Source organism: Eptesicus fuscus, chromosome 2 (genome assembly GCF_027574615.1).
Source record: "Eptesicus fuscus isolate TK198812 chromosome 2, DD_ASM_mEF_20220401, whole genome shotgun sequence".
NCBI lineage: Eukaryota > Metazoa > Chordata > Mammalia > Chiroptera > Vespertilionidae > Eptesicus > Eptesicus fuscus.
The window spans coordinates 42,781,368-42,925,546 of record NC_072474.1 but is presented as its reverse complement, the minus strand read 5'-3'; the positions used below and the strand labels follow the sequence as shown (position 1 = coordinate 42,925,546).

At 41.6% G+C, this 144,179-nt stretch overlaps 1 protein-coding gene across 3 annotated transcripts; it reads right to left on the bottom strand.

The window, feature by feature from the left end:
* Positions 1-27,661: 27,661 nt before the first annotated feature.
* Positions 27,662-127,647, bottom strand: PAPSS1 (3'-phosphoadenosine 5'-phosphosulfate synthase 1). Of its 3 annotated transcripts, XM_054726733.1 has the most exons (13): positions 127,517-127,582; positions 121,546-121,674; positions 118,444-118,558; positions 109,282-109,517; positions 106,178-106,316; positions 101,638-101,756; positions 86,016-86,129; positions 82,974-83,085; positions 80,972-81,177; positions 76,053-76,188; positions 64,182-64,450; positions 43,278-43,507; positions 27,662-28,392 (listed from the first exon to the last, which is right to left on the bottom strand). In XM_054726733.1, exons 2-13 carry the CDS (start codon positions 121,642-121,644, stop codon positions 28,254-28,256), a joined length of 1,914 nt encoding a protein of 637 aa, XP_054582708.1. In that variant the 5' UTR covers positions 121,645-121,674; positions 127,517-127,582; the 3' UTR covers positions 27,662-28,253. The 3 variants fall into 3 exon arrangements, with proteins under 3 accessions (XP_054582708.1, XP_028014414.1, XP_054582718.1); XM_028158613.2 differs by lacking the exon at positions 121,546-121,674 and having other exon boundaries at positions 127,517-127,647; XM_054726743.1 differs by lacking the exon at positions 27,662-28,392 and having other exon boundaries at positions 43,493-43,555.
* Positions 127,648-144,179: the final 16,532 nt, after the last annotated feature.

Below are 144,179 nucleotides of genomic sequence, written 5' to 3'. Positions count from 1 at the left end.
GAAGACCCTGCTGGGTACCAAAAGCCATGGCTTTTCATAATGATGAAGGCCAGAGCCTCAGATACAGCTGCCAGAGCAAATGGAACTGAAGCAGACCAATGCAAACCTGATGAAAAAGGGTTATGGAACCTCCTGTGGGATCAGAATGGGGATGACAGCAGGGGGGAAAGAAAGGAGTGGATGGAACAAAGAGTCACAATCACCCCTTAACCTGGCCCCAAACAGTGCTGAGAAGCACACTCCCTTGATCAGTGCTGTGTGCACCAAGGAAGTCCTACCCAGCCAGACTTCCTTCTGCAATATAGATCTTAACGTCTTGCTGAGTTCAGTTACCCAAGACACACTCTCTGCCATGAAGATCTAAGCAACAAAGAGCAGGAAACCAAGCAAAAGCAGTACCAGAAGAGCTGCTGGGAGGTGTCTGACTGTGTGGCAGCTAGGTATGAGAGCGGCCCCAAGACTAAACCGGAGGCTTTACATGTGATGGAATTGCTGACCCTCTGCATGACTCAGAGACCTAGACCCAGGTCATCGCCCAGTGTCCTGTGAACATTATTGACTAATGCTCAACAGCAAGTTCAAATTATTAACAGCAGTCCTGGAATGCAGTCAACCTTTAAGGAAAAAAGTAGTGTTCACCTTAATTTTCTTGGACAAAACAGGTGGAAGCTGGCTGACAGCAGGATATCCATGCAGATGTTTTAAAGTTAAAGAAAGTTTATGTTAAACTGGAGAAATGTTTTGAATGTATCATGAAACACAAATCAAATGAGCCAACTTGTCTGTAGAGCAACATGAGAAATCCAAAGACACACCAAGCTTATGCACTTACAGAAGCAAATGAATTTTTGTTAAAATAGAATTACTAATTTTTTTAAGAAAAGATCAAGTTGATGCTGAATGTGGCAGGGGAAAAAAAGGGTTGAATAAAAAGAAAACTCCAACCACTAAAGCTGCATTAACAAAACAAAAATATTAAAACAATCCTATATAATAAAAGGCTAATATGCAAATCGACCCAACTGTGGAATGACTGGTCACTATGATGCACAATGGGGGAGCACAGCTAAGCCAGAAGCAGGGCTCACGGCTGGCGAGCACAGCGGCGATGGCAGGAGCCTCTCCCGCCTTTGTGGCAGTGCTAAGGATGTCATACTGATGGCTTAGGCCCGCTCCCCAGTCAGACATCCCCGGAGGGATCCTTGTCAGGTCCAGCCTGACGATTGAACCGGGCTGAGGTAGGGAGGTGGGATTTGAGAAGAGAAAGAAAGACAGGACAGTGGGATTCGGGAGGTCCACAGCTCTCGAGAAGCTCTGGCAACTTTTATTAGTAATACAGTGCTTTTTATACATAAGACACTAAGCAGGGAATCACTCACAAGGAAAACATTCTTTGTTTCTCTAAAATCACTACTGGAGGGATAAGTTGAAGGACAGGTTTCTTGTTACAATAAATCTCACTAACTGGAATACATATTTCTTGGTAAGCCATGAAAGTAGCTCTTATCCTACTGATAGCAGTCATATAAACAAACCCTGGGAAAGCTCTGTAGACAGGGGCTGCTCTCGTTATACTGATTAGTTGCCATCCAAACAGGCCTGGGAAATCTGTGCGGGTAGGGTGCCAGCCTTGCTAGCCCCTACAGGTGCAAGGACCGTGTCAGCTTACAGCCCGTTCCCCACAGATCCTGACTGCAAGAAGGCACAGACCAGGCTGAAGGGCCTCCGGAGTGCACGAATCCCATGCACCAGGTCTCTAGTCATTATATATTCACAGATAAAGACAGCACTTACATGGATACAGTGTGAAGAGGACTTTTAGCCAGAATTTGATGTTCTCAATCATCTCAAACCATGGAAACGACTGTAGTCAATGGTGTTTGCTTCTCACATGAAGCTGAGTCCTGACTTAAAGTAAAATCACTAAGTTTCTCCTCACATCTTAGGTCCCCAGTTCAGTTTAAACATCATCAAAATCCTCATCATAAGCACAACATTCTTTGCTCTGGTCATTTTTTGGCCTCCAGTTACATGATTGAAATTACTTTATTGGTCAGGTAGAGAAGAAAAGAAGAGGCATTAGCCTTCATATTTCTATTGGATGAATGTAGGAGAAAATATGCCACTCTACAGAATAGCTGTGGGTAACGAAAAATGCTCACATTATTTTTTACCTTCTTCCCACCCAGAGGAAGGTCTAGGCCACCTCCTCTTAAATCTGGCCAGGCTCTGTGATTGCTCTGACCAATAGGTCATAGAAGAAGTAAAGGGGGGCCAGTTTCCAAGCTGGAAGAACATGGCAGCACCTACTTCCTGTTTCTTCATCTACCCACTCTGGGGGGAGCCAGACACCGTGTAAGAAGTTCAATTTCCTGAGACTGTCAGGCTGTGGAAAACACAAGCTTATTACGTGAAGAGGCTCCATGGAAAGAGAGATGCCTGACCAGTCCCCCGCTCTTCCAAACAAACTAGTCCCGGCCACCAGGTATGGACTGAGAAGCGATCTTTAACATTAGTCCAGTTGAGCCCTCAGATGACTCTAGCCTAAGGTGACCAGACGTCCCGCTTTTGGCAGGACAGTCCCGATTTTTAACAATTTGTCCCGCATCCCACGGTGTTTTAAAAAAGTCCCAATTTTTGGAAAGAATGCACGACAAGCTAGGGAACGGCGGGAGAACGGGAAGGGAATATACGGTTTTCGGCGGCCATGTGGCTATTTAGCCAGGATATGAGTTTTATATTATTTTTGTTAATTTTATAATGTTAAACTTTAATAATAACAAATAATTGTTGAGAACTGATTATCGAGAACTGCTTATCAAAGTTCGCATTGTTGATCAGTTGTTAGAATTCGACCACCATTGTTTGGACTTAATGAACAATGGCATTTTTTGGGATTGGCAACGACGAAAACATTTTGTAACTGTCTCTCAGACGATACACATCGTACTGCGTGCTAGTAAGCTAGTTAAACAAGTGATGTCATTACAAATCAGCTATTCAGATAATTTAGGTAAGTAATTTATTTCATAAATACATAAATTTTCTTGAATTTAGCAGACAGTACTCGTATTATTTATATTTTATAGTGACGGCAAAAAGTCTAGCGCCGGCCTTGAAAGTGACATGACTTACGTTACGGCAAATTCAGAGGAAAAATAATACAAGTTAGTATTGTTATTATTTAGAAAGAAATATAGGATTAAAATAATTTTTAAAATATAGTTACTTATAACAATCAAATTAATTTAATTTATAAACTAACAATAAAATATGTTCATGTAATTATGTACACTATTTACTGTGTTTTTAAGCAATATGTATATAATAATTTATAATATAATTTTAAATTACTCTTTTTAGATTTTTAACATAATGAGTAAGAAAAGAGGATGCAAATTCAACGATGATCTAAGAAGTGAATTTCTTTTTATTAAAAAAACCAAAAGCGATTACAATATAGACCAAATTTTTAATCAAAAACCCCCTCCCCCCCGGGGCTGACACTGGTTTGGCTCAGTGGATAGAGCATCAGCCTGCGGACTCAAGGGTCCCAGGTTCGATTCCTGTCAAGGGCATGTACCTTAGTTGCGGGCACATCCCCAGTAGGGGAGTGTGCAAGAGGCAGCTGATCGATGTTTCTCTCTCATCGATGTTTCTGACTCTCTATCCCTCTCTCTTCCTCTCTGTAAAAAATCAATAAAATATATTTTAAAAAAAGACCCCTCCCCCCAGTCAATGGTGTCCCGCTTTACCAGTGTTAAAATCTGGTCACCTTACTCTAGCCCCCACTGATATCTGACTGAAACCACATGAGACACCTCCATTGAGAATTGTCTAGCTGAGCAGTCAACCCATTGAATCGTGAGAGATAACACATTATTGTTTCAAGGCACTATATTTGGGGTAGTTTGTTATAAGAATAGGATTTTGCCAAACCTCAGTGCAGTTTTCTAGAATTAAATTCTATTGACCTGTGTTGTATGAGTAGCTCATAGCCATAGGTAGCTACTTAAATTTGAGTTAATTAAATTTAAATAATACTTAAAATTCAGTTTCTCAGTAACACTAGCCACATTTTCAATGCTCAACAGTCACAAGTGGCTGGTGGTTATCATATTTCACAGAGAAGATTATAAAACATTTCCATTATCACAGAAAGTTCTATCAGAGAGCACTATTACAGAGCAACCCTGAGCCCTTTCCATGCTTCTCTATAGATGGGGGAGGCTGAGAGGGAACATTTGAACAATGAATTCTGTTGTCTTACACATAAAACTAACACAAAGCATAGTTCTAAGACATATCTAACTGAACTGTAGAAAGAAATGAAAAACTAAATAAAAAAACAATGTTGGTAAAAGGTGTCCAGATTTAATTTTTTTAAGCACGAATCTGAAAGAAAGAAAGAAAGAAAGAAAGAAAGAAAGAAAGAAAGAAAGAAAGAAAGAAAGAAAGGAAGAAAGAAAGGAAGAAAGAAAGAAAGAAAGAAAGAAAGAAAGAAAGAAAGAAAGAAAGAAAGAAAGGAAACTTCTTCTTAATTGCTTTCTTCCAGCAAAAACTGGTCTTATTTTATCACTAACTATGGGAGAGATTCTTAGAGGGGAAAATCATCTCAAGCTTAGCCTTGCAAAGCTGAGGCAAGCATGCCGCTGTAATTGAATAGGACATTATGCAGAATTCATAAAGGCTTTTGCCTGACAGAGCATCATTAAGATAAATCAACTGGAAAAGAACAAGGATCCGGTGCCTTGGCATGAATCCAGAAAAAATGTTGCTTTTCATTATGAGATTCCTTTTGTTCCTTGTGGAAAATTTTGAATCTACACAAATGTATATGTATATGTCTACATGAGAGAGAGAATAGACAGGCACGTAAACCAGTTATTGTATATACATCCACGGGCACGGCTTTAGAAAGAGGATACTTAAGATGTCATCTTTTTAAATGCCTTTGGGGCAATTTGATGTGTGTGTGTTATTTTTTTAAGGTAAAAATCAAGCTACACAATTTCAAAAGTGATGACTTTCTAATGACATTTAAGATGAGAATAAAGTTTAAATCAAGTGTGAGGTGAAGATTCAAGACACATGAAACTGTAAGAAACAGGGCATTTCATTTTACTTTGTGTTGGCCCGAGATGAATTCCTGCCTGTGCTCCCCTCATTTTTTTGTCCTAAAGAATGCTGTTTAGCCTCATACACCAATAAGCCTCAACCACCAACCCCCTCTGTGAGGGCTGCGTGCTTATTTTTTTCTTTCTGAATGGGGAGAAGGTGTACTTACAGCTTCATTTATAGATATCCTAGGACAAAAATAATGTCGGCAGAACAGTTCCACATTTGGCAACGTGACAAACCAGAGACAACTTTTCAGTGTAGCTTCCCAAAGATTTAATCATCCATATTTTGTGGTGAGAAGCCACTTTAGGTTCCTAAATAACGTATTTGCTACATGGAGCATGGAACAGGGGGAAAGGACACAATGAAGGCCTGAACTCCTATCCCAAGAGCTTCAGAGAAAAGGCATTGTGTGTAATCATCACTAGAATCAGCTACACATAGCTATTCAACTGTCATGGGAACCTAATTTCTAAGGCTCAGGTAAAGACAAAAGCTTACCGGATAACAGTGAGCCTGCTTTGGTCACCTAAGGAAACAAGCTTAAGAAAACGATCTTACAGCTAGGCTATCAGGCCTATTATGGTTCTAGCTGAACACACAAGTACCATACTGATATACTCAAAGCTTTCCTTTTTTTTCTTTCTCTTGCCTGCATTGAAATTAGAAGAGGCATATATGATAGCCAAAGGAATTGCCCTGCAACTTTAAAAAAAATAATTTTTAAATGCCTTTGAGCTTAAACCAGGCATGGAAAATTTCAACCCAAAAGATTAAATTTGGAGAAAGTTACTAGCAGATGAGGACTAGAGTTTTAATGGAAACCACATTGCAGACACTATTATATATGAGTCATTACTAAAAATGTTGCTTTCTGTATAGTAAGATATATATATCAGCAATTTATTGATCAAATCTAGGCATTATCTTGAAAATGTCCACTAATGTTTAATGTTTGCAATGCCTTTTAACCTTCATAAGAGAAAGATACTATCTTTTCCCATAGAAGGTATTCAATACAAATTTTTGACATTGAATTAAACTTGGATTTTGTTATTTTAGATTTTATGATAAACCTACTAGTGCAAGAATTAAGATTACCTTTCTAGCTACAAAGAAAAGTTCTGATTTCCTTAAGTAGTGCCCGCAAGATGTTAGAAGTAAATATAGCCGTATTTAATCTGAAACCAATTTTTTAAATTTAATAAATAAGTTGTGTACAGGTACATAATGCTGATAACAAATACCTCCAAACGCCTTAAAAGAGACCAACATTCAGAGAATTTAGCCCTAGACTTTGTGTGTTTTAAAACTTAAACCCTCCTCCCCATCTTCAGAAAGGGGATGGGCACAGCGGGGTGGAGTGGAGTAAGACTGGTCATCAAAAAGCTCTTCATTCAGTTGGTGTTGCCCATCCAAAATGACTAAGAAAGAGCCATTTGCATCTAACATACAGACTCCATTAATATAAACCAAGCACAGCAAGGAGTCATAATGCTCCATGGCGTGTAAGTGCCATGAACCCAGGATTTTTGCCCATTTATTCACTGCTTATGTTCTCAGCAGCTATAATAGTGACTAGCACATAACTGGTTCTTAATAAATATTTATTGAATTCTTCCATGAACAATTAAACCACCAGCTTTATCATTTCACAAGAAACAGGGCTGAAGTTTTCTAACAAATCTGCAGTTTATTGCAGGAAAACAATACAATATAGCAAAAATATTTAAGTAAGAACATCCATTTCAGGCAAAGGCTGTCTCACAGCAAAGGCTAGAGAAGCCAGATGTGGCTCTGGTTGTCCTTCCTCTGTAAGTACCCCCACATGCCCACATTCTCTCTCACATCAGAAACCGCCACCAGGAAGATGGAACACCTCACAACCAGGGAACCCAAGATGAAGTTTACAACCTTCTGGTCACATAGGCTCATGCCTCCCTATAATCAGCCTCAGGACTGAAGTTATTTTAACGGAAGGCATTTCCTTTCCTCTGGTGCTATCTGGGGAGAATCGGTCATGACCTTGGAGATGGGTTTGGTCCTTGGTAACCAGTGAGGAAGCAGCAACGCCAGCTAGAGAGGAAGCTGAACTAGAATCAGAATCCACATTCCAGGCAGGAAGGATCTCCCTTCATATTTGCTGGCCCTGGAGCCAAAGTGCTGGCAAAGCCCTCCAGCCAAAAGCCAGCACTAAGGTGTCTGTAGTGTGTTGGCATTATTGACTCATTTTAATAAGGGAGCACATTCACCATGGGGGGCATGGGCTTTCTTATTAAGAGGGTATGAGATGGAACTTACAGGACTTGAGCTTGTGTTAAATGATTTCGAGAAGAGTTTAAGAAAGTGGGACTAGCCTGGCTGGCATGGCTCAGCGTCAACCTATGAACCAGAAGGTCACAGTTCGATTCCTGGTCAGGGCACATGACTGGGTTGTGGGCTCAATCACCAGTAGGAGGCATACAGGAAGCAGCCAATCAATTATTCTCTCTCATCGTTGATGTTTCTATCTCTCTCCCTCTCCCTTCCTCTCTGAAATCAATTTAAAATTTTTTTAAATATATTTTATTGATTTTTTTTAACAGAGAGGAAGGGAGAGGGATAGAGAGTTAGAAATATTGATGAGAGAGAAACATCAATCAGCTGCCTCCTGCACACCCCCCACTGGAGATGCGCCCACAACTGAGGTACATGCATGCCCTTGACCGAAATCGAACCTGGGACCCTTTCAGTCCGCAGGCTGACGCTCGATCCACTGAGCCAAACCAGTTAGGGCTAAAATTTAAAAAAAAAGAAAGTGGGACTTTGCTCAGGATTGGATGCTCTCAGGAAACGGGTGTGTTATCTTTGGGATTCTTAATAATGCTTACAGTATAGAAAATGCGAAGAGAGTGAAAAGTAAGGTGTATTGATAAGTAATTAGCAGTCTCTCAAAATAACTAAGAGAGGGAGATGTTGGGTTATTTTTCAGTTTGGAAAATGTTCTTGTTGGCAGAACGATTCCCTAGTGATCTGTTTCTGTCTCGTTCCATCATGGTCTCTGAGGGACCTTGTCCGATGGTGTTGGGTGGCATTGTCTATGTTCCACTGAGAGCACCACTGCCTGGCTGTAAGGACGAGGTCAGCTCCTAGCCATCTGCAGCCAGCTCTCACAGGCCTGGGCTGCTCTTCTCGTTCTCAGAACAGAAGAGGCCCTTATATCACTTACTGGGGATTTAAAAGTTAAAAATCAACCTAACTGTTGAATGAAGTATGTTTCATCCTCTTACCTTGACAAATACAGTCATAATAACAAAACTGAAATGATTGTGTAAAACTATGGTTTTTATAAAACTGAAATTTGGCAATATATGTTAAAAGACTGAATTTAACCACTATTCTGCATATCTGAATGTCCTATTGATGAGACAGTGACGTTTGTATGACTAATAAAAGACCTATATGGCTCATAAATTATTACGTATTTATTTCATAAAATTTTCTTGCCTACATTTTAGCAAATTGCTAATTATGCTGTTAGAGTGAAGGTTTTTACATAATTTATGTTCACCGACAATAATTTAATAAATTTAAAATAAAATGTAATGACATTCAAAATATATAAAAATTGTATATATCTTTATTGAAAATAGGGAATAAAAGTTTTTAATTAAAATTATTTGTACATTTTCTTTCAAAAACAGTGATATTCTTCTAATATACTTAAAATTACTACAGAAACCAAAGGGCAAAATAAAAATCATTACTGGATATCAAAATATCAAATAGAAATTACATAAAGATACATTTTAATTTAATATTTTAAAAATATAATATTTTATATTATAATATAAAATAAAATATAATTAATCTTATTAAACACTAGAGGCCCAGTGCATGAAATTCGTGCACACGGGGGGGGGGGGGGGGGGGTATCCCCCAGCCTGGCCTGTGCCCTCTCACAGTGCAGAAGCCCTATGATCGATCACCCCAAAGAGATAGGCCCCGCCCACCCATCCTGGGCTCCTCGATGGATTGCCCCAAAGAGGTAGGCGGGAGCCCGGGGTCCCACCTCCTGGGTGTGCAGAGCCACGGGACTCGCCTCCTCCGGGCGAGGCAGCAGGGACACCAGGACCCGCCTCCGTGGCGCAAGGTGATGGGGATGCTGGGACCGCCACTTCTGCATGAGGCGGCTGGGCTTCTCTGCTGTGACCCGCCTCCTCCACGCGAGGCAGCAGAGACACCATAACCTGACTCCTCTGCACCCGCAGGACACCCAGGCCTCGCTGCACAGAGAGGTCGCTGGGCCCCGCCTCTGCTGTGCACGCAGCCATCTTGTGACAGCGTGAGGGCATCACGGCGTCAGGATGTGACGACCACCTAGGCTATTATTAGTATAGACATTTATTTTGCAATTCTAGCATTCAGTGTCCATTTAGTTGCCAATGTACAAAATTACATCTATATTGCACCAATATTACATCTAGAACTATGTATATAAAATGTAAGTGATAGAAATTATAATGCTGAAAAGCAATATTAAGCAACGATGTACAAACTGTCAGAAATGCCTTGTTAATTTCATAAGTATCTCTGGATTCAGAAATTGAAACATGAAGAGGAGAAAATGGACTCTCAAAAGAATCCTCCTCAAAAACATGAGTTAATGTCTTTTCTCTTACCTTTGCGTTTTTACCATTCAAATCCTTTCTGCAGGCTGCAATAGTTAACATCTCTGATAATGTTAGCAGCACAAGCCACATAGCACGCAGACATGGTTAAGGATGTTTTGTTTCGAGGACAGAAGGCAAGAGATGTAAAGAAGCATTGCACTGCTGAAAAGCAGCCCAGGCATGTGAGAGCTGGCTGCAGGTGGCTAGGAGCTGACCTCGTCCTTACAGCCAGGCAGTGGTGCTCTCAGTGGAACATAGACAATGCCACTCACACCACCATCGGACAAGGTCTCTCAGAGACCATGATGGAACGAGACAGAAACAGATCACTAGGGAATCGTTCTGCCAACAAGAACATTTTCCAAACTGAAAAATAACCAAACATCTCCCTCTCTTAGTTATTCTGAGAGACTGCTAGTGAGGGGCAGAGATGCCCGTTCTCTCTAATATATCTACTTGGTGTGTCTAAATTTGTGATAAACAGGGTCTTCCAAACCATGGGGCTTATCCCAGAGTCCCCTTTTGCTCACACTTTGTGGATCTTCCTCTTCTTTTTCAAAATCAACCAAGTTTGGCCAGAGAGTATCCATGAGCACCTAGCTAAAACCAAAGGCACTGAAAATGGGAACGTCTCCCAGAGGAAAGAAAACATATCAAGATTTGAGGGCTAAAGCCAGAAAGCTGCAGAAAAGGGAGCAGAGCTGAGAGAGAACACAAACAGACTAAATCTCCTGAGTTCCACTCGCAACACCTATGAGCAAGGAGCTCCGCATGAGACAAAAGCAAGGGCTGGGGATGCTTCCTAACCTATGTTATTCTTGAATGTAAGAAAAACTCATTCCTCTGATCATTCTTGTCAGCCAATGGTTGTTGGTGCCAATTCAACACAAACAGGAACCCCCAACTTGGAGTGCGGTGGAGAAAGAAACTTTATTCAGTGCAAAACAGTTCAATTGTGAGACAGCATGGCTGTGAAAACAGCACAGCTGTGAGGCAGCCCTTGGGCCAGGTGACCAGGTGCTAGACAGCCACGCTCCTATCCTCACTGGTCTGCTCTGCGTTGTGCTGCACTGATCTACTCTGCTCTGGTCTGCTCCATTCTGTGCCAGTCTGCTCTGGCCTGCACTGGTCTGCTTCACTCTGCTCTGGCAAGATATCTTCAGCTCAGCCAGGGAAACAGCAGCCTTGAGTGGAAAGGGAAAGTAGGGTCCCCAAGCCAAAGGGGAGCTGGCTTACACAGACAGAAGCCCCTGCTCCTGTTCCCTGATTGGTCCATCATCATGCAAATGAAGACTCCAAATTCTTACAGTTTGATTGGTCCAAAAGGCACTGTCCTGATGGGTCAGAAATGAGCTGTTCTGATTGGTCAGTGAAGATGTTGATGGGGGGGCGGGGAGAGGGGAGGGATGTAATAGCTGTGCAGCTCTGATTAGATGGGAAAACCTCAGTCCTATTGGTTGAAATAGGATTCTCATGCTTCCCAACAGTCCTTGTTTGTCAGTCCAGCCTGGGGAACTATGAATTGGCCAGAGGCGTGGAGCCACTGCAAGCACATGAAATCCTGAAGGGTTGATAAACTAAGCTCCCAGTTATGCTCCCAGTTTTACCCCCAGACAAAGGTTTTTGTGTCTCTCTCTTGTTCCTCGTGTTTGGCTCCTGCTTCCGTGCACTTGTATGTGCCATGACCCAAGCTAGCCTGCCATGACCCTAGAAGCCATGGCCCTGGGCCATGTGGACCCCAAACGCCATGAGCTGCAACTGGGAATACAGCTAAGCGAGCCAGATGCTGGACTGGACTGTGATTGAATAGGGAATGAAGACTCTATGTCGTGGCTTTGATCTTGGCCCTGTGAAGACAAAAATGGGACTTTCCCCATGGTGGGATGGAGATGATGGGACCTTGGAGGGAAACGCCCCTAATGTTACATCATCAATAAAGCTCTTCACGATACCTCATCTTCCCGTAGGGGCCTCGAGAAGTTCTAGTTCCTGCAGCACCCAAGAGCTCCATTTCCACCAGCAACAGGTGAGGACACAGGGAACAGCTCACTGATAACATAGTGGTTATTTTGAACTAAAGTTACTTAAGAAACAGCTGTTGCAAGGACACGGTGAGCCTCCTTTGTCCCCCTGAAAACGGAGATAAACATCCCATGTAAAAGGTACTCCTCCTGTACCAGGAGGGCAGAAGTCACCCTCATCACCAAAGACAGGGAATTCAAGGCCGAGAAGGGAGTATAAGCAAACCTTGTTAATCCTTCATTATTTACCACACCCCAACCCCAAACCCCTTTGTCTTGTCAATTCTTCACATATTTATTGTTCAGTTGTTTAAAAAAATATAAAAGCTGCATGCTTTGGTCACTTCTTTGAGTCTTATATTTTTATGAGTTCCTATACATTCAAAATTAAATTTATTTTTTGCCTGTTAATATTTTATGTCAATTTAATCATTAGACAAGTTAAATTAAAAAAAAAAACTACAAGAGAAGGAAAAAGTTTTCTTCCCCTACAATATATTTCTTATTTAATCTAATGGGGAATGAGCTCCAAATAGGCATGTGTTGCATAGAAATCTGAGCTTCAGCAATGAATTTGGGGTGTTTAGAAGGTTATGTGCAATTTTATTTCAATAATTCAGGTGGCAGTGCGGATTTACTGGTCACCCTGTCTTATGGAATACAAGCAAAGTATCCATTTCCTTTCTTACACCCTGGAAATCAGCACATTTTAATTGCTTCCTCATTTGAGGGACTTGATTTCATTGGAAGCATGAGCGTCAATGGATAAACAAAGGTAGAAGACTGCTCATTTTTCCTTTCGGTGTCAGTGAGCACCATGGTGGCAAGCAGGCCTTTATAATGTTGCCAAAACTCCTATGGAAGATTATAAATGCCGTAAAAGAAATGTTTGCTCAGATGCTGGCTTCCAGGACTCAGTAGCCTAGAGTAACAACTTCCAAATATTTACTGCACGTCAGGCAAGTACTGAGATTGTGTTAATTGTGTAAATACCGTTAATAAACAGGAAGTCCTGATTCCTCTTCCCTTGGGGTCAGAAATGGACACACAAACATGGACACCTCCTAGGGCAGCTTTCAGAAGGGAGGAAGCGCCTGACAGTCTGCGAGACCTTCTGCTTCACCACAAAAGGCTTAATCACCACTTTGTGAATGAGTAAGTTCACTTTTGTGAACTTTGAGCCCAAAAATTTGCTCAAAATTGCTGGGATGTTGTTTGGTGACACTTCTAATCTAGACCTAATGCTGTCAAAGATACAAAAAAAATCATTCTTCATAGATAAAGAGGATGACAGTAGAGGAGCTGCTATTTCTTAAAATCCATTATTTGGAAACATATGAGCTGAAGGAAAGTCTATTTTTAAATGGATCAGAACATAAAGTTGTATTTGCTTGAGACGTGTAGAGGATAAGGAAGACATCTGCTTCAAAATCTCTGTACTTTATAAATGAAAAAGTTTGTGATTCTCTGTTTTTAAATCAAATATATATAAAATGTCTTGGATTTTATCAATAATCTTACCTTCCATTATCTCTGTTTGTGGGAAGGAAAGATTATAACTGTTGATCTCAGTTTGCAACAAAACAAAGTGAATTTCTACACGTGTCCAATCAGCACATCAAGGCATCTACTAGTAAATATAGAAACATTCATCACACTTTAAAACGTTTCCTAGATACACAAGCAAACACACACACACACACACACCTATATGATTCTGTATTTTCAAACTAAGGTGCAAGTTTTTAGAATATAGATTATCTTCCATATGTTATATATTAGTTATTTCCCTCATTGAACATGCCACTGAAACATATGCACATAACACACTCATTTTATTCCACAACATTCAGGTTTGTGGTGTCTAAACTAAAGTAGATATTCAAAGTTTTGTTTCCTTCTTTTCTTTATAAAGAATTATAAAGCTCTAACCAGTTTGGCTCAGTGGATAGAGCGTTGGCCTGCGGACTGAAGGGTCCCATGTTCGATTCCAGTCAAGGGCATGTACCTTGGTTGCGGGCACATGCCCAGTAGGAGGTGTGCAGGAGGCAGTTGATCGATGTTTCTAACTCTCTATCCCTCTCCCTTCCTCTCTGTAAAAAATCAATAAAATATATATTTTTAAAAAATATACAATCCCTTCAGGTATTGTAATGTGATGATAGACCACAGCTCATAATTGTTACAGAAGGGGAGACTTCATGGCAATGAAAATTAACTTACCGGTGGCATGCTTCAACAGGAGTGTGTCTCACAAACCTAAAACTGAGCATCAGACAAAAGACTACATACTGTGTGACAGCGTATATATGAAGTTTGAAAAACAGGCAAAACCAAACTCTAGGATTTAGGGACATTTGCTTCAGTGATAAAACTATAAATAAAAGCAAGGAAGTGACTTCCCAAAAAAAGATTGTGGTTTCCTTTTTGGAAAAAGGAATAAATGACTAAGAGGGACATGAAGGGCATTTCTAGAACATTAGCAACGTAAGTAAACTGGTGTTTGCTTTGTAATAAATAGATGAGAAATGAACTGTGCTTATGGGTGTGTGCACTTGCATAATGAAAAGTTGGGAAAATAATTTGTGGATCCAATTACATATCAAGAGCATTGGAAAAAAACTGATAATCTCTGGCTCTCAGATTCTACCTTTGGAAGTCTACGTTATAGCCATAATCACTTTAAATTATCTTATTCCTGATGACATTCACTATAAATTTATTAATACTTTGGAAATTAATATGACTTAAAATCCAACAATAAGAGAAATGGCTGAAAGAAATTGTGTTTTCTAATTACAAAAATAGCATACTTACAACTATGTTTTTTAAAAGTTCAATCCATAAAAACAAGACTTGACAGACATATAGTAAAATATTAAAAGTGACTTTGGAGAGTGTGGTTAGAGTTGATTTCTTTTCTTCTTCATGTTTTACCTAATTTTTCTATTTTTCTCTAAAATATATAGCAACAATGTACCATAGTGAGATCCAGACTTACTGAGTGGATATCATGGAAACCAGTGATTCTCAACATTTTATGGGGAGGATACAGATGTCTATAAGAATCTTCCAAAAACCAGGAAAAGGCACACGTGCATGCACACATGTGCAATTTTTCCCCATATAATTTCATGGGGTTCATGAAATCTATGACACCTACCTGTATCCCCCTGGTTTTAAACCCTGCCTACAGGAGCATGACTTCCAGAGACCAATAGGCTAGGGTTCAATGATCTGAATGGCTGGGGAAAGGCGATTTAATTAAGTAGAAAGGCGATAGAACAAACTTCCTTTTCTCCTCAAGCGTCAATAAAATTCCACAACAAAGACAGTAGAAGCAGTCCCAATGGTTGACAACTGTTCCCTCCTACCCCTCTTTATTGTGTAAAGGAGAAACTGGAGGCTTTCTTTGCAATTACTTCTTCCCTGTGCATAGTTCTGGACCCAGATGGATGAAAATAGAAATATGGTAAAACAAAGCTGATGAGACAGCTCCAGGCATGAGACCAACCTCTCTTGCTCAGATCTTCCTTGGCAAGTGGATCTGAGATACTTGAAGGAGAGAACAAAGGAGACCCTCAGAGCCCTCACATGCTCCACACCACACTTGCCAGGAAGCTCGCAGCCCACTACACAGGGCCAGATCAGCATTCATACATGTTGGGCCATATTCTCTCATCCTAGGTCCTTATCCCAAAACATACTCATTAGATAATGACTCTAAGCCTATTTATATTATCCACTCCCCACCACCCCACTCTCCTAAGACAGAAAAGCTCACCTAAAACTTGGCGATATTTAAGGTTGTAAATATAAATATCTGGAATCCCACATCACAGAATGAGCTCACTACCATGTGCTCACGGAGTTGGGAGACCAGGTTGTAGTGCTGAAACTGGCCTTTGTTCCCTCTGTGGCCATGATCTGTATGTATCCCATTGCCCACTCCAGGGCTACATCAGAGAGGACAGAAGCTCTGATGAGGCTATACAGGAGGATCATGATAAAATTCAGGATTATCATTTATGTATCCCTTCCTATGTACCAAATGCTTTCACATATCCTACCAAACCCCAAATCCTGTGAGATCCTCATTTTATAGGTGACAAAACTGAAGCTCAGAGAAATGAGGTGACTTTCCCAAGGACACACTGGCCTTGACTCTTAGCTCACTCTTATTGAAATAAGCTGTCTAACCATAACCAGCCATGGCATGCAATCAAGGACACTGTCAGTTTATGAGCTTAAAAATCAAGATCATACTTTGATAAAATCAAGGTAATACTCAACAGTACTTTGCTAATGGGTCCCTCCCAGACTCACCTTCCATCTGTCTTAGGAACTTAAGCAAGAGGACAATTGACAACAGTCTTACATAAGGTCTCTATGCTTCTGTTTTATATAAAATGGGAAAGATAATATCAGACTTTCTTATTTCCTAGGCTTATATCAAGAGCAAACAAAAATTATGTGGGTGAGACTAATTAAAAAGAATTTCCATTTCAATGCCTTGTTTGTCTCAGGCACACGGAAATTGATTTGGATTATGAATTCTGAGCTGGCACAATGAGGGAATGAATAGCGAATTTGCTTCTATAATAAATAAGAAAAGGATTTCAAGTTTATAAAACACAAATGCTTAGTACAAGGTATCTCTGACTTTCATTTTCTCATTGTCCTCACTTTCTTATTCAGTTATTATTTTATGTTTTCTCATAAGAATCCTCATAATATATCTAAAATTTTGGGAAAATAATCAAGAATTATTTTAGACACCAGCTAAATGCTCATTAATCTCTTTAACATGTCCTAAGAATTCAGGGAAACTATGTTTCCCAGACTTCCTTGCAATTAGTTTGGAGTCATGTGACCATCCTGGCCAATGGCATGTGGCTAGGAATTAATAAAGACCACTTTCAGGCACCTTTGCATGATCAGCCCTGCTCTCTCTTCCAAAGTGATTGAAGATGCCACAGATTGAAAGTAGCTGTGTCAAAAAAATGGAATATCATCTACTACTACCTGCAGACTGATAAATGCAAGAAATAGATTATTTTTGTATTATCATTAAGAGTTTGAGGTTATTTTATAGCAGTTAGCATTGCTTGTCCTCATTATGTGGTAAGAAAATTGGTATTATTCTACTCTTCGAGGCTGGCAAATAAGAGGTAGGAAAAAATAATGTTTGAAACTCTAGTAAAGACTTATACAAACTTACGGATCATTAAGCCCCAGGCATGTTTCAGTTTCTGGCAGAACCCCTAATATGATCTTCTGTTACTCATTTCTGGTTCCATATATTTGGCTTTTTCTTTTGAGAAGCTCTGTGTCATGGAAAAGGCAATACTTCAGGATAGGATTACAGTAAATGAATGAGGAGGAACCATCAAGCCCATCACCTGTAATAAAGTACAAAAATGACCACAAGGTATCTCCCTCCTTCTACTTTTTGCAATGTGACTTCGCAGCTCCTTCCATCAAGAGATAGAAAATACGCCCCCTGCTCTTGAATTTGGGCCATCTTGTGACTTCTTTTGGCCAATGGAGAGTGGCAGAATCATCATGGTTCGAGTTTCAAGTCTGGGCCTCTAGACACTGCTTGCATCTGCTCTTGCTCTTGGAACTCGGCCACTGGGTGGTCAAACGGGGAATTCTTAGACATACAGATCCCTGGGCTTCTCCTCCCAGAGATTCTGATTCATTGGGTCCAGGGATCTACACTTTTATCCAGTGTCAGAAGCAATTCTGATTCAGGAGATCACAGATAACATTTCAGAAAACCCTGTGAGTCCAGATTATGGAGCAGCCTCAACTCCAAGCATATTGTAAGAATCATAAAACATATATGAACTAGTGTTCAGTTATAGCCTAAAATGTGGGCGACCTTTGCAGAATTCCTGAGTTTGAATCTAGTCCTGACTTTGCATTTTCCTGGCTTTGTGATCTTGGATAATTCCCCTAACCTCTCTGAGCTCCAGTTTTCCTATTTATTATAAGGAAATCTTACCTAGCTCTTAAGTCTATGGCAAGAATGAAATGAGGTAAGTTATAAAAAGCACTTAACACAGAACCTGGTATACAGTAGATCTTCCTATTTATTATACTTCTCTTATTATTATACTAGAGGCCCGTTGCACGAAGAGATTCGTGCAATAGGCCTTCCTTCCCTTGGCTTCCAGCACTGGTTTTCCTCCTGCACCCAGGACCCAGGCCTTCGCTCTGGCCAGAGTCTGCCTTCTTCATCTTCGCTGCAGACTCCGGAGTCTGCAGTCTTGTCTTCGCTGCGGCACTTCGCTCCTGTAGATTCCTTCGCCTCCCGCCATCCCTCTCATAGCAGGCATCCTGCCCCACCTGGCCACTCCATGCCTGGAGCAGCTGGGCGGCCGCCATCTTTGGCCTTCTAATTTGCTTACTCACTCTGATTGGCTGTGGGCGTAGCAGAGGTATGGTCAATTTACGTGTTTGTCTATTATTAGGTAAGAATGGTTATATTTAAGTACTTACTCTTCTCAAAGGGCTAATTTACATTTCTGAACACCTCTAAGTTCCTTAATGGAAACACACATAGCCAGGCTCTGGAATCAGTCACACCTTGGACCCTGTCCATCACTTACTTGAGACTTTATCTCAGTTTTTGCATCTATGAAACAGGTATAAGCAGGAAGGAGAGGAACAAATTTGGTTTTGCTGGACTTACACTGTCAAAAACTCACCTGGGAGTAAACAATGAAGCTAAAGCTTACGTGGCCACCAAAGAACAGGTCAGGGGGACGAGGCACAGGATGTTCATTCGGGAAGATGGTAAAGGCAATCTCCCTTCTCCCCTAGCTCTTTCAATGCCTAAGCCAGGCCCTCCTAGCCCCTGCCTGAAAAAGGGTAGCCCTTTTAACTGGTCCCTCTGAGTCTCACTCTTCAGTTTCTCTCTCCACTTAGCACACCATGGCCAAAGTTACTTACCTAAAATCCTGCTTGCCTCACTCCTAGATAAATACCTCCAGTGGCTACTCCTATTGAATTGAATGTAAATGATTCATTCTTACTGCACACAGTAGGCTTCACCCCTCCATACAAATGACATTCCTCTCATTAAGAAGATGAATAATCCCCCAGTCATCAGACGTGGTGATGTTCTCCTGAACATTCTGATAGCCCAAGTTAGACAGCTTGCAGTCGCCAAAATTTGCCCACACCATCATGCCTTATGTCTAATTTCATTGCATTCTAGCCAAAATAAAACAAGACCCTTCAAGTTGTTTAATTTGTAATAATAATAAATTGGTAGAGCTAGACATTTTCCAATTTTTGCTGTTTTCACTGTTTATATCTTATTCTTATTTTTTGTGACATGGTTTCCCCTAACACTTTGAAATTTCTTTCATTTTTAAATCAGCTCCCAGAACCAGAAACCCTGGTTATCATAAACTACAGGCCTGGTGCACAAATTCCTGCACTGGTGGGGTTCCTCAGGGTGGCCTGCCAAGATTGGGCCCCAAATCATGCCCCTAGCTTGTAGCCCCAGCTTGTGCCCCCAGCCTTGCAACTCCACAGCCCTGCCTGGCACCCCACCTTGGTCTGGTGCCACCCCCATATCTGCTCCACCATCCTGCCTGCAGGGCAATCGATCAGGGCCCATCAGAGCTGGGTCCCCCACCCAGCTCCCACAGTGCCTGGTTGCCATCTGCGGGGCGATCAGCGGGGTGATTGGGCCTCCGCTTGCACCCACCTTGACCTGGTGCTGCTTGCTCACCTGCTCCATCATCCCACCATGGTCAGGGCCCATCAGGGCTGGCAGCCCTCCACTACTGCCCGCTGCCAGCACCACATCACCGATGCCTGCCATGTTCCACGCCACCCCCTGGTGGTCAACACCAGTCATAGCGAGCAGTCAAACTCCCTGTCAAATGACCGCCTGAGGGGATAATTTGCATATTAGGCTTTTATTATATAGAACTAGAGGCCTAGTGCATGAAATTTGTGCATAGGAGGGGGGTGTCCCTCAGCCTGGCCTGCACCCTCTCTAATCCGGGACCCCTAGGGGGATGTCTGACTGCCAGTTTAATCAGCAGTTGGACATCCCTCTCACAATCTGGGACTGCTGGCTCCTAACTGCTCACCTGCCTGCTGGCCTGATCACTCTAACTGCTCTCCCCTGCTGGCCTGATCACTCCTAACCACCTCTGCCTTGACCCTGCCACCATGGCTTTGTCCAGAAGGACATCTGATCTAATTAGCATATTACCCTTTTATTAGTATAGACTAGAGGCCTGGTGCATGAAATTTGTGCACGGGGGTGGGGTGTCCCTCAGCCCAGCCTGCACCCTCTCCAATCTGGGACCCCTCAAGGGATGTCCGACTGCCCTGGTAGGATCGGGCCTAAACGGGCAGTCAGACATCCCTCTCACAATCCAGGATTGCTGGCTCCGAACTGCTTGCCTGCCTGCCTTCCTGATTGCCCCTAACCACTTCTGCCTGCCAGCCTGATCACCCCCTAACCACTCTCCTGCCAGCCTGATCAATGCCTAACTGTTCCCCTGCCGGCCCAGTCATCCCCAACTGCCTTCCCCTGACAGCCCGGTCACCCCCAAATGCTCTTCCCTCCATATTACCTCTTTAGTAGATAGGGTTTTTTTCTTTAACATATTGGACAGTGTACCTGCCATGGTCTTCACAAACCAGTAAAAATGTAAACCCAAACTAAAAGTGTCATAAAATAAACTTAAACAGGAATTTCATGAGACCTTAGAAAGGTGTTATGATGTGGTTGTTTCTTCCTTTTTTCTTTCTTTCTTTTTCTTGATGTTTCAACTTTTGTCCTTTCTTTCTTTTCTCCTTTTATTCCTTTTCTGTCCTCTCTTTCTCTTAACTTTTCCTTTGGTAGAATCGTCAGTATTTGAATCTGTCTGGCTTCCAGAAGACAAAGAAGAGGGAAACACACAGTCATCTGAAGAAAAAGATGATCTATGATGGGATCGGTGGTGTTTCTGGATTTGCTCTTTTCCCGGTTTGATTGTCTTTTCTGCCGGCCCTGGCATCTTCAGGACTTGTGCATGGGCACGTCTTATTCATGTCTACAAAACCTCCCTGCCTTGGTGAAAACTGTAGGGGAAAAGGCCTTCCTGGGTGGGCTCAAGCCCTGCCCAAGGTGCTGAGGAACCAGGGTGGGGAGCACTCTGCACCGCCGCTGCAGAGCCAACCTCCGGACCTCGGGGTACTCTCCAGTAATGTAACTGCAATGTCCAGGTTTGCCTTCAGAAATTAGTTGTAAGTTACTTCCGATGTGAAACCCTACCTCAGACATTTCCATGTGGTTCCTAAAGATTTTAAACAAAACCCATTTACCTCCCTAACCTGGTCAGAAGTTTCTACCCAATGGGAGAGGTTTGCTGGGCAGCATCGCCCAGATATCACCGCCCATCTCGAATCACTCGGCTGGCGGCAAGGGAAGTTCCAAGGCTATAGTGTGTCGGGGGGATCACTCCATGGGGGTGCAGCCTGACACCCCAGGCTGCCTCTTGGAGGGAATAGCTCTGGGGGGCATGGCTGCCTCCCAGGCCTACACCCCCCAGCTGCAGATGGGAGCTGATCTCAGAGGGGGCGGGGTGGGGGTGTGGGGAGGAAGGTGTATAGGCAGCTCCTGGGTCTCCAAGGCCCACAGCCCAGGCTGGGACAGGCAGCAGATGGCTCCGGCCCTGCACGGGCACCTCGCAGGCCCAATGCCCGGGCCGCTGTGGACAGCTGATCATGCCGGCCGTGCGCGGGCGCCTCCCAGACTCACGGCCGGGGTCGTGGAGGGCAGCTGATCGCGCCGGCCATGCGCGGGCACCTCCCAGACTCACGGCCGGGGTCGTGGAGGGCAGCTGATCGCGCCGGCCCAGTACTGGCACCTCCCAGACCCACCACCCAGGTCGCGGAGGGCAGCTGATCATGGCGGCCATGTGCAAGCGCCTCCCAGACCCACGTCCGGGTCAGGGCGGGCAACTGATCATGGCAGCTGTGCAAAGGCACCTCCCAGACCTACGGCCAGGTTCAGGGCTAGGAGAGGATCTGGCCGGAGGGCAAAGCTGCCTCCTAGGCCAACAGGCTGGGCTGCTCGCTGCCTGCTCTCAGCGGCAGCCTTCCCTGGGACTGGGGGACTCCTGCGAGCCTGAGAGGACTGGGCGCCGCCATTTTTGTCGCAGAGTGATGGTTAATTTGCATATTACTCTTTTATTAGATAGGATAGAGGCCTGGTGCATGGGTGGGGGCCTGCTGGTCTGCCCTGAAGGGTGTCCTAGATCAGGGTGGGGGTCCCCTTGAGGGGTGGGGCCAGTCTGGGTGAGGGGCCTGGGGTGGTTTGCAGGCTGGCCACACCCCATCAGGGTGGAGGTCCCCACAGGGGGGCATGGCCAGCCTGGGCGAGGGGCTGAGGGCCATTTTCAGGCTGGCCATGCCCCCATGGGGAGAGGGTCCCTGCTGGGGGACGTGGCCAACCTGGGTGAGGGGCTGAGGGCCGTTTTCAGGCTGGCCACACCCCCATCGGAGTGGGGGTCTTTGCTGGGGGCAGACCGGCCTGGGCAAGAGCCTGGGGGCAGTTTGAAGGCTGGCCAAGCCCCCAGCTTTGTCTGGAAGGATTTCCAGAAGGTCTCCAGAATGTCTCCTGGTCTAATTAGCATATTACTCTTTTAATAGTATAGATGGTCACTTGCTTGGATAAATTCTGAATTCTGAGCTCCCATAATCATGTCCTGTGGCTTACTTCAAGATTGGAGGGTGGGATCTCCACAAGTAATCCTTGGCAGCCAAAGTGGCAATGAGCTATCTCTAGTGGTGAGCAATGCCTAGACTCCATAAAATGTGACAAAGTTGACTTGCATTACTCTGAGCATGAAGAAAACTGAAGAAAAACTAAAACAAAACACTGTAAACATCGAGAAATTTGCTTAGAGCTTCTGGTACTGAGCATTTTTCTGAACCTGAAGTGTTCCTTCTCATATTTTATAATCTTTTCATTGTGGCAGGGTTGCCATGGAGAAAGAGAGATGGAAATACTGAGGGGATGGGAGACAGGCTTGGCCCTGAAAAGAAACTGCCTGTGCTGTGTCCCCAACACCTTCACTGAGAGCAGCAGGAAGCATTGCACCATGTGGGTGTTGAAGGGTCTTCTAAGGTCTTCTAATGGCACTATTAGGGAATCTGGACATGTCTATAGACACCCCATAATGCCTGTTAACTTTTTCTTTTTAAAGTTAAAATCCCATTTAACTGATTATAAGCCTTTCAGCTAAGGAGCCTGGGGCCTGGGCTATCTAGAGAACGTTTGTCAATTCCTGGAGATGAATTGAAAACACCTGAAAAGGTAACCTAGCATAATAAATAAATAAATAAATAAATAAATATATAAATATTCTACTATTATTATTAGTGGTGGTCTTGTTTTGTTCCTTAAAATGATTATATGGGCCCTCAGTATTTCAGGAATCTCTGAGAATTATTTATGGGAAAGAAAATATGTTTTAACATTTTAGCAAAGGAGCAAAGTCTTATAAAAGCCAGTTCAGGAGAGGAGGAGCATCTGTGTTTCTCCTTTGGAGTTAGCTGAAAATATGGCAGTTACTCCCAACTAAAATATGTCTCAAAATGTCCAAAGGAGCAGATAGTCAGGTCAAAGTTTATTAAAGTCTTTAATTGGAATGCATAGCCAAATCAAAACATATTATAACTTTTTAAACAAACCTATTCAAAATAACTATCCATAAGCTTTTTTTGCCACCAGATATCAAACTTTAAGGTGCATAAGAATGGCATGAAGCACATATTTAAAATGCATATTCCTGTCTTCAACCCAGAGATAGCAACCAGGTGTCTTTAATAGACAGGTCAAGACCACAATTTGAAAACCATTTCTTTAGACTTTTAAAAAACAAACAAAAAAAGATTTCTGAATACCATTCATTATATCTTGTTACAGAGCTTACCAAGGAAGCATTCTTTTGCCTACCAGTCAAAAGCCAAAAGGAACTATCATGTGGCTAGCTGTGTCCCTTCTCTATTAGGAGGAAAGCAAAACCTCCCTCTTGGCCCAAATTGGTCCAATGGCCAGTGATAGCTACAAGGGAGGCTGGGAAAGCTGGGAACAGACTGTCATGATCAGTCTAAGAGCTTCAGGGCCCAGCCCCTAAAGGTTGGCACACTGATGCAGTGAGGATCCTGTCCATAAAGGTGGAATGGAGACTAGACAACACAGTGCTACTTTGAAAGGGAAGGAAGCGAATATATGCTGAATATCTACTATATGGAAAGTTCTGAAACAGATGCTTTCACATTTTTTAAAATTCCCATTTAACGTAATACCCTCCACTACCAAGTAAATAGAGCTCTTTGCTTTTAGCACATGACCTATGATCTCTTTCAGAGTTATTGCAGTAGAAGTCATCACTCCAGATCCTTTCCTAAAAAGATTGCCTTTTAAAGTTTCCCTTCAGCATAATTTTAATCACTCAAAACGGAGTTTGCAAGTTTGTCTCTTAGCTACACTATATTTTATTTTCTTTATTGAGGTTCTTTGTTTCTTTTGTTTATTTCTGGCAGTAAGAGAAAAATTTTCATGCAAACTTGGGGCATAATACTTTCAATCCATTAGAGATATGAATAAAAGGAATCAAATCCCTTCCCTATTATTCCAAAGATTAAAAATCATAAAAAACTTAAGGCCCCCAATGTACTTATTATGTGGTATATGGTGATTGCTCTGAGAGATTGGGGGATTAAAATTTTCCTTTTGTTCTCATTCTTTAAAAGAAAAGTAAATACAAAGAAAAATGGTTAATACAATGCACCTGCCCCTTCCAGGCCTTCACCGCACTATTGTCTATGCCCATGGGCTGTGCATATGTCCATATAAATTCCCCCGTTAATCTCTCCCTGCATACCCACCCACCCCCAGTCTGTTCCATGCTTCCATGTCTCTGTATGTTTGCTTTTAACAGACGCCTAAGCGTTCTTGGGAAATAGGAGTCATCAAGCTGTAGGAGAGTACAAACACTTCTCAGGGAGGTTAAGCCAGGGCTATTGGGGGAAAGCTGAGAGGGGTCAGCCTTCTAGTTCATTTCAGTGGAGGTTTTTTCCTTTTCTTAACAAAGGTAGATCGTTAGGGATGCTCAGTGCTGGCACAGGTCCAGAGATCCATGACAAAACTGTCCATGTTTCCTATTTCAGTTCCTCAAATCGAGGCCCTAAATTCTGGTGCCATTTACCTTGGGAATCTGGGGAAGCTTCAGGAAAAGGAGGCTTCAATCTTCACACACCCTGCTCAATTATAGTCAAGTGAGGCCAGCTTTTATCTCGGTCCAGAAAAGACCGGGACTTAGGTGGGCAGGATGTTTTTTGGCACAACTTATATATAATTACATTCAGGACAAGACTGTGTGGAGTAGGGAATGGAATCCAGCAGGAATATAACCAAAGAGGATTGTAGGCCCTCAAAGAAATATACCCCACATGTAAGAGTCCCAGTGGGCAAATACTTTATTTTGTAAGCCAACCCACCCATGGATACATACGTGCTAATAAAAATATACCATATGTAAGAAGCATGACTTCCGAATTTTTCTTGATAAAGTAATTGAATGCTGACTTCCAAGACATAGACCCAACTGTTCCCCTCTTGGATGGCAAATGAAATGCAAATATGTGGTCTTGATTATCATAGTGGAATAGAGATTTGACAGATTTAAAACATTATATTTCTGCCAAGATGATTACACTTTCTTTTCTTCCTTCCTTCAAAAACAATATTATTATTTTCCATCCACTTTTCCAGCTGATGGATAGATTACAATGGCACTGAGATTTCCAACCCCACTTGGCAGGGTTGGTGTAAGGGTTGAACGTTTTAAAGATTAGCTTGGGCTCATTTTTATGAACTGGGAAAAGGAAAAACTATTTCTGCATGTCAGATTTGCAGATTAAAGACACGCACGCTGACCTGTGGGCTGGTGGAAGTCACTGGCGCTTGCATTTGCTTCCCCATCTCTCTGGAACACACAAGTGGGTGGCCAACCCCAAGGGCACAGGGGCCTGAAGTCATGTTTCCATCACATCTCTCTCTGGTAGGTTGGAGGCCAGGGGACACAGGGGGCACCAGACTCAAGAAGGAAAATTACACAATGGAACACAGAGTTACTTTTTAGACCGCATCTCACCACCCGAATGCTGTTAATCTTGATATCATGAGTACATTTTTATAGTTTTGAAAGGATACTAAATTTTCTGAGTGCCAGGCTTTTAAAAAATGTTTATTTTCTACATCTTAAACATTTAATGCTGCTGACTGGAAAAATCAACTTGAAATTTAGCAGAGGCATGATATTTTTGTGAAATACATATTTTTTTTCTCACATCCCACCTGTTAGGATCAGGGTACTTGATAGCAAACAATAGAAACTCCAGATAATTTAGATTGCAAAGGAATTAATGGGAAGGTTGGTGGGTACCTTACAGATCTGATGGAAAATGCAATAGAATGAGGCTTAGAAAATACTCAGGAATGAAAGGAGGTTGATGGCAAAGGAATCAGCCAAGATCTTGACACTGGAATATTCTAGATAGGATACTACTTCTGCATAGGAGACCCAATTGCCATGGGTGCCACCTCCACTGGACACTCACTGCCCCCAGGATCTTGATTCGACCACTGCCACCATGAAACCATGATTTGTTCTGTCTCTACATCTCTGCATCACTTCCTATATGTTCAACATGTCAGGTGGGCGTTTCTGAAATTAGCTGAGTCAAGGTGCTGTCACACCTTAGCTGTCTATGGCTGCCAAGGGGGAGTCTATGGTGCCCTTCAACCTTTGTAGACTTACATAAAGGAGTTATCCCTAAATAAAGACATCTAGATAGTGTGGTGCCAAGAAAGTAATAAACGATCATGTCTAATTCTCCCCATCAAATATCCATCCATGTATCCTCTAAATCACCTGCTAATACTTTCCACAGTGAATATATCTCTCCACTAGAAAATATCTACTCATAATTTCTACTTCTTTTCTATTTATCAGCTTTCTCACTAATTGGTTCCATCATCCAATCATTTTTACCTTTTTTAAAAAATACTTTTCCTTCTATTTCTTTTCTGAATAATATCTTATACCCTTCCACCTTAATGACAATACACTATATCCATGTATAATCTCCATCTCTTTAAAATGCTGAATTTTTAAGGCCAAACCATGCAAGATTCTTTCACAATACAAAGCATGACTGCAAATCAAAAAAGCTGGAATCTTAACCGAAAGTGCATATCCAGCTCCTAAAAAAGCATCTTCACGTAAATATTCAACTTGAGGATATTTTACAAAAGCAAACTTGGTGTGTTGCCTCCCCTCTCCCCCCAAAAAAAGGGACTAACTGACATCCCGCTATTCCTTGTATCATTCTCTACTACTGGAACCACGCTCTGAGGTGTTTTAAGAATATTGGGGAAACATGTTCAGTTTTTGGAAAGGCTAAGAATACATTATTATTTTCCCACCTACAAATTCACTATGAAATACGTTAGAAATTATTAGATTCCAGTAATAAAAGATACCTTTATCTTCTCTCCTCCATCAGAAACTTCACAAAATGGAAAGCATATGTGTAAACAAAACTAAAAGTATCACACAAGTTCAGCCCGTGTGGCTTAGTGGTTGAGCATTGACCTATGAACCAGGAGGTGACAGAATTCGATTCCTGGTCTGGCACATGCCCAGGTTGTGGGCTTGATCCCCAGTGGAGGGAGTACAAGAGGCAGCCGATTGATGATTCTCTCTCATCACTGATGCTTCTACCTCCCTCTGTCTTCCTCTCTGAAATAAATAAAAATAAAAAGTATCACACAAATAAAGTCAAAAGGTTTAATTTTATTGAATAAAGAAAGTTCATTCAGGGCTTACACATATCATATGAATACTTTAGATTATAACAGATTATAAATCAATAGCTGATTGGAAGGAAGGAATAAAGAAAGCAGTTTATATTTTCAATGTAGAAAAAAATCTAATCGCTACAGATGTCTTGTAAAATTCCCAAAAGGAGGTCTAGCCACGTTTATTGTTTAGTGGATTTTCTTCCCTTTTTCAAGGGATGAAAATGAGATTCAATGTGTATATTATTGGTTACAATTAGTATAACAGCTTGAAAAAAATCATGAGACAGAAGCATAAATATAATATAAAAAGACAAGATTTTAAAATTGTATTATAGGAATATTAACTATAATAAGTGGAAAAGATACATTAAAATCAGCACTGTATTACACTAGTTCAAAACAGAGCTCATAAGGCAGACCAAAACTGATGCGAGTTAAGAACAATGGTCTGTTTTTAGGAAGGGTGTCCAGACAGACACCACCACAAAGAAATGCCAACACTAACTATGTGGTCCCCTCTGGTTACTCAGTGAAGTGTCAAAGGTGGAGGGACTGGTTAGCAGCTCAAGCTTTCTCCAGGGATTTGTAGTATTCCACCAGCACAGTCCAGGCCTTGGGAGCCATGAAACCCTCAGGAGGCTTCTGGCCATCTCGAGCAAGTTTGCGCATTCGTGTTCCCGAAATAAATTCAAAGTCTTCATGGCTGAAAGAAAATTATGTCACACCTTAAAAAACTTAAGTTATAGGAAAATATTAAGAAGCAATTGTTCCTTCTGTTCACAGTAGACAAACTTACTTAAAAAAAATGGATAACATGTACTTGTGAATATCAAGCTGATGTCAAAGTTATCACTGAGTAAAAATACCACATTATTGAAAATCATCCAATTTCAGAATTGGCAAACCTATTTTAATTGACATTTTTACTGAGATCATTGTAGATTCACATGCAATTATAAGAACTAATACAGCAAGATCCCAGGTAGCCAGTTTCCCCCAATGGTAACATCTCACAAAACTACAGCATAACATCACAACCAGGGCATCAGCACAGAAACCATCTACCATCCTCCTCAAATCCCCCTAGTGTTATTTAGCTCATTTCCCAGGGTGTTTATCTGGTTCTGTGCAATGTTATCACATGTGCAGGCTCATTTAGGCAACCACAGTTAAGGTCCAGGACAGTTCCAAAACCAGAACGATCCCTCAGGTTGCCCTTTTATAGCCATACCCATCTCACCCTCTGCTCCCCAGCCCGTGGCAACTACTAGTTTAGAACTAGGAACTTAAAAAAGAGAATTAAATATAATGTAGCTAGCACAGATTAAAAACTTTTAGGAAGGTTGAATCTGAAAGGCTAAATGCATATTGGAACATTAAGAAAAAAACTGGAATTTCATAACAGCAACAGAGAGTAGGTAGCAATAATTGCTATTATTCCATTGATAAGCTACTACAAAGGCAGTGCCAGCCCTTCTCATCTTCATACATACAAAACGCACCAAAGCCCTAACACCATTAAGCATGTGGCACCTACAGCTACTACACATATTAATATGTCTACTGGTAATTTCATCCTCTTCCCTCGAACAATGGGACCAACTAGAGAACAGACCAGGACCCAGCATGAGTTCTGGGTCACTCAAGTCACCAAATCACAGACCACATTTACTCCCTATTAGAAGCTCTATGTTCCCTCCCATTTCATTATCCCTGGAGTTAACCTGAGGATCCCGTGAAATCATAAACTGCCAAGTGGCCCTTCCTTCTAGAGGTATGCTAGGTATGTTTTAATCATCACATTCCCAGGAATCTATATGAAGGAAATAGTCAGAGATGCAGACAAATATTATGTAGAAAGATACCTATTATGAAAGTTGTTTTATGATAGTCAAATATTATAAATAACCTAAAAGGTGACGGTTCTAAATAAACGATGGTATAGCCCTGAGGAGAATTACGTAGTTATTAAAGTACAGCTAAGGGTGGGGAAAGATGTTCATGATGTAATTAATATGTGAAATAATCAGAACAGAAAACTTTATACATAATACCACTGTAGTTTTGTTAAAATACAAGGGATGGGGGGAGGAAGGCTATAAAGAAATACATGGAAGCGTTAATAGGTTATTTCTACAAAGTGGTGTCACGAGTGCTTTTACTTTCGTTCAACATGTGTTCTGCAATTTTCTACAATAATGATTTGTATCAATTATCAAAATCAAATAAAATATCAAAAACAATTATGAGTAAAAGCTTATTTTAAAAATCTCTATCCAAAGTGATGTGTAATAATTTAAATTCCTTTCATTAGGCTGAAACCTTCATCATTTGGAATGCCACCCCAATGAGAGCAGGTGAGCAGGATGCTGCTGTAGCATGTGCTCCCTGTTCTGGTCCCACCGCAGTGGCATTGCTACCAAGCAGAAGGCACTACTTCTTTCATTCAGACATGTGACATCTTCTAGTCGCCCTGTCTGCGCTTCCTATTCCCTGCACTACCAGAGAAACAAAAAGACACACAGATACTCAGTATTTCAACAGCCCTCACCTTCTCAGGTAAAATACCTTTTAAATGTCTATACAAATTTTCAAAGGTGGCGAAGAGAAGGAAAGGGTAATGGAGAATGCCTCAAAGCAGGCTGGATTCAGTTTAAATCTAGAAGGTATCTCCCACTTCTGTCATCTATGCAATAGGCAGAAAAGTCAGAGCTATAATACTAGACTGGCCCGTGCAGATGAAATGGTGACCACAGTTGAAACATGAAGTAAGCAACCATTTTCCTCTTTTTTTTTTAATTGATTTTTAGAGAGAGCGGAATGGAGAGGGAGAGAGAGAGAAACATAGAAGAGAGAAATATCAATCGGCTGCCTCCCGCGTTGACCAGGATCAAACTTGCAACCTGGGTATATGCCCTAGCTTGGAATTGAACCCAAGACCCTTTGGTGCACAGGACAGTGCTCAACCAACTGAACCACACCATCCAGGGAGTGATCACCTTTCTCTTCCATGAATGAGTACAACTTAAGGTGAGAAAAAAGAAATTTACTGCACGTGAGCGAGGCCTAGAAGCAATACTATGAGAGATTTTTTTAAAAAATCAGAAAAGGTTGGGGTTAGAAACATAACTTGTAAATTGTCAACACTGAAATGAAAAACTGAATTTGAGAAAGCATAAGCTCAGCAAAAGAGAAAGTATTTGTCAAAGGAATAGGAAGAAACCCAAGGTGATTATAAGAAAGTCATGGAAGAAGGGACATTTTAAAAGTTTAAGGCCGCAGAGGGGCTAAGGAAGATGGCCATGAAGGAAGGAAAAAAAACCCAAAACACTGGATTTACAAACCAGAATTTAAATTTTCTTTAATGTAAGAGTTTTAGTGGATGATGAAGAAAACAGATGGAATGGTAAAATGGCAGAGACGCAGAGGAGAAAAGATGCGAATTTTTTTTTTTTTTCAAGAAAAGAGTAAGTACACAGGCAGAACAAAATAAATGGCAAGAATGAAGCTCAGAGCTAATTTTAGAAGCAGGATGAAAACCAGGAGGGAGGAAACAGGAAGATGGAGAAGGTCTGAAATAAAGAACACAGGGAAAGGAGCTTTGACAAGGAGGAGGGTCGAGAATGAAGAAAAGAATAGTGATGATTTGAAGTTAGAAGAAGGTGAGGCAGTTAATGTTTCCACAAAGACGTAAGGTTGACTTCTGAGGGTAACCAGAAGCTGTATGGGAATAAACTGGTAATAGAATCCATCAACTCAGTCAACTGATCTCCACCTCATCTTCAGGTTACACCTGAGAGGATCAAAGCCAAGCCTAGGCACAAAGTCAATAGGGGCTGGTGGGTCCAGATTTCTTCCCAACTGTATCTCAAAATACTTGCTCCAGCCTGATGTAAACTTGGTTAGTTCAGCTGAGAACCATTTGACAAAATCTCGGACTGAATGTTTCAGTTCCTTAGAAGGTTCCCTGACCAGCTCCCTAACTAAGCTTCATTGAGGAAAATGATGACCCGAGCGCTTTCTGGCCAGATAAATTTAAAACTCTGATTTCGAAAAAGAAAATTTTGTCACATGCATGAAGCAATCTTTGGTTGTTGATGGCAATGAGAAAGATACAAGAGCGCAGCAGCTGCTGGATGATTCTGTCTTGCCTTTTTGATTAAAGGAAGAAAGGCCAGGCCAATTAAAGTCTTTTCTTTCCCCAGAATGCCACGCTGTCTAAAATCCAGAAGTTTGCTTGCATTCCTTTTGAAATTGCATTTTAAAACCAAGGTCCCTGGGTACCTCTTTTCCTGACTCTATTTCACACTCCATCTGCCCCGCATGCCACAGGCATTTCTTCATCACATGGAACTGGAGTTCCTGCTTCCACATGGTGGTGGTTGCACTCCACCCTGGCTACAAAAAAACACATTTATTTTCCTCTGCCTCATAACTGTACTTCTATCTGTCACATACGGATTCTGTTTCTCATCAGAAGGCCGACACAAGGCCTGGACACAAGAGTCACTATCTGTAATCGAATCACAGTGTTTACAATCATATATTTAAATGAACATTATTTTACAGAAATAATTAAATCAAGCAGAAATTGAGGCATTCCAGGAATGATCTAAAATTAGCTCTGACCTTCACCTGTGAGTAATCAGGAATCTGCTGAAGCAGAAAAGGCTACTGAATAAAAGACGTAAGGCTTTGACTACAAAGCAGCTCTAATTAGGCTATCTAATTGTACTAGTTACCAATCTTCCATGGAACCTAGAAAAGAAACACAAGTATGTTTTGGTTTTTTCTTCTCAAAACCACTTGGTCATAGATTCTTATAATCCACAGCTGACAGAACTCCTGCTCTTAAAAAAGGGGGAGTGCATTGAAACAGCAGGAAGGGGGAAACCAGACGATCAAGTAGACTACGTGGGGCCCTGTGGGACCAGCATCTTCTCCCCACATGGGACACACTAACCACATGTGGCCAGCATCTTGACTAACTCCGACGTACAAGAACTGTTGGAGATTTTACATCTTTACAACCATCTGCGGTCTTTCAGTCCACATATGTGGCCATCAGAGCCACTAGCACAAGCTATTTACATGGACAAGGGCTGGGGACAGTAATCGCTCTTCAAGTGCATCTTGAATTCCGGTCAAGGGCACATGCCCAGGTTGTGGGCTCCATCCCCAGCGGGGGGCATGCAAGAGGCAGCCTATCAATGATTCTCATCATTGATGTTTCTATTTCTCTCACCCTCTCCCTTCCTCTCTGAAATCAATAAAAATATTTTTTAAAAAGGAGAGCATAAGGTACCCAAATATGCCAATATTGTTACAAACCACTGGTTGCTACCTTATCTCCTCCTCCCCAGGGCCAACATTTTACAACAAATAGGACAGGCGCCCACAACAATGAATTGTGTGGCTCCCAAGTGTCAACAGGGCTGAGCTGAGAAAGCCTGCTAACTGGCACAACAGAAGGGGGAAAATCAATTCATGAAACATATGATTTGTGGCTATTTCCTCTTGGACCTCTTTACCAGATCAGTAACTGGATACGGCACAGCTCTACACTCAAGGGAGATCACAGCCTGATCTCAGTAAGTAGTGCAGCATTTGAAGGCACAGGTATAGAAAAACGATACCCCATGTTTGTAAGGGGAAAGGGTGGGAAGAAGCGGGACTAGGTGGGACAGGCAGATACCACCATCCCTCAGTGATACCTAAGGACATGAGCAGAAGTCCTTCCCGCCAGTCTCATTCTGAAGCACACAGGGGGCCTACACAGTGTGACCATTCATCCCTGTCATCATTCACTGCACACACCCCGTCAGGACTCATGGCACAGCACAGTACCAGAACTGACAATAAGGAGCCTTGAGATGTGCACAGAGAACTTCTAACAGCATGGAAAGATGCTCATGAAAAGTAAATAATAAAAAGCCAAGAACAAAGTTCTACTGTATTATACACTCAATTATGCTCAGCTATGTTAAATGAATGCACAGAAAACTATAAGTAAAGCACATAAAATAATGGGTGGTGACATGAGTGCTCTTTTTCTCCTTTTAAATACTTTCATAATTTTATTAAAAACGTATTTATTGGTTGACCACTGGGGGAACTCATTCCATTCATCCTTTATTCAACTGAGAATTTATCAAATCAGGGTATCCCACTCACCATGACGGAGGAACTGCCTAGGAACCTATAGAGACCTATTTCCCTTCCACCAGCTGGAGTATTAGGAACACCTTGTAATGCTCTGCTGGGAGCCCCAGATCACTCTACTCTTCGCACTAAGGGCAACATTTCCCTGGGAACTGCCTCATTGCTTCTTCCACTTTTCCTCTAGTGCTGACAGGTGTGTCCATTCATCCTCCCAGAGGAGTCAAACCTGGTCAGGGTTTTTGAAGTAAAGAGAGAAAGATGAGACCTTTGACCTGCACTTATTCAAGGCTGCCTAGGTCTTTATGGCACTAAAACAATAAATCTTCCATCTACACCAGCTCACTAGAGTTCTAATGGGGCTTGCGCTGTTGGCTACTTCTCAGTGCATGTCCCTCTGCCCAACCACCTTCTCTCTTATAAATGTTATGACTGATGAAAGGCAGCACATGAGTAGTGCTGGGTTTTATAATGAAAATACCATGGCCCTAGCTGGTTTGGCTCAGTGGATAGAGTGTCGGCCTGCGGACCGAAGGGTCCTGGGTTCGATTCCGGTCAAGGGCACATGACCGGGTTTACAGGCTTGATCCCTAGTAGGGGGCGTGCAGGAGGCAGCCAATCAATGATTCTCTCTCATCATTGATGTTTCTATCTTTCTCTCTCTCTCCCTTCCTCTCTGAAATCAATATAAATATATATTTTTTAAAAATACTATGAAATCTCCTTAAGTATCATTCATTCCTAATGTTACCCATCAGAGAGAAAAAGATTACTTTTATTTTTTTTCTAAGCTTCTCACTTCTCTAGAATGTTCTCTAGAGTGGTCTATGAAGGGATAAAGACAAATAATGTACATTTCCATATTATCTATTTCATTGCTGATCAAAGGAAGTATTCCATAAAAATTGGGGAGAAAATTATCAGTATATTGGTTAATAAATGTCTCTTAATTAAGGGAGCAAAATGCAAAAACATATTTTGTTTATGAACTGTTTTATAAAATGTAAAGTCAGAATCTTGCCATCAGAGCACTTTCAGAATCACAATATTATTGTAGTCCACTGTATTTTTATACCTACCAATTCTTTCCATTAAAATCCCTTGCCTGTCACCTCTGGAATTCCAGAGAACACTGAACTAAAATGTTTTGTTGTTGATGGTGGTTGTTTTGAAATCCAGGAGGAGAGGGGAGGATGAGAGAAGATATTAGATGTATTTAGTAAGAAAAAAATCAACCTTCATTTAATATAGCAATTATACTCTAAATCCTAATGACTGTTTTGAGTCAATCCATATCTCCCAATTCCTGTCACAATCTAGGTAAACCTAAGCTCCCATTAACTCCTGCTGGCACAAATACATACCTGGACACTGAGGATTTTAATAAATATCACAGTTTTGTGATCAAATATCTGGTTCTTTTTTGCAATTTGGTCTCTGGCTCTGCTTGAGTGACTAAGAAGCTTTGCAGTTTGAACTCTGACAAACTGCACTTCCTACTGTTTAAACATTGCTTGTTTTACAGCTTTGTTTTGCAAGCTCCAAGGAAAACCCAGGCATGGACAGTGTCTTGTGACAATTCTGCTGACATTATGATACTGACCCTTGGTCCTATCTCATGATTCCACCTGCTGATCCTAAATTAGCAAACATTGGAAAGCCCGGTTGCCCCAACCACCCAGAAAATGTAGAGTGCATACTCACAGCTCTGCTTCCCTTAGCAATCAATCCCCTTAAAGGTCAGCCTCCTGTGGTTTTTGTCCTTAAATGCCCTGCCCTGCCTCTCCCTCCTCAGAACGCGCTTTGTTTGTACTGGAAGCTGTGTCTCCCGGGCTTGCAACCCATGCTTTTGAGAATAAACCTCTTGATTTAAATTCCAGGGTCTTGGAAATGTGTTGATAACAATGACCTCCCCTCCCAATTTTCTCTTGCCTGTATTGCTAGGTTATTTCTTTATGATTATGTGCCATGTAGATAGTTTCAAACTTATCTTCGTGCTTATAAACATTGCAAGCATAGCTATTTCTGCAATCTATTATTTGGTAATTCTATTGCATGAGGTCTGTGCAGGTCTGTTCTGCTGACTGTAGTTTCCACTTTTCCTGGCTTTGGTGCTCCGTTTCCTTGTGGACTTTATCAATTTTGGCTGAAATTGTTCAGTCAGCTTGTGTAATTATTTATTGGAATAAGATGAGTTCTGAAACATAGGTGTTAACGCCCCAGGAGGATTTTGTTTGCTTTTACTGAATACTTTGAGGCACATCTGGTCAAGAACCATCTAAAACCACCATGTGAGATGAAGACTTTCTGGTTGTTTACTGTTTTTTTTGATGCCACCCAGATAATATGTGCTTGGCCCCCTGGAGCAGAGTTTGGGCTCCTGAATATAAAGCTCAGTGCTCGGCTCACCTTCTCCCAGGGGAGTGGACTGGGTTCACTTCAGGTTCCTCCTTACACTGAGGTGGGAAGGAGTCCCAACTTAACAGGATTGTCTCCTGCTGGACTGCCACCTAAGACAGGACCATGATAATCAATACTCAAGTGTGCTAGGTCCACCAGGATGAGAGCAGCTTCAGTGCTCAGCTAACCTGGACTCCAGCTTTCACTTAAGAGTTTGGCCTTACAGTTCTTATAATCATCTTTTCATTATCATCTTATCAATACTTTGATGAAAATGTTTTCTTTTATCCTGAATTTTTAGTTAATTTCTTAGGAGAATCAATCTGTGTAATGTAACCTAATTACCAAAAACCTGAACATCCTAATATCTAATGCATACTATTACCAACTCTATCTTTTAAAAATCAATATGGTAATAACAATGTATGATATCATTCCAGTACTGAAAATACAGAGGGAACACTCTGTAAAGTAGATGCTTATCTAACCACTGCTTAGTACACCTGAAACTAATACAAAATAATATTGAATGTAAACTATAATTGAAAAATAATGTTAATAAAAATAAATAAATAGCCCTAGCCGGTTTGGCTCAGTGGATAGAGCGTCAGCCTGCGGACTGAAGGGTCCCCGGTTCAATTCCGGTCAAGGGCACATGCCCAGGTTTCGGACTCAATCCCCAGTAGGGGGCGTGCAGGAGGCAGCCAATCAATGCTTCTCTCTCATCATTGATATTTCTATCTCCCCCTTTTCCTTCCTCTCTGAGATAAATTTAAAAAACAAAGCAAAACAAACAAATAAATAATCTATTCCAGTTCCTACCTTTCATAGAATTGCCTTATCTGGCCCCTATCTCATCCTCCTCCTTTCACTCTCTGTCCTACCCCACCTAGCCTTCTTTCCAAATATTCCATAAATCTCTTCACCTCAGGACCTTTGCATGTGTTTATCCCTTTGTCCAGAATGCTATTACCTCCTTCTTTATCAAGGAAATGCCTACTATCTTTGGAGCTCATCCCAAATGTCACTTGCTCCAGGAACCCATCCCTGATAACCCAGAGGTGGTGAGACAAGTGCTAGCAGAGCTTCCTGTAAGTCTTCTGCAAAGAACTTACGACTCTTAATTAACTGTTGTTACTGGTTTACCGCCTGTCATCTTCTCTAGAATATAAGTCCCATGAGGGCAACAACAATATCTGCCTATTTCCAATTACTGTGCCTATACCTAGCAATTGCATGTATATAGTAGATACAATAAATAGTTTATGAATGAATAAAGCATAGCAAAGCTAGAAAGTTTTGTCCTAATTTCAATATCCGCTGTTGACTTTAAAATAAGACTATTATATACAAATATAATATATAATTTTATTTTCAAAGATACACATACTAGTACATCTCTAATTATGATTCAAATGTACAGTCAAACAAAGAAGAGAATACAATAGACTGGAAATTAGATCCTATCTATTAACAGTCATGCTATAACACCTCTTGAATATGCAAAATCTACAAACACAGAATGATGCTCAGTAAATTCATGCAATTACAGTAAAAACTTCTAAAAGTTTTCAGAAGAAACATCAAAATTAATGAAAGCAAAATATTTTATGAGTTCGTGGAAAAGAAAGTTCCTCGGTACTCTGACAAAAATTCCTGTGTATTAAAAAGACTACCAGGCAAGAAAGGAAAAGAAAAGAATTCACACAAGCAGTATGTCAGTGGTCAATGTGACAAAACTTAGATGTGAAGAGTGAGGTGAAAGAATAAAGGACTTAAAGACTCTATATAATGGGAAGAACAAGTAACTAAGGAAATTTAGGATTTGAAAATAGGTGGAGGGAAAGGGAATGTTGTTTCTGGGTATTTTAAGTAATATCAAGAAATCTAAGCAGAAATGCCCATTAGTGGGGTAGACAGAATTTTAAGATGGCCCTCATGACCTTCACCCTATGGCATTACTACCATGATATGTCATCATATGGCAAAAGGATCTTGCAGACACAATTAGTTACTAAAGTACTGACCTAAAATAGTGAAATTATCAAAGTCGGTCTATCCTAATTATTCAAGCCCTTTAAAAGTGAAGATTTTCTTGGCTGATAGCAGAAGGGAAGTTAGAGAGAGCTGAAGCATGAGATGTATTTGCCATGACAGAGATGGAAGGGCCCACAGGGAAGGACCTCAAAGTGGCTTCTAGGAGCAGAGAGCAATCCTCAGCCAACAGTCAGTAAGAAGACTGGGACCTAAGTCCTAAAACCACAAGAAACTGAATTCTGCAAACAAGGGTCATCTTGAAAGTGGATTCTTTTTAGAACCTTCAGATAAGAGTCCAGCCTGGCCAGAATCTAGTCTAGCTCACCCAGACTTCTGACCTAAAGAATTGTGAGGTAATAAATGAATACTGTTTTAAAGCCACTACGTTTGTGATAATGTGTGGCCAGCAACAGAAAGCTAACACAGCAACTGGAAACAGTGACATATATATATAGCTTTAAGAGTTACCGTACCCCAGCCGGGTGTAGCTCAGCGGTTGTGCATCAACTCAGAAACCAAGAGGTCACCGATTCAATTCCCAGTCAGGGCATATGCCTGGGTTGTGGGCTCAATCCCCAGTGAGGGGCGTGCAGCAGGCGGCCAATCAATGATTCTCTCTCATTATTGATGTTTCTTTCTCTCCCTCTCCCTTCCTCTCTGAAATCAATAAAAATCTACACTAATAAAAGAGAAAGATGCAAATTGACCATACCTTCACGACACCCACCAGCCAATCAGGAGTATGCAAATTAACTCAACAAAGATGGTGGGTTAATTTGCATACATAGGCACCGAGCCGGGGCAGGATGCTTGCGTCATCACCATGGTGACGATGCAGGTGTACAGCAGTGCCTCAGCCACTCAGGGCCTCTGGGCAGCATGGGAAGGCAGAAAGGCGGCTCTGGGTGGAGCAAAGGCAATGCCAGCAGCCAGGGGAAGGAAGGCCCATTCTTGCACGAATCTTCATGCATTGGGCCTCTAGTATATTAATAAAAAAAAAAAAGAGTTACTGTAAAGAAACTGCTAGAATAGATGAGCTTTCCTGTGGAAAGTATACAAAAGAAGGGAAGAATATATGATAAGGCCTTGAAGGATACCTACAATTAGAATGTGTTTTTTTAATTAAATCTTTATTGTTGGAAGTATTACATATGTCCCCTTTTTTTCCTCATTGGCCTCCTTCTATCCCACCCTCACCCCTGACCCAGAATGTGTATTTTTTTAATGACATTAATACTGTATGATTGTGAGTATACGCCAGTATTTAAAAACTATGAAAAAATACTCTATTGATAACGTGGAAATAACTGAACAGCAAACATTTATATCCACCTGTCCCTTCATTTACCCATTTCCAAAAGGCACACTCACTCATGTGTGCTCCCTTTTTTTTAGTTACTATTTCAATCACGTGAATCATAATCTTACATTTACCCAAATACAAAGATTTATTGCATAAAGGAGAAAAAAATTTACCCCCCCAAAAAGTATCCCTAAAAGTTTGTAATATCTGAAAGGACTTTAATCTTGTAGTCCTAAAACTAAATTTCCTTGAGTCTCTATTATAGCTAATATGGACCTACTTAACTTCCTAAGTATAAACAGATGATTTTTATCATAATTCCTATCAATAATATCTTGCCTGAAATTTTTATGAAGCTGGTTTTTTCTCCCTAAATCTTGTCTTACACTGGTATTTAGTCAAATCAAAAGCTATAAAATCATTAATTACATAAAAGCTGGCATTGAACAATGTCCATTAATCAAAACTAAGCCAACATCATATGCACATAATTAATAACTGTTTTCTCACTACATCAAAGACTATTGCCTTTCCACAAAATTTTAATCACTTTCCAACATATTCCCATCAACTTAATTATATTTGAACACAATGTAAAAATTTAGAAAACTAAGGCAGTTTTAAAGCCTCCCAAGTTACAATTTATTAAGATTTGCTAACTCAAAAAAAATTCCAAGAAAATGAGCTGCTCATGCAACTAATATAGAATTCATCATTGGAAAATCTTATGAGAACTGATGTAATTATTTAGCTTTTGAATGATTAAAAGAGAGACTTAAAGCAATATTACCCAGGAAACATGAAAGTTATCAAGGGCCTCCCAGCCCATCAGTCAACTAACTACATACAGATGAGTTCTAGGGTCCTGCATGTGATTAAATCAGCTGATCATGCAAAGAAGCCACAGTAATGAAACAGCGGCACAAGGATCATGTAAAAGAAAAGCTCTGTCTCTCTTTGGTTTTGTCTCCTGAACTCGTAATGATGTAAATGCACCTGAGTTTTATGCATTTGGCCACTAGTTGAATGGTTCTATTTTTCTCTCATCTCTCTGTAAGTGACTGATCATTACTTTCAAAACATCTCGTACACAATTAAACCAATGCATTGCATGCTGGGTGAGAAGCAAAGTTTCCTGGCCCAGCACTCCATCTCTGACACTCTATGTTTTATAAACTTGTAGAGAGGCAATGCTGGGGAGCTTCCAAAAGAATTTCCAAAGTAGGTTTCTCCCTAGAATAAGTACAGTAGTTCTACCCTTATCTGAGGGGTGTACATTCCAAGACCCTCCCCAGTGGATGCCTGAAACCCCAGATAGTACTGAACCCTATATATACTATGTTTTTTCCTATACATATACACCTATGATAAAGTTTAACTTATAAATTAGGCTCAGCAAGAGATTAACAACAACTAATAATAAAATAGAACAATGCTAGTATACTGTAATAAAAGTTATGCAAATGTGGCCCCTCTCAAATTACATAACTGTACCCACGTTTTCACTCAAAGGATGCACATTACAGCTTGTTTTTGGCATATCCGAATTGTAGGCATCACTACTTTTGCACTTTTGGGCTATTATTAAGTAAAATAAGGATTCCTTGAACACAAGCGTTGTGATACTGCAACATTCAATCTGATAACTGAGATGGCTACTAAGTGACTAACAGGCGGGAACACACAGCACAGATATGCTGGACAAAAGGATAATTCCTGTTCCCAGGCAGGACAGATGAGATGGTCTGAGATTTCATCATACTACTCAGAATGGTGTGCAATTTAAAACTTGCAAATTGTGTGTTTCTGAAATTTACCTTTAATATTTTCGAACCAGAGTTGACAGCAGGGTAAATGAAACCATGGAAAGCAAAACTGCAGTTAAGGGGGACTACTGTAAGTTAGAAACCCTGTTGGTGACCCTACATAATTTTAACCACAAAAGGACAGAATTATATTCTAAACATTTTTACTTTCCTTAATATTTAATTTACATTTTTACTTTCAATAACCTTTTGTGGTAACATAGTTCAAGGTTTACTATAATTGCTATTTTTCTTAAAATTCTTTTTTCTTAAGCTTCTAAGGCATCGCTTTGGTAGAAACAGTCTATTTATAACTCTTAGCACATGAATTTTATAGCTGCTTTTTTTTTTACAGTGAAATCGTAGTGTGTGCATTTCCTACCTAATAATAGACAAATATGCAAATTGACCGTACCTTCGCTATGCCCGCGATTGGCCAGGAGGCGCGGGGGGGGGGGGGGGACTCGGGGTATCTGGGATGGCCGATTGGCCCAGCGGGACACTGAGCTCGCATCGCCAGCGGCAGCTCGAGCTCAGCGTCTGCGCCATGGCTGTGCTGCGGCACAGAAGGGGCCTCTGGGGCAGCGAGCCCACGTCCTGCTGCGGACCATCAAAAGTGGGGGAGCTTTTCGATCGCTCCCCTGCGATCAAAAGCAAAAATGTGGGAGCTGGGTGCCTGTCCGCTCAGGCACCAGGCCTTTCAGAAGTCTTCGCCATGCTGGAGGCTTCTGAAAGGCCTGGTGCACCAGCGGACAGGCACCCAGCTCCCCCGCGATCGAAAGCAAAAGTGTGGGAGCTGGGTGCCTGTCCGCTCCCGCACCAGCGATCAAAAGCAAAAGCGCGGGAGCTGGGTGCCTGTCCGCTGGTGCACCAGGCCTTTCAGAAGCCTCCGGTGCGGCTTTTCCTCTCTGTAAAAAATCAATAAAATACATATTTTTTTAAAAAGACATAAAGATAAGTAGGTGAGACAGAACATGGAAAGTACTACAGCTTTTGAGCAAGGCAGGAATCACCTTGTCCACGGCCATCATTCTTAAGATGAAGAACAAGGCTAGAGAGCACATAGGACTCTCAAGTCACACAGCAAGGATGGGCCAGAATCCATGATTTCTGATTCTAAAGCCTCACCTTGCCACTCTACATCATGGAGTGTAGTACCTACTGATAGCATCTACAGACAGAAATTAATACAATTTCATCAATCAATAAATCCATTCTTAAGACTACCAATAATTTGTCCTAAAAGCCTGCTAGTCTGTTGCTCCTCCTAAGGTCTCTGAAGAAAGAAGCTGCACTCTTACTGGTCAGGAGCACCAACTGTGGAGCCACCATGCTTAGGTTCAATTGTTGGGCTGACAAATTCACTGATTACGTGACCTTTTACAGTTATTTGACCTTTGTATACCTCAGCTCACTACTAATCTATATACTGGGAATAAATTCAGCACCTACCTCATAAGATTGCTGTAGGGAATAATTAACATCTGTACAATAATTAGGACAGTGCATCTCACATATGATTGCAAGAATATTAAACTTTCTCACTACATAAATGATGTAGGCTTAGCAGAGCAATGTTGATCACTAAGTCCTTGGACCACTTCTGTATGCTAAGGTACAGTAGATATGGCGATCATAGAAATGTCAATTCTGCCTTTAAATACTTCAAGACAAAATTCCTGTAATCATAAAACCAGATTCAATTTTTTATTTCTAACTTCTGGGATATCGAGAAATTAGTTTCCTTGGTCTGCCTTTCTCTGAATTAGGTACAACGAAGCTTGTCATCAGTGAAGCTATAAAGATGAGACAGCACGTGAAAGCCCTGGGGGCAACTGAGAATACAGGTATTTCACAGATATGTGCAGAGGATGTAAAACTTACTGTTCAGAGTCATAGTAATCCATATGCTTCTTTTTTTTGTTGTAAGCTGCAACACGAAAGGGAACTATTTCCAGAGTGATTAGGCCAGGGGCCATTGTCAGCACTTTGGCGCCGTGAGTTGGCTCGTAAAGGTCCTTCCCCGTTTCTGGATGAGGCATGCCAGCGGGATCTCGTCCAACAATGTAGAAATTGGCTCCTGCCACCATCCTCGCTCTGCAGTGCCACTGGACCTGGAATAACAGTTTTCCTATTAGATCATCATGCCTTTATGATGAGACCTAAGAAATAGTAAAGGAATAATAAATAAATATACTTCTCATATGATCCAAATTTAAATGTATAACCTTGGGAAGCCATAAACAGAACTGGCAACCCCTCTCCCTCAAAAAAAAAAAAATCTAAAAGTATAAATGTGTACAAGTGTTTATGCATACATGTTTATATTTTTTTACTTAAAGGAAATATGTGAGTACATGTGTCTACATGTATGATTTTACACAACTGCTAGATATCATTTATTTATAGTTCAAAATCTAATCCAGGAGGTTAGAAGTCGGGTAGAGATTGATCCTTTCATGGAAGCAACTGGAAGGGGCTTCTGGGATAACGGTAATGTTCTGTTTTCTTGCCATTTTCTTGACAGATAAACTGACAAATTAAATTGAATATATTTGAAGTATGCAACATGTTGACTTGATATATGTATATGCTATGAAATATTTACCACTATCAAATTAACACAGTCATTACCTCACATAGTTACCTGTGTGTGGTGAGAACACTTAAGATCTGAGCAAATTTCAGTATTATTAATGATAGTCACCCTGCTGTATATCAGATCCTAGGAATTTATTCATTTTATAACTGAAAGTTCATAACCTCTGACCAATTTTGGAAATAATAGAAATTAACATAATTTTATCAGTCAAAGGGAGATAAATTCATTCTTAATACTACAAAGAATTTTATCATCAAAAATCACTTTGCAACTTTAGTCCACGTTGGTGTCAGTCCTAGGCGTGCCTGGTAATGGTCTGTTTCTGGATCCGAGCCAAGGGCTGGCAACCAGGCTGTGCTCACTGTAGAAGTTCATTAAGCTGTGTGTACACTGTGACTTCTGAATTTTTCTGTTATACTTTCATTGGTTAAAAAAACTACTGGATGCAAATGATTAAACTAATTTGACTACTTATATAAACTGGTACTGAGAAAACATGTAGCTAAGTGACTATGACCCAGGATATCAGGCAAGAATTAAACAAGGCATTTGGCTGCATGCAAAACTAGCTTTCAAGCCCATACTTTCACATTAAGACATAGTTTAAAAACAAAAATCAGTCTAACACCTAGAATTTAGAAGTTAAAGTAACTGTAAGAGATCATCATTCTCATTAAAATTTGAAGTACACTCAAAGTTTGACTCGGCCAATAAAATATTGCGCAAACCCAGGTATAGAAATCTGTTTTTAGCTCCTTTCTTTCCATGTAAGGCTCCATTATTTAGTGATTTTTACAAAACCATCTCTGTTCTGCATGAAAATAAGGTATACATAATGAACACTACACATCGTTTTTATTTTCTCTCTCTTGACAATTTCTCTTATAACAGATACTTGTATATTGTGCCTAGAGAGCACAGTAGCAGGAGGGCAGTCACCCCACACCTGAACTGCTCACCCTGCAGAATTTGCTCTTTCAATTGTTACTACTGATATCCACCTCTTTATTTCCAAATGACATTCATAACCTGTCATGTCTTGACTGTTTAGTTTCAGAAACTATAAAATGTAGGCATTACTTCCACATTATTTTTCCTATTATAAAAGATGATGTTTGGTTTTACTCCACTCTCATTCCCTATCCCATTTGTCCAATAAATACAGTGATACATTTTGGTGAAATCAACATTCACCTGTAAAAATAGATGTTTTAAGTAAACTAACATATGAAACATGTGAGCAGTTAGAACAAACAGCACCTAGTACAGAGTAAGTACACAACAAATGTTCGCTGTTATTATGGTCTTTATTTTATTCCCCTCCTTGTACAACTGTTTGTTTTTCCTAGTGTTAATAACTGTCTTGATTTTTTCCACTCGTTTAATTTTCCATGTGCCTCTGTGTCTGTGTACCCGGTACTACCCTTCTTCCTGAGAACACAGTGAAATACAATTCCCAGCCTCCCTTGCAGTCTGACCATGTGGCCGAGTTCTGGCCAAAGGAATGAGAGCCAAAGTGATGTGTGCCACTTCCAGCTGAGGAACGCTAACAAGCCTCCTGAGTGCTATCTTAGTTCTTCTCTCCCCATTTGCCAGCTGAATCGAGAGGACCCCAAGATCCTATAACTACACCTTTTTCTGCTATAGTATTAATTCTATGTGCACTGAGCCACAATAAAATGAAAAATAAAGAAAGAAAACTCTGCCCACTCCCCTCTGCCCCTTCACCGTAGTCACACAAAAGACCTTTGCTAGTTCAGACTCAGAATTTTTATCGAGGTCAGAATTTTATCATCAATTAACTACTTTGCAACTCTACTTAAATGAAAAATCTTTTCTGCTGCATGCAAATGAATGGCTGCTTGCAAAGCATTAAACTAAAAGGGCAGTCTAAGTTCTCTGAATTTAGGTAAACTCACTTTGCTCATTAAGTATGTATGTCTAGGCATTTAAATCATTCAAACACCAAAAGGTCCACAAACACCGAATGTATGGCTTCATTTTAATATTTAAGGAAGCTCAGATCATTTAATCCAACCAGCTCCATACTCTTAAAACAAGAGGAAACTGAAGCCCAGAAAACTTAGCACCTTACTGGGTCACAGAGCATGTGGTTGGTGGCAGTGGCCAGTTCTAATTTTGTCTTGTAAAATTACCAGTCAATTAAATTGCTCTTGAACTTCTAGAGGTTACATGAGTAAATTAAAGGTAAACACACCAAACAAGGAGTCGTCAACATTCTCCTGCAGGTGACCTGAATTATTTTAATTTACAATTTAGTGAGTGGTTTCCCCATGAGAATACTTGTAAAACTATAACAGACGTGAATAAGCAAAACACGTAATTCTTCCAAAAATACCTGGTGTGAGTTAACTTATAACCTACTGAAAAGGTGATGTGCTTTAATCAAGAGACTGCGAGTCAGTCCAGAGCCCTTGCTGCATCTGGTTAAGCACACAGGCTGTGGAGTCAGGCTGTCCTAGATTTACATCGTGACTTTGCCCCTTACGAATTGAATGCCCTCAGGCAATTTCCTTATATAAGCCTCAGTTTCCAAATTTATAAAAACAAGGATAACTCTTAACACATAAGATTGATGGGAGATTTGAAAGCACTCAGGACAGCACCTGGCCCTCAATAAAGGAGAAACATTGCTGCTGTTACTATTATTCTGTAAAACATTCCCTGAAGATCCCAGTTGAATTAACTGCTTCCTAACCAGTGTTCTAAAGGAAATCCATTTGCTCTATGAAAAAGATGGCACACTGCCTAGAAGGTGGTCACTGACAACCAGTAAGAGCTGTCTGTTTATCTTTACAGCAGACTGAGGTCAAGATGTATTATTTATCTCGTATGCCCAGTGGCCAGCACGATGTCAGAATACTGAATGCATACGGAAGAAATACAAAGCCATGTCCAAAGGCTTTCTATAAAGCTTTCTAAGAATCGGCTGATGGTCAAGCTAACAACAAAGGACTTATTTTCTGCTTTTCTTGCACCTATGTACCAAATAACAAAGAGCTTTGTCACTTTTTCCTGATTATACAAGTAATTTATTTCGTACGTAACAAACACTGCTGGATGCCTACACAACTGAATTCGCTTTGCCCTGATGACAGGGACTTTATTCCAGAGGATGAGATGCCAGGTCCCAGTCTTCCTTGCCACGCAGCCCATAGCTGAGCAAACATGGGGCCTCTGAGGAAGTCTGCTGCAAGATCTATGAAAAGCTTTTCTTCCCTAACAAAATTCTCAACTCTCATTTATTGGAAATGTCTTTACCTTTATTTGTGTGAGAAAACAGGATTCTAGATTAACAAGCTTATATATTTTTTATTTTTTTGCTGGTTTTTCTTAATGATGCTAACCCATTGCTTCCAGTTCGCATTGCTTCTGAGAAGTTAGGCATCATTCCTACTTTTTAAAATATATTTTTATTGCTTTCAGAGAGGAAGGGAGAGGGAGGGAGAGAGAGATAGAAACATCAATGATGAGAGGGAATCATTGATTGGCTGCCTCCTGTACATCCCCCACTAGGGATGGAGCCCGCAACCTGGGCATGTGCCCTGACTGGGAATCAAACCATGACCTCCTGGTTCATAGGTCAATGCTCAACCATTGAGCCACACAGGCCAGGCAGCATCAGTCCTATTATTTCTCTAATGTTCCCTCTTCATCTCTCCCTCCCCATCACTCTACTTTCAAGGCTCCTCTTTACATCATTAATTTTCATCAGTGTGAGTACTATGTGCTTAAGTGTTGTTTTCTTTGAATTTATTTTCTTCCAAGATTAGAGGTTTCTTGAATTTTTAGGTTGATGTTTTTCACCAATTTCAGAAAGATTTCACCATCATTTTTTCAAAAATTTTTTTCTCACACATTTTTCTGTCTCCTTCTCTCAGAACTCCAATTACATATATGTTAGATAGCATGATATTGTCCAGTTACTGAGGCTCTGCTCATTCTCCCCATGCATTTTCTTTCTTTTTTCCAAATTATTTCAATTAATCCGATTCCTAGCTCATCGACCAGTTCTTCTGCCAAATGTTGTCTGATTTTAAGTCCATCGAATAAATGATTTCAATTCAGATACTATGCTTTTTTAGTCCTTGACTTTCCATTTGATTTTTCTTAGTTTCCATTTTTTTCTGAGATTCCCCATCCATGGACCATATTTTCCTTTAAAAAGCTTTAATACTTTTATTTGGTAATTCTAACATCAGCATCATCTCTAGGTCTGTGTCTAGTAACAACAAAGAGCTTTCATTCTGCATTGTAAATCACACTTTCCTGTTTCTTCCTGTTTCCAGTAATTTGTTATTGTATGTTGGACCTGTGCAAGGTTTGTTTTAAGGAGGTAATTGGCACCTCTTTTTATCTTTCTGCTGCTTGGTTGTAAGCCTTGTTGAGCAGGTCTAGCTTTTCTTTTTTTTTGCCTTTTTTAAAGTCCTCACCCAAGAATATGTTTTTTATTTATTTAGAGAGAGGCAGAGAGAGAGAGAGGAGAAAGAGAGAGGGAGAGAGAAATAGAGAGAGAGAGAGAGAGAGAGAGAGAGAGAGAGAGAGAGAGAGAGAGAGAAAGATGAGAGAGATGAGAGAAACATCAATCGGTTTCTTCCAGCATGAGCCCCAGCCAGGGATCAAACATATAATCTGGGTATGTGACCTGATCAGGAACAGAAACTGCCACTTTTCAGTGTATGGGACAACGCTCTAATCAACTGAGCCACAATGGCCAGGGCAGGTCTAGCTTTTTATCAATCTACTGCCTCTCAACTCCAAATTCACCCAAATTATTTAAGATAATGGACTGAACTCTAAGCATTTCTCCATCAGCAAGCACAATGCTGAGTTTTACCAGTAGAGGGCATCATAGGAACGTTGTAGGAGGAAGGGGGTATCAGTGGTGCCTGTGTATGTGGATAACTGGTGGCATTCTGGTCCATGAGCAAACCCGAAGTGCATAATCCTTCATAACCTCAAAGCCTTAGCCTGAACCCAGTGACCACCTCGCTGCCGCCCTCCTAATGCAGACACTGGTGCACCCCATGCCTCCCAGCAGCAGGGGCTCCCTCACTCCCTTCTGTACCCCACCCACCAGTCTGGGCTCACCGGTGCCCAGAGGATTGTTTCCTGCGTCCCTCTGCACACCAGCATCACACACTGTGCATCTCTCTGGCAGCAGTGGGCTCCCAAACACCCTCTGGGCACCGGTCTGTCAGCCTCAGTTAGCCTGTGCACCAGCACTGTTTCCTGCTTTCTGGCTCCTGTGAACCAGTTGTGGCCCAGACAGTCCACTGAACTTTTCCTCCATCCACTGGGATAAAACCATAGCTTTTTCAATGAGGTCTGGGGCCAACTCTTAGGGAAGGGATCCCTTTTACAAGTCTGTCCTTCCTTTAGTCATCTCCTTCAACCTTAGGGTACCCTTTAGAGTTCACTTGACATTTTTACAGTTATTCCACTACTGAAGTTTAATAATTCTTTAAATTTTCCCTATTCAAATTCTGTGCAATTTCCACCTCCTAATGGGACCCAGACAAATACACTGTCTTGTGTATAAAGGGTGGCCTTTGCTCTTAAGGCATGTTTTTCTGGTGTCTCAGTTCAATGCCTGGAATGTCAACAAGGTCTTTCCATTTGAGTTGGGCTGGAACGTCATCTTCCAACACTGGGTAACCCAACCTCTAGCATCCTCACTCCACCCTAGATTATCGCAGCCGTCTGCATCAGGCCTCGCAGAGTCTCATCCTGCACAAATGCAGTCCAAGGAACACTGGGGAACATCCTCTGATGAGTATCTGGTGCCTCAGCTCTGTGCTGCGCCCTCCTTTCCGGTAAGCACTATGCAGGTCTCGGCAGGTCCAGCAGCCCCCAGATCCAGGCTCTGCCTCCTCAGCGCAACAGGACCAATATGTTCCACTTGGATTCCCACAGGCTGTGCTGTGGTCTGGAAACTACCCCAGGCACCAGACCAGGCTAAACAGGGGGTTCACTGTGTGTGCTCCCCAGCTCTCAGGATTCTGCACACTGCCTTCACACAGGTGTTTCACATACTTCATCAATTTTATACTTGTTTTCAGCAAGAGGACAAGTCCAGTATCCATTACCCCATTATGACCAGAAGCAAAAGTCTACATATATTTTGAAAGTGATAAGGAACATAATTTTTGTGGACAAACAGGCATGGGTTAGGAGAGAAAATGATGATTCCAAGATCTCTGAAGGAACTGGGATCCACTGAGATAGAGGAAGCTACGGATAAAATAGATTTGGAGGGCTAAAACGAGACAATTAACATTTTAGGCATGTTAAGTTTGAGCTGTATGTTAGAGATTCAAGGTGGTAGGATATATATGGGTTTGGAGTTCAGAAAAGAGATGTGAACTACAGATAGATATTTGAGTATCATCAGCATAGAGACATCTAAAGCAGGGTTAAAATACATACTTTTAATCAAGTTGGAAAACAAGTAAAGCTAAATAATATATCATGTGAGCATATGTACATGTGATGAAAATGTGCATGTATGTGTGTAAAGGTAAGGAAAGAAAAAGTACAACATTCAAGACTGTGATAACTGAAGAGGGAGGAGAATGGCAGGAGAGTTATTTTGGAAACTGTGGTGTTTCTAGGACTTAAGACTTTGACTCACAAAGAAAAAACCTGGCTCAATAAATATGATTCTCTGTTTATCATGTCAGTCACAGACCTTTTGTGGTTCCCTAAATTCAAAGTCAGTGACAAAGCCGACACTGAAGTGCATAGTGATCAATCTGCTTATGTGAATGAAAACTGGCATAAAATTTCTGACAAGCATGTTGGCAAATGTCAAAAACCTAAGCAATTCCAATTCCAGATGAGATTGATAGGAGAAGCTGGAAGATGCAAGTTATATTTCTCAGGTCAGAGGCAATTCACAGTTGTTCACTCAATAATTTTCAAAGGTAACAAATATATAAATAATCACAACTTAATAAACCAACTCATGGACCAATGATAACAGTGCACTCATACACCATATACCACAAATTATGATTAATCTAATTCTGTGCATCTGAGGTCCATGCAAGTTTGTTTTACAAAGCAATATTGATTTATGCTCCCACCATGTTTTACTTCTTCAAAGTAAATGAAGGAAAACTTTATTAAGGTTCCTAGTTCCCAACAAACTTAAAGTAGATAGGGTGTCAACACAGCATTTAAAATAAACCTAAAAAAAGAAAACACATTTCTTAAATAGCTCAAGTTTTACCTACTCTGGTTCAAAGGGTTCCTACCTCACACTGCTTAAATATGTTTCAAATTACACAAACCACAAGATTTTGTATTCATTACACAAGCTGGAAGAAAATTAAAGGATGTCTAAACTTCACAAAAATATTCACAAGATCTAAGATTTCCACAACACTGACTATATTTTTAAAGTTTTGCTTAAAATGTTTTTTTCCTGCCCTTTTATATTTTATTGTGCTTAACTAAAACATGAATACAGCTCTTTAACAGGAAAGACTTTTGTCAGTTAGTTTCTTGACTAAGGAAACTCATTCATTGTCTGAAAAAGATAATACGCTCCCTAAAAGACAACTGTCAAAAATAAACAAATAGTGAAATAAAAACTTGACAAGAAAAAAAGACTTGTAGATGGTATTTTAGCCCCAAGTATTAATAAGGTATATATTTGCTGATCTTCACTCTTTTGAATACAACTTAATATAAGCCAAAATAAAGAATTAAAAGGGAAACATCTTCACTGAAATGATTCTTTTTGTCATTAGACAAAAGGCAAGATCTTTATTCAATATCTGAAATCAGTGACTTATTTAAAGTTGCATTTAAAAGTAGACTAATTAAAGGAGATAGGTGAAAGAAAAAAGGACTATTTTCCTCTAACATATTTCCCACTTCCTAGAAACTGTTTTTATTAGCCAAATTAAAAGAAAACAAGAAACAATCCGAAGTGACCAGTGAGTTAACATTTTAAAAATAATCAAAACCATTAACAAAAATGTACATACTGGGAGTAACTCATCCCTATTGAAAGAAAAATCTATACACAGAAATCATAAAACTAAAAGTGTATGTAACAAACATTAATTTATATAACAGAACTTTAAAATACTCTATCACCTCAAATAGTACAATAACTGAATTGTTTGGAAACTGTGGTATTTCTAGGACTTAAAGACACAGGTTAGCGGAGAAAACACCTGGTTCAATAAATACACCTCTCTGGGTGTAGTGTTAGTCACAACAACCTGGGATGGGCTCCAGAGATTCAAACTCGGTGATAAAGCAGACATCTACATGCACATGACCACCTGCCTGAATATTATACTCTTTTACTCCGCTGATGTCAACGAAAACTGGTATAAAATTTCTGAAAGGAATGTCAAAAACCTAAGCAATTCCAGAAATTATCTTGAGAACAGTATGCAAAGATGTTCATTTCAGGATTCATCACAGGGCTGTTAATAATAAAAGACAGAAAACAACCCAAATCTCCTTCAATGGGGTGTGGCTGTTGATTAAATTGATTTCCTAGCACTAGAAAACTGTGCAGTGATTAAAATATACAGTAAAATCAGCCGTGGATGATGTGGCTCAGTTGGTTAGGCATTGTCCAGTGCACCAAGAGGTTGCCGGTTGATTCCCAGTCAGGGCACAAGCCCAGGTTGCAGAGGATGATAGTAGGACTGAGTACAAATGCCAAGTGCTAACTAATACTGACATTCAATAATTATCTCACTTCACCTTCAATTAAGGTTTGAGAACTGCCTTATCAAACTGTGTATGTATTTTCAATTTTTCTCAATTAAAAATACTGAGGATAATATTTTTTTAATCCAGCTAAACTGACCAATTTCTTTACATATTCACACCAAAATTTTATTTTATTTAAGTGTAATAAATTTTATTAAAGTCAATATTCCGTAAGGCAAAACTCTGATGCTCACTTGGTTTATAAAAGAACTTCAGGCACAGAGACATTTTTAATGTAAATTTGCACATTTCCTGTTCCAAACTATCAAAAGTGCCTTTATTTTAACACTACTAAAATTCTTTAGAAAGTTATATCCATTACCTATTCTTGTTGGGTAAAAAAATTAATACCTCCATTCATCTTATGAATTCCATGACAAAATACCGTTCCTTTCTTTGTACATTACATTAGCACATCACTCTAGTATTAATCTATTTTCTATAAATTCCAAGATCATAACAGCCTGTCTCTTGATTTCTCAGCGGTAGGAATCATTTTAAGCTCTTCAAGCTGACTGAGCTGCTTATACCGCATCAAGGCCTACAACAAGACAGGACGTCAGAGCAGGAAAGAAAATACAAGTTAGTGTATTCAGAGAAAAAATAGTATAGATTACCTAACTATAAAAAACCAGGCTAATAGAAAATATTAAAACCTGATGCTGCTTCAATAACAACAGATTTTCAGCTGAAAATCTATAAAAAATCAGGAGAAAGAAAAAGGACAGTCTTCCCCCATGAGAAGCATCCTAAAACACCTGTAAAATCTACAATATCTCTGAATTCAAATAGTCATTTCAGTTCTCAAGCTAAAAGTATATAAAATATCAGACTATACAGATCCCAATTATTACTTTCAAAATAAATCGACAGATCTAAAATGTTTTTGTGGTACTGACCCAAAATTGCTTATCCAAAAATCTGAAATCTAATTTTTTTCCAATTTTCTTGAGATATAATTAACATGTAACATGTTCTATAAGTTTAAGGTGTGAAACATGATGACTTGATATATATATTTTGTGTGTGTGTGTGTGTGTGACATGATTACCATAGAAAGATTAGTTAACATATCCACCTGAAATTCAAAAACCTAGTTTTTTAACTAATTTAGTAGCAAAACCTGATCAAAACTGACATGAAGTTATTTATGGGTTTTACTGATCCCACTCAGTGTGAGAAATCATTCACACTGCTACAGAAATTTCTATGTTCTCTATGTCCCAGACCCACCCGTAGAATTAAGTAATACATGACCCCAAATAGTTTGGATAAGAGATTGTGAATCTGTGTCGCACTGCTCCAGAAAAATGAATAAAATAAATAAGCACAAGACAAAATTATCAAGGATGCCAGAGGGGGCCAAAGGTTACAATTAAAACTTGAGAATCTATGACTCCCATAATTAGGCTCAGATCTCAAGAATAACGTCCCTTTAAGCTATCAGAACTCTTGCAAGTGTTTATAGGCAGGAACAGATTTCTAACCTAACACATGTTACTGCTCCAGACAGATACTGGATGAAAGCATGAACTAATTAACTGACTATACGGGCATCCAGGTGGCAACACAGTAGTTCTGTGGTCGGCAGTTAGATAGACATGAGCAGAGCAAGCATGATGGGCCAGGTACACAAGGTCACCAGGGCAACCTCTCAGATAGCTGACCCTCCCCGACCCAGTTCCGACCCTCCCAACGTTTCCTCCCCTGGCATGTCGATAGTCATGGGGTAAAACCCCTTTGGAGAAGGAACAAGGGATGGAAGAGTGGCCTCATGCGACTCCCATGTGAACCCTTGCACAACCACTCCCTTAAGCATTAACCCCTAGGGAAAACATCTAGGCTTCAGCTGTCTTTCAGCTCCAGGCCCAGAAAAGCAACAAAACCAGACGAGCAATACGATGGCTGACATCAGGACCAGCTGCAATAACTAATGACCCCTGTCCTGGTGCTGACCAACCAGTGGAGACCACACCCTGAAAGGACACACCTGGAAAGCTGATGAATATTCTATTGAGATCCTTCCCTGGGAAATCCCCTAAAATCCCCACCCTTAACATGGAGGACCCATCTATGGAGCACGCCATGCCTTTTCCACTCCCTTCCCCCAGCAGTATTTTCCTTGTCTCTCTCTCCTAAGCGCCAAGGGCCCTTCTGTTGCCTCTGTAAGTTGTTTCTCTTATAGTTTGAGTCTTGGCTCTGAATTCTTTCTTAGCCAGAATTCAAGTACCAAGGTTTCTGAACTGAGGTCCAGTCTGACTCTAGCGGGCTAACACCTAGTGCCCCACCTTAGCTGAGGCTTTGTTTTCTGTGGTTTCAGTTACCTGCAGCCCACCACAGTCTGAAAATATTAAGTGGAAAATTCCAGAAAGAAATGGTTTGGCGCACCATTCCATTCTGACCAGTGTGATGAAACCTCATGTTCTCCCACTCTATCCGCCCAGAACATAAAGCCCTTTGTCCAGAATCTTCATGCTGTACAGGCTCCCTGCCCGTTAGCCACTTACTGACCATCTCAGTTATCGGATCAGCTGTCATAGTATCACACTGCTAGTGTTCAAGTAACTAAGTAAAATTTAAGTATTTTAATTAATGAGGGCCCAAACGTGCAAGAGTAGTGATGCTGGCAAATTGGATATGCCAAAGAGAAGGTGCTTCTGTTAACATGGTAATGAGCTAGTTGTTAACGTTAATAATAGCAAAGTAGCAAAGGGAAGGCCAGACATTATAAACACGGTCATCTGGGCAGCTTCACCAGGAAGCTACAACATCACACTCTCCAGGGAAGCACCAATCTATTCCCTGCAAATCACTGGGGAAAGGGGTCCAACAATGAGGAAGATGGACACATGGGCAGTAACATCTGGGTAATGCAGGGAAGATGTTTGCCTGTCAGTCTAAGCTGGAAAAAAAGATAACTGGCTAGAGGGGGTGGAGCCACTGCAAACACACAAAATCTTAGAAGGTTAAAATGCACAGACAAGAAATTCTCTCTAGAATCTCTTGTTGCTCTCTTGTTCTGTGGCTTTGTTCCTGCTTCCTTGTACTCACCTCTGTTCCCTCCATAGCCATGTGGCCCCAAGAGCCGCATAGCCCATGGCCATGCACCCCACAGCCAATGGACTACAGCTGTGAACACAAGCTAACCTAGCCAGATACTGGACTCGACTGTGCAAACATAAAACGGAAACTCTGGGCAATGGCTTTAATCCCAGCCCTGATGAAGACACAGCTGGACTTTTTCCTTGGCAGGACAGAGGGAGATGGGAACTTGGAAACTCAGAGGTTTGATTCCACAGAAATAAAACTTTCCATGATACCTCATCCTCCTGTGGGGGCCTGCAGAAATTCTTATTCCAGTGGCACCCCAAGAAGCCCACTTCCACCGGCAACCAGTGGGGACACAGAGGACACCCCACAGATAACACTTCCTTCAAGTGGAACTGTATATAGGTATAGGAAAAAAATCCTATCCTATATAATAAAAGGCTAATATGCAAATCAACCGAATGGCAAACCGGCTGGTCGCTATGACGTGCACTGACCACCACAGGGCAAATGCTCAATGCAGGAGCTGCCCCCTTGTGGTCAGTGCACTCCCACAGGGGAAGCGCCACTCAGCCAGAAGCTGGGCTCACAGCTGGTAAGCGCAGCGGCGGTGGCAGGAGCCTCTCCCGCCTCCACGGCAGTGCTAAAGATGTCGGACTGATGGCTTAGGCTTAAGCCGTCAGTTGGACATCCCCCGAGGGCTCCCAGACTACAAGAGGGTGCAGACCGGGCTGAGGAGCGCCCCCCGCCCCCCCAACCACCACCATGCATGAATCTCGTGCACCGAGCCTATAGTTAGTATATATAGGGCTCAGCCCTATTCATGATTTCAGGCATCCACTGGGGCACATCCCCTGAGGATAAAGGGGACTACTGTATGTTCCTACCATCCCTGTTTAAGGGCACCTGCTCACTTACACAGAATCAGTCTCTATCAAGGAGTCATTTAACAAGGCATGGGTAGCTTTCATGGCAAAGAAAAGTTCCTCCCCGCAACAATGTGTTTTCTCCAAATTCAACAGGCAGTTCTCATCTGAAGGTCTTAAACCAGATTATAGCTGTTAGTTGTACATATCCACATTCCAAAATACATCTAACTTTGACGTAACAGGTCTTAGAAAGCATTCTCATCCTTTACAAAAATAGATTTAGTAATATGGTAGAAGGGACAAACACAACTTCTACAGGCAATTAATACCCCACAAAAATATAAACATAACATCTTTTTAGCATTAGAAAAGCAACTCTCCCTCCCCATGCTGCCCCCACCCACCCAATTCCTAAAATGGAACTTAGGAATCAAGCCATTAAGTCTTTACAGACTGGAAAGTCAGGGACATCCTGGTGATAACCAAACAGGCTTGACAGCTGCTCGTTGCTCTGAAAAGCATTTGTGCGAGGGAAACAAATCTGGTACCAATGCCTTCTAAATGACCTACAGACAATGGTTAAAGGAAGAGTCACTGTTTGTTTGTTTTTAATTATTAGTTAGCAAAGAAGCATTACTGGCAGACTCTTTCCTGATGTCACTGGAAAAGCTACAAAAAAATGAGTGCTGTCCTTTTTGTTTATTACCAAAAAAAAAGCAAAAAACACAAAACAAAAAAAAAAAAACATTCACTTAAGGCTGTGAATAAGCCAAATAAGTCAAACAAGTGAGGTGGTTGAGAAAAAGAAATGGATAGCTTTCATAAGCCGCTCAATCTCGGAGTTTAAATCCTGCCAGGTCATAAACATTAAAACACTTAGCGGTTTAAAATATGAAGATGTTTACTAGTATGCCTACACTCTGCTCTTTAAAAGATCCTTTTACTCACACACCAGATCTGATGCTTCCTGACAAGAACCGCACCTCTGAGCCTATACCTGGCACTCCAGACAGGCATCGCCTGCCAGATACAACTCGAGGTGCCTTTGTAGCTCTCTAAGCCCTGCGAGCTCTGTGCAGGCACCGAGATTCCATGCCTTTCCACAGACTGCCAAGGCACAGACCCCTTAGGGGCTTCCACACAGCAAGGAGCACAGGCCAACCCCTTCTGCATCTTGCTGGATGCAGGATCTGACACTCTCTCCTTGACCTAACTCTAGTCAGGCTCTTCGAAGCCCTCCAGGCCTTGACCTTCAGTGTGCATCCTTGTCGGGCCTGAAATGCCCAGCTGTAGCAAAAGTCTTGCTAACTGGAATTCCTCATCCACCATATCTGATCCAGTTCTTCATCCCCTACCCGCACCCCCAACGTGATACTTGGTCTGACTGGCCCACTTTCAGCAAGAATCCTGCTTGGTCTGTTTAACCAGAATAATCCCTTGACTGTTATTTCCGATGTTGCCTCATAGTAGTTTTCCATCCATACCCCCCACTCCCTCCTTGGCTATAATTCCCCCCACCTGTCTGTCCATGCCATATTTAGAACCGAGCCCCATTCTATGCTGAGGTCTCTTTTCCTCTATGGTAATAGTTCCCGAATAAACTCTACTTTCCTTGCCCTAGCTGGTTTGGCTCAATGGATAGAGTATTGGCCTGCAAACTGAAGGGTCCTGGGTTCGATTCTGGTAAAGGGCACATGCCCAGGTTGCGAGCTCGATCCCCAGTAGGGGGCGTGCAGGAGGCAGCCGATCAATGATTCTCTCTCATCATTAATGTTTCTCTCCCTCTCCCTCTCTGAAATCAATAAAAAAATATATATTTTTTAAAATCTACTTTGCCCATTATAACCACTAACCTGCTTGTAGCTTCACTAACCTCATCATTCAATGGGAATAAAACCCATCTCATGGAGCTTCTGTGGGGAGGAGGTTATACAATGGATGCAAAGAATCTGTTCAATGTGTGACACATTAACAGGCACTCAAAAAGGAGTTATTTCATTTTCCTTTTATTTATTATTGATTTTCATATTTTTATGTACTATCAAACACCAAAGAGCATTCCAAATGAGAGGATATATGTTCTGATAAAGTTTGTTAGGGAGCAGGTCATTCCAGGCTCTCTGTCCAAACCAAAATTCTAGGGCCTCACACTGACTGACAGGTAGCTTTGAGGTGTAGGCAGCCCCCTTGGTGTGGGGACAGAATCCTGGGGATATTGAGAACTTGCAGCAAAAGTACTTTGTGGGTGTTTTTAAGGCAGCTGATGCTAATTACCATGTACTATCACAAGCTACGCAATGTGCTAACTGATGTACATTATCCCATTCACTCCTCACAACACAAAAACTATATCTAACTGAGGTAGCTATCATAAGAGTACAAAAAGCAAGAATACAGGCACACCTCATTTTATTGCACTTTTCTTTACTATGCTTCGCAGATATTATGGTTTGTTGCTGTGTGTGTGTGTGTGTGTGTGTGTGTGTGTGTGTGTGTGTGTGTTTTCACGAATTGAAGGTCTATGGTAATCCTATGTTGAGCAAGTCTATCAGCGCCATTTTCCAACAAGATCAGATAAATGGTTAGCATTTTTAGCAATAAAGTACTTTTTAATTTAGTTATGTACACTGGGGTTTTTTTTTAGACATAATTCTATTGTACATTTAATAAACTACAGTGTAGTGCAAACATAACTTTTCTGTATAGTGGAAAACAAAAATATTCATGTGACTCTTTATTGTGATATTAAATTGCGGTGGTCTCGCAATTATCTCTGAGGTATGCCTGTACAGATTATATAAAGAATATCATAACCCACAGCTCTAGGCTATGATAATCAAAAAATAAGTGAGAGACATTATATCAGAGATTCCCCCTCTAATGAATGTCAGTAGGGCCATCCTAAGTCACTATTTTGGAACATCTATAGGAGATTTTAAGAATTTGTTTCCAGACTGTTTTCAAAGAATATATGACCACATATTTTTTAAATGCAGTACTATTATATTCTATATAATAAAAGGCTAATATGCAAATCGACCAAATGGCGGAATGACCGGTCACTATGATGCGCACTGACCACCAGGGGGCAGAGGCTCAAGGCAGGAGCTGCCCCTGGTGATCAATGCACTCCTACAGGAGGAGCATCGCTCAGCTCATGACTGGTGAGCGCAGTGGCGGGAGCCTCTCCCACCTCCGCCGCAGGGCTAAGGATGTCCAACTGCAAGGAGCGGGCCTAAGCCATCAGTCAGACATCCCCTGAGGGCTCCCGGACTGTGAGAGGGTGCAGGCCAGGCTGAGGGACCCTCTCCCCCAACCCCCGAGTGCACGAATTTCATTGCACTGGGCCTCTAGTAGTAAAAACATGCTGTGGAAGTTAAATACATCGCCCTGCGGCCAGACGGTCTATAGACTACTATGTAACCTTGAACTACTTTTTTGAGTCTCCGTTTCCTCACCTTTAAATTGAGAACAGTAATAGGACCTCCCCTCAATGTTGTTTTAAGGATTAAGTTAGCTAATACATGTAAAAAACCTGAAATATGCCTGACAAATACAGCAAGAGTACAATAAAAGTGGGCTTATTATCCTCTATTTCTCAATCACTGTATTGGACAACTCATTTACCATGCTCCATTTCCTCTTCAGGTTCAATGAAAACATTTTTGCAATTGCTTTAGAAATAGTAAAAGTATTACAAAATGCTTGGCCAAATAGTCTAGGCTAAAGGACAGAAATGGCTGAAATGAAAAAGTACAGGTAAAGAAATACACTGCAGATGGAAGTGTAAAATAGTACCACCCACTGGAAAACTGACTGACAGCATGCACTGAAGCTGAACAAATATAAACCCACGACCCAGCAATGCTACTCCCAGGTACACCAACAGAAATGTGCACTAAAACTTTCATACCGGCACTACTCTTAACAGCAAAAAACTGGAAACTGACCAAAAGCCTATCACAGGGAACACTCCACAGTTCTGAGAATGACTAACCTCCAACTAACTACACACAACAATAAGGGCAAGTTTCACAAACAAAATGTAAAGTGAAAGAAGCCAGACACGAGCGAGTATAGAATCTAATCTAATAATAGACAAATATGCAAATTGACCGCACCTTCGCTACACCTAAGCCACGCCCACCAGCCAAGCCATGCCCACCAACCAATCAGGACGAGTATGCAAATTACCCCAACAAAGATGGTGGCTAATTTGCATATCAAGACAGTGTCGAAAGAAGCCAAGAGCTGCAGAAGGGAGTAAAGCTTCAAAGAAGCAAGCAAGCCAGGGGGGGAGGAGAAGGGAGGAGAGAAGTCAGGGCCGGGGGCGAAGGGAAACGCAGGCGGGCTGGAGGAGAAGGCGGGGCGGGCGACAAGGGCGGAGCGGAGGCAGGGCCAGGGGCGAAGGGAAATGCAGGCGGGCTGGCCGAGAAGGCGGGGCGCGCGACAAGGGAGGAATGGAGGCAGGGTAGAGTGCAGCAGGAAATCCTATTGCAGGATTTTTCCTGCAACGGGAACACTAGTTCTAGCTATAAAAGGTGTTAGAACAGGCGGGACTGGATGCTGGGATGCACCGCCCATGCCCTCCTTGGGAAGGAAAGATCATCCCCAGCTGTTAGGAGCTCTGCCAGCACACACCAGGCAGCTGTCCGCCCTCTTTAGAAGCTGCCTCTCCAAGAGCAGCAGCCCCAAGGCCCGCCCCTTCCCGAGCAGCCAATCACTGGTGAACAAGGGGGTATAACCAACTATTTCTTATGCAACTTGGAACATCTCTGAAGGCCTTTCCAGAACTCCACCGGGGATCAACTAGGCTTCCACTAAGACTGAATCACAAATCAGCTTTCCCACTGCCCAACCCTGCCTCTTTCTTTCCCTTCCCTTCCATAATCACTGACCCTAAGTACTCTCCCTAATAAATGTCCTGAACCCTAATCTCGCTCTCAGAGTCTCTTTCCCAGAGTATCCAAACTACAACCAAGCAAACTGGATGGATCCAGGATGTGAGAGGTGAGGACAGTGATGACTACTGGGGAAGGGCAGGTAATGCAGAGGAGGGGGAAGGAAGAAGAACTTCTGGGGTGTTGTAGTAGTCTTTTTAAAAAATATGGGTGCTGGTTGTATGAATATGACCAAATGGGGGAAATTCATTGTATTGTGAATGTGACTTTTCTGATGTACTATAATTATACTTTAATATGAAATAAAAAGAAAATAAAACAAAAACTAGAAAATGATCAGAATGGGGCAGAACCATAAAGAACATTCAGTCCCCCCTCTGTGCATCCCTTAAATAACCATTTACTGGGAACCTAGCGCAGCCCAGAGATGGCTAACCCAAGATCGAAAACCAGCTGGTGGCAAACCAGGTCCACATCCGGGCCTGGCCTCCTCGACAACAGGCTTCTCCTGCTTTGTCCAGACCATGTTCTCACGGGCGACAATGGGAGTCGAATCTGAGGCCTCCTGCCACCAGCCTGCCAAGCAGGCAGTTCTGCCTTGCACGGAGGAAGATTATCAGGTGAGCCAAAATGCAAGCACCCAAAGGTACCTTAGGTATCTCCACCTTTGAGTCTTCCTGTAGAAACATACCCTGCTCTGAAGTCAGAAGACATGAAAATCTTCCTAATGTAGATAAAACAGCATGCTTGACTCTCAAGAAAGGATTCATTACAGCTGGCTGCATTTATTATTTACCTATCCGCTCACTCCCACCTTCTAAAAAGCAGTTTTTAGTTCATTTAGTTAATAAAATGTCCTGTCTCTTCTCCTTTTAGAGACTAAGAAACACAAAGAGGAAAAATATGCCCTGAATAGGGAAGATAAATTCCTTCACTTTCCTATCTGGCTCTTAATGAGGTTTTTATCATATACCCATTTCTGATGCTAAACTCACTTGGGTCATTTCCTCATTGAAAACCATTCATCCTATAATTTTGGAGAACTTCAGACTAAAGGATTCCCTTTAGATGATGACCACGACAATGATGATGATGATGCTAATGATGGAGATAGGACCAAAGGAGAGATTGAGGAACTACTGCAACAAAATTGTTACTTTATTTCCAAAACAATTTTAGTTCTTCTCTGAGATGTAAAAACTAAAGGTTGTGAGTGATCTCTAGGAAACTCAAAGGTCTATCACTACCCAATATTCATGAGCATTGTGCAACAACAAAGAGGGAAGAATGTGAGTTTTACCTGCATTACTTTGGCTGGATCCAAGAGAAGAGTTAATCTTCAGTGTGTGGTGACTGCTGATTTTTGTTTGCCTGTTTTTCTTGGAAAGAGGTAACAGAGCATACAACCCCACAACTAAGCTCCAATCAAATTTTTTGGGCTCGCCGAAACCGGTTTGGCTCAGTGGATAGAGCGTCGGCCTGCGGACTCAAGGGTCCCAGGTTCGATTCCGGTCAAGGGCATGTACCTTGGTTGAGGGCACATCCCCAGTAGGGGGTGTGCAAGAGGCAGCTGATCGATGTTTCTCTCTCATCGAGGTTTCTAACTCTCTATCCCTCTCTCTTCCTCTCTGTAAAAAATCAATAAAATATATTTAAAAAAAAAATTTGGGGGGGGGGCTTGATCCCAAAAAATAACTAAACATGCTTGGATTTCCTTTTAAGCTTTTTTTCTTTCTTTCTTTCTTTTTTTGGAAGAAGACATCACAGAGGAGTATGTATAACTAAATTATTTAACCCTTTCTAAAAGGGTTTGTCTCCCAGATAAATTTGACCAAGAGTCGAAAAAGAATACATAAGAACATGCCTTCCACTCTTTAGCTTGCACACCCAACAAGAAGCTGGCTAGGAATTTCCCACTGTTTTTTAGGTCATTCATTCATTCAACAATTATTTTTTGAAAGCCTACTCTACCTTCCAGCAAAAATCTATTTAAGTCCCCCTTATATAGAGATATAAAAATATCTCAAACTATCCCTTCTCGCCCCTTAGTAGAATGCTAGAACCCTCTCCCACTCAAATCAAGAAGCAATTTTACACCCTCACTCTATTATGCTCCAGTCCTTCACAAAAGAACAGATGAAGAATGTCCCCCGACTGTTTTTCAGACATTCTTCCTACTGAAATACCTTTGGCCCTTCCAAAATTCAGAAGAAGAAAAAATCAGAGCAAATCTGTTTCCTGGGAAGAGGGACTCAGGATTTAGTCAAAGGGATGAGACAGGTGCCATCTGAGCTGTGTCTGTAACGTGGCCAGCAGTTACAAGAGGTGCCTGTGTCACACCTTTCCGAGCTCACCAAGCCCTTCGTCTACAGAGAACGTGTTCCACAACTGGGACCAAGGACTGCAACAAGAGCAAGGGGAGCATGCTCCTCCCTGCCCGCCCTTCTCCACCCCTAGAGAACATCCCTGACAGAGCAGGAGAGCACTCCGGGCACACTCAGTGTTTGCAACAGACACACAGATCAGACGGGTGTGTGGCTGACAGTAGCTGTGTTCATGAGAGTGGTTTCCACACTGCTGCATGAAAATCTGAAAAGCAGTCTACCTCGGTTGGTCCAGCATACATCATGGGAGATGGGAAGATGGCCACCACCGTTGTTTCGGGATTCAGGACGCCTTCCTCCAGCACGGCAGCATGCTGCTTCATTCGCCACATCAAAGGAACATCGTCATCCTTGGTCCAGCCACCCAGAGGGTGCAGGAGGAGAACAGGGCGCCGGTAGCCCCTCTCTAGAAGTTGTTTATGGGTGTCCTGCATTAATAGAGCATGTCCGTTGTGCACTGGGTTGCGTAATTGAAATGCAAAGACAGCATCTGAAAAGAGAATTTTCAGAGTTAAGAGGAGCATGTTTCTAACAGATGACCTTGCAAAAGATAATTCTTGAAGCTCGATGCTTAGGAATAAGCAAACATGCATTCTCGGAATCAAAAACTAGTGAAAAACATGTACTGCTCTGACCACGCCAACATGACCTGCACGCCTACTGTATTTTTACTTTACAAATCTCACATGTTTGAGGATATGTCATAACATTGATGGGTTTATAACAATTACTTTCTGCATTCATGGGAAACTTGAGAATAACAATCATACTCTCGGGTCCTGACATCCTGGTTCTGCTGCTTACATGGATATAAATTCTTTGTCTTTGTCTTAACGACCCACCAGGCCAATCCCTCCATAGAAGCGGTCGCCAACCTTTAGGACCTCACGGACCACCAGTGGTCTGCGGACCACCGGTTGGCGACCACGGCTCCGTAAGACCTAAGACACTTCTTTATTAAAAGAATACAGTAAGGTGGAGACATTTATAATTCAAAAAATTTACTTGCTATCCAAACATGTGTATTTATACTGATTACTCTGCTTGACTGGAACCCTATCTGGCTTTGTGATGCCAGGTTGGGATTTTGGATTACAGCTGAGCAACACCAATATCCCTTACAAGGGCCATTGCTATTACCCAAACAATAGGAACTGCTAGATTCATTAGACTAACTCTGTATCTCGGGCTTACAACCCTGGCTTTATCCCTACCTGGGGCTTCCTATTAGGAGACCTTTCTGAGAAGACATGGTTCTTTGAGGTCACAGAGCAATCTCACAGAAGAAAGTGACAACCCGTCAGAGGAGCTCTGATACTGCCTTCACAACACCTGGCACAGCGCGTGTTCATCCAAGCCTGACTCTGAGAGAGGCACATCCTCCCCTCCCCTCCCCTGATAACGTTAAGCCAAGCAGTACAACGTCAACGTCTTCTCCAATCTGTTCTCAATTCTAACCCATTTCTACCCCATGACAAAATCCCAGGGGGGAAACTGTGGCACCTATTTAACTAGGGTTTTTTGGGCGCAACCTCTGATATTCTAAGATTTACAGCATTATGCTTTGAAGTTCCTGAAGTTACCGTTTATAAAAGAACAAGGCTGGTTTTCACCCAAGAAATAACTGATACTACATAAAGTACAAAGAACAAGAAAGTCTTGATACAAATATATGAGCATTTAAAACCATTCTGTTTTTAGGAGATAGGAGGAGGGGTACAGACCTGAAAGTTTTTCTGTCCTTCTGAATTCACTTCCATTTTTGTTTTCTTTATAATATAAAAAGATTCCCAAACATTCCTTTTGACCACCAAGTAGAACTCTGGAACTCCCTCTCCCAAGACCAAAAAGCAATTTTACTTTGGGACCCAAATGTACTGCAGTTCTTCAAAAAAGGGGAGATGAAGGATGACATTCTCCTGACATTAATATGAGTATGAATATTCCTCCACTTGGGGGACTACTGCCTGAACAACCTGCCATAGTGATTCTAGCCTAAATCTCATCACTTACTCAGTTCAGATCTCTTCCTCTCCTCCCTTCACTTTACGCTGCCCATTCTTTATAAACTGCCTTGAATCACAACAGAGACACTTACTAAGCACTAACAAATCCTACTCTAGGTTGCTGTGAGTCGCTGCACTGATGGGAAGGTTTGGGGTGGGGGAGAGGTGGGGCGGTCCCATGGGGAGGAAAGGAGACTCTGGCCCAGCACGAGCCTGGAGCACCAGGACCAAGGAGACACCTGCATGGTTCAGGCCAACAGGCCGGGGCCTAGGAGACAGACCATTTGATTGGGCCACTGCTTACACACAGGGAGGTACAGCAAATAAGTAAATATGTTGAGGATAATGGGAGCCAAGATTCATACCATAGGAGAAGGAAGGTATAAACACAGAAAGGAGAAAGGCTGGAACAGACCATGTGGAATTGGGTTATAAAGGAAAGTAGGGTGACTTCACGGTTTTCAGCTATTTAGATAGGCAGATACAGGGACAGATATAAATGTGAGTTTATGTATAATATGTGCAAATGTGTATTTCTTAGTTCTGTCAACTAAAAGGTCCTATAAGCGACAACTCTGCAGTGAGTTGACAATGAGCAAAACTGAAGCCCAAATTTTGCATTCTCTTTAGAATGGTTTTTACCAATACCACTCAAACAAATCAGCGCTCCTGGGCAAAATGACCGATTCTGGGGCTAGGGCAAGGAAAGTACAGTAAGTCCTCAACGTCGTCCAATGACGTATCATGAAACCAATTTTACCACAGGCTAATTGATTTTAAGGAGAGTTAATTTCCTAGGACCATGGTTGGCAAACTGCAGCTCGCGAGCCACATGTGGCTCTTTGGCCCCTTGAGTGTGGCTCTTCCACAAAATACCACAGCCTAGGCGAGTCTATTTTGAAGAAGTGGCATTAGAAGAAGTTTAAAAATTTGGCTCTCGAAAGAAATTTCAATCGTTGTACTGTTGATATTTGGCTCTGTTGACTAATGAGTTTGCCGACCACCGTCCTAGGACATCTCATCATTATAATGAAACTAGAGGCCTGGTGCACAAAATTCATGCAACAGGTAGGATCCCTAGGCCTGGCCAGCGATCAGGGCCTATTGGAGCCTTCCGCTGCCGGCAGGGGCCTTCCTTTGTTCCGCGCCGCCCCCTGGTGGTCAGCGCACATCATAGTGAGTGATCGAACTTGCGGTCAAACTCCCGAGGGGATACTTTGCATATTAGCCTTTTATATAGATAGATAAATGACAATGAAGTTATTCCAAGACCTGCTGCTCAACATGAGCTGAAACATCCTTTGTGTCATAAAGAAAGTGCTCAAAGAATGACAGGGGCATGTCAAAAGGACAAAGCAACCAGTCTGGTGAACCCAGAATAAGCTAAACATCAAAGTAAGTAATAGTAATGGATCGTACCCAACTGAGTAAAACAAGAATCTGTGAGTCCCTAAGAATAAAATAAATGAATAACCAATGGGGGAGAAGTGGAAATTCTACCTTATGGTAGAAAGTCAACTAATAAATGTAAAAGGAATGAAGGGATTAGAAATTCACCATCTGACAGTATTTGTATTGTGCTAAAACTAGCAGGTAAAAGTTTGATGACAACAGAATATTTATGGTCTAAAAATCTCTCCCCCAAAATACTTGTTAGTAAGTATAAAATAATTTGCTAACTTTATAGCAGAAAAAAACTGGCAAACACAATCTTAAGAGATAAAAACTAACTTTAGAAAAGGTGAACCTCATCTGTAACAGAATGAATAAAAACTGTGAGCCACCCAATATGAAGCACGAACTCTACTCCCAGCGAGTGTTTCCGAGTGAGGGAGTGTTAGCTCAGTGCTGGATAGGCAGCCTGTGTCCTCTTTAATCACGAACAGGAGTCTATCTTTGAACATGACCCTTGGTTAATGCATCTCAGGTGTATGATGACTACATTCCTAGACTTCAATCAGGTCAAATCTGATTTTTTAAAATCGCCCTTTAGCAGGGTTATTTATATGACAGGATGTGCAAAAGGAAACATAAAAAATAAATTCTGTCTCACATACACATATTTCACAGATTCTAATAATTTATCTACCTAGGCTTTCTTTCCAAAAAGAATTAATCTAGCTCCACACTGGACATTTAACAGATAAAGTTAAGATGAATGACTTATTAAAAGTTCACATTAGAAACATATAAAGGATTTTGCTGCCAAAATTTCTTCCAGGTAGAATTCTTTCCTTACTATCAGTTGCACTCAGAAATCCAATGACCACATTTGATCTGTCTGCCCATTTTTTTCTTGCCAACAGAACCAGGTCTTCCTTAAATTTCTGATCTTTTCAACTCCTCATCACTATATGTCAATGAATTACACAAATGGCTTTAACCGTCTGTAGTTCCAGGCTGTATTTTCACCCCTACCTTTTGGTCTCTCCACTAAGGAACTTCCGTGAATGAACACTGTAATCAGAGCATCTGATCCATTGGGAGCTATCCTCCCAGGGTACTGTCCCAACGAACATAGCCCAGTATGCATCACGATTAAATTTTCTTTCATCAATTTTCCATCAAAAATAAAAGAATAATGGGCCACTATGAACCTGGGGCCACTAATACTTACAACAACTTTCATTATGTCTCACATTCTAATTGTCATTTTCTAAAAAACAGTGATTTCCCTGATTGTCACACCATAATCAGTAAAAAATATTTGCCTTCTCACTTATAATTCCTTATGGCTTAGTTTCAGACTGCTTTACCTAAGATCATGTTTGAAAATAGGTGGTGATCTACAAGATGACTGAAATTTAGTATTAACACTTATGATTTCCATTTCTTTCTAGCCCTCTGTACCTGTTCCTGGGAAAGAACCAGGTATTCCATAATCTTGACTTATAGAAATATACTGCAAAGCTGCTGACACCATGAATAAAAGCACACTTTTTCCTAAAGGAGTCAGAGTAAAAACTTTAGGCTTTGCAGGAGATGGGGTTTCTGCAGCTATTCAGCCTGCTATAGTGGTGCAAAAAAAAAAGCCACAGATAATGCATAAAGAAATGAATGTGGCAGTTTTCCAATAAAACTTTATTTACAAAGAACAGCAGTGGGCCAGATTTGGTCTGCATGCTATACTTGGCTAAATGAAATGTGCTGATAGAAGTAAAATCAGTATTCTAACCAAACCAGCTGATGTGAGCCAAACTGTAGACACAGAAAAGCTGAGATAGATGTGTGTGAGGAACACAGGATCATCCATTCTGCCACAAGATGGATATAAAAGCTGACACAAGATGATCGTGTAGAACAGTTTTACGAGTTGACCGACCACTGGGATAGGGGCTTAATCACAAGGAACAACAACAGCCTGTAATTAATGGAATCGAGAGTCTAGGTCAGTGGTCAGCAAACTCATTAGTCAACAAAGCAGCAAACCACGGCTCACGAGCCGTAGTTTGCCAACCACTGGTGTAGAATATCAAATGCCAGGTTAGGCAGGACACAATGGGACCAAAAGGGGTTGTGAGTTAACCAGTAGTGTCTTACAGAAAACTAGTCTAATGGCACTGTGCAAGACTGGTGGGCAAGGCAGAGAGTAAGTGGGTAGAGTGAAGAGACAGCAAAATGAGAAGATGATTATTGCTGAGGAACATGTTCCCACATTTCCATATAAAGTAAGACTTCCACCAACTCTCCCATTCTCTCCATCCACCCAATCTATTCCTCCCCCAGGACCCGGACAGGCTCCTCTGGCAGACCACAACCTACACACTGGTGAATGGGGTCGTGCTGTGACAACAGCGGACAGGCAATGTCCTGTCCCCAGCACTCTCCCCGTCCTGCTCCCAGCAGCCTGAGGCCCCTGAGCAGGGCTCTGTGTTAGCGACTAGTAGAACCCGCCCCTACGCCCCAGATCATCTCCGCACTACCTCTCAGTGCCCCATGTACACCTCGGGTTGGATTCCTCACAGCCTCCTGTGCATCGCTGGTCCTCCTCCACACCCTCTGGGAGCACAGTCCCACCACTCATCTCAGAGACTCAGATCCCTTATCCCTTCCTCGCCCTCACCCTCCACGGGCGATGAAGCACGTGTGCCCTGGATCTCATCAGCAGCTCTGCTTCCCTCACTACCGATGCAACAGCAGCCCTGCACCACCTCTTCACAGGACGTGTCCACAACCTGGCCTTCCTCCTTGAGTCCGGCCTCCGCACCCTGCGACAGCAGGCAGGGCAGGGAGGAGACAATCTGGGGCAAGATGAAAATGCCACCTTAGAGATGCTGTCCTGAGGCAGCAGTGAAACTGGCCCTGCCCCCAGGAGCGTACAATCTGGTCGGAGGAGGAGAAGCCGACATTCACCAACCAGAAAATAAGCCCATGTGCAAAGGAATAATACACTTCCTTCAACGGCAACAGGCATAATTAGGTCTTTGTTTTCAGAGGATCAGTCTGGTGACTGTGTGAAGGATAAATGGAAGAACAGGACTGGATTCATTCATTCAACCAATTCCTTCCTGCTCCGTCACGTGGTATGAAGCTCCTGCCAAATCCAAAGGACACGTTCCTGTTTTAAATGCTCCTGGCCTCTCCGCTGCTTCCGACATAAAAAAACAAAAACAACAACAACAAAAACCACTTTCCTAGTTGCTCTCCTTACCCATGCATTTTTACACAGTCCTCATCAGATATGCATGGCATTTTATATTCTGCTTGGCCATTTTGGTGTAATCACCTGTTTCTGACATCTTGTAGGACCTCTCAGAGCAGCAGGGCTCACTGCTGGGTCCGATGAAATTCTTTCTCTACACGCTCTTCAAGGAACTTACCCTTCACCTGGATCCAATTACTCTGTGCACAGATGGCTTCTGTTAGTTGCATCTCTGAGTCCTGACCTTCCAATTCAGCAGTTTAGAGATATCACTGAAACCATTTCAAGATATATTGCTCATTACTGCCCTGCATCCCCCCGTTTCTTCCACCTTCACTATTACTGTCACATCACAAGCCAGACGCAGGTCTAGCCCCCAAAACCCATTCCTTTGGCTATATTTCATGTCTACATAGAGGAACAGCCAGTACAGGTGTTCCCTCTTCCTCAGCTTAAACACCATCTAGCCCAGGAGCCAGCACATCACGGAAAGAAGCACAATTTGACCGTTTCCTTCTAGCAGTGGAAAGAGAAGAAGGAAGTGGAGAAGGTACTTCTGAGCAAATGTTGATGTGCGGCAGGCAAGCAAACAGTGGCCAGGAGCATTTCCTGATGGTGGGAAGAGGGCCAGGACTGACTCCCTGGAGAGTGCAGGGCACGGGTCACCTAGTCCAACGCCAGGGCATCAAACCCTGGGGCACCGTGCAAAGAACCCGGGTTGGACCCCAGCTCTGCAATTTCTCAGCTGAGTGCCTGCCCATGAGTGCCCATCAACAAATAAGGTGATGAGCAAAAAAGTGCTTCTAGTTCCTCGTCACCCTTCCCCCCATTTCCTCAGAACTGTGCTTCCCCAGCAGAGCCCTGGTATGCATCCCAACCACTAAGCCCATGATTACAACATCTTCCTGCTTCCCCGCTTTCAACTTCTGTGTGAAATTGTCCTACAAACAGCGTAACGAATAAGTTTCCTCTCCCAGCCCTACTCAAGCTTTAATATCTACCACATTATTTACCCCAAAGCTCTCAAAGCAGGTACTTCTGCTTTCCCTGAATCAATAAAGTAGCTAAACAAGAATATTGATAATTGTCATGTTGTTAGAGAGGGGTGTGTGTGTGTGCATATGACATTTAAAGTGTGGTTTTGTGGAAGTTTTTTGAAGAGAATTTGAAAGAAGGCTTTGATCTCCCTTGCCTCTCTCCAGACTATCATAAATTACTAGTATTTGTTTTACTTAAACTGCTTCTGAGGGGGGAAAAATCAGTAAGACATAGGCCACTTGAGTAAATACAAACACTAATTAGAATTCTTCACAAACAGGTACTCTTACATCCAAAGTATGCAGCCATAAAATGTTTTTCATTCTTAAGCCTAGAAATATTTTCCAATAAAAATAAAAATAAATGTGAAACATAAAGCTTTTTGCTAAATGGGCTCTGTGCTGCTTCCCATCAATTTTCTGTCCTGTGCTTGCATGTGTGTTCTGTGTGCATGTATGTGTATGTACATACATGTGCATGTGTGCACTGTGTATGCATACGTGTGCGCATGCCTCCAAGATGGGAGACATTGGCAGGCAACCAGAAGATGGAGGGAGACAAGCTTTGCAGGTGCTCTTGCACCATAGCACGCTGCCTCAGCGCTGTGATTCCGGCTGTGCCTACATCCCCTACAACTAGCTTCTGCCCCACAGCCCCTCCTCACAGCTACAGCTCCTCTCACCAGGCTTCCAAACAGTTTCCTTCCCGTGCCCTCTCAGGAGTGGTAACACTACCCTAAACTGTGTTCCCTGGATGCTAAAACATTCCTGTGAGTTCCCTTAACCCTGACCATCCTTCTTTAAACACTTGCTTTGTTAAATTATGTTCAGAGCCTCCTCTGAGTGTGCTCTGACTTGACTGAGTCTCTCCTTACGCAACCTCAGGCCACACTCTCTCCAGCTCACTGTCATTCAAGGTCAAGAAAGCCAAGTGCCCTCATAGACAGACCACCTGCGCAGCCTCAGCTCTCATTCATCATTCCCAACGTGGCCTAAGCTATCCATCTAATGTCCCTACCCATTCATTTAAAATAGACTTTTTAGTTCAACAGCTCTAAGCTTTCTTAGATTTATTCAACCCTGTGCTACCACATACTAGCCTGAAGGAAATTATGTCAACTTTTTCCTTTGTAACCTGGCAGGACACCAGCGTTCTATGTGTAATAAATACTAACTGGCTCTTACTTGGCTTAAGTGAAATTCATTCTTTCTTTCCAAGATAGAGATCAAGCACCAGTGGTTCAAAGAACCTGCCATCTGGAATCATGTCACCTTGCAACCACTGTGTGGGTGTTAAAGACCTCTCAACCCTTCCAGCCACAGGATGGCCGGAACAGCCAAACCAATCATGTCAATGTGCACAAGATGACAGCCCAAAAGGGGCGATCAAAGTTCTTCTAACACTAGGGAAGGAGAAAGAGAGAGGCAAGAAAAAATCCCCAGGTAAGAGAAAAAATAAATATTCCTTGTTTTCTCTCCCTTGAACTACATTTCATACCCATCAGCAGAAGACTTATTATTGGTTTCCTAACACTGAATAAGAACTACAAAGGAATCTCCTCAGCCTGTTGCTTATTTGCCTTCGTCCTAAAATGGAAAAGTAAACAAACTAACACTCCACCATCTTTGTTGTCTAATACAAGGCTAATAACTGGCTCTTAGCTACTCTAAACAAAGTTGCAATCACTCATTATGCAATAAATTTTCTTAACTAATTCAAAATGTTTGGCTCACTAAAGAGTGTAAAACAGATGTCATATTAAGGTCTCTAATTATGAATGATAATTCCTTGATAAGACTCCTCAACCATGCCAACAATTAATTTACTAAGGTGAATTTTAAATATGCATTCAAATTTTGGCAAAAAATTAAAGTAAATGAGGTTGTCTCAGCAAGTCCTCCATTAACATGTCCCCATTCACCAGAAAAAAAAAAAAAGAGAAAAATATGCACATTTAAAAAAAAAACAAAAAAACTATCAGATGCTTCTGGTTGCAAATAAAATAAGACCCAATTAGAAGTGCCCAAAATAATTCAAACATGCATTAGGTCTTTGAGTAAGAAATTCAGAGATAGAGGAACCCAGGGTTGGATCACAAACTCAAACAGTTAAGATTCTCACAGACCCTCAGCAGTGCAGAATGACGACTGCCAGAGCTCCGGACAGTGCACCTTCACACGGCAGCTACCTAAGCACTTCCTGCTTGGACAGGAAGGATGGGAGAAGATGACTTTAGTTGTAAGCCAGTTTCTTGTCAGGAATGAAAACCTTACCTCTCAGTGGGCAGAACAGACTCAAACACTGACCCTTAATCACATACTGACAAGAGAGTGAGGTGCCATCACTGACTTACATAAAGATATTCCCTATGACTGGGCCCAAAAAAATGTTAGCAACAAACAAGATAAATAAGCTGTTGTACAGGCAAGCAGCAAGTGTAGCTTTCAGAGACTATTTGAGTACAAGTTGTTTAAACCAAATATTCGCTTCAAAGTCAGAGAGGGAAAAAAATCAAGTTTGGAAGGGCTTGGAGTGAGCAATCCTACACTCAATACCCAACGGGAACCAAGCAGGAGCTGTGATGAAGGAGGCAGGCTGGGCGGGAACTGTGGGGCTCTGAGGAGGGTGTGTGTGGCCTCCAGTTCTTGATCTTATTTTCAAATATTAGCAAACTACAGTACAGCTTAAAAATAAACAGGCATTCTTTTTCTAACCTTACACAAATATAGATAAGGCTAGCTTCCCTCACATAACAGAAATTATGACCTGAACCGCTTACCATGTGCCAGGTATTGTTTACAGTGACTTAGACATCTTACCTCATTTCACTCTTTAAAATAAAATCCTATGCATTAGTACCATCATTGTCCTTACTCTCACAACGGAGGGAACTGAGCCTTAGAAATGAATGCAATTTCCCACAACCACATAACTACTAGGTGGTGAAGCAGGGACATTGCACACAAGACTGCAAATGACTTGCTGGGATCTAGGGGTCAGAGAGGCTGAACACAGCTGATGAAATGGGTGCTCTTGCCCTGATTCCTACAGTCACTTGGGAGAGAACAAATACAGCTTGGTGGCCAGCTATTTCCTTAAAAAGCAACCATGTTCACCTGATTTTTCTCAGCCATCTCTGCCTCATTCCTACACAGAAAATATATTTTTTTAAAAACGCACAAAACAGCACTAACACTCAGGGCTTAAACATTTCTGTGGAGTGAGAATTAATTAGTAATATGATTATAAGATGCTTCAAAATTCGTCAGATCTTAAAAAAGCCTCCCAACTCCAATGAATGATTTTGCCTCACATGGCACTGTGGACTTGTGAGTGTAGGGAGAGAAAGGGTATGGGCACACCAGTGTAAATACACCATTTATCTACCTCTGTGTAAAAGACCTATGAGCAGCAGTTATCTTATATAAAAAAAAAAAAAAAGCCTCTCCTGAAGTTTTTATAATATGTAATCTATAGGCTCTCTGCTCTTACTGCTCCACTCCATCCTAATCCAGAAATTTAAAATCATTAACCTACTTTTCAACAACCTTTTCTGCTATTTGTTTAATGTCTCTCTCTTTTCCACTGTAAGCTCCTGTCATTTATTTATGGATCTCCGTACTTGGTGATAAACAACAAACATTTGTTGACTGAATAACAAACATGATAAAAGTTCTGTTTTCCTATTACTTTCTGCAGTGACACAGTCCACTCATATAAGACATTCTGAGATATAAAGCACATTGATATGAATGAGCTCTTCAAAAAATTTATCTTCCATAGTTCTGTTCATCTTTAACAGGAGAGTTTCATAATAAACAATTAAAAGATCAATTTGTTACTAGCATTCATCTTTCACGTAGCATACAAAATAATGTTAGATCCAATGATACTTTTCCTTACATATTCCAATTGCTACATTTACCTTTACTCATCATTCTGTGTTACATCTATATATATAAAAGCCTAAGTGACCAACTGACTGAACGACCAGTCGCAATGACACACACTGACCACCAGGGGGCATATGCTCAATGCAGAAGCTGCCCCCTTGTGGTCAGTGCATTCCCACAGCCAACCTCCCGCAGCCCCTCCCCATGGCCGGCCAACCTTCCACGGCCCACCCCACCCCCCAGCTGGCCCAATAGCCCCGATCAGGGCAGCCAACCTCCCGCAGCCCTGCCCCCCCAGCCAACCAACCTCTTGCGGCCCCTCTCCCCGCTGACCAACCTCCCGTGGCCCCGATCGGCCCCGATCGCCAGCCAGGCTGAGGGACCCCACCCGTGCACGAATTCGTGCACCAGGCCTCTAATTATTAAATATTGGAGGGGAAGTCTTCTAAACTTTTCCCATCAAGCAAAAACCCCCAAGTATCCCCATATTAGGTATTTAGGTACATGTCGTACCAGCATTCATATCTTTAAACTTCTGCTTTAGTTCAGTAGGAGTAAGACGATACTGATCAAGACCATCATTCCAATAAATTCGGTCCAAGACTTGAAGATCTCCTCCAATCAGCCAATCTCCTTGTTCCATAACCATCTAATGGGAAGAAAGAGAAAATAATTGTTTTAAATAGAAACCAAGAGAAAAACAAGAACATTTCTCTCATACAAGCTAACTATGGTTATAAACTTTTACTTTCCTCTCAATGTCAATGGTAAGTACATTTAGCTTAACAACTGAATTGGGATTGAAAATGCTACAGAATTAGAGTATCCTATATAATAAAATCCTAATATGCACATTGTTCGGCCAGGAGTTTGACTGCTCACTATGACATGTGCTGACCACCAGGGGGCGGAGCAGAACATGGCAGGCACTGGGGACAAGGCGCTGGCAGCGGGTGGCAGTGGAGGCACTGCAGCCCTGATGGGCCCCAACGAGAGCAGGACCACGGCGGGGTGGTGGAGCAGGTGAGCAGGTGGCACCAGGCCAAGGCGGGTGAGAGCAGGCACCCGATCACCCCACCGATCGCCCGGCAGATTGCAACCAGCGGCAGCAGCGGGGGCCCAGCCCCAAACAATCGCCCCACAAGCGGGATGGTGGAGCAGGTGAAGGGGCGGCGCCAGGCCACAGAGGGGTGCCAGGCAGGGCTGCGGGGCTGCGAGGCTGGGGGTGCGAGCTGGGGCCCAATCCCTGCAGGCCACCCCAAGGGACCCCACCAATGCATGAATTTGTGCACTGGGCCTCTAGCATTCTATAATTTCTCAAAGGACTTTTGAAACAACTATCCCATTTAAAAAGAAAGGGCGAACAAAACCAACATGAACAATTAATGACTTTTAAGTAATAAAAACATTCTTTTCATTGTTGTTGTGTGTTGATTAACAAAAGTTTGTAATCCTGGATTAGCCCCTATTTTGTGCTCTCCAATCCTAAACTTTTGAGCAATTAAAGTAATGATGATAGAGTTGGGCACAGAGCCAAGCCTTCCAATCTCCACACCACCTCAGATTTCTTATCTTCTCTGGTCCTCTTTCCCTGCATCTGGAAGAGGAGATGCTATTTCCTAGGACGTGTCCCTCTCACAGAGCAGCTCAAGCTGGCCCTTCTCCCACGACTGCGGTTTATGTGCTAACGATGTTCCTGAACTGCTGCAGCCCCTTCCTACCTGGTCTTCCCCACTAGAAGGTCCATCCCCTCCCATCAGACCACTCATTCAATAAACATTTACTGAGTAACTGGTGTGTGCCGGGGCTTCCAGCAGGCACTGGGAAATACAGCAGAAAACGAGAGAGAGAGAGAGAGAGAGAGAGAGAGAGAGAGAGAGAGAGAGAGGGAGAGATCTTCCTGCAATGGAGCTTATGTCCCAGCAGGGGAGACAGAAGAGCGACCAGAGAAATACCAGCTGGTACCGAATGTTAGAGAAAATAGAAAGGGCAATGGAACACAGTGCCCTGGACGTACAGTGAGTAACTGCGAAAAAGGAGGCCGTGAAGGCTTCTCTGAGGAGGGTGGCATTTAACTTGAGATGATGAAAAGGAAACAGCCAGGGAGGGAAAGCATTTTAGGCAGAGGGACGGCAGGCACAAAGTCCCGGAGCAGCAAAAGGCGTTGTCTCTGAGGAACAGAAAGAAAGGCAATGTGGCTGGAAGGTCAGAAAAGGTGAAAGCAAGGACAGGAGCAGAGGTAAGAGAGATCAGGAGCACCATGCGAGGCCACAGACAGGCACTTGGGTTTTATTCTAACTCTAAGGAGCAGTTTACTGACGACTTTTAAAGGATTTACATTTTGAGAAGACACACTCTACACTCTGGCTGCTTGAGGAGAATGGAAGGTAGTGGGTACGAGAGGAAGCAGGACTCCAGCCAGGGGATGAGCACCAGTCTAGCCTAGAAACTGGATAGCTCGGGCGGTACCGCTGGGAGTGGAGCTGGGACGGGACCTCCTGCACAAGACTGCCGGGCTAAGTCCCTCACAGCACCACCTGGTGGTCCTCTCGTGCCCAAGCCTGCCTGCGACCTCTTCGTTTGTAGGGAGCTTGCAGAGTAGTAAAAAGAACACAGAAGACCCAGGACAGACCTAACCCTGACTCGGGACTGCTGCCTCTACAGCTCTGGGCAAGCGGAGCCCACTCCAAGGTTCTTCCGGATAAAGAAAAACACTGTCTACCTCCGAGGGTCACTGAAAGGACCAGCTAACAGAAATGTGGTCTGAGAAGCATAACTACATGTAAATGGTTATTATGACTGAACAAAGTCCTAACATTTCAGGGTAGAATGGGAAGCCCTCTAGCTTCCCAAGGTCCTCTCTCCCACTGCACACCAGCTAGTTCTCACACACTGAATCTCTGCTCCACAAGCCTGGAGGACCACGGCTCACACAGTCCCCGCCTAGCCAAACCCTACTGGTGCCTAAAGGCTGCAGACCAGGTACCAACTAATACCAAGAAGTCATACAGATCACTCTTTAAAAATGGTTCAAAATATAAACAGTACTCAGATTTGTTGAGGGATTAAAAAACAAATGTTGCCCTACCCAGTTTGGCTCAGTGGATACAGCATCGAACTGAAGGACTGAAGGGTCCTCGGTTGCATTCCGGTCATGGACACATACAGGCTTGATCCCCGGCCCTTGTCGGGGCCCTTGGGGGAGGCAACCAATCAATGTGTCTCTCTCTGTCTCTCCCCTCCCTTCCACTTTTTCTAAAAATCAAAATATCCTCAGGTGAGGATTAACAAAAAAATCTAATCTAATAATAGACAAATATGCAAATTGACCGCACCTTTGCTACACCTAAGCCACGCCCACCAACCAATCTGGACGAGTATGCAAATTACCCCAACAAAGATGGCGGCTAATTTGCATATCAAGACAGCGTCCAAAGAAGCCAAGAGCTGCAGAAGGGAGTAAAGCTTCGAAGAAGCAAGCAAGCCGGGGGGGGGGGGGGGGAGGAGAAGGGCGGGGCGGAGGCGGGGCCGGGGGCGAAGGGAAACAAGGGCGGGCTGGAGGAGAAGGTGAGGCGGGCGACAAGGGCGGAGCGGAGGCGGGGCCGGGGGCAAAGGGAAACGCGGGCGGGCTGGAGGAGAAGGTGAGGCGGGCGACAAGGGCGGAGCGGAGGCGGGGCCGGGGGCAAAGGGAAACGCGGGCGGGCTGGAGGAGAAGGTGAGGCGGGCGACAAGGGCGGAGCGGAGGCGGGGCCGGGGGCAAAGGGAAACTCGGGCGGGCTGGAGGAGAAGGTGAGGCGGGCGACAAGGGAGGAACGGAGGCGGGGTAGAGTGCAGCAGGAAATCCTATTGCAGGATTTTTCCTGCAACGGGAAAGCTAGTAAATAAATAAATGTCTCTTCCATCAAATTCATATGAAAAGTACCCTCTAGTGCCCTAGCTGGTTTAGCTCAGTGGATAGAGCTTTTGGCCTGCAGACTGAAGGGTCCCTGGTTCGATTCTGGTCAAGGGCACATGCCTGGGTTGTGGGCTCGATCACCAGTAGGGAGCATGCAGGAGGCAACTGATCAATGGTTCTCTCTCATCATTGATGTTTCTATCTCTCTCTTCCTCTCCCTTCCTCTCTGAAATCAATAAAAATAAATTTTTAAAAAATAAAAAAATGAGATTTTTTTTTAAGAGGAATACATACAGTATAATTCCAGTTACATAAATTTCAAAATACACATGAAACCAAATTGTAGTATTCAGAAAAGCTTGTATGGAGTAAAAACTACAAATTAATACAAAAATGTGATTATATTTAAAACAGGATACTGAGTACTGGAGGTGCAGGGCAATGACCAAGAGGGATTGAAAGGGGTTTCTGGACCTAGATTGTTGTTACAGATTCATTTTGTAATAAATTTTTAAAAAATGAGATATTTTTAAAAAGTACCCTCTAGTGATATAGGTAGGCTACATAGTATGTGAAGCTCACATACCAATAACCACTATCTGCTATGATTATGGAAGATGGCTTTGACACCCAAAGTGATCTAGATTAAAATCAGACCCTCATCCCACCTATTACCTGCATAACTTTGGTCAAGACATGTATCCCCTATAAGTCTCACTTTGTCCATACGTCCAAAGGACATGCCACCATCCTACAGGTTTGCTATGTGACTCAAAGAATTTACATGAGCATGTGTTGTAAGTCATGTCACTTGTTACTATTAACTGTAAAATTTAATTTTGAAGGAATGCCTGACACCATCACTAGTTCAACCTCCTTATTTTCTAAGAAAATATATCCCGTTTTTAAAAAGTTATCACTTTTTTGTCCTTCATGAGACAACAAAATAAGATTTAGCACATTTCCAATATCCAAATAGAAGTTACAGAAATTTTCTAGATAAAGTTACTACAATTTCACTTAGTTTCTTTTAATGCTCAAAGTGTACTTTAAAACACCTAACAAGTAACAGAGGTTTTACTTCAATGATAATATTTCACATACAAAGTACACAAGGCACTTTGGGGAGACTAATTATACTGCACTGCTTCCATACCGGAAACACAATGTTCAATTAAAAACCCAGACAAGACAAAACCATCCTGACCTCCCGTCCTACCTGTAAGGACATGATTAACGTCTGTCCCACCACCAAAAGCTAGGAGCCCCGAGCGTACAGACTGTGCTTGAGTGTCCAGCACCAGCATTAGCTCGGTGCCTCGTGTACAGTAGATGCTTAAATAGTTACTGAACAAATATTTACCTGGACCAAGTGACAAGACCATATGCTCATCACACTAATCTAAGATCCAGTCTCGCTTCTGCAAAATGTTAACAATTTCAATGGAACCACCAATATACAGGTAATGCCCACATTTTCAGCACAAACACTATTTGTAATAAATCAAGATAAAATGCAGCCAAGTCTGTACAGGACCTTGATGTAGGGGTGGTTCTTGCATGTCGTTCCCCACTGGCGGGCACAACGCTCCTCCTTCCTGTGCTCAAAAAACTCTGGGTTGCGAAGAATAGCCACACGGCGGCCCTCGTACATCAGAGCAAATGCCGTACAGCCATCCAGCCTCTCTTTATCTTCATGAGTAGCTGACAGAACTACAGGCACTGACAAGTTAATGACACCCCCTGCAGGGCACAAAGGAACACACAGCTTGGGTTACTCCACAGGCCTCACGTATCCACATCTCACTTCGGTGGACACTAGTAATGTTGAACTGGTGCCTGGCACAGAAAATCAGGAGACGGAATAAGCAACAGAGGCTAAAAAACAGCAAAAATTAAGAAAATCAACAGTGTGTGTAGCAGCACTCACAACAATTCATGAAACTGTCTTTTAGGGTGAAACTATGGGATAGAATCACAGAAGTAAAAGAAACTGTTTAACAAGTAAAACTCAACTGGTTAAGTTTAACATCACCAACAATATACTGAATACCTCCAATATATGAATAAGATAAAGCAGTATGGTTCAGGGCCTTTTTTAAAAAAAATTTAAATTCGTGCTGATAACTGCCTTTTGAGTGGCAAATTGGTTAAGAATACTTGAGCCCTAACCGGTTTGGCTCAGTGGATAGAGCGTTGGCCTGCGGACTGAAGGGTCCCAGGTTCGATTCCGGTCAAGGGCATGTACCTTGGTTGAGGGCACATCCCCAGTAGGGGGTGTGCAGGAGGCAGCTGATCGATGGTTCTCTCTCATCGATGTTTCTTACTCTCTATCCCTCTCCCTTCCTCTCTGTAAAAAATCAATAAAAAATATTAAAAAAAAAATACTTGAATATACATGGGTATCCTTGAGACAGAAAGACAAAAACACCCAAAAAGCCTTTTGTTACTTGGTTTTTAATCAGAATTGAACCCATGTCAGCTATCACTGGCCAGGACACAAAGGCAGTAGGTAATCAGTGCTCCTTTTAACTCAAAATGTGTCCCACTGAGACCAAAGGCACATTCTCAGTTCCCAACCTTTCAAGCTCCAAATGGTTTTTTTTCCTACTCATCATGCACAGATTAGAAAAATAAAATGCACTCTCAAATTGCTATGTGGATCTTATTTACACACCAAATAGAAAACATACTTTTCTGGGAAATCATGGCATAACTTCTTTGATAACTGTTTGGCTGTTTTAAAATTACCACCACTACATACAGTGCAAAATGTTGCACCAAATCCAAAACTAAATCAATACTCAAGACACAGTCCACAAAGACTTTACTATTAGTTTCAAGGAAGAAAATCGAAGAACAATATTTAATCCTTATGTTCTTGTGATAAAATTTATCTGGAGAACAATCAGAAATTACATTTTCAAATATCTATTTCACTCCCCAGTTAAAACAAGTCATAATACAGAAAGACGTGGTAGCAATTGAGGAGGGTTCTGTGATATGGAACAACAGTATTTTCTTTGAGGTGGAAAATTAATCTTACCAACAGTATACAACGTTAAAGGTAGCTGAATTATTATTACAATATACTGAACATCAATTTCTTTGAGTGTTTTAAAAGAATAGGAAGAACCATCCTTTCAACCACTTATTTCAGGACTCCTAAACTTGAACTCCCTGGCTCCCTACTAGAAGGCCTGGCTTAAGTAAGCACGGGCTTCCATATAGCAAAACTGAGTGTGTGCACGAAAATGATCAGGTGGCTGTGGCACAGGGAAACTATTTGCTTTTGAAATTCTTTTCATCCCTAATCCTCAGGTTTTCCTTCTCCCCATGCAATAAATCACAATCGGGGAAACAAAAATGGAAAACAGATCTCACTATCCACTTAAAATGTCTAGTACTGATCTACCTTAGTCTTAAAACACTACCTTCGTTAAGGCGGTACCACTACTTCCTATAAATAGTGATGAATCCCTATAACTGTGCAATATCTCTTCCACGCTCAACGTACTACAGAATGCAAAACGTCTTACCATCCAGAAGACAATCAAAATGAAGACACTGCAAGTACTCCCTCTCTCGCATAAAGCCATTCAGTGGGGTGGCCCAACCTTCTGCCAAAACCTGCACCCACTGCATGTCCACCTAGTAAATGAGAAAGGAAAATTTTCTATATCATGTACTTGTGAACAAAAGCAGTCATGGCCTTTAGGAATTTAATCTGGAAAGTGATGGAAACAAATATCTCAAGAATGATTACAGATTATACAAATCTAATAATTAAGGACACTAGAAAAATACGCATTTTCCCAAGTTTAAATAACATTAGACTTGCAAACATTTCCAATAAGGAAAGCATCTCCTAAAGTGGTTCTCAATTGTTACTATATATAAGAAACTACTGGAAGGCTTGTTAAAATGAAGACGGCTCCACCCCCCAGTTGCCGATTCAGTCAGTTTGCTGTAGGGCCCAAGAATTTTTATTTTTAACAGTTTCCCAGAAAATGTTGACAATGATGTCTAAAAACTACACTCTAACAACCACTGTCCTAAACTAAAACTTCAGATAAAAATAGTCCTTCCCCAATAACAGAGCACCCTTCATTTTACAAAGATTTCTAGTATATCCCATTAGAACGTTAAAGAAACGATCATCTTTGTATCATTCAAGTAAGCTGGGTATGCTCATTTTTAACTGGTGCTCTATACATGTAACCGTGGTTCTCAAATGAGAAAAGATGAAGCACCTGGGCAAGTAAAATGTTGCTTACTATTTATTTCCAAAGTAGGTTGGCCAATGTGTCCCACTGAAAAATCAAATTCCTCTTCTTCAATTCAAGGGAAAAATTATATTCATGCACCAAATTAATTTCAAGTTTTCATCTTATTAGTTTTCCCTACACCTTTGACCAAGGCCACTCTTTGTCTATAGTAGAATCCAATTCTAGAAGGTATCTATTAGGCACTGAACATGCCCTCTGAAAATCATGTCAAAGCCCTAACCCCCCGAAGTGAATAGACATGGAGATAGGGCCTCTGAGGTAGTGACTAAGGTCAAATAAGGTTATAAGGGTGGGTCTTAATCCAATAGGTTAGCAGCCCTACTAAGAAGAGGAAACCAGAGTTCCCTCTCTCTATCCTGTGAGGACATGGCGAGAAGGCAGTTGTCCTTGAGCCATGAGAGGGCCTCACCAGGAATAAATCAGCCAGCACCTAGATCTTGGACTTTCCTGCTGTTTAAGCCATTTGGTCTAGCGTATTTGTTAGGGCAGACCAAGCTAATACACTATCTGACTTAGCATGGAGTTTTTAATTAATTATTTCTCATGCTGACGTGCAGAGAACAAACCACTGTATTGAAGAAAAGTTTACAATCAGAAAAGGCTACTGTCCTTCTGGGCTGTCAAGTTTGACTGACCTGGATTCATGTCCATTCACTGTCATTCTGTGTGTGTGTGTGTGTGTGTGTGTGTGTGTTCATTCTGTGAAAAGTCATCAGTTCCTTTACAGTACGTTTTGTCAGCTTCCCGAGTGGCTCTGCTCTCTAACTCCGAATATTTGTACTCCCAGCATGCCTTGGCTTCTGGTCAGAGACCCAATCATGCAAAGCACATTGGATCATCTACTCCTATCAGTGATTTGAAAAACTATGTACTTGGAAAGCTCAGAAGTTTGGTTTTTCCTCTTTCTCCTTACTTTCAGATTTGGCACTTTGCTGGGTGTGTCAAATTTTTACCACACTAAACGAAAGACTGGGAAATTCTACTTCTAGTCCAGGTTCTTATTCCTTAATCTCTGTTTTTATAGTATACCTAAAGGTAAGACTTAAATTCTCTAAAATTTGAAACTGATCTATCTATAATTATAAAAGCCTAAGCGACCATCACAACCAAACGGACAATCGAACAGGATGTATGGGGCAACTAGGACGTAAGGGGGTTGGTGAGGGACAACCAAATGACTGAGCAGCAGGCTGCGTGGGGCGACCAGGCCAGCAGGGGGGGCAGTTAGGGGCAATCAGGCAGGCAGGCAGGCAGGTGAGCAGTTAGGAGCCAGTGGTCCAGGATTGTGAGAGGGATGTCCAACTGCCGGTTTAGGCCCGATAAACCAGCAGTTGGACATCCCCCAAGGGGTCCCAAATTGGAGAAGATACAGGCTGGGCTGAGGGGATCCCCGCCCCCTCCCCATGCACAAATTTCATGCACTGGGCCTCTAGTATATATATAAAAGCCTAAGCAACCCTTATGACAGAATGACCAAAATGACCAATCGCTGTAACACGTACTGACCACCAGGGGGCAGACGCTCAATGCAGGAGCTGCCTCCTGGTGGTCAGTGCACTCCCATAGCCAACCTCCCGTGGCTCCTCCCCCCAGCTGGCCAACCTCACATGGCCCCTCCCCACAGGCCAGCCAACCTCCCGCAGCCCCTCCCCCAGGCTGGCCAACCTCCACGGTCCCTCCCCCCAGCCGGCTGGCCCCCCAATAGGTCTCAATCGCCGGCCAGGTTGAGGGACCCCACTCGTGCACGAATTCATGCACTGAGCCTCTAGTAAATTATAATTTCCACTGTCACCATATCTAGTTTAACTAAGCAGTTTTTTTTATTGGGAAAATACCCAATGATATCATTAGAGTTAAGATATACAACAGAAATATTCTTAATAATATTAGTAAGGGAGATTCAGAGTTTTGGTAGGGGATTGGGAAACATGTTTAAAGAAAAAAATGTTCATTTTTAAAATTAATTAATTATTAACTTTAAATTAGTTATTGCAGATTAATATTTCTTAACCTTTTAGAACCCAGTTTTGATAAGCCTAAAAATCTTATATAATCTTTGTTCTTTGATATTTAAAAATAAATAAATATTATGACTAAAAGAAAATCAAAGCCATGATAATTTAGGGATATGGCTTTACAAATTAAAATTAAGCACATTTCCCACCCTGGAAATTGTGATACACACCACAACTAACCATGCCCTCAAACACAACCATAAAACCACAAATTTTACAGACTACCAAGTGTACATAAGGCCATAGTACTTGGTATGAAAAGCAACAAAGTACTTACTTTACTAATTTTCAATGCTGGTAGTGTTTCTGCATCTGTTTTTGCCAAATGAAGTTTATTTTCTGGCACATACAGTTCTTTTACTTCATAAGAGGCATCTACAGGCACAATATCCTATACAAAAACAAAAGTACAATAAACTGTTGAATTTTAGCGTTCTTCAAGGTTACCTTAATGAAGAAAAATTAAAATTTCAAAATAAGACTTTTTAAAAGAGGTGTAAAAAGAGGGCTTTGAATGCTGTCCCTCCCCAATCAATTTCCCAAATGTCAGTTGGTCTACCCTCAAGCAGATAAAATCCCCCATACAAGAAGTCCCTATGCATAATGTCCCATTATCTAGTGAGAAAGAAATTCCTAGAACATACCATATACCTTCAAAATCAGGCAACTGCATAGAAGACATGACCTCAAAGAGGTAATGATAAAAAGAATTTGGAAACAAACCAAAAAAACCCACTTAAACACAACCATTATTATCCTTAACATGTCATGAGAACATGCCACTGAAGCCACCTTTTCAGTAATATGACACAGTGCTCCACCACTTCAGGGCTGAGAAACAGCACTTTTGATCCCATATGAAATGTAGTCTGGAAACTTTATGTAAACTCCAGGTACTCATTTATATAACACTAGAGGACCAGTGCACAAAGTTCGTACACTGGTAGGGTCCCTAGCAGTTGCCGGCTGCCGGATGGGTACTCCCTCCCTTCCCTGGCCAGCCCTGCCCCCTGGTCGAACTCCTGGACAACTCCCAGTCAAGGGGACAATTTTCATACTACCCTTTTATTATATAGGATAGGATTGGAACGGTCTTTAGCCTCATTTATCCTGCAAGAACACATGTGTAATTACCACAACATAGACAGTCATATGCTGCTCACAGGTGATCATTGCAAGGCTTGGTCACATTTGTCATACCCCTGGGAATAATTACTAAATGTATGTAATTATTTTACATATTTTAAGCCAAATCTATCAAGTAACATTGATAAGCATATAAAACTGGCATTGATTAAAAGCTTTTCATACATTTATCTCATCCGAGCAATATTTTGTTATTAAAAAGAAAGTAGGTAATTCTAAAGAGAATGATAAGACAAGCCATTGGCAAGGAGAAAGTATCTGCAAAATGTTATCCAAAATATACAAAGAACTCTTAAAACTCAACAATAAGAAAACCCATTCAAAAACCGGGCCAAATACCAGAAACCGGCCAAATACCGGGCCAAATACCTCACCGAACAAGATATACACATAACAAATAAGCAGTTGAAACAATACTCTACATCATATGTCATCAGGCAAATTAAATTTAAAACAAGATACCACTACAGACATATTAGAATGGCCAAAATCCAAAACACTGACAATACTAAAAACTAGTGAGAACACAGACCAACAGAAACTGTCATTGCTGATGGGAATGCCAAATGATAGACTGGGTGGAAGACAATTTGGTGGTTCCTTACAAAACTAAATTACTCTTATCATATAATCCAGCAATTGTGCTCCTTGGTATTTACCAAAATAAGTTGAAAACTTATGTCCACACAAAAACCTGCACACAAATGTTGATAGCAACCTTATTCATAATTGTCAACACTTGAAACAACCGAGAAGTCCTCCAGCAGATGAATGAGTAGACTGTGATACATCCAGACAATGGAACATTACTCAGCATTAAGAAGCAATGAGCTAGGCAGCCGTGAAAAAACATGCTGGAAACTTAAATGCATATCCTATATAATAAAGAGGTAACATGCAAATGGTCATTACACCGTGACGCGTAACGACGGATCACCAGGAGGGCGGGGCAGGGAGCTACAAGCAGGGGAGAGCTACAGGAGGGGGAGGCAGCCAGCTACAAGCGGGGGAGAGCTACAGCTTCGGTGGGCGAGGCGGCCAGCTGAGGCAAGCAGTAGCAAGCTACTCGTGTGTGCGCAGGGCCACTAGTTACTAAGTAAAAGAAGACAATCTAAAAAGGCTACATACTGTATACTTCTAACTGTGTGACATTCTGGAAAAGGCAAAACTCTGAAGATCAGTGGTTGCCGGTGTTGGGGACAGGGGGAGGGTGGAGGGCAAGATGAATAGGCAGAGCACTGAGTATTTTCTAGGGCAGTGAAACGATTCTGTATGATACTACAATGGTGGATACATGTCATCATACATTTGTCAAAACCCACAGGATGTACAACCCTAATATAAACTGTAAGTTGTGGGTGACAATGATGTGTCAATGAGGTTCATCAACTGTAACAAATGTACCATTCTGGTGAGGAATGTTGAGAGCAGGAGGCGTGCATGGTGGGAGGGGAGCAGGGGGCATACAGAGAACTCATTCTCTGTGCTTTCCACTCAATTTTGCTGTGAACCTAAAACTGCCCTATAAAGTCCATTAAAAAAAATTAACAAAAAGTTATTCAAAATAAATATTAATGGAAAACCAGGTTTTTTAAGGACAATCCCTATTATTTTTCCTAAGGAATATGTTCCAGAAGAAACTTCAACTTATATTTGGACTTACATTAATACCATGTGTAGAGAAAAAAGCAGGATCAGATATGCATATCAAAGCTAGATAACCTCATGAAAGGTATGGGTGCCACTACTCAAGCAATTCCTGTGGGTTCTGAGAATCTAGAAACAATTATTCTATGAGACAGTTCAACTCTGGCTAAATCATGTGCCAAAATCAGGCTACTCCTATGGGTAAATTCTGGTGTTTCTCATCATAAACCCAAGATTAAATAAGAAGAATAAACATGAATGGGGGCGGGGGGGGGAAGAAAGAATAAAATTAAAAGAGAAGAAATAAGGAAACACTGTTTGCTGCTATACCAAGTTCAGCCAATAGATTGCTCCTGGGGTGTAGACATGAAAGGCACTTTCTGGAGGCCCATTAGTCACGTGCATGCCCGCCCCACTGCTCACAGGAGGAAAGTGGGAAAGTGGAAACATGAATGTGTGTGTATGTGTGTGGGGAGAGAGAGGGGTGGGGGGGGGGGGCGGGGGGGAGGAGAGGAACCCTGCATAACACAGGACACTTCATTAACCTTCTAGACGAGGGGTGGGAACCTTTTCTTCTGTCAAGGGACATTTAGATATTTATATCACTCATGGGCCATACAAAATTATCAATTTAAAAATCAGCCTGCTATATTTGGTCAAATATTTATTTAACTCACCCCTAATGCCTTAGCAGGGCCAGACCAAATGATTTCCTGGGCCTTATATGGCCCAAGGATAGGACATTCCCTACGCCTGTTCTAGAGCCTCTTTTGCAATTAAGCTACCAGCAGGTACCCACAGCTGCAGGTGTTTGTGATCTCTACTGATGGTAAGATTATGTAGGCGCATTCAAGAACACTGGAGAAGGAAGAAAGCTTCCATCAGCTGCCTCTATCTTCTCTTTGTAGATATAAATACCATACAACTTTGGATGAATGAGACATATCATTTCCAATGAACCAAGGTAAAGAGGACATGCCTTAAGTTTTGCTGAGGGGGTCACTGCATTGTGCACCCGAAGAGAAAATTCCATATAGGAAAGGCTCTTCCTTCTATCTAACAAGAGAAACAGATTAACTTAATCTAGTCCATTCTGTGCTTCTAACGCCAGGAATCATTTTAATACATTTATTAAATATAATACATTTAATACATTAATACATGCACTTTAATGCACTTAATACATTTGTAAGTAAAAAATAGCAGTAAAAAATTGGAAATGATAAAAACACATTACCTTGTACATGGTTATCATTATCATTTCTACATATTCCCTTCCAACTGTTTTTGCCCATAGGCACATTACAGGACAATTAATAGTTTCAGCAGTCTGTACAAAGCCTATTACTTCATCAACTACAAAATAAAAACTCAGAATCAACTTTTCCTGGAAGAATAATGGAACGTGCATTAAGTGAACTGCACACACACCCTATATGTTCAATTAGCTTTTTGGGTCTGTAAAGCTCTCATAGATGTCATGAGACATACACATTTTCCCAGCTGCAAAACAAAGAACTAATATCCTCCAGACTAGAAACAAATGCTAAAATTTACTTAAGTTACATATAAAAGTCTGACATTCATTAGGACTTTTATGAGGAAGAGGATGGCAAAACGGAATTAAATTTAAATATTTACATTAATCACAAAACATTAGGGACACACCATCTTCAAAACTAAAAAGAGATTCGAGAAAGCCATAGGGGTCTGCAGGCCAGTTATTCCTGATGTTTGTATCTAAGATCTGAGTTCAGATTCTAACAGTGCAACCTTGAGCAGGTTACCTAACATCTCGAACCTGCCTCCTTCTCAGTGGTTTAAAAATATTTATTGATTTCTTTCTTTCAGGGCCATTGTGACAATTAAATGACTAAAGTATCTGAACTGCAGGGTTAATATTTACTGAATGCATTCTATAATAGCAGTGTTGTCCTAGGAGCTTCATATGAATTAATGCATTTAATCTCCATACACTTCTACCTATGACAGTAGAAGAAACTATCGCTGTTCTACATTTTTACAGATGGGGACACTGAGGCTCAGGAGAAAGGTTAGAAACTTGTCCCAAATTCCTGCTATATTGTCTTCCACCGCAGTTAACACACAATAAATACTCAATAAATAGTCACTGTAGTTTGCTTGCTACATGCCAGACACCATCCTAAGCACTGGACACATATTAGCTCACAGAATCATCAGTACAATTCTGAGACAGGCAGGCGCTATCATTGTTTCCCATTTCACAGAACAGAGAATTAAAGCTAGAGAAAGAAGGTTATTATCTGGGTTGTACAGTTAATTGGTAAGTGTTGGAACTGAGGTCCCAGTACTACTCTCCTCCAAAAAAAAAAAAAAAAGTCCAAAACAAACAAAAACCATTACTGTTTCTCCCATTAAAAACTAAATTATGAAACATTTTCTCTCACAAGGTGTTCTTGATTTATTTTCATGAGTTCACTTATAATTCCCAGGGTTTCTGGTCAGCATGTGATATTTGTGTCAATCAAGTTCTTGACAAAAAGTAAAGATATCTCGTCATTTCAGTTAGGCCTAAACATTTCTATGTGAATGATTTTCAACCGGCTTTTCCAAATCCCATCACTGTAAATAAAAGCAAGACCTCCATTCCAACCACTCTAGTCCCCTTGGAAATTCGAAACCATAATCCAGCCTGGGAACAAATGTCACAGGGCCTCCAGGGAAGGCCCTCCTCGTATCATTCTCAACGTCAATGACACGACAACTCGGCATAAAGCTTCCGTGCCATCTCTGAATCCCGTATTCCTGTAAGGCTGGAATACCTTTTTCACGTTGTGCTGGGGATTGCCTACCCTCCCTCTCCTCCACATCTACCACTGAGTACTGTCAACAATCCTGGGGTCAGAGAACAGAACAGCATCCAACAGACTAAACTTTTGATCTTCGTTGGACGCCACAGGGCATTTTTGCCTGGTTTCCTAAACCAGCATCACTAGATTCAGGTCACAAATACTGATGAAGAGCAGCATACATGGTGCCCTATGTGATGCCCCTCGTGCCTGGGTCTGCACTCCCGGCCTCCACCCTGGAATCACCCCTCTCCAGAACGCCACAACTTGGGCAGGCCCACCAGGCATGTGAATCAATTCCCTCTGAAGAGATGTTCAAAGTGGGAACTGAGAACTAACAACTTTATACACAATCCTGTCTTCTTTCCTTCCAACCATACCCAGAGTTAAAAAAGCAAGGGTATAAATAATTTGTGAGCAAATCTAAGTGTCTCCAAGAGAATTACTTTGAACATTAAAGGGTAGCACTTATACTATTAATCCAACCAAATTAATTTGTTAGTGTTTTGTGCACGAATAAAGCATAGTTTTAGCATGAAAACAGGTTTAGTAATGTCCTGCTTTGTATGTATAAACACAGATGCTATAATCACTTTGTTTTCAATAAAGAGAAAATGTTTTCCTATTTTTGAGTCAAAATAATCTTTTCATTACAAGCATTTCACAAAATTCTTCTTTTCAAAATTCACACCCAGCAATATTTTTAAATGAATTTTAGCCTCACAACTTAGACACAAAATTCTTCCGATGCCTAACCAATGCCAAAGTAAAAGTTCAAAAGGTTGCTACTGTTCCCCTCCTCGGAAAAGATTCATAAAGTGAATATTTTTTGCAATTAACACCAACGTAACAGCATGAATGAAGATGAACATGGAACAATGTAGACTAAGTGTACAGAGAACTATCAGGAATACAAAAAGAATTTTCAAATGCAGACAGCCAGTTCCTAGCACATTCTAGTGACAATAAACCTTTTTAGTCTCCAAAACCACGGCTAAACTTCTAATAGGAGCAAAACCACCTCCAAGTAGAGAAGGGGTCTGGACAACAGAAGGATGTCCCTGCCACACAAGCTTCCCATTTTATTTGGGATTCATCAGGATTTCCAGAGACACAGTCAGCCATTAGGAAACAATGTGTCCTTCACATGGTACATCTAAGACGCTTGCTTTCAGGGAATTTACTTTTTAACACAAAAACATCATAAGCCAGGCCAGGAGGAGCAAGTGTTTGCACACCTCAGTCCCTCATCTAATCTTCAGAGCTCCGCAGTATTTCAGGGTAACGGAAGATCAGGGGTGTCCCTAGGAGTCCCCCTAACTAAGGGGGTCAAGACACCATTCACATGCTACCAATGAGGTAGGTTTAAAGAGTATGAATGTTTAAATATTTATTTTAAAATGTAACATGAGTACTCAAGAGATTTTTTTTGCTTGACTGATTACATGCACTCTCAGATCTAACATGCACTGTATCCATATCTTTTTGTTCAAAGAGACAACTGTTTCTTTTTTTTTTTTAATATATATTTTTATTGCTTTTAGGGAGGAAGGGAGAAGGAGAGAGAGATAGAAACTTCAGTGATGATTGAGCCCGCAACCTGGGCATGTGCCCTTGACCAGAATCGAACTCGGGACCCTTCAGTCTGCAAGCCGACGCTCTATCCATTGAGCCAAATCAGCTAGGGCGAGACAACTGTTTCTTTTTAACCCGAAACTGGAAGACAGAAAAACAACATCCACTGTCTTCACTACCTGAAAATACATAGTTGCTCTTACCTTCTCCTTTAAGTAATTTTTCTGTACTTTTTTCTTGAGCCAAGTCTGCTCAACAGATTTGAACATTAGAGCACATTCGTATTTTTATATAAATATTAAATGTCTATTATCTAAACTACAATGCCTCCAAAGCATGAACACCAAACAACATTCTGGCAACACTTTAAAACTGAGCTGCGAAGTCTGGTTTTTATGTACAGTATAAAATCTACTTAAGAGCACTAAGCCACCATTCCATAAAGAGACATACCTTTAAATAATTTATAGCAGTAGTAAATCTAGAGTTCCTGGTAGATTTAAAAACATTATTTAAAATATCTCTTTAGATTAAAACCAGCAGCAAGAAGCCTACTTCCTTATGTCAGAACACACCAAGTTAAAATGCAATACCAGCAGGCCATCTAGTGACCATTCCAGGGTTAGGGGAAAAATTTTAATCCAAAACCCTCAATCTTTTTCAGTGTCTTCTACATTTTTTATTAAATATATGCCACCTGAAGCACAATAATAAACATGCTCTGACAAAATACTGAGAAATTCAGTCTTTATATAAATGACTGCATTAACCTATCCCATTATATTACACAGGCCAGAATGAAAGACAAGTAAGAGAACACAGATGACAGAGGGTACTATGCTAACTAAAGTCCTCCTAACATACCCATCATGCCGCACGCTCAAAACACGTTTTTCTTGATCAGTGAAACCAATGCTACTTAGAGTAAAGATTAACAAAACAATTCTTGATAGAATTCATTTCAGAAGCGTCTCTCCAAAGTAATACCGAACACCAGGCAGAAAAACGTCCATTTGTTACCATGGAGACAGCACTTCTCAAGCACCTGCATTCTCTAGATGTTCCAAAACACACTACTCTCTTTGCTCTTATAAAATGTTGTGGTACAATGGGAAATGTATATTTGGTCTTTGTCCCCACTTCCTTACATAGAGCTCTTAAAAGCCCGGAAATCTCCTGAGTGGTGAGAGTGTCTTTGGTACAACAATAAGGTAACTTCTAGGCCAGCAATTTTCTTTCTTTTTTTTAATTGAATTTATTGGGGTGACATTGGTTAGTAACATTATACAGGTTTCAGGTATATAATTCTATGATACATCATCGGTATATTGTATTGTGTGTTTACCACCCCAAGTCAAGTCTCCTTCCATCACCATGTAGGCCAGCAATTTTCAACCAGTGTGCTGCACAAATTTTTAAAACATGCAATACCTATTTAGTCAGAGGCACTGACCTCTTTTCCCTCAGAATGTCAAATTATAAAAATGACACTAACCAAAACAACAATAGCCATCCAGTGTGAATGAATCAAAATTAGACCTATTTTTTTTTGTCAGATCAGCAAAAAAAAAATTTTTTTTTTGGTGTGCCGCAGAATTTTAATAATTAGTTTATGTGAGCAGTGAGATGAAAAAGGTTGAAAACCGCTGCTCCAGCTACAGGGCTCAGTCCCGATAGAACAAGTCATTAGAGGGCTGGAATTTTCAGCTCCACCCCTAGACGGTTGTAGGTGGGGGACTGGAAATTGAGTTTAAACACCAGTGGCCAAAGATTTAATCAATCGTCCCTGCATGATAAAACCTCCAATAAAAACCCCTAAAGGAGGGGTGCAGAGAGCTGGGTTGGTAAGCACATTGAGGATAGCATGTAAGCTCCACGTCTCTCCCCGCCCCATACCTTGCCCCATGCATGTCTTCCATTTGGCAGTTCCTGCATTGTATCCTTTATAACCACCTGGTAATAGTAATGAAAGTGCTTTCCCAAGTTCTATGAGTGGAATTATTGGAGCCAGGCTGGGCATCATGGGAACCCTGGAATGTGCAGTCAGCTGGGCAGACATGCCTGGGCACCCTTATTTGCAGCTGGCATCTGAAGTAGAGGCAGTCTTGAGAGAAAGCCCTTAGCCTGGGGGGTCTGAGCTAACTCTGGATAGTTAGTGTCAGGACTGAATTGAATGATTGGACACCCAGTTGGTGTCAGAGAAACAGAGAACTGATTGGTGTAAGATAAAGTTCTCCAAGTCTAACAAACAGAATCTGAAGAGGAGATAAAATGTAATTAGGTGGCTGTTTTAGAAATGGGAGTTTTTGTTACAGATGGCATAAAAGCCAAGTCAACTCATTTACCACTTAGATGTGGGTTTAGGACCTAAGTAAGTCATGACTCATCCGGCGGCTTCCCAAGGTCAATCAAATGACCTACACACACTTTTCTTATTTCACACTACACTGAACAAACATTCCACACTAACCAAGGACAGGCATGGCCGTTTAGTTCTTTTCATAGTAAACATTTTTTCCAGCCCAGTGTTCTTTGATCTGCTCAGAAGTATTTTAAAAGTACTCTAAAAATATTAAGTCAAGAAATGTCCATTCTTCTCAATTTCTTAATCCCAACAACACTTAGAGAACAGTTGGCCAGGGAATGTGAAAGACAGTTAAAGAAAAGATGCATATTTCAGAAATAAACTAGAAACTGAAAGCATCTAGATATTATAGAAGGCAGTGTAGTAGAAAGACCAGGATATGGGCTGCAGAATCCATCCGACTGTGTTTGAATCCTGCTCTATCTGACTGAACTACCCTGGGACAAACAACTTCATCTCCCTCAATCTGTTTCCTTATCAGTAAAATGAAGATAATTATGACTACTTTCCAGTTTTAATACAAATTAAACACAACAGTGCTATTGAAATGCCTAGTGCAGTGCCTTGTGTATGGTAAGAATTCAACTACTGGGAATTACTGTTGATGGTTTCCATCTCCGCCCATGACATCTGCCTTGAGCATCCGAAATTATACTCTTACACACAACAACAGGTAGTAATGCAAAAGCATTATTTAAAAACATATCCTCATCTCCACATCCCCATTCAAAGCACACGCTATTTAAGGCTACAATGATTTGTTCTTCTTCCTTGCTTTAAAAAACCACTTCACTCTACACATTCAACCTCTTCACCTCCCAGTCGGTATCTGAACTCTATTATGTGAGCTCACATAACCCACCTTTGGAAAACCTAACAAATGCGTTTGTGAGGATAATGAAGCTAAGCTGCATTTGCCACCCTGGTCGCCATGGAGAGGTCTGTATGCAAAGTCACCTTGCAATAAGGGTGCAGCAGGTAAATGTACTCCTTGATCACCAACGAGCCATCCTATCTAATAAAAGAGTAATATGCAAATTGACCATCACTCCAGCACACAAGATGGCTGCCCCCATGTGGTCAAAGATGGCTGCCTCCATGTGGACACAAGATGGCCAGCAGGGAGGGCAATTGGGAGGGACCAGGTCTGCAAGGGAGGGCAGTTGTGGGTGATCAGGCCTGCAGGGTAGGGCAGTTAGGGGCAATCAGGCTGGCAGGGGAGCAGTTAGGCATCAATCAGGCTGGCAGGGGAGTGGTTAGGGGGTGATCAGGCTGGTAGGCAGAAGAGGTTAGGGGCAATCAGGAAGGCAAGCAGGCAAGCAGTTGGGAGCCAGCAGTCCTGGACTGGGAGAGGGATGTCCGACTGCCAGGTAGGATTGGGCCTAAATAGGCAGTCAGACATCCCTTGAGGGGTCCCAGATTGGAGAGTGTGCAGGCTGGGCTGAGGGACACCCCCCCTCCCTGTGCACGAATTTCGTGCACTGGGCCTCTAGTAAACTATGAGCTGAATGTGGGGTGTTCACAGGTTTCATTTAAGATTCAACTTGTTGAGAAAAATCAATGGAGGATGCATTCCAGAACAGAAGTTAGTCGCGTGTGTGTGTGTGTGTGTGTGTGTGTGTGTAGTCTTCCTTCAATAGTAATTATTTTCTTTATTTTATTTTTTCCCCATCAGCATTTACTCCCACTATACCCTCTTCCACCTCCTCTCTCCCTCCCAGCAATTACCATTCAATAGTATTTTTAAATTCCACATCATGTTATAAAAAAACTTAATGAATTTATATATTGTCATTCTCATCTGTAACTATAAGTAATGGTGGTTAAAAACTAAAAATTAAGGTCCATGAGAATGGAATTTTTACTGCTTTTAATTCATTGCCACAAACCCCAGTATTTACAGTAATGCCCAGTGTGTATAGCACTAAATATCTGTTAAATTAACAGTGTGAGCCATGTACAATACAGAAATGCATGCTTTCAATGGGAAGTGAGGTCATTTACTTAGAAAAGTACATAATTGCAATCTTTCCCCCCAAGGAGGGTGGTACCAAAAGAAAACAATTGCATTAAGGAAGCGTTTGAATTTCTTCTTTTGTCATCATCCAGCTTTAATATAAAAATAAATAATTTTTCAAAAGAAAATGTCTCTCATCAATGAATATAACCAGAATTGCTTTCTGGTTGTAGGTTTAATTACATTGCACTTAAGACAGAATAAGAACATACTTGAAAGCAAAAGCCAATGGTATATGAAAATGAATCCTAGGAATTCATATACCTGGAATCCTAGGTATAGAATGCCACATGCTGATGAGCAAGTTACCTAATATCTGTGAAACACTTCATAGGCTTACTGTGTGAATAAATAAACAACAGGTGATTTGTTCTTCTTACAGTTAGTCCTCACTTAACACACTGCGGACCAGTAGCTTTACCCAGTGGCCAGGTAAGTTTCTATTGAAAGAGTACACAAAATGTTTTACATAAATGTTAAAGGCACGCTTTAAAATTAAACACCCATTGCATTTTAAAGTTATTTATTACATGTTCTTACAAGCTAATATCTTTTTAAAGTATGATACTTTGCAAAACTCTGTGTAATATGAAGCAAGAACTCTCGTGATCCATCGCTTAACATCCTCCTTAGGCTCTGCGACTTTAAGCAAAAGACTGTATAAGGAAACCAATTTTATCATAGGCTAATTGACAGAAATAAGATAGGTTCTTACAGCATCACATCAGCATTATAACAAATCAATGTTGAACAAAATGTCTTTATTCAGGGCCTGATATACAAGCTAAACTAGGAGAAAGCCCATTTTCCCTCAGAGTCTAACAATCAAAACAAATATTTTAAAAGACACAAAGCCTTGCCTTGGCCGGGTAGCTCATATGGTTAGAGCACTGTTCATATGTGCCAAGGTAGTGGTTTGATCCCATGAGGGCACATATAAGAATCAACCAGTGAATGCACAAATAAGTGAAACAACAAATCGATGTCTCTCTCTCTCTCTCTCTCTCTCTCTCTCTCAAAATCAATTTTAAAAGAAAATTTTAAGACACAAAGCCTTGCATATATGTCCATTATAATAAGTAATAAACTAGTAACTTCTATTAATAATAAGTAATAAACTAGTAACTTCTAGTTTCATATCTGTCCCTATTTTCCAACCTTGAATGACAATCATCAGATCATCTAGCAGGCATAATATAGAATAAGATCTGTATAAAAGTAAAGGCAATTAGTATAATCATTAATTAGGAGCGAGGCATTAATTAAGAATACAGAACACAGACTTAGGTAAGCAATGGCATAGAAGGGAGGGAGGGAGGGAGGGAGGAAGGGATTGTTGAATGGAGGGGGGAGGGAGGGAATACCATGGTGAAATACGTAAGGACAACAATAAAATATGTAGCTTGGTACTAGACTGAACACGAATCACCTTAATTCTATAAACAATGGGAAAAAATCAATATATGTTTTAGAGTAAAAACAAAAAAATATTAGACTACACTTTAGAAAGACAATTCTGCAAACAATACAGGATGTAATAAAAGGCATACAAAACTGGACATTGGGTGACCAGTTAGAGAGAACATGAGTAGTAGGAGCCTAAAATTGTACAGTGGCAGTTTACTCTGTGTTTAATCATAAGGGAAAAAATCTTGCAGTCTTATGCATTATAGATACCACAAGTCTGTATTTTCATTTTATAGAATCATGGTCAAAAAACAATTTAACTCTACATACAATGTGAGATTCTGAATCCTGGAAGTGGAAAGCACTTTAGTGGAAAGTGTCTTTAATAAAGTCCATAGTTGTAGTTTCTAGTAACACACCCAAGGTTAACTTCTTAATCTTCAGAAATGATCTATGATCACATAATATGGTAACAAGAAGAAGCTGGGTGAAGGAAATATAGGAATTATCTGTGCTATTTTTAGACTTACAAAGAATTGCAAAATATTCTCAAAGTAACATTTTTTTTAAGAATAACAAAAAAAAAATTTGCCCCCCCCCCCAAAAAAAAGGTTCGATTGTAAATAGGGCCCAAAGAAGAGGCTAGGAATTGCAGGAAGGAAAGAAGAGAAGGAGAGAGAGACCTGTGGTACCATCACACAGTAAGAATAATCACTTATAAATGTCTGAACTATCTGCAATTATCTGTAGTCTATAAAATGGCTTTAGGGACTCATGACCCCCCTATAATTATATATTAGTATCTATGAGTAAGTTTCTGAGGTTTTTATTAAAGAAAAACACTTCAGAATCACTAATTAAATATGAAAAAAGATCATCTAAAGTAACAGAAAATAAAATCATGTACAACTTTCTAACACTGATAATGACAAATCCAAGTAAAAAATATAGGTTGAATGTACAAAAAAAGCAAACAAAAATAAAATCAAAAGAAAAAGAAAAATACTGAAAACAGTTGCAATAAACATGACATGGAATTAATATTTATGGTTTTCAAACAAATTTATTTTTAAAAACTATAAACAACCCCAACAACAAAAGGTAGAATAATGGACAAGGTGCTAAAAATGGAACAGGGGTTCTGCAACAGAACTTGTAACAAGAGGAAAGGCCAGGAAAGAAGATGGCTGCCAATGGGAAGGCAGACTGCAAGATAGTGCGTGAGTAAGAAAACAAAGCGAGAGTGTGTGGTCGCACGGGGAGTGTTTGTTGGTGAGGTGAGGGACAGCTATACTCCAGGGTACTGTGGGGGACTGCTGGATGGGGTTCCCCTGACCAGGCAGCCCCCACTGCTGCTGGGTTCCCTCCTGAAGCAACCGGCTCAGACGCGGAGACCACGCCATCTTGAAGGGGAGAGTGGATGTTATTGGAAACCTGAAAAGCCTGGGGAATCTACAACTACGACACACACCGAACAGCTGCGAACCTGAGAACACGGGTCCCCAAGTAGCGCAAGCACATGGATTCAGAGGAGCTCTACACTCCCTCACGGAAAGGTCAGATTTCGCCAGGGATAAGGAGAGAGAGAACTACATAACCAGACACCCGGAGAAGAGAGATCATAGGGAGACAAAGAAACAGCCTGCATATGAAAGATAAGCAGGCATCACCAGAAAAGGAAGTAAGTGAAATGGAGGCAAGCAACCTGTCAGAGAAAGAATTCAGAGAAATGGTCATAAGGTGGATGAAAAGAATGGAAGACAAATTCGACAATATGTGTAAGAACCAAGAGGAAATGAAGAAGAACCAAGAAGAAATGAGAAATGACAGCGCTGCTGTAAAGAACTCAATAGAAAGCATCAACAGTAGACTAGAAGAAGCAGAGGACTGCATCAGTGAGCTAGAAGACAAGGTGGGAAAAAATACCCAACTAGAGCAGGAAAGGCCAGCTAATCTATGAAATCCTAACCTTCCCTGAGGCTGTCACAGAGCAGAGGTCCTATAGCAGTGGTGTGAACTGCTCCCGAAGAGTGACAAGTCCCACCAAGAGAAGACAAGACACATGACCTGCTCCCTTTAGTAGAGCATGGGAGCAAGAAAAAAACTGCAATAAAGGCAGAAAGGAAGAAACAGCTAAAATGCTTTTAAAACGCGAAAGGCTGAGCAAGGACCAGCGTGACTGGGAGCCCAGACACAAGGGGTTTGGCACTCACTCACAGTCAGGCCTACAACAGCTGCTCGGAAGAAAGATCAGGAGCAGGTCTGGAGACTTGAGAGTGAACGCTCCTCAGTGGTGCACAGGCATGAAACTCTCCTATCTCCCTGCAACCTTGACTCACAAAACACAGGCCGTAAGCTGACAGGGAAGGGTGGGAAAGCCTCCCAGGGTCCACTGTGTGTGGGGAAGGGGTAGAAGCAAATATGGTGCCAGAAGCAAATATGGTGCCGGATCTTGGCCCAGGATCTGCTAATGCATGTGAGGAACAGAAACCTCCCCCTCCAAGGCCTCCCAGGTTCAAAGTATAGGCTGGCTACCGTGGTATGACCTTATGTATCTTAACTGAAAAAATATATATAATAATGCCAAGTTGTAAAGCTGAATAAGTCAAGGCTGAGTTTTCTCTGTTAGGTACTTCTGTGGTAAAAATTACTGGTAAAATAAAAGATTACTGGCTCTCAAGCCTCCCTGTAGGATACACTGATGGGTATTTCATATGTTGTGCATACATAGTGTATCCCCTCCCCCCAATACCTAACACAGCAACCTACACATACAGAAAACTGTTGGCACTATAAAGAATTAAAAAATACAGACATTCCTCCACATTACCTCCACCTTTTTTTTTGGAGGCCATGGGTATGCAATAAATAGAAACAGTCTCTGGTGATTCCCGCTCTGACCTCCTCTTACCCGCTCCTGCAGAAGCTCCACAACTTGCTGGACACAGTCATTCACATCACAGGAGTCTGTCTTCAGCACCAACTCAGGGGCCTCTGGCTTTTCATATTCAGAATCAATCCCAGTGAAACCTATAAAAGAAACAAGATAATAAAGGAAGGCAGAAATTAAAAATAAATTACCTTTGTTTCAGCAGTGCAAGTCTCTGCTATGTTGAAGTTACTATTTATGCTGCCCCTCTAAGGTACAAGGTTAGAGTAATAAAACTTCTTTCTTGGGAGAAGATTTCTAATTAAACATTTGTTTCTTATTTATCCACATACAGTCGATTGTCATCATCACAGTAGTTGTGTGCTAAAACACTAAATCAGTGAATACTGAAGCACTGTTCATAGGGGAGACTTGGGGTTAGACTCCTGTGAGCTCCTGGCAACAAAACTTTTGTTAACTGATTAATATATAACTCTGTTTTATGTGCATTTCTGTCTAAAGCACCTTACTTAGTATACACTTGAGTGGCCAGATTTTTATGATCTGTGAACGCATAATAATCTGGCCACTCAGTGTATATCCTATATAATAAAAGGCTAATATGCAAATTGTCCCCTCGACCAGGAGTTCGACCAGCAGGCAGGCCGGCCAACTGCCCATGTCCCCGCACCCTGGCCAGGCTGGCCAGACCCCACCCATGCACGAATTCATGCACCAGGCCTCTAATACACACACACACACACACACACACACACACACACACACACACACACTGAGTGGCCAGATTATTATATATATATTATTATATAATATTATATTATATAATAATCTGGCCACTCAGTGTATATTGTTCATTCATTAACACTGAACTCATGACTAACAGCATTCTAACTCATGCTTGCAGGAATGAAGTGTATCTAACACACATTTCTTCACAAGGCACATGGCAGCCTTCCTGAACTTACTAGACCGCAACTCATCACTAGGCCTGGGGCCACTTTAAACAGCAAAGTCATCAACAAAAAGCACCCCAGAAATGCAAAAACCATGGTACTAAATAAGCCACAAAAAGGACGCTTCTTTACAGTATGATAGGGGAAACAAAGGCCAAATGTCGCCTTGTTCAACTTCAATTAGGAATGTGTGCTCCGGATGACTAAAATTTTTGCCACTCGGCGCATGTCCACAAATGACTGTTAAAGTGCCGTCAGTACACATGTGGGGGTTACAAATAAACTTTAGTGAGTAAGCCAACCCGCAAATATAGACTCTTCAATTAATGAGGATCAACTATACTTCTGCTTTTTTTTCTTTTTAAATGTCTAAACTGCCTGTGAAGACATAGGAATTAACACCAAGTGATAGGAGCACCTCATTTCTCCACAGAAATACAGAATATAGTACCTAAACCCTGGGCATAAAATTAAAATTGACAAGGTTTTTTTCCTCTCCATGCAGAAACGGACACCTGATCAGTCTGTCCACAGAGATTATCTAAGGCCACACTGAAGCCCTGCAAGCTCTCCCTTGCCACCAGCTTAAGTGTTCAGGCAAGACAAATTAACCGCTCCTAGGTTAAACAAAACACAAATCAGGAAGGTAATCCTGTTCTATCACAAAATGTATCCCACAATCAAATTTAGTTATTAACCACTATTTAAGATTTTCCCATGTGACTGCCAAGAAAATAAAGAACACATGATGTTTTCCCAGAATGGGCTAGCTGAGCTGCAGATACGCTCTTCCTGTCTTCCACTTCTGCACCACCCACGCGTAAGTCATTCAAGGCCTGCCCGCCTTGGAATGCTTAGGTCATCCTTGGAAGAATGAACATGAATTTAACATCATTACTATTAAGAGGTACAGTTCTCAAAAGTGTCCTAAATATACACTACAAGTCTACAGTGTCCTCTTATTTCACTTTTTTCCTATTTAATATTTCTAAGTATCACATGAAGTCCTAAACCCAGGAATAAATTTCTGCTTTACTAACATTTCCAGCAGTATTTAGTGGTGAGTCACAATAAAACAGCCCCGGGTGGGGGGAAGAATAATTCTGGTTAAAACACTAGTTCTTAAGCTCTGATTCTCCAATGTGACTACACACTAGAATCACTGGGTCCTATTCCCACGAGATTCTGATTTCATGAGTCTAGGGACAGCATTGGCAATGGAGTTTTTAAAAATTCCTACAGGTGCCGAAACCGGTTTGGCTCAGTGGATAGAACGTCGGCCTGCGGACTGAAAGGTCCCAGGTTCGATTCCGGTCAAGGGCATGTACCTTGGTTGCGGGCACATCCCCAGTAGGGGTTGTGCAAGAGGCAGCTGATCGATGTTTCTCTATCATCGATGTTTCTAACTCTCTATCCCTCTCTCTTCCTCTCTGTAAAAAATCAATAAAATATATATTTTTTTTAAATTTCCTACAGGTAATGCTAATTGTCAAGCAGCAAAGCTTGACAATGTTAGAAAACTAGGCTTAACATTTTACAAGTCGAGGAATTTTCTTCCAAGCTAATTTATCCCGTAAATGAGGATAATACACTAACGCTGTAAGAAAAACATTTGTATTTCAGTAGTTAACTACATGAGCAGTAATCATGAAAATAATCTAGGGATTAGAATGGCTCTAATCCCACACTGATAGAGTGATATATTTACAGTTTAATAAAAGCCTAATGACCTATAAATTCCTGAGATCTGCTGACTGTATGCAATCTCCTCTGTCCTTGAATGTATATCATCAAGGCCCCAAAACAACACTGATAGGGAACTTTTTAAGTGTCATCTAACAAGAAATTTTTAAAAACAAACAACTGAACAATCAGAACTCTAGCACCATAGCAAACCTAAAATAAATGTGGGTACACATGTACACACACATACATATTTTAACCTGAGGAACATCTTGTCAATGTGTACACAAAAGAATTGAGAACAGGAAATTAAACAAGTAACACACAGAAAACTAAGCTAATACAAACACACTCCCAGATGTAGAATGCAAACTGAAAGTGACTCAAGGTACTTTGGATGAAGTCTTATTCATCACTGCATCCCAAACACCAAATATATTCCTTGCCAAAAGCAAATAGTAATGGTTGATAAATGGGTGTTGTCATCTGATTTCCACTCCCCCTTCTAATCCATCTGAAAAGCATTTACTATGTGTTTGCCAGGCATTATGCTTTGGGCCACTGTGCTAAACTCTAACATTATGAAAATGCACAAGGTGTTGTCCCTGCTCACAAGTCGCTTACTCCAGCCCAGCAGACACATCTACCTCCCTCAACGATACATCTTTGCAAAACAAAACCAACGACAATTAAAACAGGTAAAAAATGTAGACTTCAGGATCCTGGACACATCATTTTGCTTCTCTTCGCCAAAACTCTATTACAACAAACTGAAGTGAAAACTGCCCATCAACAGGGAGAGGGTGATATAGAAGTTAAGAGGTGAAACTGGTTTCCCTCCCGTTGTCATACATTATCCTGTGCTTTCTGAGTCACGCAAGTGCCAGCTTACCAAGTGAAACTGAGTCTCCATGGGGCAGGACTGGACACCAACCTGGCCCAAGGACCCAGCTTTCCCACAGCAGATGGATTTTGACCCAACCGCTAAAGCTTTCCCATGTCCAAAATACAGAAGAGCCCAGAATGACAAGCATTTTCCTTCCCATTCCACCTTTTCCTTTTCAGGGCCAGAAGCTGAATGCCAACATCTATAATTCCCAGAGCTCCTGGAACTCCTGCGAAAGTCCCAGGCGATCGCACTCCCTGTTAGGAAGGTAAACAAAAGCTACCTGCATGAATCATTGATTCCTATATAAGGCTGACTGTGTAATCTACCTTTGATTTTTTTTTAACACTGCATGTGCTCTATTTCTGTTAATAATAGAACAGGACTAATGTCAAGGTTGTCTAGAAGATAAATAATATAAATGGTATCAAAGACCACAGCAGACGAGTTCTAAATGTCTCCTTCTATGTCCAAATGCTCATCACAATGGAAACTCTTGGAGTAGACGATAAAACCTAAAAAGCAAGGTGTGTATATTTTGATGGAAACAGTGATATGTTAATTCAATCCAATTCGACAATTGTACACAGAATGAATAAGCGATCATTCCAGGCACAAGAACAAGACATTGTTCTTGCTCTTAAGATGCTTAAAATTCAGGCATTTTTCCCACTGGCTCTAAAATGTCCTACATTATCAATGGAACAAAGAGCTGTAATAGCAGCAGCTAGCCTTTGATATCCCATCTAATGCCAGGCAGCTAATTATATCAAGGAGTTTCCACCAGCCCCCAAAGTCCCAACACTCTAAAATTCTGTCTTCTGATTAGGATTCCAACCCAATCAGTGATAGTCACGGTGAATACAGTGCCCGGTACCTCTGCTAGGCCTGAGAGCTATAACCATATATTAAGACCCACTTTCTCTCTCAAGAAGCTCCAAGTCATCTGAATATCCCCAATCTCTTAGAAAAGATACGAAACTGATATGGTAAGATAAAATATCTAAGCGAAGAGAAACTGAGGAAAAACGTTACTTACCTTTAATTTCTCCTGCCCGTGCTTTTTTATAGAGTCCTTTGACGTCCCTCTGTTCACAAACATGCAGAGGAGCATCAACAAATACTTCAAAGAAAGGTAAACTTGCACCCTCATGAATCTGCCTCGCATTGTTGCGATCCTTAGGAAAAAGATGGGTACAGAACAATAAAAAGTGCGTACACAAATCAAAGGTACTATGTGAATATCAAGGATGAGTAAAAAAAAAAATACATTAGATAAAATTTAATTTATATTTTTTAAATGTAAACAGAATAAATCTAAAAAATAATCAGGTTAACACACCCATCCTTCATAACAATTTTTAAAAGCATACAATTCTTAATATCAGAGATATTGGGGAAATTCCAGGAGGGAAAAGTAACAGATGCCCCATAAAAACTTTCATTTGATTTTATGAGGAACCTGAGCCAGAGCCCACCTTGAATACAGGTATCCTCAGGCCTCTCCCTCATGTCCAACCTGAGCCTACACGAGGGCCATTTAGAACTGTGAGGCTAGTTTATTCACTTGCCAGATGAAAACCACCCCTCATCTGTACCTGAATGTTTGGGCGTATGCTCTTGCCACCTCCCTCGCAGGAACACCTCCCCACACACCCACTCTTCTGGCTAAAGCAAGGTGCTCCCTCACAGTACATCTCCAAGGTGGCATCCTCCAGGAGGCCTCCCGTGCATGCCCAGACTGAGGGTCCTTGTTCTCTCTGGCTTCCCAGATGTACCCACCATGTACCTCTGTCATATATCTTATTCCGATATATTAAAATCATTTCACTAGCTTTATAGCCATAGTGTCTGGCAGAGTGATTACTAAGTTGTGATCTTACTGCTCCAGCTGTCCTTTCAAAGAAGGTGCTCTGAGTTTCCATCGGCAGCCCTCCTCTCATTCTATACACTCTTCTGTATACTCAACTTTATCTAGGTTTCAACTAGTGAAGTGAATGATTCCTAAACCTGCATCTCAATTCTACTTTCCTGGGCTCCAGAACCAATGTTCCCATGATCATCTCCATTAGCACTTCAAATCTAATCCACCTGAAGTGAATACTCAACCTCTCCCTTTCTATCCTGTATTTTCTAACTTAATAATACCATCTTTATTCAGAAAGCACCATCTTAACTCCCTAGCTCCTCTCCCCACAAAAAAAAAGAAGCAATAATTAACCAGGCACCAAGTCCTGCTGCTGCTACTGGCTCACCAGCCCTTCAATATGTCCATTCCCATGGCTGCAGCTCGAATTCACTCCAAATGCTTCCTAACCAATCTTCCACCTCCAGGCCATTCTCATCCAGGCTTCAAAGGTGTCCTCACTAAGGTGCAAACTCAATGACAACATTCCCCAGCATTCTTGAACTGTTAACTACCCCAAGGGTCTGCAAATTGCTCTAGCTTCTATCTCCCCTCACATTCACCCTGCACAGCAGTTTTACCAAACCACCTAGAGTCCTCCAAAGACCAAATGCCCTCACATTTCCATGCCTTTGTAACCCCTCTGTCTGAAACAGCCTTCGCCCTCCAGTCTAACTGGTATACTCTGATTCATCCTTTGTGACTCATTTGCAGCGCCTCCTCTGTGAATCTTCCACAGCACCTCTCATATCCATTTACCTCTTCACTTGCCTCAGGATATTATGACTGTTCACATCTGTATGTACCTAGCACACCAACTCCTTAACAGGAATGATCAGGTTTATTTTAGAATCAAGACGCTCAAGTTCAGTGGTGACATGGAAAAATGCACATATCCTATATTACATTATTCTATCCCAATGGTATCACAGATTCTCATATGCCCTAAGCACAGTCCAAACCTCGTCCTTAAGGCTCTGAGAGATGAGAGCAACAAAATTTTTGCTGAGAGCTTTGAATGCAATCTTCAGAGCAACCTTATGAAGCAAGCATTATCAGAGCTTAGGAAGGTTAAGTAAACTGGCCAGGGTCATAACCGTAATAGAAAGAGCTGACATTTCAGCCCACTGTGTCTGTTTCCAAAGCCCCTGCCGTTAATCACTAAACTAACTTGCCTGTTCTTTGATATCTGGGCTTCCTAAGGGGCTATGCTATCACTTAACAAACATTAAATATCTACTGTGTTCCAGGAGCAGGGCATGGCATCAAGATTACAAAGATAAGTAAGATGTAGTCCCAGCCCCCAAGAGGCAGCAAAGAACGGCAGGCAAGAGCCTGGGCTCCAGGGGCACTGCGTGGGTGCAAATCCCTGCTCTACCACAGGCAGTGTGTGGCCTTGGTAACTTACCCCTCTGTTTCCTCACCTCTACCTTCCTTACTGGGTGACAAGTACTAAATGAGTTAAATCACATAAAAGCACTTTAAAACAGTTACTAGTACAAAGCAACAGTTCCATGAACGTTAGCTGCTATTATCACTAATATTTTTGCTACCACTACTGCTGCTGCTGCTGACATAATCACCACCAACCAAGGAACTGGTATTTATCACTAACAATGTGTTCAAGTACAATAACGAGGACACCACAGAGAGGCACCCAACAAAGCCGGAGGTTCTTGAGAAAAGGAAGGTATTCAGGAGGAGGAGATATCTGGGTCTCAAAGCCATGAACAGGACTGGGTGATGCTGAGAAGAGGGGGATAGCAGGGGGAAGAAGAGTGCCTTTCAGATGGGGAAACAAAAATCTTGTGGTGAGAGAGAAAAAAAAAAAGATTTTCAGAGAAACACAAAAGAGTGAACCAATGTTGCTATGGTTTCTGACGTTAAGAGGAATATGATGAGAGACAGGACTTGAGAATTTTGAGCAAAGAAGCTAACACAGCAGGGCACCTGTTAAGAAACAAGATTTCTCCTGGTGTCTGAGACCCGCTGAGTATTTTCTATAGGCATATTAAATTAAAAAGTCAGGTTGGCTTAAGGTCAATGACTTTGGTTACACTTTGGGGGGAGAGAGTTTATAGCAGGTTTTATAAAAAAATGAGTTTACTCAGAAAAGTCACGGCACAAAAATGTTGTAGGTTAATTCTTTTTAATTTGGATTTAGCCTCAAAGCAAACGTTAATGCTGAAACTATTTGCCACGTTCCCAATACATGTATTTAGCCCAAAGTCACATACCTGAGTATAAGGCGATATGAAACTTGTGATGCATACTAAGCCAGCATCTGCAAACAACTTAGCTACTTCCGCAATGCGTCGCACATTCTCTTCTCTGTCTTCAGGACTAAAGCCAAGATTTTTATTGAGGCCTTGACGAATGTTGTCACCATCCAAAGTATAGCATGGAATACCATGGCAAACTAGGTACTCCTCCAAAGCCATGCTCACGGTGGTCTTTCCTGCTCCAGATAAGCCTAAAATTACACAATACATACAGATGCCAGACATCAAATCAGAAGGACGAGTTAGTAATAAAGAATTTTAATACAGACTTAATTACATTTATTATTCACAGCAGTCTCTCAGTAACAATCTCACAAATATTTCTCTATAAGATTTACCTCTAAGCTAGAAAAACATCTGTAGTTTAAATATAATAAGCATTTATGTTTTTAGTAACTCCTATCTATGCCCTAAGGTATCCTAGAAATCACTGATGAATTTCGAAGAGCTTAACCAATTTTAATATTAGACAAGGTTGGGTAGGTATTACTCCCTTTGTCTTCTTGGTCTTCTTGTTACCACTATTCTAAAGCTGCCCAAATTACTTCTGTATGCCCAAATTACTTCTGACAAGAGAAGAAAAAGACAAAAGTAAGTGAAATATTATTGTTACCTCTATATCCCAGGATCATCACCTCTGATAGATAAAAGTATCTGGGAATCCAATTTATAAACATAATTAACCTTGAAAGAATATCCCCATTTCAACCCACTTGCCTCTACCAATGATGTTGCTTCACTAACCAACAAGAAGGAACAGATGCAAGAGCACATTTATGCACTCATACTTGCCACCTTGGGGAATGTGTAATTGCAGAATTCATAACTAAGGTAGCTATGAGGCAAGAGACAGAATATTGAAGACTAATGTACTGACATTCCGGAAAGAAGTCGTAGTAGTATGGAAGACTAACTGAAAAAAAAATAAAAGAAAAAAAGATATGTTGAGAGGATTAATACAACGCTAATTGTTTTATACATTAAAAACTTATATGAAGAGCCACATCAAAATTACAACTAAAATACAGAACAACCATCATCCAGAACTGCCAGAAAGTGGGCTGAATGAAGTCCTACAACTAGAGAAGTAAAGAAGAAAGCACACTGAGACTGCTGGAGGTGCGGAGGCCCGTAATGGGCCAGGCCAGCACCCACATGGGCCGCTTTTTTAATCGGGAGGGAGATCATCTCTGCGGAGGCCGCCCAGAGGAGCAAGGGGTCCCAGCCCCACACCAGACCCCCAGCCCAGGGTCTCAGAGCTGGGGAAAGAAGTCCCTATGGGCAGTAAGAATTACGAGCTGTAGAAACCATTGTGGATTGGGGCTCAGTGACACAGAGGCTGCTGGAGATGAGCTGTTTCTCTTAAAAGGCCAGCACCATGAACTGAACTTACAAGGTCCCACTTCCTCTGAGCTCCAGCACCAGGATGAGGCTCTGGGGAACAGAGACACTTGTGAGGAGGAAGTGGATTGTCTGGCAGGAACTCGGGGTAGCTTTCTCCCAGATGGAGGTGCTTGCAGGGATGATTACTATGCTGGGACCTCCCTAGTGCAGAGCTGACTGGCAGCCATTTCTGTTTTCTCCACCCTGGGTGATTCCCTAAGACCCCACCTCATCCAATTTACAACCCCACCCAAGCTATGTGCCGTGGCTTTTGCATATGAATGGCCTGTTCTTGCTCAGGCTAAAATCTCTCAAACAAGCTGCAGCTGGGTCAGGGAGCCCCAAACCTATCAATAAAAGGCCCAAGACCTGGCACCAGCACCAGTCTGCCTTGCTTCATACCTGGGCCTCATCTGGGCACTTCCCAAACCTGATACAAAGAGGAGGAATCTGCATATCTCTCTGTAGCTCCAGCCTGGTAGCACAAGGCAGTGGCTGACTTTGCACCTCCCTGGAGATCCAAGAGCCAGTGTACCCAATGGTCAGTGTCAGGCCATACCAGATTACAACTCTTCACATCCATAAGCGACACACTCAAGGCACACTCAGTGAGCACCACAGCCCCACTGAAGCAAGTCCTGCTCATAGGGGTGTCTCCTGCACAGCAGCTCTCCCACTAGGTGCAGCTGGTCCTCACAGCCAATTGGCCTGGAGGTCAATTCCTCCCAGTGAAACAAATAGCAATCAAGTCTCAACTACAACAAGACTGTGCTCACAGGCCACAAAGGGGTGCACCTAGAGCTCCCAGCTGAGCCACTGGGCCCTGTGGAACACCTACTACACAAGGCCACTCTACCAACTCAAGGAGACATAGTAGCTCTACCCAAAACATAGAAACAAACACAGGGGAGCAGCCAAAATGCGGAGACAAAGAAACATGTCACAAATGAAAGAAATGGAAGAAAGCAAACTACTGGATATAGAATTCAAAATCATGGTTATAAGGTTACTCAAGAATCTTCTAGAAAACTCCAAAAAAATAGAAAAGGACCAATCAGAAATTAACAATACACTGACTGAAATAAAGAATAATATACAGGGATTCAAAAGTAGAATAGAGGATTCAGACAATCAAATCAATGATTTGAAATATGAGAAAGCAAAAAACACCCAACCAGAAGAGCAAAAAGAAAAAAGAATCCAAAAATATGAAGATAGTGTAAGGAGTCACTGGGACAACTTTAAGCATATCAACATTCACATTATGGGGGTGCCAGAAGAAAAAGAGAGAGAGCAAGATATTGAAAATCTATTTGAAGAAATAATGATAGAAAACTTCCCCCACCTGGTGAAAGAAATAGACTTACAAGTCCAGGAAGCACAGAGAACCTAAAAAAAGAGGAACCCAAAGAGGACCATACCAAGACACATCATAATTACAATGCCAAGGATTAAAGAGAGAATCTTAAAAGCAGCAAGAGAAAAACAGTTAGTTACCTACAAGGGAATACTCATTCAACTGTCAGCTGATTTCTCAACAGAAACTATGCAGATCAAAAGGGAGTGCCAAGAAATATTCAAAGTGATGAATAGCAAGGACCTAAAACCAGTATTACTCTACCCAGTGAAGCAATCATTTAGAATTGAAGGTCAGATAAAGAGCTTCACAGACAAGAAAAAGCTAAAGGAGTTCATCACTACCAAACCAGTATTATATGAAATATTGAAGGTATTCTTTAAGAAGAGGAAGAAGATAAAAAATATGAACAAAATGGCAGCAAATACATACCTATCAACAATTGAATCTAAAAATCAAAATAAACGAATAAGAAATCTAATAAACAAAATAAACTGATGAATAAAATGGAACAGACTGACCATTCTCAGAGGGAAGGGGCATGGGTGAGGTGGGAATAAATTAAACAAAGATCTTTTATGCATATATGCATTACCTATGGACACAGACAATAGGATGTTAAAGGCCTGGGCTGGGGCGGGAACCAGATGGAAAGGGGTAATGGGGGAGAAAAGAGGGACAGCTGTAATAATCTCAACAATAAATATTTTAAAATAATAATTAATTAATTAATTAATTAAAATAAAACCTCATATGAGTATAGCAGTTATATTTTCCAAAGATGGCCACAACAGCTATTTCCCATCCTGAAAGGTTGTCTACAATGTGACATTGCCACTATCACATCACTGCCCTTGAATCTAGGCTGGCCGTAGGACTTGTGGCCAAAAGAATGTAGTGAAACAATGAGATATCATCTCACACCTGTCAGAATGTTTACTTAAACTAAATGAACTTTAAACTAAACAAACAAAACAGACTCATAGATACGGAGAACTGATAGTTGCCTGAGAGTTGGGTGGTAGAGGTGTGGGAAAAAAGGTGAAGGGGATTAGGAGGTACAAACTTATAATTATAACACAAATAAGTCAAGGAGATACAAAGTACAACACAGAAAACACAATACATAATATTATAGTAACTTTATACAGTCATCACAGTTACTAGACTTCGCGTGGTGATCACTTCATAAGGTATATAAATGTCAAATCTATGTTGTATACCTGCAATTAATACAATACTGTATGTCAACTAAAATTAAGAAGAGCTTTACACCCCAGAATTTTAAAAAAAGAATGTACTGAAAATGACAATGTGTGACTGCCAAGGCTGGACTAGAAAAGGCTATGCAGCTTCTCTTTGGACATTTAATTTGAGAAAAGCCAGCTATTCAGTACCCTGAGATCACAAGCAGGTGTTCCAGGCGATTGCCTCTGCCAGCTAAAATCCCAGCTGACAAGCACCGTCAGCTGAATCATCACACACACACCCAGCCCGGTTGAGCCCTAAGAAGACTGCAGCCCACACCAGCGTGACCTCAACCAGGCAAGACCTACCTGCTCTCCTGAGCCCTTCTGAACTCCTTACCCACAAAATGGTGAGCAAATTAAAATTGGTTTTTACACCACTAGGTTTTGAATATATTGTTAGACAGCAAAAATACTGAAACAAAGAGATGAATGGGTTAGTCATAGTTTTTGTTATTTTTCACTACCAGTTGAGTGACAAGTTTCAAAAACAAAAAAAGTGAAACCTGAAAATCTAAACTTGTTATACCATAAAGACAATCTAAATTACAATGAAAGTCTATCCACACATGTATTTATATATTTTATGTATATGTTTAATTTGAAACAAAATAAGAATTGACACTGCTGAATATTGAATTTCTGACACAGAAGGTTTCATTGAGATGATTACAGTGAACACGGAAAAAAATTATGTGAAGATATTAAAGCAATGACAGAAGAACAATAAAACAAGATAAACAACCCAACTCTAAGGTATGGTATACCTGAAGAAGAGAAACCAGCTGTACTGGGTTGAATAGTGTCCTCCAAAAATTCATGTCTACATGGAACCTCAGAATGTGACCCTAATTGGAAATAGAGTATTTGTGGATGTAATTAATTAAATTAAAATGAAGTTGTACAGGATTAGAGTAGACCCTAAATCTAATATTTGGTGCCCTTATATGACAGGTACATGAAGACATAGAGGAAAGAAGGTGTTGTGAAGACAGGCTCTCTCTCTCTCTCTCTCTCTCTCTCTCTCCCCCTCCCTCCCTCTCTCCTACCCTTTCACTCTCCCCCTCATTCCCCCAGGCGAGTTTTCTTTGCTTTCTTTCTTCTAAGCTCCAAGGGCCCTTCTTTGGCCTCTGTAACTTGTTTCCCAAGCCCACGCAGTCCAGCTGACTCACCTCTTCCATGACTCACTTCTTCTACCTCTGTAACTTTCTAAATAAATTTTTGCTTGTAAAAGTAAATAAATAAAATAATACATCTACTAGCTAAAGAACTCCAAGGGTTTCCAGCAACCTCCATGAGCAAGGAGAGAAACAGGGAACAGAGTATACAGAAGGAACCAACCCTGTCGACACCTTGACCTCGGACTCTTAGCCTCCAGAACTACAAAAGGATAAATTTCTGTTGTTAGAAGCCACCCACTTTGTAGTGATTTGCTTCAGCAGTCCTGGGATACTATTAAACCAACCAATGTAAAAATACAAAAAAGAAAATTTATCTAAAATAAAATCTGAGGAAAAGCAAACCATGCTCCAGGAGAATGGCAAACAAACCACCTAAAACCTTGACCGATTCCAGTTAAGCTAGTGAATTGCAAGAAAAGAAAGAAATCTGGGCCTCCATTTTCAAAATAAAATAAAAAAAGAAAGAAAAAGAAAATCAATGAAGACTACAGAAGATTTAACAGCATAACTACCAAGCCTGATCTGATGAACATATTCACATATCAGAAAACTATATGTTCTTTTCAAATACACATTTATGAAAACATATGGTGTTGTATTGTAAATCAGCAAGCGGAACATAGGACGCCTTAATGAGCCAATTAGTTAGGAGTCTTTATAACGTGCGGGTTCAGAGCAGAATATCTCTGTCAAATTCTGAGCAAAAACATGGAGGAAGCTTTCCCTATTTATATGCTTCCAGTTCTTTGTCTCCCAAATATGGGGGTTCTGGACCTTCTGCAGACTTTACAAAGAGCTTTGTGTAAGTTATTTTTTGCAGACAGCTTATAACCTTGAGTATAGTACATAACTAATAGGGAGTAGTATCAGCCCCTTACGTCAGATGGCTAGCCTTCAAGGTCAGACAGCTAACTTTATCTTCCCTATTATTCATTTAAGCTAAAAAATAACGTTAATTTACAGAATAAGGGACTGTCTAAAAAAAATAACAGAGTTGACTACATAGAACAAGGGATCATTTAAAAACAGCAGAGGATTTTAAACAGTAATTTTACAAAATAGAGATTATTATGCTTCAACAGGAACATAAAGCAAGTACCAAAAAATCTGATAGCCCGGCTGATGTGGCTCAGTGGGGGAGTGTCAACCCAAGAATCAAGAGATTAAGGTTCCCTTCCCTGTCAGGGCACATGCCCAGGTTGTGGCTCGATCCCCAGAAGGGCTCATGCAAGAGGCAGACAATCAATGATGTTTCCCTCTCACTGATGTTTCTATCTCTCTATCCCTCCCCACTTCCTCTCTCTCTCTCTAAAAATCAATAGAAACGTATTTTTTAAATCTGATCAACAGTATTTATAAGCATCATTAGTGGTAAAATAAGTGCAATATACCATGTTCAAGAAAAGGAGTACCCCCACCCAGCCGGCATGGCTCAGTGGTTGAGCATGGACCTATGAACCAGAAGGTCACAGTTCGATTCACTCTCTCATCCTTGATGTTCCTATCACTCTCTCCCTCTTCCTTCCTCTCTAAAATCAATAAAAATATATTTAAAAAGAAAAAAAGGAGTACCCAAAATCTAATATTCTAAAGACCAATTTTCCACCAAATTGAGCTTTACATTTAATGTAATCCCAAACTAAATCCCAACAGGGTTTAGGGGAAATTAGGTAAACTGATTAAAAATTTTATACAATAATGCGGAGACAAAAAAAAAAAAGTCTTCTTATTCCTAATGAATAAGGTAAGCCCTGGCCAGGTAGCTCAGTTGATCAGAGCATCATCCTGATACCCCAAGATTGCAGGTTCGATCCCCAGTCAGGGTACATACAAGAAGCAACCAATGAATGTATAAATAAGTGGGACAACAAATTGATCTTTCTCTTTCTCTCTCTCTCTCTCTCTCTCTCTCTCTCTCTCCTCCCTCCCTCATTCCCCCCCTTCTTGTTCTCCCTCTTTCTCCCCCTTCCTCCCTCTCTCTAAAAAATCAATCAATAATCCTTTTTAAAAGGAGTAAGATAGGAGGACTTATCCCACTAGATTTCAAGATTTATAAAAATAAAATAATTAAGACAGTGTGGTAATAATAGGAGAATCAACAAGTATACCAATGAAACAGATCAGAGAGCCCAGAAACAAGTCCACACGTAAGTGGAAACTGATGATGGCTGACACTGCAGGTCAGATACCCTCATCAATATATGCATATGCTCTTGGGACAACTGACTATCCATATGGAAAAAAATGGATCCCTCCCTCACACTACACACAAAAATCCACTGCAGAAGGAAAAAGGGCCTAAGTAAGAAAGGGAAAACATCTAAAAGAAAATACAGGAAAAGACATAATTATTCTTCAGGCATCCAGATGAAAAAGGAAAGCTCCTAAAAATAAGGGGGGGGAGGGGAGATCATATTTGTCTCACAACTTTTAATACCAGAAGACAATGGAGTAATGCTTTCAGAATTCTGGACAAAGAGAGTATGAACCATATATATTTTGCACCCCAGCTGGTTTGGCTCAGTGGATAGACCAAAGGGTCCCGGGTTTGATTGAGGTCAAGGACCCGTACCTTGGCTGCAGGCTCCTCCCCACCCTGGGCTCTGGTCAGGGCACGTGCAGGAGGCAAACCAATCGATGTGTTTCTCTCACATCAATGTTTCTCTCTGTCTTTCCCTCTCTCTTCCACTCTTTTTGGCGCCCTGTTTAAAAAGTTTGAGGACCCCTGCTCTAAAAGATCATGGAAAAATATCCTCAGGTGAGAATTAACAACAAAAAAATACACAAATATATATTTTGCAAGACAAGCTGTCATAATAGACAGACATCCTCGAAAATTAAAATTCAGGGAACCCAGAACCTAGTAGAAAACCATCTTACCAAAATTATTTAACAATGAAATACAGAAAATTGAAACCTGACTCAAAGAAAGAGTTCATGAGTGAGCATGCCATGATAAAAGAACCGATGGTGAGATAAGTACTGAATTAATTTATTTACTGAATTCAAATACAAACAATTACAGAAATTTAAGATTTGAGAACAGGTATGTTAAGTGTTCAAACATGAGCTATGAAAAAGCAGCAATTCAACAACAATCTGGTCTTAAGAATGAGGAGATGGGAAGATGTGTGTTGAATTCTTTCAGACAAAAACAAACAGAATTGTCTAACATTGAAACCAAAATGGAAACGCTGTTTTTAACAATTAGCACAAATGTTCAGGGTTGGTAGTATCTAATGTTGACAAAGACACTGGAAAATGGACCCTCTTCCCACACTGTTAGTGGGAGAGTAAATAGGTATAAAATCTAAGTAGGCAATTTGGTGAGATGTATATAAATTTTGAATACACATTTATTAAGTACACAATTCCTAATCTATCTCCAAAATCTGTATGAATTTGCCTTCTTCCCAGCCTGCTATGGCTAAGCCCAAAGACTCTGGGAAAACCAACACAAAAACCAATCAGAGACAAAAGGTGAATGACAGGAATAAATTATCTCTGTCACTCATTCTTTCTCTTCATATGGTTTACATTATTAGCTCTTTTTTTTTTTTTTGATGAATTGTCTTACATTTAATCGATCAATATTACAAAGTGTTCATGCTACATACCACCTCATAACATCCAGGAGTGTAGGTGCCTATAAAAGAGAGGATTAATAGCTTCTTGAAGGCAGAATCCAGATCTTATTTTCATGCAAAAGTCTACAGAATGTAATGTAGTTATCAATTACAAGGTAGTTTTAAGATGCATCTATTTATTTTAACAATTCTATAGGGGGAAAAAAATTACCCAAAGGAAACAGGTTATTAAGCAACTTTGTCGGTTACATGTTATGACACTCCAGATAGAAGAACTGAGCTCAAAATTTAAATATGCTTACTCCTAGCTCAAGGTTGTTTATAACACAGCTTTTGAAATAACCTGGTGTATTTGACTATACCTGTTAGCCAAACTGTGCAACCACGAAAGCCACCTCTGGTCCCCACCACCTGGCCTCTCTTGTTCCTGCTGACATGATGAGCTTGATAGGTGACATTAGTTGCTCTCTGCATCCCCTGGAAAAGGGAAAAAAAAGAAAGAATTCTTGTTCACTTGAATCTTTTAAAAGATAAACATATGGACTCTATAAAGGTACGTCTTTCCATCCAGCTCTTCAACTTCCAGAGATAGTCTTTTCTAAAATCTGCCTGAGAGGTGCCTAAGGTTCAAGATCTCTTTCCACACCTCCCCGTTCCCAGTACCCTGCAGTATACAGGAGGGGAAGGCATCTCTGCCCATCTGAGTCTTGCTATCACTCATTGCCCGCACACACAGTTGGACAATTCTTTTAACAGGCACACCACAAAAACCACCCCAACCCATCCCCACTGATCACCTCATTAATAGATGTATTTACAATATCCTATATAATAAAAGGGTAATATGCAAATAGACTGAACGGCAGAACAACCGAACAACCAAAGTGTGATAAGCTAATGATATGCTAAGGTTGCTCAACTGCTCGCTATGACGTGCACTGACCACCAGGGGGCAGATGCTCTGACTGAGGGAGATGGGCCGGACATGCATGGAGTCCTCCCACTGTCCCTCCCCAGCCCAATTGTGCACCGGTAGGGTCCTTCAGCCTGGCCTGCGCCCTCTCGCAGTCCGGGACCCCTCGGGGATGTCAGAGAGCTGGTTTCAGCTGATCCTACAGGCCATTCCCCTTGGGAGGGCCACAGATGCAGGGCTCCTGGCTGGAGGCCACAGCCTCTCCCGATCGGGACTGACTGGGCGCAAGCCCAAGGCAGGCACAGTGGGGCCGGGATGAGCAGGAGCGGCAGGTAGGAGCTGCAGAAGGCATTGACTGCGGGTTTCGGCCCAATCCCTGCAGGCCACCCAGAGGGACCCCACCTGTGCACGAATTCGTGCACCAGGCCTCTAGTATATTTATATGTTCAATAATCACTTATAAATTATAATATGGGTCTCCCAACCCATTTCTTTCCAATAAGCTGATGAAGCAAACATAAATTTCCAGCTCTGCACTTCCAATGTTTTAAACAAAATAGAGGGTTCCAAACACAGACATCTGCATCTCTGGGAAGCAGAGGCACTTCCTCCTGTTTCAGCTCCCAGGCAGGCCGCCTGGAGGAGGAGAAGACAGGAAATGGGGGAAGCAACAAGGAGGGTGCCTACAAGTTAGTTTCCTATAATTGCAAAACAGGTTTGACTGGATCATTTTGTTTGGGGAAAATTTTCCAAGTTACTTTGCTTTGGGGCAAAAAGAAACATGTATCTGGATGAATTTTAATTCATTTTAGCCCTATACCATGTCTTCTGCTTTCTTTAGTAAATTGAGTAGAATGTATAAAAAATATCTGACAAGCAATAATCTACTGAAGATATGGCTGAGAGAAAAATATAGATAAGCAGAGATCTTTTGCTTTAATCACTAGAAAAGAATGCTCCTACATTTTAAAAAAAATTCAAGCAGCAAATATGGCAGTCTGGGTTATGAGGAGGCTTATGGTTTATGTATGTTTGATACTTTTCAATAAAAAAATAAACTTTAAAAAAAGGGTGTGCCACATTTCCTCCCTACTAGTTTTTTTAGAATAAATCAAAAAGCACTTTTTAAAACTACTGAAACTGCAAGATGCTGGGAATATGCCTGAACTTCATAAAGCACCTAGAGGCCACTTCCATATGCAGTCTTCTTCTCGCTCCCCTCCCCCTTTCTTTTCCTTCTCCACCCATTCTAAATAAATCCTTCCTATAATTCTAACTGAAAAATATAACATGAGTGACTCACTAAGGACCAAGAGTGAGTGAAGTTAGTATTTCCTTCTGACTCTACATTCCTAGTCTTTGTCTTCAATGGCTTAGTTACGTGTTATAGACCCTGTAAAATTTACTACCCGTATCAGTATTTGTTATTTATAGACCCTTTAATACTTTTAGGTGTCTTTTTGTGCATATATATTTTGACTTGCTTGGGGAGACAGATCAGGCACTCTGAGTGACATACGGTCCTTTGTTTTTTTCCACAATGCCCATCCTCTCTTCTTGTGCCTAGCCAGTGTTCAGTAAAAGTTAGATACAAGGCATTTATTTTACAGCATGATTTGTTTTCTCTGCATAACATGCAAATGAAATGATGACTAACATTCAGAAATCTTAAATCTAGCAGAACTGGGCAATTTATTTCAAAAGAATTCACGACTAAATGACTATCAGTCCTGTGGCTAGGCTTCAGTCACATGGCCTCTGATATTCCACTGTACCTTTGCTACACATTCTACAAACTGCTGTCCTCGTCACACACAAGTGACCCTGTGCTCCTTTCTGACCCACCTTAATTTCCACGTGAGCTGTTTTGTTATTTTAGCCACTCCCTATGGGACAAATTAAGTTTTCCTACCATGGCATTTAGAGAATTTCATGCTTTGTGACTTTATGATGATTTTATAAAGAACCCCGCATTTTTAAGTGAAATTTGTAAAGGCACAGAGCATATACCAAGAATAATAAGGACTTGCACTTCTCTCACCCATCCCACAATCTACCTTAAACTGACTGCTAAACAATGTCTCTCTCCAAAGAGAATTCCTGCAATGGTAACAGGCACATTCCTTTTAAGTGCCAAGACATAATTTGGATAACACTGAAGAGACAGTAATATACAATAAGAAGAAACCCTTAGTTCACAGAGTTATTGATGACTGAAACCTTTAGTTCAGTTACTGATAACTGAAATTAGTTTTGAACGATACCAAGCCAAACAGCACAAGTGAAGATCATACATTCCTGAAGGTTGAGAAAACTTGAGAAGGCTACACTTAGGCCTTGCGAATACATGCATGAGTAGCAACACGGATTGCATGGCAGGAAGCGGATCTCGGGCCCTACCCCAAACCTCCAAATGACCAGCATGCTTATCTGATCACCATCAACTGTCATGCATGCTCTGCATATATATTTTGTCTCCACAACTATTTTGTTTTAAGGATTTAAAATATTTAAATATTTACTTAATAGACTTTTTTTTATATATCAATACCTTCAACGGAAGGGCCCCTGGACAACCTCCAGGTGGGGAGCCCAGCCCTGAAAGATTCCTTGAAGTCAGAAATGAGTCTGGAACTACCTGTTCATTCATTCAGTAGTGTTGATTGATCCCTTCTAGATACTGGGGATAAAAGAGAACATACATTTCAGGGAAGGACACCGACTACAAACAGAGAAAGAAACCATGACACGGTGACAGACCCTTGCCTCAACCATGACGACAGCAGGACAGTCCGCACACACATGAAGGGAGTTCAGAGGGTGGCAGCCAAAAGCTCACTAACTTCTACCGGAAAGGCTGAAATTAACTTTACAACCATGAGTGCACAGAAAAACTTCTACACTATTGCTCACAGCAGCATTATTTGTAATAGCCAAAGGTAGAAATAGCTCAAATGAACTAAAGGTGGTATAGCCACACAATGGAATATTCAACTACATAAAGGGGTGAACTACTGATACATACTACAATGTGAATTAATCTTGAAAACAGTATGTCAAGTGAAAGAAAACACACACAAAAGGCTACATGCTGTATTATTCCATTTATAGGAGTCTAGAACAAGGAAATCCAAAGACACAAAGTGTATTGTTGGATGTCAGGGGCTGGAGGTGGGGGGAGCAGGAAGGTAGGGAATGATTACTAATGGGTATAGGGTCCCCGTTAGGGGTGATGAAAATGTTCTCAAATTATATATTGGTGATGGTTGCACAACTCTGTGAATATACAAAGACACATTGAATTGTACACTTAACACAAAAGAGAGATAAAGACAAAGGGAAGGGATGCAAACATCAAAGAAAGTAGAGAGAATAAGAGAAAGCAACCTAATGGCTGCATTCTTCTGAAGTTAGAAAATGGACTTATATAAAATAATGTCTAATATTTCACTAGTTTTACTCACTTAAAACTTATTTGGTACAGAACTGTGTCCTTAGGAAAGGATATCTCACTAAAATGTTTACCTCTTAGGTAAGTAACACAAAGAAGTATTATACTCTTCATTTGAACTAATTATTTAGTAATGTGTTTTTAAAACAATTCAGGATTGGAGTTTTATTGTTGGTATGCTATGGGTAATTGATCCATCTCAGAGCAAGAGATGGTAACTTCCAAGTGGATGAAAAAGAGAATTCTAGCCCTAATCAGTTTGGCTCAGTGGATAGAGTGTCAGCCTGCGGACTCTAGGGTCCCAGGTTCAATTCCGGTCAAGGGCATGTACCTTGGTTGCAGGCACATCCCCAGTAGGGGGTGTGCAGGAGGCAGCTGATTGATGTTTCTCTCATCGATGTTTCTCTCTCCCCCTCTCCCTTCCTCTCTGTAAAAAATCAATAAAATATATCTAAAAAAAAAAGAAAGAAAAAGAGAATTCTAGTATCAATTGGATTTTATTTTAAATTACTACTTTTGCATTTAAGTTTTACATAACATTTTCCCTTTTGCTAAGTCAAAGCCAAGAGTAAAGCAGACTTTCTCAACTTCATAAATAATAACTTTCTGGCCCAGATAATCTACTGTTGGAGCTATCATGTTTATACAGAATGTTTAGCAGCATCCCTAGATCCCTAGCCTCTACTCGCCAGATGCACAAGGGTACACACACACACACACACACACACACACACACACAGTAACAACCAAATATGTCTCCAGATATTGCAAAATGTCCCCGGGGGGTGGCAAAATTTTATTTGGTTGAGAACCACTGGTAAACACCTAATCCTCAAAATTTTATGTGACAAAGCCAGGCTGGGGAAGTTTATTTCACATTTCAAATTTAGAGAAGCAACTGTGCTAATGGAAGGCTAACAGTGCTGGGTACCCTTCGAGGAGCCAAAGCTCAGAATTGCCTAAAATCCTGATAGTAGCCACTACCTCTTAAAACGTCCTTGCCCTGGTAAGAAAGTAAAGATAAGACCACGGATACAAGTATACACGGGTAAGTAGAAAAAATGTTGGCATCCAGCCCCAAGTGACTACCTAGACCTGCCCTGTTGTTCTGAGATGATGAAAATGGTCTACACTGCATGTCCAACACAGTGGTCAGTAGCTACGTGAGGCAAAGCAGCACTTGAAATGTGGCTAGAGAAACTAAGAAACAGAATTTTTTATTTTATTTAACTTTGGGTAAATTTAACGTGCCACAGGTGGCTAGCGGCTACCAGATGGCACGATACAGAGCTAGACCTTGCTGTCATTCTTCTTACTGTTGTTGTTAGTCAACATGAAAGAGTACATTCTTGGTGCCCTAGGCAGTTTGGCTCAATGGATAGAGCTGTGGTCAACAAACTATGGCTCGCGAGCCACATGTGGCTCTTTGGCCCCTTGAGTGTGGCTCGTCCACAAAATACCACGGCCTGGGCGAGTCTATTTTGAAGAAGTGGCATTAGAAGAAGTTTAAATGTTAAAAATTTGGCTCTCAAAAGAAATTTCAATCGTTGTACTGTTGATATTGGGCTCTGTTGACTAACGAGTTTGCCGACCACTGGGATAGTGTCAGCCTATGGACTGAAGGCCGGGTTCGATTCTGTTCAAGGGCACATATCTTGTTTAGAGGCTCCCGGCCCTGGTTGGGGGCATGCAACCAATCGATGTGTCTCTCTCACATCGGTGTTTCTTTCTGTCTCTCTCTTTCCCTCCCACTCTCTCTAAAAATCAATGGAAAAAATATCGTCAGAAAAAAAAAGAATACATTCTTGGTAAAAAGTCCAGCTTTTCCTCTTTGGGCAATTTTTCCTACAATATCTTCCTGGCTTCTAGGATGGGGAGATCAATACCTGCCCCTGACAAGAGCCAGGCCCATGCTCCAAAGAATGACCATACGGGCCTCTCGGTTGGCCTTCAATATGCTGTATGTTCCATTTCTGCACTCTTGTCTCATTTTTGTACTACTTCAGTCTCCCCCAAAATCCAGAATGGGCAGCTGGCCTTCTGTGAAAGGCATCTAGCAGTATAAGGGGCAAAATGTTCAGAAAAGGTAGAACTAGTAGCAGGGAAAATTATCTCATTCATTCATTTGTTGCTCTTTAATTAACTGTCTCTTAAGTAGAATGTAATACCCATGACAGCAGAACCCCTTTCTGTTATTTTACCACTGCATCCCCAACGTGTGGAACAAGGCATGTCCCAAGGCATGTACCATGCATACCTCAGAGATATCTCGGGTTTGGTTCCAGGCTACCGCAATAAAACCAGTAACAGAAACGTTTGGTTTCGCAATGTACATAAAAATTATCTTTACACTACAATGCAGTCTATTTAGTGTGCAATAGCATTATGTCTAAAAAAGAACCTGCATAACTAATTTAGAAATACATTATTGCTAAAAATGGTAACGATCAACTGAGTCTTCAGTGAGTGATAATCTTTTTGCTGAAGGAAGGTCATACCTCAATGTTGATGAAAACACAGTATCTGTGAAGTGCAATAAAATGAGGTATGCCTGTAATTCATTTAAACCTCATATAACTCTGTCTGTTTTCCAGAGCTTCCACATCTGGAACAATGTCTAATTTCCCCATCACCCGGTCTTCCTGGAACACCAGTTTTATCACGTAATAGGAACATTAAAGGTGTATGAGTTCTTCAAATTTGTGTCACTCTCAATCCTGGAAACATGGTGGGTGTTCCCTACTGGGGCAAAAAAGACTACAAGGCCCAGAAAATTAAAAATTCTAGCCTCATCAAAAATCTCCCACAGAATGCCAGGCCAGTGTGGCTCAGCAGTTGAACATCAATCTATGAACCAGGAGGTCATGGTTCCATTTCCGGTCAGGGCACATGCCTGGGATCCACAGTATGGGGCATGCAGGAGGCAGCCCATCAATAACTCTTTCTCATCACTGATGTTCCTATCCCTTTCTCTCTCCTTCCCTTCCTCTCTAAAAACAATAAAAATATATTTTTGAAAAAATGTAATAATAAAATAAAAATATGTTTTTAAAAAATCTCCCACAGAATCAAGTCTTAACACTGGGAGCAAACATTAACAACTGCATAACCTAGTCCTAGCCAGTTTGGATAAGTGGTTAGAGCATCGGCCTGCGGACCAAAGAGTCCCAGGTTCGATTCTGGCCAAGGGCACATACCTTGGTTACAGGCTCCTCCCTGGCCTGGGCCCTGGTTGGGATGTATGCAGGAGGCAACCAATCAATGTGTTTCTCTCACATCAATGTTTCTCTCTGTCTTTCCCTCTCTCTTCCACTCTCCCTAAAAATCAATGGAAAAATATCTTCGGGTGAGGATTAACAAAAACAACTGTATAACATAGTTCCAGCTTATCGAATTTTATCTCCATTCCTCAACAAAAAACTCTCCAGAGTAAACTCTTAGTTGTTCTTAGAATAAAAAATAATTATTATTCCCAGCCCTTATTCACACAGCTCCCCTCTGCCTCAGAAATTTGAGCACATTTCTCATTTGTTAACCCTCCCCAAAACACCCAGGCTAAATTAATCTCTCCTCCAAATTGCAAAAAAAAAAAAATTTGTCTTATACCACGACTGTGGTCAAAATGACAAACTCATCACTTGGCAAAGTCATTTATAACCCCAATCAGGCCATGAGCAACCAGAATGCAAACAGCGAGTCCCTCATTTTTCATCTTTTCTATGTCTGGCACAGGTCTCTACAAAAAATATTCACTTATTTGGCAAATGGAATAGTAAATAAATGAGCAACAGATGGTGTAACTGAAATTACCTTTAAATACTTTAACCGAATCCCCTATTTTCCTAACCAGGAAATACTCAAGATAACAGGAGCAGAGTCGACAGTTTCATGACACTTCGTTGTACTTTCAAATGCATTATCTCCTTTACTCTTCAAAATAACCCTGTGAAGTACACACTATCATACCCGTCTTTAGTCAGCTGAGGTTTAAAGAAGTAAAGTTATTTTCCTCAAGATCACACACTAGTAAATGGCAAAGCTGGTGTCAGAGACCAGGCCAGTAGTCCAGTAAGGGCTCTTTCCAATGTTCTAACTCGCCTTCCCTTAAAACCTAAGGGAAAGACAATAACTAAAAGGAGGAAGGAAACAGGTGAGCATCCTGGGCAACAACAGATATGGAAAATGACTGACTGCAAATGAACATCTGCCTGACATGATTTGCAAAGGCTGCATGTAAACCTCATGACTTTGTTGTACTGTGAAATAAAAATAAAAAAAATGTCCACCTAAACCTAAAACCAGCGCCTTTTCAAAGAGCCAAATTGGACACCACCTCCCCACCCCACCCAGAAGGGCACTAAGGAGTTTGAATTAAGGCTGTTTCTTACCAAAGAACAAGGAAGGAAGCAACCTAAAGGAGGACACACCATCCGACCATCAAAGCCAACTGGCTGTCGCTGCTAAACGTTATAAACCACTCGTCTTCCCACACCTTACTGCCTCCAGGAACTGAGTCTTAGAACTAACTCCACGCAATGTTAGCCATTCCAATTTAACACCGAGCCACAAAGAACCTCAGTTCAGTGAATTCTCCACTCATGAATGGACACATTGTTGGGCACTCTCTCTCCGCACTGAAGCGCAGAACTGGAAAGACTTGGAAGCGGACACCACCCTGGGTAAGCGCGCTGGCGGAGCCAAGAAAAGCCAGCAGCACACCCAACGACGCCCCCTCCGCCGCCTCTGCAGACCTTCACGCCACTCCAGCGGATGCAACCAGCTCCCCTTCGAAGGTGCAGGTCTCAGCAGCCGCCGGCTCTCTCAGCAAAGACTTTAAGTCGAGGTCTCCTCTGGGCCGAGGAACCGGGGAAGAGGACGTTCTTCCCACTGAGGGTGGCTCGGACGCAACGCAGCCCCCGACCGCACCACCCAGCACCCCGGCTGGAAGGCGCCGCGGCCTCTGGTACCCATCCCCGGCGCTCCAGGGAGGATGCAAAGGAGGCGGAAGGCAGGCAGGGGCTCCGGAACCAGCGGCAGCCGGAGGCTCCCGGCCTCCACGGTCCCCACTCACCCAGTTCTGCACGTTGTTGCTCAGCTTGACTTTCTTGTACAGGCTCCCGGGCACCTCCATGGCCGCAGAGCGCGCGCGGGTGCCGGGATTCTCAGAGCCCGGAGGCCGACAGGAGCAGGGAGGGCCGGCGGGGCGGGGGCGGGGGCGGGGCGGGGCGGGGGGCGGGGTCACCTGGCGCCGGCGCCCGCGCGCGCCGACGTCCGCTCGCGCTCGCGACTCCTACCGCCCGCACGCGTGTCAGCTGCCGCTCCTGCAGGTCCAGGGCAGAGGTACGTGGGGCGGGGCGAAGCGGAAGGCGGGGCCAAGGGAAGATTGGGGGCGGGGCTTCGAGCGCCCACGAGGCTCCTCCCTCTTCATTCTTCAGAAGGGCCAGGGCCTGGGCAAAGAACCGCGGGGCGCCCAGGCCTCGCCGGTCTGCCGTGCGCTGCGCCTGCGCGGGGGCCGGCCGGGTCCAGGGAGCCGGCCTCCTGGGGGAATGGCTACTGGCTCTCGCGCCAATGCTCTTGGGAGAAGACATTGATGTGAAATTCTGCCCTTCCTGCATTTCCTCCATACACCAGGCAGCCAGCCTCGTGTCCACCAAGTCTGTGCCCTGGTTAGCCAAGGCACATTTGAAAATGGATTTTTCCATTCTTGCAAAGGGAAGGATTGAGTCACTGAACTTGCTTTCCACAAGTTCCTCCTTCTGCTCAACGCATGATTGCGTTTACAAAATTGATGCGCCATCTCTGGACATCCATAATTACCATCTCGACTGGGCTTAGAGGTTATTTGCCAAGTGTCCTCCTTCCCCCACGATAACGGAGAAAATATAATGGAATAAGCTGCTGAGAGAGTCAAACAGGCAGGAGGCTGTTACGGAAGTGGGGCCTATGGACATTGTGCCTCAGTTCTCAGAGCTGCCATAAGTCACTAACCTCTGCTCAAGGCTGAGCCATAAACATTCTAGAGCAACTGCTGCATGTGCATGGAAATGGATGGACTCTCCTTCCCTGTAGTTTTTCCCTCCCTCATTTGCATACTGGAACTAACCATCCCCGTTAACCTATCTTTCATTTTCATGGGAGAATTACGCTGTGGTGTTTGCCTTTGTAAACCTTGCCTTTCTTTGTTCTCTCCAGAGCAGTTTGGGGTGCTCCCTGAATCTACGTCTCTCAGATTCCAAAAAATAAAAGCTTTTGGTTGTTGTTGTTGTTACAGCCTGAACCTCTTCTTTGGTTAACAACCACTTGGAAACCTCTCTTCCCATCAGGAGATTTCTGTCCAGTACTTCTCACGGACTAGGCTGAAAACGTGCCTCTGTATTATTAGCTTCTCAGGAAATCCTTAGAGGACTGAAATTCAGGCTTAAGAGGGCTGCATGTTACCAGCGGGTAGAATGCCCGCCTGTGGAGGACATTTTCAAATTCACCCAGTTATTGCAGGGCTAGCTCATAGGATGAGCTACAGGGTATGGGGGAGCTTCCTCCATGCGTTATCTCCTCTCCCATCGCCATTACTCTTAGTGCTTCCCCACTGCTTGCCCTGGCACCAAGATAGTTGTTCTGTGAAGCTCTGCTCCCCCATACCCGATACCCTCTCCCCTCAATACACACACCCCAATCTCTAAAACCTGAAGCTGCTATCAAAACTCTTGATAGCCAGCAAATAAGTCCCCTGTTTATTTACTAGACTGCTACTATCTCAAATTAGGCCTTTCCCGTATCCAACCTGAATCACAACTAAGGCCCTTAACTGCACATCCTCCCACCGGTGCAGCTCTCTGCCACTCACAACGTTCTTAAAACTTCTGTCAGAGTGATATTTCTAAAAGGGAAATTTGGTCTTGTTTTTAGACCAATTAAAATGTCTGTGGTGCCGAAACCGGTTTGGCTCAGTGGATAGAGCGTCGGCCTGTGGACTCAAGGGTCCCAGGTTCGATTCCGGTCAAGGGCATGTACCTTAGTTGCGGGCACATCCCCAGTAGGGGGTGTGCAAGAGGCAGCTGATCAATCTTTCTAACTCTCTATCCCTCTCTCTGTAAAAAATCAATAAAATATATTTTTTTAAAAAACTAAAATAAAAAATAAAATAAAATGTCTGTGGTTTCCTATAGCTTTTTCTACAGGATTCTTAATCAAGGATCGGTATGCAGAATTGAATCTCAGTATAATTCTGAATTCTGCCACTGATAGCAATGAGCTTGGAAGAGCATTCCAAGCTTCAGATAATTTAAAATCAAAGACAAACATTATCTTTAAGTACCTCACTATATGTAAAACACTGTGTTAAAAATTTTGATATGTTAAAATAAATGAGTAGTGACTAATGGGAAGCAGCGCCAAACACCGTGTGTATTCTTTTCCCTAGATTCTTTCAGCATAATTATGATGAGATTTATCTATGTTGCTGTGCATATCAATAGTTCATTCCATTTTATTGGTGATTAGTATTCCACTGTACCATGTCATGCTTTTGTCAAATTAACATTTGTTAAGTAGAGCACAGGATGCTGGATAGTGAGTTGCTATTCAACAAGGGACCACAAGAGAAACTGAAATACAGAAGTTTATTACCCACAACACAGCACACCTTCAGGAGCTACCTGGGAGGGCAAGGCAGGGTGCAGACAGAGAGAGTGGTAGACCTGAAGCATATGCCTTTATTGGACTCCATTAATGGAGTCCTCTGGGTTTCCCAAGCTAGGGACAAATTGTTCAAGTCAAGCTAACAAGAGCAGAGTTTTGAGAAGCTCCATGGGGATCTCACCTAAAATGCATGCAAAGGGAAAGTCTTGGAAGCAGAGGAGACTGTTGGTCACAAGAGCTGTCGAGGAAGTCATATCCAGAATTTGTATTTGCTTGTGACTCAGCAAGCTATTATCTAGGACAGCGATTTTCAACCTTTTTCATCTCACGGCACACAGAAGCTAATTACTAAAAACTCTGGGGTACACCAAAAAAATACATTTTTTGCCGATCTGACAAAAAATATATAATTTGATTCATTTATACTGGATGACCATTGTCTTTTTTTTTTAAATCTAAGGGAAAAGAGATCAGTGTCCCTGTCTAAATAGTCAGGTATTGCGTGTTTTAAAAATTCTTGAGGCACACTGGTTGAAAATCTCTGATCTAGAGTGCACAATTGCATAAGGAGGCTAACGTCAGCTTAAGGCTCCCACCGGCACTTGGCCAAACAAAATGGGTGCTGAAGCAGCGATATCATTGAGTAGCTTAGCTAAACTCAATGCATGGATATACCAGGATTTGTTTATTCATCTGTTGAAGGATATTTGGGTGATTTCAGTTGGGAGCTATTGCAAATGAAGTTGCCATGAACATTTTCTAGCATATACAAGTCTTTGTGTGGACATATGCTTTCCTTTCCCTGGGGTAATCACCTAGGAGGGGGAAGGCTGGGCCTTATGGCAGGCATATGTTTAACTTTTTGAAAACTGCCAAAACCATTTTCCAAAATGGTTTTACAATTTTATATTCCTGCCAGTAGTGCACGAGAATTGTAGTTGTCCCATATCCTTGCCAACACTTGGTATGGTTGGTCTTTTTCATTTTAGTCACTGTAGTAGTATGCAGTGGTACCACATTATGTTGTTGTTGTGTGTGTGTGTGTGTGTGTGTGTGTGTGTGGTTTATTTAATTGATTTCAAAGGGAGAGGAGAGAGGGATAGAAACATGAATGATGAGAGAGAATCATTGGTGGCTGCCTCCTGCACGCCCCCTACTGGGGATTAAGCCTGAAACCCAGACATCACCCTGACCAGAAATTGAACCATGACCTCCTGGTTCATGGGTTGACACTCAACCACTGAGCCATACCAGCCAGGCCCTCATTATGGTTTTAATTTGTTCTTCCCTAATGACAGTAATGCTAACACCTTTTCATGTGCCTTTTGGCTCCTATGTGTCTTCTTTAAGTGTCTGATCAGAACTTTTGTCCATTTTCTAATTGAGTTGTTTGTTCTCCTATTCCTGAGTTTTAAAATTCTCTATATATTCCCTGTTAAACATTTTAGTTTTCATCTCTAGAAAGTCAATATGGGTCTTTTAAATATATAGCTATATCTTGCCCTAGCCGGTTTGGCTCAGTGGATATAGCATCGGCCCATGTACTAAAATATCCCAGGTTTTATTCCAGTCAACGTCCCATTCTTCAGTTGCAGGCTCAATCACGGCCCCAGTCAGGGCACATGTGGGAGGCAACCAATTGATGTTTCTCTCTCTCTCTTTCTGTCTTTCCCCCTCCCTTTCACTCTCCTCTTTCTCTTTCTGTCTCTCCCCCTCCCTTTCACTCTCTCTAAAAATCAATGGGAAAATATCCTCAGGTGAGGATTACAAAACATATATGTATATTCTATGCCTCCATTTAATATGAAATCTTTCTCCTACCTGTTTGAATATATGGAACAAAACTCTTTTAATGTCTTTATCTACAAATTCTATTATCTGTGTTTACATCTCTTTGCATTGATTCTTTTTTTTTCGTTATGAGCCATATCTTCCCTTCTTCCTCCTCCTCTTTACCAGACCCCTGATACTATGAATTTTACTTTGTTGAATGCTGCATAGTTTTATATTTCTATAAATATTCTTGAACTTTATTCTGGGTCACAGTCAAGTTACTTGGAAACAGCTTAATCCTTTCAAGGTTTGATTTTAGCATCATTCGGTGGCATCAGAATAACCATTCTTCTATGACTAATTGTGTCTCACCACTCAGAACACCATTTTGAGTGCTTTGCCCATGACCAAGGTCCTCCACTAGCTGGTGGGAGCACGGTCTATTTTCTGCTGGTGTGAGCTCCAGGCATTTTCCCTCTGCTCCTTTTGTGTATGTTTCTCTGTCCTCCATTAGTTTCCCCACTGCCTTTTGCCAGGTGGACTTCCTGCCATCTCTGGAGCTTGCTCTGTGGCAGCTCTCTCTTCTCTACTCTGCTTTCTCCTCTCTACCCGGGCTCCCAGACTCCCAGCTCCAACTTCTTAACTCAGGGGACCACTGGTCCCTGCCAGGGTTCCCCAATCCTGCTTTGTAGCCTGGAAACTCCCTCCAGATAGTAAGCTAAGGCAATTATAGGGCTTATCTTATTTGTTTCCCCATTTTCAGGAATCACTGTCAAGTATGCCTGGTATCCAATGTCTGAAAACCACTGTTTTGTGTATTATGTTATTGGGTTTCTGTTAGTTGTTTCAAGTGGGAGAGTACATCCAGTCACTGATATTTTTTTCTGCCCAAAAGTAGAAGTTGCTTTCTTATGAGGTTACTTCTATAGTTATAACTTCTTTGCTTTTTTTTTAAAAGTTTCACCATTTAAATGTGCATCCCCAGACAGTACAATTTAGTATTAACAAATTAAAATGCATGACATGTCTTTAAAACTATTTTAATGTGTAAATTTACTCCTCCATCTTTTAATTTCCTTACAGTGTCAACAAAGGGGAGTGGGGTGCTGACCTGAGTGAATATGGACATGAGTGGAGTCTGTAAAACTGAAGGCAAAAGGAACTGCACATAAGCATTGTGCTCTAATTGATGTTAGAGTTCATGATTCTGATGCTGCTATACATGAATAATGTAACCAAATAGGTAAGTAAATGGACGGCACAAAGTGAGAGCCAAGCTTCTCAGCTGGTGCAGTGAGATTCAGGTAAGGAACTGGTATGAATTGGGAGGAGGCTAGAATAATTCATTTGGTACTGGATTCGACCTGGAGACAGTAAGGACTCATGTTTAGTCTAATATAGGTACTGATGACTACATATAGGAATATTTATAGATGTGTGTGTATTATATACATGTACTAGTATATGTCTTTGCTCTGTCAGATGAGAGAGCTCAAAAGAACTAACACCCCAGTAGCAATGAGTACACTTTCCTGTATGCCTAGGGTATTGGTTTCTAATACCATCTATAATAATAAAAGCGTAATATGCTAATTAGACCAGACGTCCTTCCACGTCCTTCCAGGCTGTGAAGGAAGCCTGGGTCCTGGTTGCCTGCCTGCGGCCAGAAGGGAAGTCCGAGTCCCGGGTGCCAGAAGGAAGCCGGTGCCAGCAGCCAGGGGAAGGAAGGCCTACCCTTGCTCGAATTTTGTGCATAGGGCCTCTAGTTTCTAATAAAAGGAACCAGGGTTTCTTGGAGAAATGGCTGATTTCAGGATTAGCAAAGAAGCATACAAGATGAGCCTGGAACATCTTACTAATAGAGTGTCAGAAAGTAAGGAAGTACAAAAAGGAAAAACAAAACAAAAAACAACGAAACACCACATTCATGAGAGTCTGTCAAAGGAACTCAGGAGCCAAATGAAGGAGCTCCCAATGGCCAAAGCTGGAATGATTTGAGCAACAAAATTAATAAAGCATTATTGGATTATCACAAATATAAAATATATGCTTGAGTCCATATCAATATAGATAAATGATTGAAAAATAAGTAGGGAAAAGAAACAATTTCCCATGCAGAAGAATCACAACTCATTTATGTAGGTACTTGACTCTCAAAGAGAGGGAGCATGAATCTCCACTCTCTAAATATGGACTGAGCATACTTCCTTCCAAATAGTACTAAGGAAATGGAGAGAAGAAGAGTAACGTCATGGTGAAGAAACTCGGCAAACACTGTCTCAGCCAGGTAATCATGATCAACATCAACAGTGATAAGTCATGTTGATAACATGCAGTCTTGATGTGATGTCGTGATGAAAGTGACATTTTATCTCTCTGGATCTTCCTCCAAAAACCCATAACCTCAGGTTAATCATGATGAAACATCAGGCAAATTCCAATAGAGCAATGGTTCTCAACCTTCCTAATGCCGCGACCCTTTAATACAGTTCCTCGTGTTGTGGTGACCCCCGACCATAAAATTATTTTCGTTGCTACTTCATAACTGTAATTTTGCTATCTGTGTTTTCCGATGGTCTTAGGCTCTACAGCAGCAGTTCTCAACCTGTGGGTCATGACCCACAGGTTGAGAACCGCTAGCAGGGTCGCCTAAGACCATCGGAAAACACAGATATTTACATAACGATTCATAACAGAAGCAAAATTACAGTTATGAAGTAGCAACAAAAATAATCTTATGGTTGGGGGTCACCACAACATGAGGAACTGTATTAAAGGGTCACAGCATTAGGAAGGTTGAGAACCACTGCAATAGAGAGATAACCCACAAAATACCTGGCCAGTACTCCTCAAAATTGTCAAGGTTGTCAAAAACAAGGGAAGTCTGAGAAACTGGCAGGGCCAAGAGGAGCCGAAGGAGATATGAGGACTAAATGTAATGTGGTGTCCTGAATGGGCCCTGGAACACAAAAAGAAATGAGGTAAAAACTAAGGAAATCTGAATAAACTGAACTTTCATTAATATTAATGTATCAGTATTGGGTCATTAAATGTAATACTACTAAGGTAAAATGCTAACAATAGGGGAAATTGAGTATAGTGGTATATGGGAACTCTCTGTACCATCTTAATGTACTTCTGTACCTGCTCAATTTTTCTGTAAATAGAAAACTATTCTAAAAAATAAAGACAACTTTTAAAATAGAATCCTGAGACCCCAAAGCAGGCATGTTTCTTTCTTGTAATAACTCCCCAAACGCTCGGCCTGCAGTGAGGCTGTCTGCACAACAACCACAGGCAAGTCCTGTTGCTCTTGGCATCTCAATTTGTAATTTCTTCTACCTCATGAAAATTGCAGCTAAACCCACTATTGACTTAGTGTCCCAATGTCAGTATTCTATCTCTTCTCACTGACATTCTAGACCTGGCATGTCTGTGGACTTAAGTGGGGTTCTCTGGGTGCTGTTCCCCACTTCTCAAAACTGTCTCCTAATAAATACCTAGGGAATGATTCCGTTTTGACTCCTCCATAGACTTGGACTAGTGACTGCTCAACCTTCTCCTGGTTGTCCATTATTCCCTAGACCCGCTCCACTTTAGTAATTAGCTAAATTTTGCACAACAGCTTCAGCTTCACTGCTGTCCATGTGCTCTTTCCTTCTGCTTGTCACCTTTCTTCTACCATTAACTTTCTCCTTATTCCTTTCTGTTACTCAGTGAGGAGAGGGGAAGGAATAACATGCCCAGAACTAGAACTTGCAGCATATATTTCCGAGTTGTTTTTTAAAGAAAAATTCTCACCTATATCCAGTTTCTTCTGCATCTATTGACAAAGAGTTTCCTACGACAGTTGAAAACACTGCCTGAGCAGTTGGTTTGCCAGCCTCCCCTACCCTGTCCTACCTGTTGTTGAACTCCCACCGGCTTTGCATGCTTGTGAAGGACATGTCATAGTGGCACTTCTTCCCTGACTAGACAAGAGAGTAGAAGGTTTCCTCACTCTGAATAACAGAGCACAGGCCTCTCTCCCTGACATCATGTAATAGACTCTTTGAGATAGTGAGAAACAGAGATGTAGATGGGCTACCTCACTTAATGGGGTTTTCTTCTAAAGTTGGTATGAGAAAGGGACAGAGAAGTGTTTTCAGCAGCCACACAACAGGATAATGAAGAACTAGCACCAAGGGCTCCATAGAATGGAAATTCATTGATTCTCTGCTTCTATTTCTATTTCTACCCCTATCAACTAACGGAATGGTTTTCTCACATTCCAACTATCCAAGGGACAGGTCCTAATTTGGTCTGCCTATCACAATCCAATTTAGGCTCCCCCCAAAAGCTGTAGTGATAGGATGTATTTTAAGTAGCTGGCGAGCCTATAGATAGCTGCCTTTGGATCACGTGCTCATCTGGAGTCTAATCACCTGGGACCAGGAACTGGGGTCATGTCATCTAAAATACAACAATTAATTCATTAGGAAGCACCAAGATGGGGTTTGAAGGTCAGGAAGACACAAAAATTGCATACTCCTCTCTTACACAATAGACCTGTTTTCCCCAAATTCCTTCCATTGGAAACATCAATTTTTTGTACTGTCAATGGGTATTTTGTGAAAAAAGTGGTCCTGTGATAAGTTTCACTCAACAAATATTTACAAGGGAAGTACCAGGCACAGTTCTATACACTTAAATGTTTGGGAAATGCTGGGTAAGCAAAGAAAATAGATTTTTATACTGCAAAATCCTTACTGTTTTTAGCTCAAGAGAAAGGCTCTAGTTTGCACTGTCTCCCAAATTTATTAAACCAGTGCTCTTTTTCTGCAAAGCATTTTTTAAATATACATATATACTAGAGGCCCGGTGCATGAAATTCGTGCACAGGGGGAGGGGGTGTCCCTCAGCCCAGCCTGCACCATCTCCAATCTGGGACCCCTCAAGGGATGCCCGACTGCCCGTTTAGTAGGACATCCCTCTCACAACCCAGGACTGCTGGCTCCCAACCGCTCGCCTGCCTGCCTGCCTGATTGCCCCCTAACCACTCTCCTGCCAGTCTGATCGATGCCTAACTGCTCCCCTGCCAGCCCGATTGCCCCTAACTGCCCTCCCCTGCCAGCCTGGTCACCCCTAACTGCCCTCCCCTGTCAGCCTGGTCACCCTTAACTGCCCTCCCCTGCTGGCCTGGTCGCCCTTAACTGCTCTCCCCTGCAGGCCTGGTCCTCCCCAACTGCCCTCCCTTACTGGCCTGGTCGCCCCCAACTGCCCTCCCCTGCAGGCCTGATCGCTCTCAACTGCCCTCCCTTGCAGGCCTGGTCCCTCCCAACTGCCCTCCCCTGCTGGCCTGATCGCCCACAACTGCCCTCCCCTGCAGGCCATCTTGTGGCAGCCATCTTGTGTGCACATGGGGGCGGCCATCTTGTGTTGGAGTGACATATTTGCATATTACCCTTTTATTAGATAGGATATTTTAAATATGTTTTTATTGATTTCAGAGAGAGAAAGGGAGAGGAGATAGAAACATCAGTGATGAGAGAGAATCATCAATCAGCTGCCTCCTACACACCCCCTAGTGGGGATCAACCCCACAACCAGGGCCTGTGCCCTGACTGGAAATCGAACTATGACCTCCTGGTTCATGGGTCCATGCTCAACCACTGTACCACACCAGCCAGGCTTAAAAGCATTTCTTAAGCCTCAGATTACAGAAAAGAAATATCTTGAGAAATACTGGATTTTACAATTTAGGATCCAGGAAGTTAAGTTGTCAAGAGACACATACTGTCATAGCTAGTCTCCACAGGTTCACCCCTCCTGGTATTCCCACCCTGTGTAGTCCTCTTCACACTGATCTAGGCTGACACTATGACTCATTTTAGCCAACAGAATGTGGCAGAAGGAAGACTGACAACTTAAGAAGCCTGGCTACCTTGTCAAAGAACTACATGGCCAGGACAAATAGTTGTTGTTTTAAGCCACTAAGTTTTCAAGTAGCTTGTTAGGCATCAATAGGTAAACAAAAAAATAGATGAACTGTTTTGGAAAAATTATTGCATAAATTTAATATATTGTGCCTAAATTCTATTTATAAATACATATGTCTGTTTCAGAAATAAATCTTTTTAGAGCAGGGGTCGGGAACCTTTTTTTCTGAGAAGGACCATTTGGATATTTATAACATCACTCATCTAATAAAATTCACTTAATATAAATTTATGTTGCTATGAAAAAAGCTCCTAGATTTATTGAATTTTGAGGCCAGACTAAATGATGTCGCAGGCCTTATATGGCCTGTGGGCCCCGGATATTCCCCACCCCTGATGTAAAGAATATTTATACAATTTTATTTTAGCTAAACTGATGATATGCCTGGAAGCAAGATGGCAACAGATTGAGAGAAATGCTTCTCCGAATGGCAGTTTGAGCTTCTTTTATGCATTCTGAATTAAGGGGGAAGCATAAGGAAGATTACATGGAGGTGGGAGAAAGCAAGCAGGAAATGGAAGATGGATCAGTTGACAAGACTGTGTGCCCTCTCGAGGGTTGTTAGGCTTCTGAAAAGAGACATTTTAAAGGTGTGTTAAACTAGATGCCCAGAAACAATGGACAGGGCTCACTTAACCCTTTATAAGCCATAAGTGTCTATAGTAATTAAATTCAAAGTATCATGGCATGTGGGGATGGTTTCCATTTTGGACACGTGGCAGTTAACTGGTTAAGGCAAAGATAAGCCTTTTGCTAAAAAAGAAGTTATATGCCTGGGGCATGAGGACACACTATGACCTGTCCAGTTAGGAATTTATGATCAGATCACCCTGTGAGGCTACTTCCCATAGAACCCCTTTTTCACCCACAAGTATTTATTTACAAAAACTTAAATATCACTATTTACTACAATCATTTGCCTTCATTTAGTTTTTAAAATAACCACATTATCAGTGAAAATTAAAAATCAAATAAAGTTTTAAAATATTTAATCACAGAAAAGCCCATTTAATTGTGCATATTTCTTGCAGTAAACAAAATTAAGATATTTCCATACAATAAGGAATTAAGAAAAAAATTGGAGTGAACTTGAGGCATCCATTTGTTTATAATAGAAAAATCTAATTTAAAAGCACATCTGCTCATTTGGGCTGCAATAAATATCAATACAATTAGGAAATTATAAACGACTAACATAAAAACAAGTTCCTAATTTTAGTCAGAGAACATTATCCAGTTATTTACAAGCTTGGAGATTCTTATTATTTACCCCACCGAAGGTAAAATGCACCAGTTAAACAGTTTTCTTTCTCTCGTTCTCCAGCTTTCTCCTTCCCTCCTGCCCAGCCTTCCCCTCACCCCTAATCCTTTCTCCCTGGATGTGCAGAGAATTAAGTAGGTCACACTGGTGTGAGTTTTTGTGAGGTAGGGCTCTGCAAACCCCAAGCCAGTCAGAAGCCCAGATGTTGGATCACTGTGTTGTAATAGGGAGAAATCTTCCCTATTTTAGTATTTCCCCATTTCTAGGTTGAGTAATCTAGCAACATAAGAGGCACAGAATCCTAAATCACAGCTCTTCACTCCTTACTTAAAACATATATTCTTGATTAACTTTATTGACACAACTTCCAGATATTCACTGGGAAATTATTCCATCTAGAAACTTTAGAAAATGAAATTCACTCACGCTGAGTTGTAGAATAAGAATTTAAATATTTGAGTAAGTTTTTATTTTGAAATTAAGGAAACACATTTCAAGATAATATGAAAAGACACACGAAATTACATTCTGTCCAAGAAAACACAAAGTTAATGCTGTTAAAGGAAAAACTAAAAGAAAGGAAGGCATTGTGGAACATCAGAGACAAAACTTCCACTCTTCAAGCCAATGAGTCATAGTACTTGCCGTGTTCTGAATGTGTACGTCCTCTCCAAAACGCATATGCAGAATCCTTGCTCACAAAGTTGATGATATTTAGATGTGAAGTCTTTGAGAGGTGACCGGCTTATGAGAGTGGAGCCCTCATTAATGGGATTAGTGCCCTTATAAGAACCCACAGAGATTCCCAGTCCCTTCCATTTACATGAGGGCACAAAGCGAAGACATCATCTATGAACCAGGAAGATGGTCCTTAGCCGAAGACAACCATGCTGGCATCTTGATCTTAAGCTTCCCAACCTCCCGAGTTGAGAGAAATAAACCTATCGTTCATAAGCTACCCAGTCTGTGGTATCTTGTTATAGCAGCCTGAACGAACTAAGACCGTGATTATGTCTATAGTTGTCCCCAGGGCACTCATTTATGTCTCGGTCAGTTCCTAATTTATACAGAAACACAACTTGAGAATTAGATTCTTGATATATTCAGGTACAGTACCTTTAATTAAATATTTTCACCAAAGTAGGTTTAAATTTAAATTTGTGATAGTGATCTGTTTCCTTCAATACAACAGTTGCTCTAAGATTGGTATAGGAGCCCTAGCTGGTTTGGCTCAGTGGATAGAGCATGCGCCTGCGGACTGAAAGGTCCTGGTTTCAATTCCAGTCAAGGGCACATGCCTGGGTTGTGGGCTCGATCCCCAGTGGGGGGCATGCAGAAAGAAGGCAGCCAATCAATGATTCTTTCTCATCATTGATGTTCTATCTCTCTCTCCCTCTCCCTTCCTCTCTGAAATCAATAAAAATATATTTTAAAAAAATATTGGTATAGGAGGATCTGATTTATGATGAGAAGACAAAGATAAGTTAAAACTGCTGCTGATCCCTAGTTGGGGCGTGTATGGGAGGCAACTGATCAATGTTTCTCCTACTCTCTCTCTCCCCCTTCCTCTCTCTTTGAAAACCAATGAACATATCCTCCAGTGAGGATTAAAAAAAAACAAACAAAAAAAAAAAAAACACTGGGCACTGCAAGCTAGAAGATGAAACACAATGAAGTAGGATACTATGTTACTTGATAGAGCTCATAAATTCTTACAGGAGACAGAGAGGTGCAAGCCAGTCTGAAATTATAAAACTCCTCTATTAAATGTGTGTTTACACCTCAGCATTTAACCAGGAATAGTCAGATGTAAGAATGAAATCAAAAGGTCAAACCTGAAGAGAGAGAAGCCACACAAGTTAAAAAGAACAAAATAAAGCAGTTAACCCTATGCTGACCTCCAAACACTTGGACATAAGAAACAGCAAAATAATTCTTTGTTATATTCAAGAGTAAACCTGGATAAAGCAAAAAATATGGAGAAATATATCCAAGTATGTATTATTGCTCATCAGGTCCTAATAAGGTCATTTAATCTAAAGAGAAAGAAATCAAGATGAATAAAATCTTTACGGTATTTACTCCATTTTTACTTTTTATCTGTGTGTATGTGGTATATACACATATAAAAACAAGGTAAATTTTTTTTCTTTTTTAATTTATTGATTTGAGAGAAGAAGAGAGAGACAGAGAGAGAGAGAGAGAGAGAGAGAGAGAGAGAAAGAAAGAATCATAGATTTGTTGTTTCACTTATTTATGCATTCATTGGCTGATTCTTATATATGCCCTGACTGAAGATTGAACCTGCAAACTTGGCTTATCTAACCAACTGAGCTACCCAGCCAGGGCCAAGTATTTTTTCTTTTCTTTTCCTTTTTCTTAACTCCAGGTATAAACTATATTCTATTGCAAGGATGTTAGTAATAGCAATAATAATAAAATAAAAAGAGGGAGATGGGGGCTCTGATACTTGGTTTTTAGAGCAAGTCACAGAGTTTAGGCCTCAGCCCTGATCAGGGCAGAGACTGGAAGTTTTTTTCAGTTGGACATCAAGTTAGAGGTACTATTAATGTTTGTTAAAGCAAAATTATTAGGGGACATCTTTACTTATTTTATTTAAACAATAAAATTACATAAGGGGGATAAATGATGATGGAAAAATTAAATTAAATTAAATTAGTCAAGAGTCTTTGGTGGCAAGTTGTGAGAGCCATGTCCTGTGTGGTTCAGGGTTCGGGATCTGGAGAAGAGCCACGCGCAAATGACAGAGACGAGACAAGAAATAATAATTTGGAAATATTGGGGGCCAGGCGGGAAGCCCAGTGCAAGGGGAAGGACTTCCACTGGTGCCCAGGCCTTGCCAACCTTTTGTTCAATTTTGGATACACATATAGCCCTTAGGCAGGCAGGCAATTCTGGTAACAGACAGACTATCTTAAAGGTCAGTAAATATTAGTAAAGATTTACTCTGAGACTATTTGGTCAGGAAATTGCTTGAGCCACCATTGTCTGGACTAAACAATCGGTGCATAGCTCTGGCCCTTGCCCGGGCTCAAGGTTCACCATCATTCCGGGCTCCTTGTTTTCACTTCTCTGATAGTAAAGACAATGGGTGGCTTCCTACAGCAAGTGACTAAAATCAATCCAATGGATTTAAGCTGAAAGTGACTTTATGGCACAGGAAACAGAAATCCAGATACAACACAAGCTTTAAGCAAAGCTGCTCAAGAGATAAGAGGTAGGATGCTGTGTCTATCTCTCTCTTGTCTCTACTTTCCTCTGTGTCTGCTTTGCTCTCGGGAAAGTTCTCATCAGGGAGTATTAATTCAGGCAGCAGCAGCTCCAGGATTACATCCTAGCCCAGCAACGGACAGCAGAAATAGAGGAGCCAGAGAGATGCAAGTCTGTTGTGCTAGGATGTGTCCTGGACCCAGTGTCATTAGTGTGTCCTGGACAATGTGACTACCTATTCTAGAGCTAGTCACAGGGCTGGGGAGGAGGGATAGTGTGTGTACTAATTGGCCAAGTGGAACCATGAGTCTGGAACTTGGACAGGAGTAACAGAGTACAGGATGTTACCCACACAAACCACAGGGAAAGACAGGCGGGGGAGTGGGGGGGGGGGTCTATGAAGAAACTTTCCTATCATAAGGGGAAAAAATACTTGGCAAGCAACATCTTCCTAGTAAGCTGCTTAATTTCTTTCTTTAAAAGGTACACAATAAGCGAACTCTCCCTCACAGCATGCCCGCCTTTCTTCCCTTAGGCATGCATCTCTTAAACTCTGAGGGTCCCCATGAGACTTGCAACCAGGAGCAATGGACAGCAGCAGCTCATCCTTGGCTTACCTCCTGAACATGTCTCCAAAGCCACCCTTTCTCTGACTTTAGAGAGCGGACAGCATCCATGCCCGGACTTTCTCCTGTTGCTTCTTCTATCCTAAGTCCTTCCTAGTTTCACTAACCCCAACTTTAGTGAAAGTACTCGCAAAATAAAATTTAAAAAACGGTACACAATAAGGTGGGGTGAGGGGTTCAACTATTTTTTCTTGATAGTTATTTGAATTCTAGACCAGGGAGAGTTTTATCCAGTGAAAATAAAAATAGATTTAAGAAAAGCTTAAGGACTGTGGAAATGACAACCAGGTCTCAGGGAAATGTACCATCAGAGCAAATGGTCAAAGAATCAGAGTACTGTGGTAATACCACCCTTCAAGCACCCTTTCCCTGTCTAGGCAATTTCCTGCCTTTTGATCCACCTCCCCAAAGCAGAAGCCAGAACACTCACACTCCCATGCTCACGCTAGTTCTGTAGGCAAGGAACCTAGGCTCCGCCTATCACACCATGTGAGATGTCAAACCAGAAATATGCTATATGACAAGACAGGAGCTACAGAAAATCTCCTTCCTTCCTTCCTTCCTTCCTTCCTTCCTTCCTTCCTTCCTTCCTTCCTTCCTTCCCTCCTTTCTTCCTTTCTTTCCTTATTGAAAATGTAGCAGCTCAAATGTTATCTTTCATAATCGGAAGTTATAAAGGCTGGCATCTTATGTCCACTAGCACAATCTCACACATGGTTTGGGCATTATTGCGGGCTGCATGGCCTCCCAACCTGGCTCTTCGGTCCTCCAAAGATTCTCTGAGCTGTCTAATGTTCCTTAGGAAATGTCTTTTTTCTGCTTAAACTAGCAAGAGTGGGGTTCTTTCATTTTGGGTTTTCAGTTTGTTTTGGTTTAGTTTTTTTGTAAGCTAAGACCCCAGTTGATACGGTGACTATATTAATTTGCTAGGGCTGCCATAACGAAGTAATACAGACTGGGTTACTTAAGCAACAGAAATTTATTTTCTCAAAGTTATGGAAGCTAGAAGTCTGAGATGAGGGTGTCAACAGGGATGGTTTCTTCTGAGGCCTCTCTCCTTGACTTATAGATGGCTGTCTTTTCCCTGTATCTTCACACAGTCTTCCCTCTGTAACTGTGTCCAAATTTTCTCTTCTTATAAGGGCACACCCCAATGACTTCATAATAACTTAATTACCCTTTTAAGGTCCTATCTCCAAGTACAGTCACATTCTGAGGTACTGGGG

Excerpts from the sequence above, each read along its gene's own strand:
- PAPSS1 (XM_054726733.1), bottom strand. The coding sequence starts at position 121,644 with ATGAATGAACAGGTAGTTCCAGACTCATTTCTGACTTCAAGGAATCTT. Across the intron at positions 86,130-101,637 it reads TGGAGCTTCTGCAGGAGCGG|GATATTGTGCCTGTAGATGC; the intron begins GTAAGAGGAGGT and ends GTTTTTGTATAG. Across the intron at positions 28,393-43,277 it reads GATTACTATGACTCTGAACA|CCATGAAGACTTTGAATTTA; the intron begins GTAAGTTTTACA and ends ATTTTCTTTCAG.